This window comes from Ziziphus jujuba, chromosome 11 (genome assembly GCF_031755915.1).
Source record: "Ziziphus jujuba cultivar Dongzao chromosome 11, ASM3175591v1".
In the NCBI taxonomy this organism is placed as follows: Eukaryota; Viridiplantae; Streptophyta; class Magnoliopsida; order Rosales; family Rhamnaceae; genus Ziziphus; species Ziziphus jujuba.
In genome coordinates this window covers 885026-1029204 of record NC_083389.1, presented here as the reverse complement: position 1 = coordinate 1029204, position 144179 = coordinate 885026, and the positions used below count along the sequence as shown (strand labels likewise).

Below are 144179 nucleotides of genomic sequence, written 5' to 3'. Positions count from 1 at the left end.
TGGCCAAAGATGTCATTGGGCAGGAAGAGGAATTGGTGGCAAGTTCAATTTACGTGGATGTGGTTTCAATCCTGCAAGCTATTCCATGCAAAGTTGTGGAGGCTTTAACTACTCAACACAAGGCTGTGGAGGCTCCCTCTCATTCAACATAGCAACTAGACCATCTTCAAACGTCACTCAGAACCTAAAACCCTCTCAAAATGAAGTAGTTGTATGTCAAATATGTGTCAGACCTTATCATACTGCTCCTAACTATTGGAATAGATATGACCCAATAAATGAAGCCAATGGAATCAATGAAGCTAATGCTACCTATAAAATTCAAGAAGAACCCACATTCTTTGCAAATTTTGGAGCCACATCCCACATGATTAATGATACAAGTACCTTATCAAACTCTAAACCATATAAGAGCATCTGAGCATCCCGAAGGGACTCTTTATATCTTTATTTTGAAGAGCCAATATGTAAAAGTAGCCTCTAACCCACTCTTTATTTTAGCTTTTTAAAATACAGAGTGGGTTTGGCTCTCCAAATTTGGGGAGCCAAAAACACTCTTCATTATTTAATGATTACCAAATTTCAATACTACTATGTTAATATATTTAATGATTTGGTTGGACCTATGACGAAAAATGGAGGGAAATAACAAAATAATTAAGAGGGAATTCTAAAAAAAAACTAAAAAAAATGAAGAAAAACATAATAATGAATGTTTATTGAAAAAATAAAAATAAAGAATGTGATATAAAGAGTATTGTTGGAGGAGATTTTAAAGTGTAACTCTTTAAACATAAAGATGTTTTTTATTATACAAAAGATACTCTTTATTTTTAAAGAATCCCTTGGGGATACTTTAAGGGAACAAATGTTATATATGTGGGTAATGGAAAAGCTTTGCCAATTTCCCATACTGGAAATCCTACTTAAAATTGGACAAAAAAACATCTCTTTAAAAAATATTTTGGTATTTCCAAGATTGGCAAAGAATCTTCTTTCAGTTATTAAATTGACTGATGACAATGCCTGTAGTGTGGAATTCACCTCTTCTTGTTTATTGATTAAGGATCTTAGCAACCAAGTAATAGCCAAGGGGCATTAACAAGGTGGACTATATGCTCTGGATGATGATGATGGCTACAATTAGGCATTGGTAGCAACAAAGGATGGGGGTATTTCATCTAAAATATAGCATCAAAGATTGGGTCATCCAAACTTTCATTTTTGAAAGATTTTAGATAAAAATAAAAACATTTCTGTTTCAAGTTGGATAAAAAATTCTTTTATGCATGAAAGTTGTCAATTAGGCAAGCAATGTAAACTTCCTTTTGGCGAGTCCAATAATTTTTCTTCTGCTCCATTAAATAAGATACATTGGAATCTTTGGGGACCTGCTCCCATCTTATCTAATCAAGGTTTTCAATATTATGTTATTTTCATTGATGATTACAGTAGATTTACTTGGCTATATCCTTTGAAAAGGAAATTGGATTTCTTCCTAAAATTTCATAAAATGGTTGTAAATTAGTTTGACAAAAAAATTAAAATTTTTCAAAGTGATGGTGGTGGTTAATTCCAATCAAAGATGTTTATGTCTCATCTAGAACATTGTGGTATTCTTCATCAATTTCTTGTCCAAGAACGCCATAACAGAATGGTATTGCTGAAAGAAAGCATAGTCATTTTGCTAAAACAAATTTAACTATGATATTTCATGCAGAGATACCACAAAAGTATTGGGTGGATGTTTTTTTAATTATTATATATTTAATAAACAGACTACCCTCTTCATATTTAAAAATGGGGAACAATACCACATTATATGGGTTTCAAAGTTTTAGGTTGCAGATGTTATCCATATCTTAGAAAACCAGGAAACAATAAGTTTATGAAGAAAACTTATCCATGCATTTTCATTGGATATAGTCCATCTCACAAAGGGTTATAGATGCTTGGATCCAAAGACAAACCGTGTATTTGTTTCAAGGCATATTGTATTTGATGAAACTTTATTTCCTTTCAAAACTAGTTCTTCTTCTATTTCACAGGAACCTCTATAGCTTACCACTTTTTTTAATGCTAATGAATGGTATGACACACCCAAAATAAACACCTAATCTGATACTCAAGAAAAAGAATTGTCCAAAAAGTCATCACCTACCAACTATTGTGAAGAGACAACATCTGTGTTACCACCCCAAGCGTCATGAGAGGATTCCTTCTCTAACACAACCACTCATTCATAACTGGTTTCGCATTAGGTATAAATATTTTCTTCCATATCAAATCTGATCATATCTCCTCATGACACATCATATACATAAGCTTCTAGTTCCACAATAGAATCCTCTCTATAGCCACACACTACATCACCACAGTCTCCTACAGCCATAACAATTCCTTCCAATACCACTCAAGACATATCATCTTAGTTATTTGTAAAATTAGATTTCCCACCGTTACCATCTCCTTTTTCTCAACCATCCAAACAACCTCACTATCTAATGCTTACATGGCATCAGCTTAAACAAAACCCACACCGTATAACCGAGCTTCATCTACACAATCATATAAACACTGCTCTTCTCACTGAAACAAATATTGTTACCATCTCAAAATCTTTAAAAACCGTACAAATACTTGAATGGAAGAATGCCATGCTTGAAGAATTATTAGCACTGCACCATAATTGCACTTGGATGTTAGTACCATGACTAGCAAGTATTAATGTGGTAGGTTCTAAGTGGGTATACTGTGTGAAATATAAAGAAGATGTCTATTTGGATCATTATAAACCATGCTTGGTAGCCAAAGGTTATACACAAATTGAAGGACTGGACTATGATGAGACTTTCAGCCCAGTAGTAAAACCAAGCTCCATTCGGTTAATTACATCCATTGTCATTTAATCTGGTTGGATAGTTAAGCTGCTTGATGTCAAAAATGCTTTCTTGAATGGACATTTTAAAGAAAAAGTTTTCATGGAGCAACATCCAAATTTTGTTGATAACAAACACCTAGATTATGTGTGACTTCTAAAGAAATATCTTTATGGTCTAAAACAAGATCCTAGAGCTTGGTTTGATCATTTATCTCAAAATCTAATCAGTTTGGGTTTCAAGTGCAGTAGAGTTTATTCATCTTTGTTTATTTTCAAGAATAATATTGACATCACTCTTCTCCTCATATATGTAGATGATGTACTTTTGACAAGTTCTAATGCTTCTCTAATAGTTGCTTTAGTCAACCGGATAAACAAGGATTTTGGTCTAAAGGATTTCAGTTGTCTCCATTATTTTTTAGGTATTGAGGTTCGGCCCTTTCATTGTGAACTATTCTTATTTGAGATAAAGTATGCTCATGACCTCCTAAAAGAACAAACTTGTTAGGAGCTGCACATATGGCAACACCAATCCCTGTTAAACACGCTGTCTGTAGCAATGATCATTTTTTTGTTAATGCCATAGAATATAGAAGCCTAGTGGGAGCACTTCAATATCTCACATTCACAAGGCTAGACATTCAGCATGCTATGAATCAAGTCTGTCAGCATTTTCAGAATCCCACATAGTAGCATCTTCGAGAAATTAAACGTATACTATAGGTATGTTTGTGGCACAATGGACTATGGTTTATGTTTCTTAAAGCAAAGCTCAAATTCACTTCAAGGATGCTCTGATGCTGACTTGGCTGGCTGCCCTTTAACACGACGAAATACCACTTGATTTTGCATTTATTTTGGTGCAAACATAATCTATTGGTCATAAAAAAAGTGACCTACTGTTGCCCATTCAAGTAAGGAAGCGAAATATAGAGCAATGGCTTCAACTGCAGCTGAACTTTCTTGGATATCATACTTGCTACAAGAGATAGGAATCTCTTATGCTAAACTGATCAAATTGTACTGTGACCACATTGGTGCTCTTTATCTTACAATTAATCCAGTCTTTCATAATAGAACCAAACACATCCAGCTAGACTATCATTTTATTCGGGAGAAAGTTGCATATCTGTTCACAAAACCCCTCAGTTGTTTTCAATTTGTTCATTTTCAAGGCAGACTAGGAGTTCACAAGCTTCCATTTGCTAGTTTGAGGAAGATGATAAGCTATATGTGCATGTCTTAAAGCCATATCAATGTATATCCATGTCATCATATAACAAATACTAGCACGATTTTGTTTTAGATAAGACAACTCCAAGTGATATAAGGTATCTTCAACTTATTAAAAACGGTGAGGGATAAACATTATCAGGTGATAAAGCTTTGAGAAAGGTTGTTTGTAGTTATCAGTTATTAATAATCCTTATTGTATCTTCTTGTATCTATAATGCCCTACAATGTTGTATAAATAATGCTATGAGAGACACCTTTGTAGCAAGCTGAAAATACAGTTTTTATCAATATAGTATAAAGCTTATTTCATTTGTTTTCATCAGTAATGAGGGTTCGATTTCACTTGATTAAAATTGGAGATACAAAATCAATCTTTAATTTTATTATATTATTTATGATTGTATATATCTGCAAGATAAATTGGGTCTAATAAATTTATGAATTGCTATATTTGTATTGCCATATTAAAAATATTGACAGAGATTTAAAAAAAAAAAAAAAAAACTCTCCAATAATTTTAAGGATTCTATTCAGCTGATGTGGCAAAAATAAATGGACATTATCAAAGGCATTATCCGTTGTAGATAGTCTATTAGATAGTATGATTCATCAAAATATTTTTTATCAAAATATTTTTCAAAAGGAAAGAATAGATAAATAAATTGTTATTAATTATTATTATTTTTCTAAAGAGAAAAATATATAAACATATCGTCAATTAATTGAGATTTACATAAAAACAATTGAAGAATAATTTTTAGGATGAATGACTATTAAGTAAATATTTATGCCACATAGATTAGAAGATTTTTCAACCTTTGTATCACATATAGATAATAATTCACATACCTATTGGAGATGGCTACCCAGCTGATGCAGTCATAATTGACATGTATATATGTATGATATGGAATAATGTCATTACAGGTTATTATATTGCAACTTTATGTTAATTTTCTCATATATATGCTATGCTTTTACAAATAAAATATTTATCAAATTATATTATCCTTTTATCTTCAAATATTTCCAGAACTAATTCTTGTTATGTATGTCACGTTTGCATGCAATATAGCCAATGATTGTGAAATTCATCACAAATTTAGGATTTATTTCATTTGGATCTTTGGAGTTTCTAATTACTACAATTTAAGTTATTAGATTTTTAAAATTACAATTGCAATTTTGTAAAATATGCGGGTAATACTAATCCAAATCAAGGATATGAATCACATAATAAGGGGAAAAAGATAAAGTTTTTCAAAACTTGACAGAAGGCTAATGATATTTCTGAAATTAAAAAGATTAAATTATATTTAAGTGCCAAACCTTAGGAGATAGTAGATTTATTTTTCTTAGAAGAAAAGTTTAAGAAAGAGCCTAGTCAGTAAATTTGCAAATAATAAGCATTTAAAAAAAATTTCATTTTTTGTATCAATTTCAAATGTACAAAAAAACAAAAAATAAATAAGAAACATATTTTTAAGAAAAAATTTAGAACGTGTGAAAAACACTAAATATCTTCAATTATAAAAAAAAAAATGTGTATAAAAGAGATTTTTTATTTTAGTCTTTTATTCTTTTTAGTATTTTCTATTTTTATTTTTTTAATATATTAACTATTATTATCTAATGGTTACATTTTTATCATTTTATATTAAAAATAAATAATTTTAATGTATATTTAGTAACTGTTATTTTTAATTTATAATAAATATTATATGTATATATCAATTTTATAAACTCCCCACTCACATATTCTTCTACTAAATTTTTCTCCATATTTTTGAATAAATTAAATGATTTATACACGTACATACTATTTATGTTTTTTTTGTCCTTCCGTATTTTTCCAACCATGAGAAAAAGTTGAAGAAGCTTTTAGAAAAGGTAAACAAAATATAAGAGAATAAGAAATGGAAATATTTTCATTGTTACTTAACGTCTTTGATCAATGCTTATACAAACACCAGCGGGTGCTATTTGTAGAGCTTACAAAAGATAAAATATAGTAATAGGAATAATTAATGTAGAATATGCAAAAGGAATGTCAAAATTCTCACTTGCACACAAGGTTCAAAAAATCGATATTGATGGAAATATCGAGAGTTTAAAATACGGAAATTTCCATAGAAATATCGGAAAATATCGAATATCGATAAAAAATTATAAAAAATAATGGAAATTTGTTTTAAAAAGTGGAAATTTTTATTGAAACTTTAGAAGTAGCTTATTTAATTCATTGATTATCAACTTGATTATAAAACTTGTTAAAATATTGAATGGATGTTATATTCTTCTTAGTGAATTGATTTATAATAAGCATTAATGACCATATATGAATTATTATTAATAAAAATATATCAAAAAGTACATATATGATAAAATTATTTATTAACTAAAATATATAAAACGATTATTACAATTACATTGTAGTTCATAAATATCATATTAATACCACATAGAACTTCTGGGTGGTTGAAAATCATCGGTTCCTTCCTCATTTTAATTTTGAGATGTGAAATGTGAGAAATAGTTATGAAAAGATGTAGCTCCCTGATAAGTGCATATAATTATTAATATGCAACTCTATGGATCTTGTAGTATTGGTTGACTATGTGCATAACTACTACTCTCTGATGGTTGAGTTTGAGATGGTACCCATAAGTTTCTATTTGATGACATTTCATATATATCCATTGAATAAGGATTATGAAAATGACTTCCGACCCTCATAGATCCAAAATTTATAGAAATTGAATCTTCTTCTTATTGTGATATCTCCATTATAGATCTTTCTTTACGTATATAGTCTTTTACAATAGCACCGAATCCTTGACCTGCATCTCTACTTCCATGATCTTCATCTTGTGTTGCATGTGTGTAATATTGTTTACTAGTAAATGGGCTTAATCCAACTTCTTGACTTGGTGATTCCCTTTGGCCACTGCCTCTTATAACTTCTAATTTAGATAATTTATTGAAGTTATCTTCATCACCACTGGAGCTAGAATGACTACTAAGAGTCTTAAATTGTGAATGTGTACCACCTGATGGAGGTTAAGCACTAGTAGTTCTAGTTGACTCTCTCATAAGCCTTTGAAACGACTCACCACTACTAGAATTTACTTCTCTAGCAATCACTTTTTGAACATTTATTCCCTCTTTTTCAGCTTGTTGAGCAATCTTTGAATCAGGATTCCCTTTATGATCATCTAAATGAACATCTCTAATCCATTGGTACATTTGATTGCCCTATTCATCATCATCTTCCATTATAGTTTCAAATATTAAGTTTTCCAAGGTTCAAAAATATAATCCACAATCTTTGTATTTTTGCTTTATTGATATTCAATAAATAAATAGAACTTATTAATGTTATTCAATTCAATTCATTCTATTTTGCTTGTATTACTAAATCTCTGAAAAGCAATTAAAGGGTAAAAAAATTATCAATGAAATTAATTTGATAAAAAGTTTTACTAATATCAATAATATTTATGATTTTTTTAAAAAAAAATAAAAAAAATATCAGATATTTTTGAAATTTTAGTGGAAATTTGATGAAAATTTCAGAAATTTCTATGGAAATTATAGATTTTTTTAACCAAATTGTTAAGGATTTGATGTAGATATTTTATAGAAATTTCTATGGAAATTTTGTCGAAATTTCAGAAATTTCAATGGATATTATGGAAATTCTATCCATTTCCATGTCGAACTTAAATTTTATTTCAACCCCTTCAAAAAATGAAAATATCCAAGAAATATCGAGGAAATATCGGATATTTTAAACCTTGCATGCATATAACCACAGTAGTTATTGCTTGATTTCTTGCCTCAGTATGACTAATATATAGATGCATATTGGATATGGGTAAAATGCATTTTGATATTCTAAAGTTTAAGAGTGGTGTAATTTTAACTCTAAACTTTTGATTTAGGTAATTTAACTCTGAATTTTTAAAACCATTACAAAAATACATTAATTATTTTTCCATTTATATTTATGATTTTTTATTTGAAAAATTGTGTCCTTAATTAAATGAAAATACCCACAATCATAATTAAATATTTTTGAACCTAAGATTAGACCAAAATAAAAATTAAAAAAAATTAAAATTTTTGGTCCAATAAAAATAATTTTACCCGAGCAAAAATTAAAAATATTTTTTATGCCCAAACAAAAAAAAAAGAAAAAGAAAATTAGACTAGAGCAAGAAAAGAAAATCTGACCAAATTTTTAAAAATAAAAATAATTAAATATTTTTTTTTAAATTAGACTAAAAAAATAAAGTTTTCTCATTTTCCTCTTTTCCATCTTTTTATTCTAAAATTCTTTGTGGTACCCTTAAATAAATATTAAAAAAAGAAAAAAAGAAAAACAGAATATGAAAAAAAAAGGACCAAATTTTAAAAAATAAAAAGTTTTTTTTTTTTTTTGAAATTAGACCAAAAAATAATGTTTTTTTTTCATTTTCCTCTCTTTCATCTTCTTATTCTAAAATTCTTTATAGTATCAAAGTGCAATTTACCTTTAAATAAATATGAAATTAAAAAGAGGGATGAAAATTCTAGATAAATATAATTTTATTAATATTTAGGGAATTTTTATCAAGGTCAAAGTTATCGGATCAAGCCTATTAGTTATCTAGAAGCTTATGTTGGTGCCTATACAAAGGGGTCCAAGCTTTATTTTTGACACACCTAAAAATTTCCACAAATATCATTGCTTCTTTCTCTCAATTTTAGTTCTTCAAGTTCATAGTTTTATTTTATTTATTTTTTCATTTGATCTATTTATTTCATAGACAAGTTTTTTTTTTGGTGTTTCTATTTTGTCATTAAGATTTTATTTTTATTAAAGTCATTTTATTCTTTTGAAGCATTATAACCCATTTTAGAATTCTCTTTTGTTGTTTGCTTCTGATATAATTGTAACACCTTGCCTCCATAGGCGAATCTATCACTCTCTATTGATACTGTTCCAAATTAGCCACCACACTAGGCATAAGGTTTTATGTTCAGAGTTTCCAGGAGGTCATCATCCTTGGATTACTCTCGCATAAGCAAGCTTAACTTCAGAACTCTTTCGAACCCTGAAGCTAACAAGTTTGAAAAGTTGATGTTTATGTTTTGAGAGTGACTATTATTATATTTGAATCATCTTTTGTTCCACACCAGATAGCCTACTAATGCCCCACACCTACCCACACTGATCATCACAATCCACCTCCTTTAGGGCCCAATGTCCTCATTGGTACACTTCCAATTTGGATACGAGTTTTGATGCCATTCGTACTTATGTTAAACATTCGATTTGAGTACAGGCTTTGATACCATTTGTAGCATCCTGTCTTCACTGATAAACCTGTCACTCTCTACCAATATTGTTGGCAATTTAGCCATCACATTTGGTATGAAATTTTTTGTTCATAGCTTCCGAAAAGGTTACCCATCCTTGAACTACTCTCGCCATAGCATGCTTAACTTCAGAGTTTTTTTGAATCTTGAAGCCAACTGCTTTGAAAAGGTCTTAACATTGTGATAGTAATCATACTTACATTTGAACCATCACCTGTTCCATACCTAGGTGATGTGAGATTAGATACTAGCTAGCCTACCAGCCCCATACTCAATCACGTTGGTCGTTACACAATTGCCTGATTATTTTATTATTCATTTTATTTTCCTTAAGTTTAGTATTTAATTTGAAGGTGGCATGCCCTGTACATCACAGAGATTGCTTAATATTATCAATGTCAAGACCCAACCAAGAAACCTTTTAGGACTCCCAAGTGGCCATATCTAGGGAATGTTCTACTAGAGATTCAATGGCACATGCTGGTAGAATCCCCGTGATGTGATTCCGCTCGAGCCCGCTCAACCGATAACCCGCTGGGTGCTAACCCGACACAGATGAAGACTAGGCCAATCACAAGAGCTCAAATTAAGAGATTTAAGGACAACCTGGGAGCATTTATACAGGGGGTAATCAATCTCAACAGAGCTTGTCCATACTTGAAGATACAAAGCCTATTCTAAGCATTCAAGTGGTAGAAGCCGATACGGACCCGGGTAGCAGTTTTGGTGCAAATATGGACAACGGGCAGCATGAAATGGTTCCAACAATTTATGGATTCAATACATATGTATCAGGGGATATGGAATCAAGTCAATCCAGCTTCAAAGGCATTCAAAAAGGGGTTGTACGGACAGCTTCAAATTTGGCCTGTTTTTACTCTATTTTTTGCTAGCTTTACTGTATTTTGTTGAGTTGGCTTTTTCTTCCTCTTCCAAGCATGGGCAACGTTTGGGAATTCATAGTCATCTTATTTGGCATCCTACAAAGCATATTGAAGTTGATTTGGAGCTCAAATTGGTCGAAGAATGGTCAAAGTCAACTTAGTCAAAAAGCCAGTATTTTAGTTTCCTAATTTGATTCTACTTTTTGTTTTAGAATATTACCATTACTTTTTGGTTTTTTATTTATTTATTTTTGGGAATGATAAGTTTAAAAAAGTTATTATTTTATTATTTTCATTGTAAATTAATTAATTCCTAATTCAAAATAAAGGAATTAATTAATCCAAATTAGATTAGGAAAGGAGTGAGAATTTCGGCCACCATAGGAAACTACTTTGTATGGCCGGTTTTCCCTTTGTTTTTAGGGTTTTATTTTGTGGCTTTGTAGCCTATTTAAAGGCTTATTTTTCAATAAGAATACAACTTTGATTTGATTAAGAAAATACTTGTGAGATTAATTATCACTTTGTTCTTTGAGAACACCTAAAACACCATTAGAGAATTGGTTGTTTTAGTTTGACTTATCAATAGGTTTTCCATCCCCTATTGTGGCGTCTACATTATACCAAGGTTTCTAACCACAGGTTGGTTAGGGTTTGAGGTCCATTCCGTTAGAACTTGAACTTAATTGAGATCTGGACTAATATAATACGGGGTTTAGGAGCAGGTTCGTCCTAGGTTCGTATCATTTGGTATCAGAGCTAAATTTTTGTTCAGGTTTGATCTATCTTTATTTGCTTTATTTGTTTTTGTTTTATTCTGCAATTTTAGCATTAGGTTAAGGTTGCATCCATCCCATACATGTTCTGCATCATTAAAAAAAATTAAAAATTCATTCCTAGTTGAATTAGGTTTCCTAGTTTTATCGTATTTTTGTTTCCTAGTTTGTTGGTTGTTTTTCATCATTGTTCTTGTTAATTTTGGTTTTTGTTGATTTTTCTTTGATTTTTTTTAGTATTAAATATTTGCATTCATATATTTAAAAAAAAAAAAAACAGAGAGAAGGGTTTGCGGCAACATATAAAAAAAAAAAAAACTGCACTTTTATTTTTGATTGGGAGGTCACGGGTTTGGTGTTTGTTTTGGAGTTGGAATTGCAATTTTGGTAATTATTCTTTCTACTGCAGTTTTTTATGTTCTGTGAGTGAAAAAAAAAAAAAAAAGAAAAGAAGAGGTAAAGCCGAATAAAAAAAAAAAAAAAAAAAAGAAAAATATTTCGGTTTGTTGGAGTTTGATTTGTTTGCTGGAAATTTGTTGGAGCTGCTGGTTTTTTTTTGTTATTTATTCAATATTTGAGTTGCTGGGGAATTATTTTTGCTGCTGGATATTTGGCTTAAAATTAGTTAAAGGATTTGATACAAAAACCTAAATTACAAAGAACAACAACCAACAACTTTTCTATATTTTTGTTTTCTTTGATTCTTGTTCGTATTTGAATTTCTTTTTCTAGAAGTTTATTCTTGAACTCATAATATATTACCATCTGGTCCAGTTCTTCAAAATTCCAAAGTTTTCTCATTAATTTGCTTTATTTTGTCTAGAAAAACCAAAAATAGGTATTTTTATTCCGTTCGGTATTTATTTATTTTTGCTTACTATTTTGTTGATAAGTTTAATTAAAACATACTAGTGATCTAATTGCTGTTTTGTGGGTGCTTTAATTAGAACTCTGAGATAATTCATTGAGTGGAAAAAGGCGAGAAAGTGTGAGCTTAAAAGAGGGTAAAAGCCGAAACTAGTGTGAAAACCGAGTGTCGAGACCCTGATTGAGTCAAACACGTGAGGGAGTGAATATTGTGAGGATTTATTTTATTTTTGCAGTATTTTACTAACATGGCAGATTCTAGAATAAGAAGAGGAGACACACCACTGAGAATTAATGAAGAGGAGTCCGTAGGATTTCATGGTGATCCACGAGCTACCGGGAGTGGTGAGCAAACGGACATGAGGGCTATATTGGAACAATTACAGCGAATAAATGCCCAATTTGACCATTTAAAACAAAATATGGACAGGTTAGAAACATCCCAATGAGTGCCCAATATAAGGTTAGATGCTCATGGAGGTCGAGGTCGAGGAGGCCGAGGGAGACTTAGAGAGGAATTCGGGGAAAGTAACTATGGAGATGACTCGGATGAGGGGTTTGATGAAATTTTCGAACCTCAAGAAAGGCTAATCCATGGGAGACCAGCAAGGAATGAATATGATGATCTTGGCAAAATCAAGGTAAACATCCCACCATTCATGGGTAAAAGTGATCCGGAAGCATATTTGGGATGGGAAGAGAGAATGGAGATGATTTTCGATTGTCATCATTATTCGGAGGCCAAGAAGGTGAAGATGGCAGCAATGGATTTTGGTCATTATGCACTCCAATGGTGGACCAATGAGCAAAACACCCGAAGGAGAGTTGGTGATGACTTGATCACAACATGGCGACAAATGAAAGGAGCCCTGAGGAAGCGGTTCGTACCATCGCATTATCTTAGGTTGCTGCATCAAAGGCTTCAATCCCTATCTCAAGGAAGTATGTCCATGGAGGATTATTACAAGGAGATGGAGATGCTTATGATGAGATTAAACATGAATGAGGATAGAGAAGCAACCATGGCAAGATTTCTTGGTGGTTTGAATCGTGAGATAGCCAACCAATTTGAATTGCAACAATATGTAGAATTGGAGGAGATGTTGCATGTTACCATTAAGCTTGAGCACCAATTCAAGAGGAGGGGAGTAGGATCATGGCTTGGAGGTGTTTCTAGCAGTGGGAGATTTAATTCAAGTGGCTGGAGAAACAACTTAACTAGTGAAATCAAACCAAAGCCGAAGGTGGGGGAAGAAAGCTCCAATCGGCCAAAGAAGGAGCATAAAACCGAATCTGTCCAGGCCCATAAAAGTGAGGTAAAATATGATCTTAAACCTTCAAAATCCAGAGAACTAATTTGTTTTAAGTGCCAAGGAAGAGGACACATAGCTAGCCAATGCCCAAATAGAAGAATCATGGTACTAAAGGGTGATGGTGAGCTGGAATCTGCAAGTGAAGCAAGTGAAGCAAGTGAAGCTAAAACCGAGCAAGAGGAGGATTGCAATGATGATGAAGCCGAACCAATAGATACATCTAATGCCGAGTTGAGCTTGGTTTCAATGAGAGTTCTTTCTGTCTACAAAGATGAAGAGCAGATACAAAGAGAAAACATCTTCCACACTCGCTGCGAAATACAAGGTAAAATTTGTAGCATGATTATAGATAGTGGGAGTTGTACCAACGTGATAAGTAATCTTGTAGTTGATAAATTAGGCTTAAAAACAATTAAACATCCAGAACCCTATAGGTTACAATGGTTAAATGATAGTGGTGAGATGAGGGTAAATAAGCAAGCCAAAGTTAAATTTAATATAGGTAGGTATGAGGATGTTGTCTTGTGTGACATTGTACCAATGCATGCCGGACATATTTTACTAGGTAGACCATGGCAATTTGACAAAGATGCTACTCATTTCGGTTGATAAAATAGTGTTGTTTTCAAGTTTAAAGGGAAGAACATCAAGCTGAAGCCATTGACTCCCAAGGAGGTCTACAAAGATCAACTACAAATGCAACAAAGGAGGGAGGCCGAAAGACTTAAAGAGAAAACAACTATGGCACCAACGGCTTCACCATCCTTTCAAGAAGGTGAGATTGAGGTTGCTGATCAAGGTACGCTTTCTAAAACCCAAATTGAGTGGAAAAACCAAGAAAAAGCCGAGAGAGGGGTGAGAAAAGAGAGCAAACCCAAGAGTACCAAAAATCTGGAAATTTCCGCCAATGAGAGCCAAACCGAGGGAAGAAAAAGAAAAGAAAGAAAAGAGAGGAAAAACCAGAATTTTTATTTGAGTTTTGGGGATGTTAATAAGGCTATCTTGGGTAAGAAACCATTGCTGGTTATGAATTATAAAGATGCTAATTTAAAAATGCTTTTGTTGTATAGAACTTTATCTGCATTATTAAAAGCTTTACTTAGTGGAAATTTGAGAATTTGGGAGATATTATTTGCTAATATTAAAAAGTGTGATGAATTTGTATTTTTAGTATTTTTTGTGATAGTGTTTGACCCAGGAGATTTGGTTTTGTTGCACCCAAGAAAGAAGAGGTTCCCCGAACAAAAAAAGTCGAAGCCTATGCCGCATGTGGACGGATCTTTTCAAGTTTTGGAGCCGAATAACAAGAATGCCTACAAGCTTGAGTTACCGGGTGAGTATAACATGAGTGCTGCATTTAATGTTGCTGATTCCCGCTCAACCGATAACCCGCTGGGTGCTAACCCGACACGGATGAAAACTAGGCCAATCACAATAGCTCAAATTAAGAGATTTAAGGACAACCTGGGAGCATTTATACAGGGGGTAATCAATCTCAACAGAGCTTGTCCATACTTGAAGATACAAACCCTATTCTAAGCATCCAAGTGGTAGAAGCCGATACGGATCCGGGTAGCAGTTTTGGTGCAAATATGGACAACGAGCAGCATGAAATGGTTCCAACTCTTTATGGATTCAATACATATGTCTAAGGGGATATGGAATCAATTCAAGCCAGCTTCAAAGGCATTCAAAAAGGGGTTGTACGGACAGCCTCAAATTTGGCCTGTTTTTACTGTATTTTGTGCTGGCTTTACTGTATTTTGTTGAGTTGGCTTTTTCTTTTCCAAGCATGGGCAACGTTTGGGACTTCATATTCAGCTTATTTGGCATCCTAAAAAGCATATTGAAGTTGATTTGGAGCTCAAATTGGTCGAAAAATGGTCAAAGTCAACTTAGTCAAAAAGCTAGTATTTTAGTTTCCTAATTTGATTCTACTTTTTGTTTTAGGAAATTACCATTACTTTTTGGTTTTTTATTTATTTATTTTCGAGAACAATAAGTTTAGAAAAGTTATTATTTTATTATTTTCATTGTAAATTAATCAATTCCTAATTCAAAATAAAGGAATTAATTAATCCAAATTAGATTAGGAAAGGAGTGAGAATTTCAGCCACCATAGGAAACTACTTTGTATGGCCGATTTTCCCTTTGTTTTTAGGGTTTATTTCGTGGGTTTGTAGCCTATTTAAAGGCTCATTTTTCAATACGAATACAACTTTGATTTGATTAAGAAAATACTTGTGAGATTAATTATCTCTTTGTTCTTTGAGAACACCTAAAACACCATTAGAGAATTGGTTGTTTTAGTTTGACTTATCAATAGGTTTTCCATCCTCTATTGTGGCGTCTACATTATACCAAGGTTTCTAACCACAGGTTGGTTAGGGGTTGAGGTCCATTCCGTTAGAACTTGAACTTAATTGAGATCCGGGCTAATATAATATGGGTTTAGGAGCAGGTCGTCCTAGGTTTGTATCACCCCGCTACAATATGGACATTCCAGAAAATACAACCTTGCTATTTAAAACACACTTCAATATAAATATACCAACTCCACAACTTCCACAACTTCCACAAATACAATTCAATAATTTGCAACAGTTTAGATATCACATCACACACACACACCTTAAGTCCATACTATCATCTGAATATTTGTAAAAAGTAAAGAATTAGATTAATCCAAATAGAAATATTGAACAATAGAATTGGGAAAAAAAAGAAGACAAAAAAGGGTAGAATACTTTACAAGGCATGGGAACGCAGGACGCGTTATGGAAGGGATAAAAAACAACCAGCCATCATCGAAAACCTAGGAGGATAGGTTTTGAAACAAGAAAAATGTGAGATGATAAACATCTTTGTGAGTGGTGAATAAAATTAATAGTAATAATAATAATAATAGAAAAAGATTACTTGTAAAGAGATGTGAAGGAGACATCCCAATTAATAATAATAATAATAATAGTAATAATAATCCATATATATATATAACAAATTAAAATTCAACCTTTCAATTTATTTTTCATGGAAAAACTCACACAAACACTTGATTTGAATTCCCCATTATAAAACTATCTTCACAAAACCCGAAATATGATTTTCCATACGAAATCAATGTGTAAAGGGATAAAATTAATTTTATAAAAATTCTTCATAAAAACCAAAATGTGGAATTGTATTTGTGGAAGTTGTGGAGTTGGTATATTTATATTGAAGTGTTTTTTAAATAGCAAGGTTTTATTTTTGGGCATGTTCGTATTGTAGCGGGGATTCTGCTAGCATGTTCTATTGAATCTCCAGTAGAACTTTCCCTAGATATGGCCACTTAGGAGCTCTAAAAGGTTTCTTGGCTGGGTCTTGACATTGATAATATTAAGCAATCTTTATGATGTCCAGGGCATGCCACCTTCAAATTAAATACTAAACTGAAGGAAAATAAAATGAATAATAAAATAATCAGGCAATTGTGTGATGACCAATGTGATCGGGTATGGGGCACTAGTAGGCTACCTAGTATATAATCCCAGATCACCTAGGTGTGGAACAGGGAATGGTTCAAATGTAAGTATGATCACTATCAAAATGTTGAGACCTTTTCAAAGCGGTTGGCTTCAAGATACAAAAAAACTCTGAAGTTAAGCAAGCTTAAGCAGGAGTAGTTCAAGGATGGGTGACCTCTTGGAAAGCTCTGAACAAAAAATTTCATACCAAACGCGATGGCTAAATTGCTAACAATATTGGCAGAGAGTGATAGGTCCGTCAGTGAAGGTGGGGTGCTACAAATAGTATCAAAGCCTGTACCAGATCGAAAGTGTACCAATGAGTACTAATGGTATCAAAACTTGTACCCAAATTGAAAGTGTACCAATGAGGACGTTGAGTCCTAAGGGAGGTGGATTGTGATGATCAGTGTGGGTGGGTGCGGGGCATTGGTAGGCTATCTTGTATGGAATATAGGATGATTTAAATATAATAATAATCATTCTCAAAACACCGAATTTTCAAAGTTGTTGGCTTCAGAGTTCGAAAGAGCTCCGAAGTTAAGCTTGCTTATGCGAGAATAATCCAAGGATGGTGACCTCCCAGAAACTCTGAATAAAAAACCTTATGCCTACTGCGGTGGCTAATTGGGAACAGTATCAGTAGAGAGTGATAGATCCGCCTATGGAGACAAGGTGTTACAATTATATCAGAAGCAAACAACGAAAGAGAATTCTAAAATGGGTTATAATGACAAAATAGAAACACTAAAAAGAAGCTTGACTATGACATAAATGGATCAAATGAAAAAATAAATAAACTAAAACTATGAACTTGAAGAACTAAAATTGAGAGAAATAAGCGATGATATTTGTGGAAATTTTTAGGTGTGTCAAAAATAAAGCTTGGACTCCTTTTGTATAGGCACCAACGTAAGCTTCTAGATAACTAATAGGCTTGATAGATAAATTCCATCTTGATAAAAATTCCCTAAATATTAATAAAATTGTATTTATCTAGAATTTTCATCCCTCTTTTAAATTTTATATTTATTTAAAGTTAAATTACACGTTGATACTATTAAGAATTTTAGAATAAGAAGATGAAAGAAAGGAAAATGAAAAAACATTATTTTTTTGGTCTAACTTAAAGAAAAAAAAAACTTTTTTAAAAAAATTATTTTTATTTTTTAAAATTTGGTCTTTTTTTTTTTCGTATTCTAATCTTTTTTTCTTTTTTTTCCTTTTCTTTTTTTGATGTTTATTTAAGGGTACCATAAAGAATTCTAGAATAAGAAGATGGAAAAGAGGAAAATGAGAAAACTTTATTTTTTTAGTCTAATTTTAAAAAAAAAAAAATTTTTTTCATTTTTAAAAATTTGGTCTAATTTTTTTTCTTACCCTGGAATTTTTTTTTTCTTACCCTGGTATAATTTTCTTTCTTTTTTTTTCTTGTTTGGGCATACAAAATATTTTTAATTTTTGCTCTAGTAAAATTATTTTTTATTAGACCAAAAATTTAATTTAATTTTTATTTTTATTTTGGTCTAATTTTAGGATCAAAAATATTTTAATTTAATTAAGGACACAAATTTTCAAATAGAAAAGCCATAAATATAAATGAAAAAATAACAAATGTAATTTTTTCAAAATTTTAAATTATTTTTTATTTCTGAAAAATAATTATGACATAGCATGATGCCAAACTAATATCATCACCCTTAATTTTAACACCACCATTATAAAGTGAATCAATTTGTAATGGTTTTGAAAATTCAAAGTTTAAATTACCCTAATCAAAAGTTCAAAATTGAAATTACACCACTCTTAAACTTTAGAATACGAAAATACATTCTACCCATACCCAATATACATCTATATATTGGTCATATTGAGGCAAGAAATCAAGCGATAACTTCTGTGGTTATGTGCAAGTGAGAATCAAGCGATCAATCTCTACTCATGGGAGAGAGAATTTTTACATTCCTTTTGTATATTCTACATTAATTAGTCCTACTACTATATTTTATCTTTTGTAAGCTCTACAAATAAAGCCCGTTAGTGTTTGTATGACCATTGATCAAGGACTCTTTAAGTAGAAATGAAAATATTTTCATTTCTTATTCTCTTCTATTTTGTTTTCCTTTTCTAAAAGCTTCTTCAACTTTCTCTCATAGTAGGAAAAATACGGAATGGCAAAAAAACATAAATAGTACATACATGTATAAATCATTTAATTTATTTTAAAATATGAAGAAAAATTTAGCAGAAGAATATGTAAGTGGGAAGTTTATAAAATTTATATATACGTATAATATTTATTATAAATTAAAAAATACATTTACTATACATTAAAAGTATTTATTTTTAATATAAAATGATAAAAATATAACCATTAGATAATAATAGTTAATATATGAAAAAATAAAAAATAGCAAATATGAAAAGGAATAAAAGACTAAAATAAAAATCTCTTTTATACACTTGTTTTTATGTTGTCGTAAAAGAGAAAAAATAATAATTGAAGCTATTTAGTTTTTAAACAATTAATGTTTTTTTTTTTCATTTATGCAGTATGTTTTATACACGTTTTCAATTGTAATGATTACAAACTTCAAAGATCCAAATGAAATAAATCCTAAATTTATGATGAATTAATTTGACAATCAGTGGCTATATTGCATGCATACGTGACATACATAACAAGAATTAGTTCTTGCCAAAAAAAAAAAAAAGAATTAGCTCCGAAAATATTTGAAGATAAAAGGATAATATAATTTGATAAATATTTTGTTTGAAAAAAATAGCAAATTTATGAGAAAATTAACATAAAGTTGCAATATAATAACCTGTAACGGCATTATTCCACACCATACATACATACATGTCAATTATGACTGCATCAGCTAGGTAGCCATCTCCAATAGGTATGTGAATTATTATCTATATGTGAGATAAAGGTTGGAAAAGCTTTTATTCTATGTGGCATAAATATTTACTTAATAGTCATTCAGCCTAAAAATTATTCTTCAATTGTTTTTATCTAAATCTCAATTAATTGATGATATGTTTATATATTTTTCTCTTTAGAAAAATAGTAATAATTAATAACAATTTATTTATCCATTTTGTCCTTTTGAAAAATATTCTGATAAAAAATGTTTTGATGAATCACACTATCTAAAAAAAAAACTCTTGCTAGTCTTTGTTATATGATGACATGGATATACGTTGACATGGCTTTAGGAGATGCACATCTAGCTTATCATCCCCCTCAAACTGGCAAGTGGAAGGTTATGAACTCCCAATTTGCTGTGAAAATAAACAAATTGAAAACAACTGAGGGGTTTGGTGAATCGATCTACAACTTGGTGAGTAGATGGTAAGTATTGTCTGTTTGTATCTCCAAATGTAACTTTCTCCCGAATAAAATGATAGTCTAGCTGGATGTGTTTTGTTCTATTATGAAAGACTGGATTAATGGTGAGATAAAGAGCACTAGTGTTGTCACAGTATAGTTTGATTGGTTTAGCATAAGAGATTCCTATCTCTTGTAGCAAGTATGATATCCAAGCGAGTTCAGCTGCAGCAGAAGCCATTGCATCCTAGAGGTGCCTATACTAACAACCTACCATCCTACGACTAAGGAAAGGGTGACTAATGCTCACCTCATGCTTACCTTGTAAAATAGCTATCTGCTATCTCTCACCTTAGCTCCAGTAGGATGGTTAAAATCACATAAATCTAATAATAATCATAAAACATTACTTCCAACCAAACTGCCAAGACCCTCATAGGGTTATCTATGGAACTCTAGGATGGCATTAACTAAAAGAAACCCCATCAAAATTTTTACAGAAAATCCAGCAGCATCTCTCTTGTAAATTAGACTCTCCTAAATGTTTCCTCCCTTCCTTGCTACAAATTTTCACAAATTTGTAGGACTTCAATAACAATAGCATAGGAATACAAATATAAGTAATAAATAATAAACCAAAAATACCTTTACATGTGTCAGGATCCCTTATAGAACTTACTGCCTAAACCCAAAGATGGCCTCATCTTTTTCCAAGTTTTCACTTACAACAATATCACATTTTTTTATAGCATTTCATGAATATACCAATCACATATATGTAAATAGAAATATAATAATAATAATAATAATGAGAGATAAAGATAACTTGGATCCCAAATCCTAAAACTTATAGTCTACCGAAATATATACATATAAATTATATTGTTGGTAACTGATAAATTGTGAGACAACTTGTAATAAACTAAATTACATTTAAGATGCATATATGGAAACAATACTTTAGATTGAACAATTGAGGTATTATGCTAACTCTGATAACATCATGACTAACCATAACCTACGTAAATATTTATATACATTTTCTTTATATATATATAAATATGCACATAGTCCCTCGAAGAATTTGTATAAACTCATCTTATCTGGAATCTAAAATTGGAGTTTTCGTTGCATTTGGTATTCTAATGAAATTAGACCTTCAACTAATTTTCCATTACCATTAGAAGTTTATATGCATCACAAAATACAAACTAATTTTGCATTCTAGGCCAAATTTTACTAGGTATTATCCTAAAGTTTCCCCATTTTGGTTTATACTCAATACTCAACCAAAATTTAAAAATTTTACACCAAATTGAAGCTAAAAGAATGGGTATTTCATTTGTGAATTTACCTGGCCCATAGATGGTTGGTGGTGAATGGATTCCTCGCTTAAAAGTCACCGCCAAAGTGGGTTTCACTCTACCCGTCATACATGCTTGATTCGAGCTAAAAGGAGGTTAGAATCATGTTCAAGAAGTTTGAAAATTGTGGAAGACAGTATCCCCTCGACCTAGAAGTGATCTGAATCCAGCAATTGGATCAAGACATGGCTGTTGAAGTTGGATGTTGATTTCAGTGCATCGATGAGCCTCCCAGCATGAGATTTGGTGGAGAGGTTAGGTTTCATGAAGGCAACAAGGTGGTGCAAGCAATGAGGTGGTAAATGTGGCCAACAGAGGGTTATTTCCTTGGTGAAAAAAATGGGTCTTATATGACACCATTCTTTCTCCATTTATTTTCACAAGCCAAACTGGGATTTAACTCCATCAGTAGGGAGTTGTTCAAACAACATGGGGTGTTATTTGAACAACATTAGTTATAGCAAACCCAAATTTAACACCTGTCAGGGTGTAGTTTGGACAACCTGGCTGGTCAATCATTGAAATTTTGACACATGGCATGGTTAGAAGACATTTTTAATTTATCTTTTTGTCTTTTTTGAAGAAAAAGCTACCTATGGGACCAATACGGCTAAAAAAATCATGAAACTTTACAGCGTGTTGCTTGTCTATGAATGCTAAAACCCCTTCCATAATTCCTTACTAGAACCCTAGGGTGGTCTCAACTTGGGAAAACACCATAAAAAATTCTACAGAAAGTTCAGTAGCATCTTCCCTGAGATATGAATTTTCCTAAAATTTTCTCTACATAAAAAACACACTTCTAAATATACATTCACTTTATTCCTTCCATTTACTACAATTTTCCATAAATTTTAGTACTCTAATAAATGGTAAGCAACAAAATACACAAATAAATAAATAATAACAGTATGAGAGATAGGAAAGACTGCATGATACAACTGAAAGAGCATCGCAGTCGAATAGGTTGCGTAGCTCGTACGACCGATTTGCTATCTACCTGGACCTAGGAGAACATGTTTCTAAAATAAAGAAAACAAATGAGATGCTAATTATCCAAGTAAATGGTATCATTCTAATATTAATAGCATAAATAATAATAATAATAATAAGAAGAAGCAGAATATTAATAAAAAGAAATAAAAGCAATTATAATAATAATAAGATAAGAAAATAAAATAAATATTCAAAAAACAGTTTTTCTCTCAAAACCCCTGCTAGTCCACTCGTTTTGAAAAGTTCAGCTATTTAAAAAATATTTTCATAAAAACAGATCATTTTTATATCCGCATTTCTAAAATATTTTTATAGAAAATAAAATAAGATAAAATAACATTTAAATAAATATCCTAAAAATAATCATACTCACAAATAATTAAAATGAAATAATAACATAATTAAAAATGCTTAAATTAAATTAAATAAATAAACCAATAAACGATTTAAATCCATGTTGAAACATTTAAAAGACATAAAATACCATATGTACACCTGATGCACCATATTATATTCTAAATGTTGCCAGGTGGATGTTTGGCGTCCTAAACACCACCTGATAAAAAGGAGGGAGAAGAGACATATGCAATCGACCCTTTGACATTCCAAAGGCATCGATATTAATAACCTCCTATCCTACAACTAAGTGGAGAGAGGCTAATGCTCACATCATAAAGTACTTACCTACTCTTTTTCGTATTAGCTCCCATAGGATTGCTAAATATACATGCGCCCTAATTGATGATAACAAGAATAGGGAACACTAGTACTATATGATGCATGTGAGAAGAATTACAAACATACTAACCTTTTAGTAAATCCATTTTATAAACCGTGTCTGAAAATAAATACTAACATGTTTCTCGTCAACAGTAAGATTTGTCAAATAAGATTAATAAATAAATGAACAAAATCTTTAAATAAAATTTATAGATTTCCAAATCTCAAATCGACATTTCAATAACTTGAATTAATTATTTTTAAATATATTAAACTATCTGATAAAAATTTACAAATAAACATGAACAAATATATGTGTGTATATATATAACTGTCAAACCAAGAATTTATATAGATTAATATATATAACACAAAAATATTGAAAATATATGACATACCAATAATTTGTGAATCACTCCAGATCTTCCACAGGATCCATCCTACGATTTACCCGAGTGTCTAAAGTAATATCAAGAATATAAGTATATTTAAAATACTTTTTTTTATCGGGTAATAAACATATAGCTCACTTAGAAGAAATACACAAACCTTAGTTTGAAATTACAACTTATATACCAAAATGAAGCTTAAGGCATGAGGATCGCAAATTTGAACTCACCTCATGTATTGTATATTGGTACACAAGTTAAAGCTATAACTTCTAAGCATAAAAAGTCAACTCTGGTATCTATATCGATCAAATGGTCAAATTTAATCAAAAATCAAAACTTTCTACATAAATTTGGTATGGGGCATTACAATGTACTTGTATTTAAGAGCTTTTCGCAGCAGTATAAAAGTCAAAGCCCAAACTCATATCAATAAAAAGTCAATTCCAAACCCTTCACCCGGTCAACCTGTATTAAACTTGGTCAAAATTTTAAAAAATTGGATAAATCACGATACAAACTGTTAGAATCAACACGATCATAATCATAATGGGAATGTATACATTATGCATATATTCAAAATTCACATAGAATGATGCAAATCAATGTGACGTTAACTTATTAACCATATCGTACCACAATGACCATGCAACGGTTTTACAAGTAGAAGCTTCTAGTGAAGAATCCCAAGAATTATAATATTTTGTTTGCCCATTCACACTTTTTAATGACCATATTTTTAATAAATTGGTTTAATTGTTCAGGATGAATTTAAGATATATATTATTACCTTCATCTAAACTCTATTTATTTCCTAGTCAGTTTTTTCTATTTAGATGAGAATTGATATTTTATTAAGAAAGATGTTATTCTAGTACATTTTTATTCATAGTACATACATTTTTTTTGTTTTAAAACAATGTGAAATATCAAATTAGATTGATTCAATTAACCATTTATAATTATACTCAAAAGTTATATATTTGAAACACTAAAACAAAGAGAGAAAAGAGAGAAATTACTCTAAATAATTAAAAAAAACACAGTAAGAGACGGAAGAAAATTCTAACATACTTTCTTGCATACCAATCATAGCACCTCATGGCACCTCACATGAATGCACTCCATTGCTCCTCTAACACTCAATAATTTAATGGCATGTGTATTAATTGTTTTTTCCCATTTTGCCGATGTCATGCACCATGACATCAAATACAAATTCGAAATTAAGTTGCTCATAATAAACATAAGAGAAGTACCAAAGAGTACGCAGTGCTCTAGAGTATTTTTTTTTTCATTTTAATTAATCTTAGTATAATAGTTTATTAGCTAAATTGTTGATGCAACTATCTTGATAACCTATGCAAGGTAATTAAATTATTTAACCATGTAGCAATAACTTCGAAAAGTACTGTATCTGATTTTAGATATGAAAACAAACAAACATATCAAAAGATGAAATATATCTTATGTACAGGTTTTTATAATTGGTTCTTTATGAACAAAGAGGTATAGATCATTTTTTTTTTTTGTTGAATAATAAAGATGTATAATTTATAGTTGCTAAACCGAGATACGTATGTATATAATTGATATCACCATGAGAAAAACAATAATAGGTGAAGCAATTAATTCGTCGTGTCAAATAAAAGCCGATACTTAACAAAGTGTCGCCTAATATGGTGTCATTAAAATTATTAAAACAAAGCTAACACTTTACAAAGCATCTCCTGATTATGAATCTAATGACTCTTTTTTATTAAAAAAGCGCCTTTTGATTATTTATCTAGCCACGTCTTTTTTAAGAAAAGCATCGCCTGATTATGTATCTAGCGATGCTTTTGCCTGATTTGGTATCTAGCAATGATTTTTCTTAAAAAAGCTTAGTCTGATTTAGTATCTAACAATGCTTTTCTTTAGAAAAGCATCACCATATTTTGGCATTTAATAACTCTTTTTCTTAAGAAAAGCGTTGCCTTATTTAATATCTAGCGACATTTTTTTTAAAAAAAAGCATCGCCTAATATTATATATAGCGCTGCTTTTTTAAAAAGCATCGCTTGTTATTATATATGGCGATGCTTTTTTAAAAAAGTGTACCCTATTCTCCCACATCTAATGACACTTTTTTGAAAAAAACCGTCATATGTTCCCACATCTAGGAACGCTTTTGAAAAAACGTATCCTATTTCAACATCTAGCCAACACATTTTACAAAAAAAGTGTCGTGTATTTCCTTATCTAGAGCATCGCCCGTTCTCATATCTAGCAAAGCTTTTGGCATGTATTTAGCAATGCTTTTCCTTCTATTATAGAGTGACTTTTTTTTAAAAACATCGTCTTTCTTTTTTAATTTGAATTTTGCTTTTAATTTTGCCCAATTAGAATTGTTTAATAGCTAGCTTCATGTAAAATAATTAATACACAACAAAATTCAAATAAATATTTGCATAATAAACATTTATTTTAAATAAATTAAATATTAATTCATAAAATAATTTTGCTATTTGATCAACTATTTTATATAGTTATGTACAAATAAAAGCAATTAAACTATTAAACTCATTGAGATGAAAGGTTTAAGAACATAATTGATGCCCATTCAGCTCTAAATTGGTGTACGTCATCTTGTGACCAAGTTATACCCTCATACTGCATATGAAAAAATTATGTTTAAAAATTATTAAAATATATACAAAGTAAATAAATATTAATTAGTATAAAGTAAATAATTACCATCATGATATAATAACCACATTTGGTAAGTAACTTACTCATCGAGCAAGATCTAAAATCTTTATTAATACGATTTTTTAATGAAGCGTAAAACCATACTACTGCTCAGTAAAGATCAACAATACCTAACATCTAATGATTACTAAAAATACCCATAAATTATTAGTTAATATGTCATTTGATTAAATTAATTATGTAACAGAATATATTATAACTTAACACAACATACCTTGCATAGTATGGAAAGAACCATAGATGACATTGTCTTGCATGTTGTCATCTACTAAATATATTAATCATTCTTTCATAAGGATTTGCATGACCAATTGGTGCAATGATAGTGGGATAAATAAAACAGTAATTTTCTTCAGCTTGTGTATCCATCAGTCCATTATATAAGTACCTGCATAATCAAATTAGAAGTAAATATATTTTTTTATAATAATAATTATAATTAATTGAATTGAATAATTAGAAATAAACACATTTAAATTTAAGTTGCCTTTTGAAAAACAAAATGCACTCAGAAAATAATTTATGCATGTAATAAAACTCAGTTATATCATTCTTTGACATGCATAAATCTTGTTTATATCCCACGGTTCCTTCAATCATGTGAAATGTCCATAAATGATCGCTTTCGAAGTAAAAATAGAAAACATACCATAGTTTTTTCCAATCTTGCATATCCCAACACACCCATTCTATGGGGATGCTTATTTGACTTTCTTCTTTCAGATTGTTACTCACTTAGTTTCTGCAAAATTATAAACACATATACATATTAGAAAATTAAATTATTAAGTATATTTTTGAGTAATTAATGACAAAATAATTATATAAGTACTTAACTTTTGTGCATTTGATAAATACTTATAAATATATATTGAACTCTTCTGTCAATCTCTATTTTAAAAATTCATTCAACATCTCTAGGACTATGAATTGATACATTTTGGGTGGATGCTTAAATACTTCGGGTGTCTCAAAATATGGTCGACCTCATTACTTGATGATAATCTATCATCATCATTATATGGGAAGGCGTGTTGATCAAACGGGTCCATAAATCTACATCAAAAGAATAAGAACAAAAAATAAATTAAAACAATCAAGGCTTCCAAATGAATTCTAAAACAAAGAAAAGTTTTCTTATTTAATAAATCTATTCAAAATAATTACTAATTTATACTTTAATATGGATATATGTATCTCATGTACGGTTCCACCTCATGGACATTTGATAGTACACATATATGGACTTGCTCCTAAAGTTGTTGATTAAATGATTGGGTCTTTCCACCCTTAACAGGGGCACCAACATCATCCTCACCATTTAGTTTTTGATACCTACCAATGATGTTTCCAATTACATCTAATCATCTTTGATATTCACTACAAAACTTAATCGCTTCTTCACAAATATAGCTCCCAGCAATATAACTTTCTGGGCGATTTTTGTTCTGAATATAACCTTTCAAATTTCCTGTGCATATTATAACAACTATAGCTTTAATTTAAAATTATAAACATATAATAAAAATATACAAAATGAATATTTTTATCCAATTCAGACTCATATAATAATTCAATTTCATATTATCAACCAATAAAATAAAATTAAGGGTACATTTTTCAATGATGCCAAATCCGACACAATCCCAGTAGCCAAACCCAAACACAACATGAGGCCAAGTTGATCACCCAATGGAGCAAACTTCGATCGCTGTGCTAACCCAAACCACTGCACAAAGAGTGACCAAAATCAAAATGAAAACCCAAGCCCAATGCAAAACCAAGAACAAAACTCTAATTATAAGCAAAATCGCGACAAAAACCCCAATCCCAAGAAAAATCACAAACAAAATATCCACCCCAAAAATATTTAGAAAAACCTCCAGTTAAATTTGAAAAAAAACCCACGACCTAAGTTTTTTCCACCTACAACCCGTGCAACACAGCAATACAGCAAGCAGTAACCTAGCAATCCAGCAAAACAGCAACCCAGCAAACCAACAACAAACACACCAAGAAACCCAGCAGTGACAGTAACCCAACAAAGAAAAAAAAATAAAACAAAACATAAGAAAAACAAAAAAACAAAACATGGCTAAAAAATATAACTCACCAGTTGATATGAACCTAAGTCGACCTGCTCTTAAACCCATATTATATTAGCTCAGATCAAAATTAAGTTCAGATTCTAATGGCCACCTTGACCCCTAATCAATCTGTTATTAAAAATCTTGGTATATGTCGAAGATGCCACAATAGGTTCTGGATTATCCTCTTAATAAGTCAAACTAAAACACTCACTCTCTATTCCGTGTTCTGGGTGTTCTAAAGAGAGCAAAGAGAAATCTTTTTCACAGTAATTTTTCTGAATGAATAATGTAGTGTCATTTATTGAGAAATAAGCCTTTAAATAAGCTAAAGTGACAAAATCAAAACCCTAAAACAATAGGTAAAAACTGTCCAATAAAACTTAACAAAAAGTGTGGCTAAATTTTACATGTCTTTTCTAATCCAATTTGTATTAATAAATTTCTTAACTTTTAAACAGGAATTAATTAATTTACAATCACAAATATTAAAATTCAACCTTCCTAAATTAATTTTTCCAGTAAATAAAAGACTATTTCCTAAAACAAAAGTCAAATTTCATATTTGGAAAATAGTTGATTAATTTTCCAAATAAGCTATACTTGTCCAATCTCCTACTAATTTAGGCTCCAAATTTGATAGGACTAGTTTTCCAAATAAGCTGTACATGTCAAATCTCCAACTAATTTAGGCTTCAAATCTGATTCAACATGCCATGTAGGATGCCTTGTACGATTAGAACTGGTCCCCACACGTTGCCATTGATTGAAATTATCAAAGCTTGCTTGGAATGCAAGTGAGCTCCTTCCTAACACCAAACTAGCTAAATCCAAACAATGTGGAAGCTTGGACGCTAATGACATACTTGGGCGCCCTTGCTCTGCCTTGATATGATTTCATGGCCTCTTAGTGAGCTCAAACACATTCATAGCTAACAAACTTGCTCTTTACTACTCAGAGTCCTCAAATGCACCAAAACAGCTTCGCGGGTCCATTTCTGCCTTTACAAGTTGGATGCTCAGCACAAGCTTAGAATCTTCTGATACTAATATGCCCTTTTGAGATTTAATTATATTTTGTATGAAGCTAACAAGATTTTTCTTAAACCTCTTAGCTTAAGCCTTAGTAATTGGCCTGGTCTTCAGTTGCATAGGATCAACACCCAGCAAGTAGTTGATTGTACGGTACGGGCTGGTTCTCATCATTCCCCTCCTCTTGAGAATGATTTTCCTTCAAATCAAAATCATCACCTATAGAAAAAGAAGATAAATTAGAAACATTAAAAGTAGCACTCACGTTATACTCACCTGGCAAATCATGCTTGTAGGAATTTTCATTGGCCCTCCCCAAAAGTTGAAAAGGTCCATCTCCTTGAGGCATAAACTTTAACTTGCGTTGTTCAAGAAGCCTCTCGTTTCTTAAATACAACCAAAACCAATCTCTTGGTTCAAACACTACCGTAATCCAACCTTGATTAGCAACTTTAGCATACTATTTAGTCCTCGTATCAAAGTTTACTCTAGTCTTTTCATGAATTTGCTTGACAAACTAAGTTTTCTACTTACCACCTAGATTAGCATGTTCACATAAAGGCAAAGGTGTTAAATCTAATGGAGTTAAAGGATTAAAACCATAAAAAATTTTGAATGGTGAATATCTAGTAGCAGAATGTATGGTTCTATTATAAGCAAACTCAACATACGGTAAACAGTCTTCCCAAGTTCTCAAATTTCTACTAATTAATGCTCTCAACAATGCAGACAAAGTTCTATTCACTACTTCATTTTATCCATCAGTCTGTGGATAACAAGTAGTAAAAAATAAAAATTTTAGTACCTAACTTAGCCCATAATGTTTTCCAAAAATAACTTAAGAACTTAGCATCCTTATTTGAAACAATAGTCCTAGGCATGCCATGAAGTCTCACTACTTCTTTAAAGAGAAAATTAGCTACATGAGATGCATCATCAATCCTATTACATGCTATGAAATGTGCCATCTTAGAAAATCATCAACAACCACAAAAATAGAGTCCTTACCCATCCTTAACCTAGGTAACCCCAATACAAAATCCATAGATAAATCTACCCAAGGGTAAGAAGGAATAGGTAATGTGATACGAACCTAGGATGATCTGCTCCTAAACCCGTATTATATTAGCCCGGATCTCAATTAAGTTCAAGTTCTAATGGAATGGACCTCAACCCCTAACCAACTCGTGGTTAGAAACCTTGGTATAATGTAGACGCCACAATAGGGGATGGAAAACGTATTGATAAGTCAAGCTAAAACAACCAATTCTCTAATGGTGTTTTAGGTGTTCTCAAAGAACAAAGAGATAATTAATCTCACAAGTATTTTCTTAATCAAATCAAAGTTATATTCTTATTGAAAAATAAGCCTTTAAATAGGCTTGAAAGAAACAAAATAAACCCTAAAAAAATATTTCAAAACCGGACTCCTATAGGAATTAGGAAACTTGACCGAATTCTAATATGTCCTAAACTAAGTTTCCTAAACTAAATTTGATTAATTAATTCCTTTATTCTGAATTAGGAATTAATTAATTTACAATGAAAATAATAAAATAATAACTTTCCTAAACTTATTTGTCCAGAAAATAAATAAATAAAAACTAAAAAGTAATGGTAGTTTCCTAAAACAAAAAGTAGAATAAAATTAGGAAACTATAATACTAGCTTTTTTGACTAATTTGACTTTGACCAATCTTTGACCTCTTTGAGCTCCAAATCAGCTTCTAGATGCTTTGTAGGATGCCAAATAAGCTGAATATGAAGTCCCACACGTTGCCCATGCTTGGAAAAATAAGAAAAGGCTAATACAGTAAAATATAGTAAAGCCAGCAAGCAATACAGTAAATTCGGCCAAATTGTTGATCCTGTCCGTACAAGCCCTTTTTTATTGCATTTGAGGCTGATTTAACTTGATTCCATGACCTCTTAGGCATATGTATTGAACCCATAAATCATTGGAACCATTTCATGCTTCCCGGACTCCAAAAATGTACCAAAACCGTCACCCGGGTCCGTATTGGCTTCTATTGCTTGTATGAGTAAAACAAGCCTTGGTTCTTTAGATATGGCCAACCCCTCTTGACTATGTCTTATTCCTTGTATGAAGACAGCAATATTGTCCTTGAACTTCTTGGCTTGGGCCCTAGTGATCGGTCCCACCTTCATTTGTATTGGGTCAGCACCCCAGCCGGTTGTTGGTCGAACAGTCTCGGGTGGATTCGCATCATAATGGCATATACAAACCATGTGATTTTAGCTTAGATTTTGACTTTCTACACGTGATATACCTCTCACAAATCCTCTCTACATCTCTCCTCATGTTCGGCCAATAAAAGTATTATTGTAATATGGACAAAGTTTTTGCTACACCAAAGTGTTCCCTTAAACCCCCACCGTGACCTTCATTAACAAGTAATTCCCTAATGCTACAACAAGGCACACAAAGTTGACTTTACTAAAACAAGTACCCATCAAATATATAGAATTTACTATAACCATGTTTAGTACAATTTCTATATATTTCACCAAAGTCAATATCATGCTCATAAATTTCCTTACTTGTTCAAAACCAAAGAATTTAGCATCTAAGGTTGAAAATAAAACATACCTTCGAGATAAAGCATCGACCAACATGTCTTCATTAACTTTCTTGTAGCATATGACATAAGGAAAAGTCTCAATGAATTCAATCCACCTTCCATGCCATTGGTTAAGCTTCTTTTGGCCTTTAATATGCTTCAAAGATTCATGATATGTGTTAATCCTAAATTTCTTTGGCATCAAGTATTGTTGCCATGTCTCCAAAGCTCAAACTAAAGCAGACATATCTTTGTCCTAGGTTGGATAATTCAATGCTGCCCCATTCATCTTCTCACTAAAGTATGTTATAGGTGTTCCTTCCTGCATCAACACTGCTCCAATACCTACACCTAAAGCATACATTCAATCTCCAAAGTCTTAGAAAAATTAGGTAAAACCAATAGAGGAGCATTAGTTAATTTTTCTTTCAACAGGTTAAAAGACTTTTCTTGTGCCTCTCCCCATTGGAATCCCACACTATTCTTGATTATTTCAATCAATGGTGCTACAATAATACTAAAGTACTTAACAAATCTCTTGTAAAAACTAGCCAAACCATGAAAACTTCTTATTGGGTAATAGTAATAGGTTTCGACAAATCTTGGATTGCTTTGACCTTGGATTGGCCAACCTTAATTCCTGCAGCACTCATAACAAATCTTAGAAACACAAGCTCATCTTGAGAAAAAATCAGACTTTTGAGATTAGCAAACAATTCCCCTTTCCTAAGTACTTCTAGAACTAATCTAAGGTGTTCTACATGTTATCTAAATTCCTACTATATACAAGAATATCATTAAAAATAAACAACCATAAATCTTCCAATGAATTGGTGCATAACATGGTTCATTAATCTCATGAAGGTATTAGGTGCATTAGTTAATCCAAAAGGCATTACTAACCACTTATACAAACCATGTTTTATCTTAAATGCAATCTTCCATTCATCTCCCACGTTCATTCTTATTTAATGATACCCATTCCTAAGGTCAATCTTCGAAAACATGCATGCACCATATAATTCATCAAGCATATCATCTAATCTAGGAAAAGGATGCCTATACTTTATAGTTATGTTGTTAATGGCCCTACAATCTACACACATTCTTCAAGATCAATCTTTTTTAGGCATTAACAATCAAGATATAGTAGATTGACTCATGCTTTCTCTAATGTAACCTTTGTTTAGCAATTCACTTACCTGGCATTGAAGCTCCTTTGTCTCATCAGGATTACTTTTGTATGCAGGCTTATTAGGAATTGTGACTTCAGGGATGAAATCTATTTGGTGTTCAATTCCTTGAATAGGTAGTAAACCACTAGTAAACCACTAGGAATCTCCTCCAACATCACATAAAACCACATCCACATAGTTATCAATACTAAACTTTATCTTGGCTTGTTTATTTACCATCTCTCCACTATCATTAAGCCATTGAAGTTTATATAGTTCTGGATGTTTGATTGTTGTTAACCCTAATTTCTCCACCACAACAGTGTGTAGAAAATATTTTCCTTTTGCACTTGCTCCTCATCCTTATACACGGTCAAGACTCTACATGCCAAAAAACTTAACTCAACCCTTGAAGCCTTCTGAGTCACGGGTTCATCATGCTCTTCTTCTTTAGATTTTTCCTCATCATGCTCAATCTCAACTTCTGACTCCTCACTTTCTTATTCCAGCTTTCCATTATCCATCAACACCACAATTCTTCTATTTGGACATTGGTTGGCAATATGTCCATAGCCCTGACATTTAAAACACACAATATCATGAGCTCTAGATGGTTTAGGATCATCCTTACCCTTTGGTTTTGGTGCTTGTACAGGTTCAACCTGGTTGTGTCTCCTTGGCCAAATGGCATTTCTTTCCTCTTGCTTCGGCTTTGGTCTTGGCTCGAATGCGGGATTGCTTCTTCAACTAGTTAGACCAGTCCTCTAACTACTTGAAGCTCCTCCATGTCGTGGGTTACTACCCCTCCTCTTGAGTTGGTGCTTAATTTTGATCACTACATGCAGCATCTCTTCCAATGCCACATATTATTGTAGATTCACTTAGTTTGCAATCTCTCGATTAAGCCTTCCAAGAAACCTAGCCATTGTTGCCTCTCGGTCTTTATTCAAACCCAACCTCATCATGAGCATTTCCATCTCCTTGTAATAATCCTCTATCGACCTGCTTCCTTAAGATAAAGATTGTAATCTCTAATGAAACATCCTATTATAATGGCTTGGTATGAATCTTTTCCTCATTGCTCCTTTCATTTGTTTCTAAGTTGTTACTAACTCGTCACCAACTCTCTTTTGGCATATTTTGCTCATTGTTCCACCACTGTAAAGCATAATGTCCCAATTCTAAGGCTATCAACCTAACCTTTTTTGCCTCTGAATAGTTATGGTAATAAAAAATTATCTCCTTGCGTTCTTTCCATTCTAAGTAAGTCTCCGGATCACTTTTTCCCAAAAATGGTGGTATACTGACCTTGATATTACCTAAATCATCATCTTCCTCCTTGTTGTGCCTACCACACATTTGCCTTCCTTGGAGTGCAAATATGTCTTTGAAATCCTCCTTAAAATTGTCTCTAAAGTCTCCTTCTTCAATTTCCTCCCGATAACGTCCACGGTCTCCTCTTCCTCAACCACGTCCTCCTTGTGGTTCCATCCTAGGGTTCGGCCTTCCCTATTGGTTCTCAAACATGTCCATCCTTTGATTGAATTGATCAAACAGAGCATTCATCCTTTGCAATTGCTCCAACATCGCCTGTATGTCAGTAGGTTCTGCGTAACTCCCTGATGCTCTAGACTCTCCCTTGAACCCCATAGAATCCTCTCCAAGTTCTCTTAAATAATCACCTCCTCTTTGTAATCATGAATATGTCATGTTAGTGAAATAATGCAAGAAATCTCACCAAGTTCACTCGTTCAAGTGTATCACTCAAATAAGGTCTCATTCACTCGTGTTTCACACTAGGTTTGGCTTTTAACCCTGTTATAAGGTCACACTCTCTTGCCTTTTTTCACTCCAAAGATTATCTCAAAGTTCTAATAAAACACACTTAAAACCAGCAACTAAATCACAAGTATGTCCTAATGAAACCTATCAATAAAAAAAAAGCAAGAAGCGAGCAAATTCCGAGTAAATTAGAAAACCTAATTTTCAGCTTTACTATCCAAAAACAAGAAAAAATTTAAAGTAATTTTCATATTCAATAAGGAATCAAACCAGAATATTAAAATACCATAATTCAAGGATAAAATTTAGAAAAGGGTTCAAAAAATTAACAAGAACACAATTCGAACAAAATATGAGATAGATGTTGGTTGTAGTTCTCATAATTTAGGTTTTTGTTTCAAATCCTTAAACCGATTTTAATCCAATCAATTAGCACCAATATTCCAATATCCAGCAACCAATATTGAATAAACAGCAACTCCAACTATCACAATTGAATTTTTCCCAAATTCGAACAAACTAAAATTTGCAACTCTCAAAATCGGCCTTTTGCGCAATTTTTTTTTTAACTTTGGCTTTTTTTTTTTATCACAAACCGAATAATATCACACAACTTCCAGCAGCACAATCACCACAAAAATGTAACTCCAATGCCTAACAATTTCTCAAATTCGAATTCACCTTCCAAACAAAACAAATTGAAAAAATTTAGGGTTTTGCAATATGTTTTCCGAAATTCCTTTTTTTCTTTAATATATAAGTGCAACTAATTACAATTACAAACAGCGAAGGAAAATCAACAATATACCAAATTACTAAGAACTAACATACGAAACCAAAAACAAAAAAAACTAGGAAGCAAACAAAAATTTGACTAAACAAAAAGAAACCCTAATTAGGCTATGAAGATTTTTTTTTATTTTTTAATATGTAGCACATGTATGGGTAGAAACAATCTTAACCTACTGTTAAAATTGTAGAATAACTTAAAATTAAAACAAAGAAATATGATAAATCAAACCTAAACAGAATTCAACTCCAATACCAAATGATACGAACCTGGGTCGACCCACTCCTAAACCCGTATTATATTAGCTCGGATCAAAATTAAGTTCAGATTCTAACGGCCACTTTGATTCCTAGTCATTCTGTGATTAGAAACTTTGGTATATGTCGAAAACGTAACAATAGGTTATGGATTGTCCTATTGATAAATCAAACTAAAATACTCGCTCTCTATTCAATGTTTTAGGTGTTCTAAGAAAACAAAGAGAAATCTTTTTCATAGTAATTTTTCTGAATGAATAATTTAGTGTCATTTATTGAGAAATAAGCCTTTAAATAGGCTAAAGTGACAAAATCAAAACCCTAAGACAATAGGCAAAAACCGACCAATAAAACTAAACAAAAGGTGTGGCCGAATGTTATATGTCTTTCCTAATCTAATTTGTATTAATTGATTCCTTAACTTTTAAAGAAGAATTAATTAATTTACAATCACAAATATTAAAATTCAACCTTCTTAAATTAATTTGTCTAGTAAATAATTAAATAAAAATTTAAAATTTAAAACTATTTCCTGAAAGAAAAGTTAAATTTCATATTTGGAAAGTAGTTGACTAATTTTCCAAATAAGCTGTACTTGTCTAATCTCTAGCTAATTTAGGCTCCAAATCTGATTCAACATGCAATGTAGGATGCCTAGTAGGATTAGAACTGGTTCCCACACGTTGCCATTGATTGAAATTATCAAAACTTGCTTGGAATGCAAGTAAGCTCCTTGTCAGCGCCAAACTAGCTAAATCAGGCCAATGTAGAAGCTTAGACGCTAATGACATACTTGGGTGCCCTTACTTCTACCCTGGCATGATTTCATGGCCTCTTGATGAGGTCAAACACATTCATAGGCCAACAAACTCATCCCTTACTGTCAGAAGTCCTCAAATGCACCAAACAGCTTCCTGGGTCCATTTCTGCCTTCGTAACTTGGATGCTTAACATGGGCGTAGAATCTTCTGATATTAATACGCCCTCTTAAGATTTAATTACATGTTGTATGAAGCTAACAAGATTGTCCTTAAAGCTTTGAGCTTGAGGCCTATTAATTGGCTCGGTCTTCAATTGCATAGGATCAGTACCTCAGCAAGTAGTTGATTGTACAGGTACAAGCGGGTTCTCATCATTAGTGAACCTAGTACGGCTGATGATAAAAAACGGAAGAAATATCAATGATATGTGCTCGTTGACGGTGACAAAGGTGAAAGAAAGTAGAAACCCAGAAACGCAACTAACCCAACCATTCAACTCTTCTTATTTTATTTCATATTGATAATTAATATATTTAATAAATATATATATACATATAAATAAAACATAAAATTAAATAAAATTTCAAAAATTAAGAGAATAGGCGATGCTTTTGATGTTAAAAGCATCGTCTAGCTCTTTTAAATTAAAAAATAATTAATTTTGCCAAAATTGTATTAGTTCAAAAAATAACTAATTAAAAGGTGAAACACAAAAAAATTAAATAAATATATTAATTATTTTGCTTCATATTGCTAATTAATATATTTAATATTTATATACATAAAATAAAAAATAAAATTAATTAAAACACAAAATAAATAACTTAACAGCGACATTTTGATGTCGAGAGCGATGCTTGATTGTTTTCAATTTTAAAATAACTAAATTTATCAAACATTTTGTTAAATTAAAAAATCATTAATTTAAAATTGACACACAAATAAATTAAATGCATAGATTAATTATTTTGCATCGTATTGCTAATTAATATATTTAATATTTATATGCATATGAATAAAAGTTAACATTAAATAAAATTTCAAGAATTAAGACAATAGGAAATACTTTTGATGTTAAAAGCGTCATCTAATGATTTTAAATTATAAAATATTTAATTTGTCAAACTCTTATTAATTTAAAAAAATTAATCTAAAATTATAGCACAAACAAATTAGACGAATAGATTAATTTTATCGATTGATGCTTTTCAATTTTAAAATAATTAAATTTATTAAACTTTTAATTAATTTAAAAAATCATTAATTAAAAATTGAAACACGAACTAATTGAAAGTATAGATTATTTATTTTGCTTCATATTGTTAATTAATATATTTAATATATATGCATATGAATAAAATATAAAATTAAATAATTTTTAAAAAATTAAGATAATAGGCAATGCGTTTGAAGTTAAAAGCATCACCTAGCGCTATTAAATTATAGAATAATTAATTTTGCCAAAATTTTATTAGTTTAAAAAATAATTAATTAAAAAATGAAGCACAAAAAAGTTAAAAAGATATATTAATTATTTTACTTCAATTTGCTAATTAATATATTTAATATTTATATATATAAAATAAAAATAAAATTAATTAAAATACAAAAAATTAACTTCACACTTACACTTTTGATGCCTGATTGTTTTCAATTTTAAAATAATTAAATTTCTCAAATATTTTATTAATTTAAAAAATCATTAATTTAAAATTGAAACACAAATAAATTAATATATTTAATATTTAAATTCATATGAATAAAACATAAAATTAAATACAATTCTAAAAATTAAGACAATAGGCAATATTATTTTTGCTAACAGCGATCTCTAATGTTTTTAAATTATATATTTAATTTTATCAAACTCTTATTAATTTAAAAATAATTAATTTAAACTTGAAGTACGGATAGATTACACATATAGATTAATTATTTTGCTTTATATTACTAATTAATATATTGAATATTTTTATACATATGAATAAAACAAAAAATTAAATAGAATTCCAAAAATTAAGACAATAGGCAACATTTATGGTTGTTTTCGATTTTAAAATAGTTAAATTTATTAAACATTTTATTAATTTAAAAAATCATTAATTTAAAATTGAATACAAATAAATTAAATGCATAGATTCTTTATTTTGCATCATATTGCTGATTAATATATTTAATATTTATATGCATATGAATAAAACTTAAAATTAAATAAAATTCCAAGAATTAAGAAAATTGGCAATGCTTTTGATGTTAGAAGTGTTGCTTAATGATTTTAAATTATAAAATATTTAATTTTGTCAAACTCTTATTAATTTAAAAAAATAATTAATTTGAACATGAAGCACAAGCAAATTAGATGAATAGATTAATTGTTTCCTTTCATATTACTAATTATTATATATTTAATATTTATATACATACGAATAAAACAAAAATATAAATAGAATTCTAAAAATTAAGATAATAGGTGACGTTTTAATGTTAAAAACGTCGGCTAATCCTTTTAAATTATAAAATCAGTAATTTTGTGAAAATTTTTATTAATTTAAAAAATAATTCATTTAAAATCAAAATACAAATAAATTAAATGAATAAATTAATTATTTTGCTTCATGTTGTTATTTAATATATTTAATATTTATATACATACTATTTAAACAAAAACTTAATTAAAATACCAAAAATTAACACAACAGGTTACGATTTTGATGCTAAAAGCGTGCTTAATGCCTTTCAATTCTAGAATAATTAAATTTATTAAACATTTTATTTGTTTAAAAAATCAGTAATTAATTGAAAGCATAGATTAATTATTTTGCTTCATATTGCTAATTAATGTATTTAATATATATATACATATGAATAAAACATAAAATTAAATAAAATTTCAAAAATTAAGAGAATCGGGAATGCTTTTGATATTAAAGCATCGCCTAGCGCTCTTATATTATAAAATAATTAGTTTGTCCAAAATTTTATTAGTTTAAAAGATAATTAATTTAAAAATTAAACATAAAAAATAAATTAGTTATTTTGTTTCATATTACTAATTAATATGTTTAATATTTATATACATAAAATAAAAAAACAAATTAATTAAAATACAAAAAATTAACTCAACAGCAGCAATTTTGATGCTAAAAGTGACGTCTGATTGTTTTCGATTTTATAATACTTAAATTTATTAAAATTTTTATTAATTTTAAAAAATGATTAATTAAAAATTGAAACACAAATAAATTAAATACATAGATTAAGTATTTTGATTTATGTTGCTGATTAATATATTTAATATTTATATGCATATGAATAAACTTAAAATTAAATAAAATTTAAAGAATTAAGACAATAGGCAATGCTTTTGATGTTAAAAGCGTCGTCCAATGCTTTTTAATTATAAAATATCTAATTTTGTCAAGCTCTTATTAATGTAAAAAAATATTTTATTTAAAATTGAAAAACAAATAAATTACACGAATAAATTAATTATTTTTCTACATATCGCTAATTAATATACTTAATATTTATATGTATATGAATAAAACTTAAAATTAAATAAAATTCAAAGAATTAAAACAATAGACAATGCTTTTGATGTTAAAAGTGTTGCCTAATTCTTTTAAATTATAAAATAATTAATCTTGTTAAAATTCATTAATTTTAAAAATAATTAATTTAAAATTGAAACACAAATAAATTAATTGAATAGATCAATTATTTTGTTTCATATTTCTATTTAATATACTTAATATTTATATAAATAATATTAAAGCATAAAAGTAATTAAAATACTAAAAGTTAACACAACAGATGCTAAAAGCATCGTCTGGTGCTTTTAAACTTTAAAATAATTAAATTTATTAAATTTTTTATTAATTTAAAATTGAAACACAAATTAACTGAAGGCATAGATTATTTTTTTTTTCATGCTGTTAATTAATATATTTAATATATATATACATATGAATAAAATATAAAATTAAATAAAATTTAAAAAATCGAGAGAATAGCCGATACTTTTTATGCTAAAAGCGTCGTCTAATACTTTTAAATTTTAAAATAATTAATTTTGCCAAAATTTTCTTAATCTAAAAAAATAATTAATTTATGAATTAAACACAAATAAATTAAATGGATATATAAGTATTTTATTTCATTTTGCTAATTAATATATTTAATATCTATATACATAATAATAAAAAATAAAATTAATACAACAGGCGATACTATTGATGCTCAAAGCATCACCTGATAGTTTTCAATTTTAAAATAATTAAATTTATCAAATTTTTTTATTAATTTAACAAATTATTGATTTAAAATTAAAACACAAATAAATTCGATGCATAGATTAATTATTTTGCTTCATATTGATAATTAATATATTTAATATATGTATACATATGAATAAAATATAAAATTATATAAAATTCCAAGATTTAAGATAATAGACTATGCTTTAGATGTTAAAAAGATCGTCTAATACTTTTAACTTATTTAATTTTGTCAAGCTTTTATTAATTCAAAAAATATTTTATTTAAAATTGAAAAACAAATAAATTACATGAATACATTAATTGTTGTACTTCATATTGCTATATAATATATTTAACATTTATATACATATGAATAAAAGATATAATTAATTAAAATTTCAAAAATTAAGACAGCAGGTGACGCTTTTGATGTTAAAAGTGTTGCCTAATCCTTTTAAATTATAAAGTAATTAATCTTGTCAAAATTTTATTATTTTAAAAAAGAATTAATTTAAAATTATATAAAAAAAATTAATTAAATGGATTAATTACTTTGCTTCAGATTGCTATTTAATATGCTTAATCTTTATATACATAATATTAAAACATGAAATTTATTAAAATACTAAAACTTAATAGAATGGACTATGCTTTTGAAATAGTTAAACTTATGAAACTTTATAACAATTTAAAAAATCATTAATTTAAAATTTAAACACAATTAAATTAAATGCATATATTAATTATTTTGCTCCTTATTGCTAATTAATTTATTGAATATTTATATGCATATGATTAAAACATAGAATGAAATAAAATTTCAAAAATTAAGACAATAGGCGATGCACTTGATGTTAAAAGCGACGCTTAATGCTTTTCAATTTTAAAGCAATCAAACTTCTCAAACTTTATTTTAATTTAAAAAATCATTAATTTGAATTAAAACACAAATAAATTAAATGCATAAATTAATTATTTTGCTATGCTTATGTATGTAAATAATTTAAGGCATTAAAATGCAAAATATATATTGATCTACATCTATATCATGTGTGTACCATTGTGTGGCAATGTTAAAAATTTTAGTAACGATAAAAATATCGAGGGCTTAAAATATAGAAATATCTATAAAAATGATCAAATATCAAGAAAAATAAATTAAAAAAATGATGGAAATTGATAGAAATTTATTTAAAAAATAAAAATTTTATTGAAAATTTAAATTTAGCTTATTTAATTAATTAATTAATTAATTATCAAATTGACTATTAAAATTGTAAAAATATTTAATGGATATTATATTACTTCTAATCAATTAATTAATAATAAGTCGTTAATAGTTAAAAATATACTATTATTAATTAAAAAATGCAAAAGTGCATATTTAATAAAATTATTTATTAATTAAGATATAAAAAAAATTACATTATATTTTATTAATGTCATTTCAATACGATAAATAACTCCTGAGTGGTTGAGAATTGTTTCTATCTTCTTTATTCTCATTTTAAAATGTAAAATATATGAAGTAATAATTAAAAGATGTAATTTCTTGATAATTTTGCATGTAGTTACTAATACACCATCGGTATGAATATTTGAAAGTTAAGTTTGCATATATCAAATATCATTAATACCAAAATTTTGAACCTTGATTTACAAAAAATATATTTCTTGTATATCTTTCAATTTTTGTCTATGTTATAATTTTTATCTACTTTGTAATATTTATCTACTATGTAATATTTATAAGAATATTAAATTTATTATTGTAAAAAAAAAATAAATAGGAAAATTTGTAACTTGTAATACTAATTTTCCTTAAGAATATGATAGGTAGAATTGTCTAATGTAATTTTTGAATATTATTTGTTAAATGTGAACTTTTTTATTTTTATTTTCCTAATTATTAGAAGATAATTAAAAGTTAATGTTGCAAAAAGTTTTACTAACTATCAATAATATTTATAAAAATTTATGAAAAAAAAAGTAATGAAAAATCATAGATATTTTCAAAATTTGTATGGAAATTTATAAAAATTTCAAGGACATTTTGAAAATATCCTTGGAAATTATGGATTTTTTACCAAATTATGAAAGATTTGATATTGATATTATGATAAAAATTCCTATGGAAATTATGAAGAAATACCATAAATTTTGGTGGATATTGTGGAAATTATATCTGTTTCGACTTGGAAGGTAAATTTTCTTCCAATGTTCTTAAAAAAAAGAAATTTCATGGAAATTTTAAGAAAAAACTATGATGTATGGTAGGTGTGGAAATTTTGCTGAAATGAATTAATTACCCAACCCAACCACTGAGGCCGAATCCAAAGTTTTTTATTTGTGAGCATATACATTAAGCTATTTTCTTGGTGCATACTGAAAAATATAGTAACTAAGCTAGCATATCCAAGGCATGGCCACTAACGGTTTGTTCACATCTGGCCAAATTTTCAATAGCACTAGACAACTTATAATGTATAATGGGCAGCGCCATGATTGCTCCGATGGCACTGAAGATGTTCCATACCCACCAGATGTTAGCATTGGAAAGCGATGTTCTCAACGTTGATTAATCATTTGCTCATTCATCAGCGAGCTTCATCTATGATGGCGTGAATGATAATAGAAGACCGATTCAATGGATTGTGGCATGCGACAATATAGTCAATGTCCCAAAAAATCAAATAACTATATAATTAAGCTAGCTAGCTAGTATATATTATATTTAAGTTAATATTGTATTGGTTTACTTCTCTGTCTATCTATATATATATAATTATGCATGCATGCAATTAGCATTTAGATTTGTGGTCACATGATGATATGAATATATGCTATTAATTTTATGGTCTTTCAAATGAAATATTATGAAATTGTGCTATCCTTTGGTTTGCGAATATTTTGAGAACCAATTTTTTTTACGTATGTTACCAGGGGCGGAACCTTTAGGGCAAAGATTTAAAAAAAAAAAATTACAATAAAAAATTGTAATATACAACATTTGATCATAATGAAAAATAAAAATAAAAGCCATATATTTTAAATTTAACAAAACTATATAAAAAATACATGTAATAAATATAATAAATTATTTAAAATAATTTTCCAATTTTTCTTTTCAATTTTATAAATAACTTATCATTTTATTTTTTTATAGATTATTTTTATTTTATTTTTTTGTTGAATAACAAAGATGCATAATTCATAGTTGTTGAACCGCGGTACGTATGTACATAATTGATATTTTAGTAATAGTTATACTATTTTAGTATATTTTTATTCACAATATGTATTTTTTTGTTTAAAAATAATATAAAATATTATATGAGATTGAATCAGTTAATAAAGTACTTACATCTATAACTTAGAAGTTCTAAATTTAAAATAGTGAACTAAGAAGAAATATTATTTTAAATAGTTAAAAGAAACACAGTGTAAGACCAAAGAAAATTTCAACATAATTTCTTGGACACCTTACACGCATGCACTCCACTGCTCCTCTGGCACTCCATAATTTAATGCCATGTGTATTAATTTTTTTGTCCATGTTGTTGATGTCATGCACAGTGACATCATATACCAATTGGAAGCTAAGTTGCTCATGGTAAACATAAAAGAAGTACTAAAGAGTTTGCAGTCCTCTATAGCACACAAAAATTTTTCGATTTAATTAATCTTAATATAATATTTTATTAGCTAATGTCGATGCAACTATCTCAAAAACTTATATCGAGTAATTAAATTATTTAATCATGCAATCATCAATTGAAAAAGTAATGTATTTAATTTTAGATATGAAAAAAATAATAATAAAAAAAAAATAAAAAAAGAAAATATATCTTTTGTACGTTTTTTCTTTGTTAACAAAGATGTATAGATCATTTTTTTGTTGAATAATAGAGATGCATAATTTTTAGTTCTTGAACTGCGGTATGTATGTATGTAATTAATATTTCATTAAATTAAATAATATATATTATTTTTAATATATTTTTATTCATAATATATATATTTATTTATTTAAAATAGTATAAAATGTTAAACAAAATTGATTCGATAAATCATTTATATTTATAATTTAAAAATTATAAATTTGAAATATGAGAATGAAGGAGAAAATATTACAAATAGTTAAAAGGAACACAATGTGAGATAGGAGAAAATTATAACATATTTTCTTGGACACTACTCACCACACCTCATATATATGCACTCCACTGCTCTTGGCACTCCATAATTTTAACATATTTTCTTGGATGCTACTCACAACACCTCACATGCATGCATGCCACAGCTCCTTTGACACTAATTTTAACATAATTTTAAATTAATTTTTTAATTTAACTAATTTAATTAATTTTAGTATCATATTTTATTAGCTAGTTTGTTGATGCAACCATCTTGAAAAACTTATACAAAGTAATTAAATTGTTTTACCATGCACCCGTCACCTCAAAAAGTATTGCATCTAATTTCAGATATGAAAACAAAAAAAAAATTATCCAAAATGAAATATATCTTCTGTACATTTTTTATAGTTGGTTCTTTGTTAAGAAAGATGTATAGATCATTTTTTTTTAATAATAAAGATGTATAATTTATAGTTGCCGAAACAACGTATGTATGTATATAATTGATATTTTAGTAAGAAAAATATTATTTTAGTATATCTTTATTTATAGTATGTGTAATCTTTGTTTAGAAAGAATATAAAATGCCATGATATGCATATTATCATGGCCTTTTATATCAACTTTATCTTATACTGAGGCTGCCTAGCTAATGCAGTAATAATTAATATATATGTATGTATGTTACTATTATAGTTTATGATATGTTAACTCTTTCATTATATGGTATAGTCTTTCAAATAAAATATTAGTAAATTATATTATAATTTGGTCTGCAAATATTTAGAGAACCAATTCTTCTTATGTATGTAGCTAGGTGCAGAGCCTTATAGGCCAAGATTAATTTTTTTTAAAAACAAATTACAACAAAAAATTGTAGAATACAACATTTGATCGTAAGGAAAAATAAAAATAAAAACCATATATTTTAAATTTAACAAAACTATATAAAAAATACATGTAATAAACATAATAACCTATTTAAAATAATGGAAAACTTTTTTGTTGTAAATTTAAACTATGATGTATGGTAGGTGTGGAAATTTTGTTGCAATGAATTAATTACCCCACCTAGCTACTGGGCTGGATCTAGAATTTTCTATTTGTAAGCACATACATTAGTATATATATATAAGATATTGATATAGTAATTAATGCTCAAGTACTTGTGCTTCCACTTATTTAGAGCTATATGTCATGTGCCTAACTCATGCTCAATACGTGACATTAGCACAAATTTTGTATATATATCTATATATATGTAGATATGTAGTTTTGACAAACAATGAACACTTGAGTTTTGCTTTTTTGGTACGTACTAAAAAATATAGTAACTAAGTTAGCAGATCCAAGGCATAGCCACTCGCAGTCTGTTCACGTCTGATCAAATTTTCAATGATATTAAACAGCTTATAAAGTATAATGGGCAGCACCATGATTGGTTTGGTGGCATTGAAAATGTTCCATACCCACCAAATGTTAGCATTGGAGAGCGACATTTGTTTCTTCATCTCAGCATTGACGAATCACTTGCACATTCATCAGAAGCTTTGTCTATCATGGTGTGAATGATAACGGAAGACCGATTCAATGGATTGTGGCATGGGACAATACAACCAATGTCCCAAAAAATCAAGTAACTATATAATTGGGCTAGCTAGCGAGTATATTTTATATTAAAGTTAATATTGTATTGGTTTACTTCTCTATCTGTCTCTATATATATAATCATATGTGCATGCATTTAACATTTAGATTTTAACATATGATCATATGAATATATGCTACTAGTTTTATCAAATTCATTATTAGTCATTTTAACCCAGAATAATAATAATAATTGTGAGACATATATAATTGTATACGTACTTATGATATTGAAATGTAGATATACACTGAAGTTCGTGCACCAGCTAGCGTGGAATGGAATGTGATAAAACAAAATCTACCTCTAAATCGAAACTCTAACAGCTATGATAGATACTTAGCCCATGTATCGAATACTGATGGCAATTTCCTTGAAATTTGTAATAAAAAAGAAGAGAAGTCAAACACAGACATATTCACTGCATCCATTGCATCAACATCATTCACTGCTCCGATTGCTCAATCATCAAAGAAGCAACTTTAACTTTCTAAGTCAATAGATTTCTCATATGGCAAGACTTACAAGATTTCCATTGAAAGAAAATGCCTTTAAGACATAAGTTGACCTCTTTTAATCTTTTTGAATTTCATTTAATATAGGAAGATGTTAATTAGCTTCCTTATTGATCATAGCTTCCTTCTTTGCTCAAAACTGCACCTCTATAAATTCTCTTCATTCTATAAAGCTAACATACAAGAAATAATACACACGGTTGGTAACCTTCTTCATGGTATTAGAGCATTATTCCGCACATATCACTATTATGGAATCTCAAAATGAATTTTCTTCGCAACCAAATACTAGCACCAGAGCTTTCATTCCACAAGAACCCATCATAACCGCTTAATCTTTTCACCAGTGTACCAATTTGATTTTAGTCAAATTGAATGCCTCAAACTTTCTCCTTTGGCATTTACAAATCATTCCATTAGTGAGAAGTCTTGGAATATATCATCATGTCACTAACGGTGAACCACCATATGAATTTTTACATGATGAAAAGGAAGTCCTTACTATAAATCCAAACCACAATGCATGGATTAATAATGATGGGTTGTTGACAACCTGGCTGCTTTGTATTATGTCCAATGAAATTCCAAGTTTGAATGTAGGTATTGATAGTGAATTTATGCTATAGAAATCCTTAGAAGACCAGCTGTTACCATCAACAAAAGAACAAGAACATGTTCTTAAGGACAAACTTGCTTCACTTAAGAAAGGAGGTCTTTCAATGGATGAATACTTGAAAAAATTCAAACAAGTGTGTGACAATCTTGCTACCAATAATGCTCCAGTTTCAAACGTAGATAAGGTGTTTTCATTTGCTCGAGGGCTTGTCATAATTATAAGGATTTTAGAGTTGCCATGCTGGCATAACCACCTTGCACGTTGTTCAATTAGTTCATTTTTGCGTTACAAAGTCACAGCCACAGGTTGGAAATTGAAGATGAAGAACATGACAATAATCAAACTTATTTTGGACTATGTGGCCATGGAAGAAGTCGTAGAGCTCGTGGTGGTGGCTATTTCAATTCAAAAGGAAACGGCTTTACACTAGTAGGGAATTTCACTGAAACCAAGAAACCAAAAATCAAAACCAATGCTGAAGGCAATTATGGACAAAATAGTGAAGGTAAAATTATTTGTCGAATATCACTACAAAAAATCTAGGCAATGACTACAAAAATCCTAGTGACAAAAGAAAATTTATCACTTTATATAGGCAATTAGTGACAAAAATTTTCTCTATCATGTTTAGTGATTGGGTCATTTAATTAGTGATAATCACCTTCTTTTGTAACTAATTGCCCTTTAAAGTTTGGAGGGAAATTTTTTTTGAATATATTTGATGTTAATAGTGACAAAATTTTATATTTGTAACTAATTTAAAATATTAGGTGTCACAGATAACTTTAGATACTACTGTGACAAATAAAAACTAGTTAATTTATATAGACGATTAGTGACAAAAATTTTCTTTGTCACATTTAATGATTGGATCATTTAATTAGTGATAAATTCTTACTTTGCCATCTAAATTTGTAACTAATTGCCCTTTGAAGGCAATCTTTTTTTGAATTTATTTGATGTCAATGGTGAATAAAATTTTACATTTGTAACTAATTTTACTAAATAGATAACGCTGACAAAGATATTGGATGTCACAGATAACTTTAGATACTACTATGACAAATGAAAACTTGTCGGTTTATATAGGTGATTAGTGGGAAAAATTTTTGTTATTACATTTAATGATTGGGTTATTTAATTAGTAATAAATTCTTACTTTGTCACCTATATTTGTAACTAATTGCTCTTTGGAGGGAAATTGTTTTTAATTTATTTGATGACAATGGTGACAAATATTTTTTGTAACTAATTTTAATATAAATATAAAATAAAGGATACCTTCCTCGATGAAGCTTTCTTCTTCCCCAACTAGCAGCCTCGATGCTTTACAAAACCCATGTAGGCCGAACTTCCATTGGAAAATCGCTCTACTCTTGATGCCGATCCACCACACCACCACCTCAGCCACCAAGCCCAGTCTAGCAGTGACCGAACCACGGTGAGAATACTCTAAATGACTACCCGATGCATTGGGGAAGAGCTGAACACAAGCGATTACTATTTTAGTTTGATCGCTAGAAATTAGTGGTTCTAAGATCTTAGGGCCTACATTTTCCACCATTATTGGACTATTGAGCTCAAATCGAAGCTTAGATTGGCTTCAAATTAGCTCATTTGCAAAGTATGAAGGAATCTACTTTGACAACAAATTTAAAGCAAAGTCTATGGTCATCGGTAGCTATCGTTGAGCAAATAAAGGTCATAAACTTGTTATTCCCTTCACAAGCTTCACTTTGGTATATAGTTTGTCCATTATTGTTGGTTATTTAAGAATTTTCCTTTTTAGAACTATGATTTTTCTTGGAATTAGAATGGAAGTTTCACTCAAGGATACTACCAACTATATATGATAGTATTCGATGCATGATATTGTATGCTTTTGTTATTGGTTTTCTCCAAGCTCAATTCATTTCTTTACCATGACTATATATATATATGTTGTTAGTTCTAGATGTGATCGACCAAATGTAATTGAGTATGTTTAGCTCAATGATTCCGAGGAACATGGTGAAGAAACATCATTAATGAAGAAGGTCAATTATATATGCTCTATATATTTCATTCATTTTTTTTTTTTTATTTAGGATCTTTGGAGATGATTGCTACTTTGAAAGATGGAGATGGACATTAGTTAGACGATATAGGCAGCTATCATGTTTTTTTCCCCCCTAGAAATAGAGAATGTTTTTTTGTTATTTTTTTCCTTTTAGTGTAAGCTTATTGTATTTGGTACACCTTGCATAGTATATTTATATATATATATATATATATATATATTCAAGTGCGTATATAGTAATATGAGCTGTAACTTTCACACTGTGTCTGTAATAGCTAAATATGATTATTCCTTTGGAAAAAGTAAAGGACCAAAGGAATGGGGTCAGATTGACCCACATCGAAGAAGAGGTGGGAATGCTTGGCAGGTAAAGGATTGCCAACTTATACAAAGTTAAGAAGTCTTAAGCTTGTTCTTTTCTCCTTGCTAATTAAATTAGATTTCTATTAAATGATTCTTTTTCTTTTTTTTTAATAATATAGGATCCTTGGAGAATATATTGATGAACTGCATTGGACGATGGGGATTGTAAAGATTTAGTGGGTATAGGCAACCATCTTGTATATATATATATATATGTATTCTTTTTCCCTAGAATTACGAACTGTTTTCGTTTATATTTTTCTTTTAATGTAATCTTATTGTATTTGGTACACATTATATTAGTATTAGTTGGTGCTTAATGAATTTAGTATTACAAGATAAACATTTAATAAAGTATTATTCTTTTATGTTAACTGCATTTCAGAAGTGTTATTTTATATCTGTAAATGATAATTAATGATATTATAATTAATTAGTAAGATCTAATAAAAAACATCTTTTTCAAATAAAATTGGTAATTGATATAATATTTTTAGTTACAAAACTGTTGTCACCAAATAAAAAAGGTAGTTTCAGTGACAAATTGAATAACTTAACCATGGTTTATGTCATATCATAACAAGTCGGTGACAAAAAGTTGTTTACTTATCATTGGAAAGGCTCAATGACAAATCAAATGTGTTACTGACGTTTTAAGTTACAAATCAGATGTGTCACTGATGGTTTACGTGATAAATAATATTTTGTTGCCTAACTATATGTATTCTTATTGATGGATAAGTTTGACCAATTCTTACAACTGTATTGTTAATAAAATGTGTACATACAATGACAAAAAGAGGAAGGTTAAATGACAAAAACCGATGTGATGGTAAAGCTCCAATCTATGACAAAGATATTTTTTGTCATAATTACATGCTCTTTCGATGACAAATTACATAGTTTACCATTAAACTGCTTTGTGACTAGTCTATCACAGCAAACACAAGACGATTTAATTTTGCCACCTAAATGTAATAAGGTGACAAAAATGGCCCTTACGTGACAAATTAGTTGTGTAGTTGTTGCCCAAATTTTTTATAGTGTATTTGATAAACTTAATCATAGGACTATATGGTAAGAAATTAATAATCCAAGAATGAAATTTTAGAGAAAGAAATTCAAACTCAAACAAGAATCAATTTGAACAAAATTAAAGAGTAGTGTGGTTGTTGTTCTTGTAATTCTAGTATTGTATCAATTCCTTTAACTAATTTTAATCAAACTAATTTAAGCACCCAAAATTCAAATATCCAGCAACAAAAATAACTTTCTAGAAACTCCAAATATTGAATAAATAATCTACAAAACAGTAGCTCCAAGAAATTTCCAGCAATAAACGTCAACACCAAATTCAACAAACCGAATTTTTTTTTTTTTTATATTTGGCTTTTCTTCTTTTTTTTCACTAAATATCAAACACAACTCCAGTAGCAAAAATTAGTAATCAAATAGCAATTATGATAGCAAAATCTCACCAAGCCCGTGGCCTTCAACAAAAAACAAATGTGCAGTTTTTTTTTCGCAAACCCTTCTTCTTTTATTTTTCTTTTTTTATTTTTATTTTTTAAACTCACAGATCATAAAACAACTTCAGTATCAAGAATCAATAAAAAATTACAATTCCAACACCAAATAATCACCAAACCCGTGACCTCTAACAAAATACAAAAGTGCAGTTTTTTTTTTTTTTATTCTGTTCGGTTGTTCTTTTTTTTTTCTTTTTTTTTTCCTCAAACATGAAAAACATATATGATGATAGAAGCAACCTTAACCTAATGATAAAATTGCAGATTATCATAAAAACAAATAGAGCAAATAAGATAGATCAAACTTGAACAAAATTCGGCTCTGATACCAAATGATACGAACCTATGACGACTTGCTCCTAAACCCGTATTATATTAGCTCGGATCTAATTTTGTTCAAGTTCTAATGGTCACCTTGACCCCTAACCAACCTATGATTAGAAACCTTGGTATATAATGAAGATGCTACAATAGGTGATGGATATCCTATTGATAAGTCAAACTAAAATACTCATTCACTAATGGTGTTTTAGGTGTTCAAAAGAACAAAGAGAAATTCAATCTCACAAAATAAATTCTGAATATTATTAATGATGTATTCTTCCTCAAAAACGAGCCCTTTTATAGGCTAAAAAAAAAAACAAAATGAAACCCTAAAAACAAAAGGTAAAACCGGCCATGAGTTGTAGATTCCTATTATGGCCGAAAGTCTCCTCCTTTCCTAATGTAATATGGATTAATTAATTTGTTTTTTTTTTGAATTGGGAATTAATTAATTTACTATGAAAATAATAAAATAATAGCTTTCCTAAACTTATTTTTCCAGCAAATAAATAAATAAAAACCCAAAAAGTAATGGTAATTTCCTAAAACAAAAAGTAGAATCAAATTAGAAAACTTAAAATACTAGCTTTTTTACTAAGTTAACTTTAACCAATTGTTGACGAATTTAAGCTCCAAGTCAGCTTCAATATGGTTTGCACAATGTAGTCAAGTGGATCAAGGCAGTGGATTGGGAATCCACCATGCGCAGGTTCAATTCCCGTCATTCCCCCATATATATATATATATTTAAATTAGAAACAAAAAAATATTAAAAATAATAAAATAGTTAGCTATATATACTATATATATTAACTAAATATACTATAGATATTAACTAAATAAAGACTAAATAAAGAAAAAATTTAAAATTTAAATTGAAGTATCAACTAAACGAGACCAAGTGACTATTATTTCTTTTTCTGCATTTGTGTTAAGCGTATTTATTTTTCTTCATAAATATTTACTACAAAAGCATTTCTTTTTTGTGAACGTGTCACAATTAATTACTTCTATTTATTTATTTATTTATTTTTTTGTAAAGACCAAGAAACAAATTCTATTTACTATGGTGACGAAGAATCAAACTATCACTATATTTATTCCTTTTTCTACTTGTTCTTCCAAGTGCAGGATAACCCCAAGGGGTTGCGGGTTTTTCTCAACCAATTGGGGCCCTCCCTTCATCACCCCCATGGAGATGGTCTACAGGGTTCATAACTACTCCTTTTACTACAGGATGCTTACCTAGCCAATATTTCGATCTAGCTCTACCCAAACTCTTCTGGTTCACGCCCACATTCCCCACTTGTTCGACTGTTGCTGAGTAGTTTTTGGGTATCAAACGGACCTCCCCAGAAGGTAATTTTAATGTGGCCGATTTTCCTCTTTTGTAATCAGTTTTGCTACAGCACCTGCTGCTCTAGCTAATTGTCCACCTTTCCAAGTGTGATTTTTATGTTATGTATAGCCGTGCCTAAGGGCATATCAGTTGAAGTAAATTCTTCTTTTTGATCAATCAAATTCCTTCCCCAAACTGTACAAGCTTCTTCCAAAGCATACAACTTTATGGATGTAGATGATGATATCTATACAGATGGATCTTATATATATCGTATAATTCTTGTATATATCATATAATGAAGCACCACGTGAATGGATATATAGGAATCAAAATCTGCCGAATCACTCATGTTATGGTCTTCTACATCCTAGGTCTTCTCGTTCCTTCATCTCACTTATGTTCTTCATGTAACATTCATACCAAATGACTCTATGAAATTGAGTCAATACTTCCACATATTACAGGTAATGTAGGAGACATCTCTATTTTTCTTAGCTTTCAATTCACCTCTGACCATTAAATGAAATGTGAATAACCTGTCCTCCTCTCTTGAAACAAAGGGTGCTTCCAATTCTATTGGTGCTTGAAACAATTTTGTCTTCTCCATATTACTATATCTCTAGAATCAATAATTTTATATGAGGAACTACTGAACTCAATGACTTGCTGCTGTTACTCTTCAATTTTCTATTGAACTCTATCCTATAAAGGTACTCCAATTGGATTAGTGATCGATTTCTAGGTTTCATCGTAAACCTAATTGGTTACTTCCAATTACGTAAATCAATAGTTCAAAATGCACTCAAAGGTAGGGGATTTCCCATTTTTATAGGAACTTCTGTACCAGAAACAATGGTATCTCCAATTATAGCCCCTTTGGAATGTAAAATATATCTTTTCTCACTATCCCCATAGTGTATGAGATAAATGTATGCATTTCAATTAGGATCGTATTGTAAAGTTATGATTCTCCCATATATGTCTTTTTCATTCCGTCGAAAATTGATTTTATAGTATAGACGCTTATGACACGTGAGGGAGTGGATTTGGTGAGAATTTATTTTATTTTTGTATTATTCATACTAACATGGCAGATTCAAGGGTGAGAATAGGAGATCCACCTTTGAGAATTAATGAAGAGGAGTCCGTAGGATTTAAAGGTGATTCCTGAGCTACGGGAAGTGGTGAGCAAATGGACATGAGAGTTATATTGGAGCAATCGGAGCGGATGAATGCCCAATTTGACAATATAGATCAAGGGATGGACATGATTGAAACATCACAAAGAGGGCCGAATATAAGATTGGATGCTCATGGAGGACGAGGTCGAGGGCGAGGAGGCCGAGGGTGACCTAGAGAGGAGTTAGAAGAGGAAAATTTTGGAGATGACTTTGAAGAAGGAATGGATGAAACACTTGCTATCCAAGAGAGGCTAGGCCGTGGGAGGCATAGGAGAGAGGATGTAGATGATGATCTTGGCAACATCAAGGTAAACATCCCACCATTCATGGGTAAAGTGATCCAGAAGCATATTTGAAATGGGAAGAGAGAATGGAGATGACCTTTGATTCTCATAATTATTCGGAGGCTAAGAAGGTGAAATTGGCAGCAATGGAGTTTGGCCGTTATGCACTCCAATGGTGGACCAATGAGCAAAACACTCGAAGGAGTGTTGGTGATGACTTGATTACGACATCGCGACAAATGAAAGGAGCCATATGGAAGCGATTCGTACCATCACACTATCATAGGTTGCTGCATCAAAGACTTCAATCCCTATCTCAAGGAACTAGGTCCGTGGAGGATTGTTACAAGGAGATGGAGATGCTCATGATGAGGTTAAACATGAATGAGGATAGAGAAGCAACCATGGCAAGGTTTTTTAGTGGTTTGAATCATGAAATAGCCAATCAACTAGAATTGTAACAATATGTTGAATTGGAGGAGATGTTGCATTTGGTTATTAAATTAGAGCATCAATTCAAGAGGAGGGGTATAGGCTTATGGTTTGGAGGAGTTTCTAGCAGTGGAAGATTAAATCCAAGTGCTTGGAGAAATAATCCCACATTTGAAGCAAGACAAAAACCGAATCTAGGAGAAGAAAGCTCCATTCGTCCAAAAAGGGAGTCCAAGCCCGAATCTGTCCAAGCACCTAAACATGATGTAAAATCTGATCCTAAACATGATCTAGAGAAATTATTTGTTTTAAGTGCCAGGGACAAGGACACATCGCTAGCCAACGCCTGAATACAAGGGTCATGGTGTTGAAAGGCAATGGTGATCTAGAATTGGAAAGTGAGGATGAAGCCAAGCAAGAGGAGGAGGACTTAGAGGATGAACCCGAAACCTTGCAAGCATCCAATGCCGAATTAAACTTGGTTTCTAGGAGAGTCCTTGCTGCATACAAAGATGAGGATGAAATTCAAAGAGAGAACATCTTCCACACCTGATATGAAATTCAAGGTAAGATTTGTAGTATGATTATTGATAGTGGAAGTTGTACAAATGTAATTAGTAATCTTGTAGTTGATAAATTAGGCTTAACCACTATTAAACATCCAGAACCTTATAGATTATAATGGCTTAATGATAGTGGTGATACAAAAGCGAATAAACAAGCCAAGGTAGAATTTAACATAGATAAACATGTGGATGTTGTTTTGTGTGATGTTGTGCCTATGCATGCCGGACATATTCTATTTGGTAGACCATGGCAATTTGATAAAGATGCTACTCATTTTGGTCGAGAGAATTGTATTATTTTTAAATTCAAAGCTAAAAAGGTCAAGCTGGAGCCATTAACTCCAAAGGAAGTATACAGTAACCAATTACAAATCCAACAAAGGAGGGAGGCCAAAACACTCAAGGAGAAGGCTAATATGGCACTAACGGCTTCATCATCCATCCAAGAAGGTAAGTCCGAGCTTGCTGTCCAAGGTAGGCATTTTAAAACACAAATTGAGTGGAAAACCCATGCGAAGGCTGAAAGTGGGGTGAGAAGAATGGAGAAACCCGAGAGAAATGATGAGAAAGCCAAGAGGGAGGAAAAATGTGTGGTGGCCGAGATAGAGAAAGGAAAAGAAAGGAAGGAAAGAAAAAGTAAAAATTTTTATTTGAGTTTTGGGGATGTTAATAAGGCTACCTTGGGTAAGAAACCATTTATGGTTATGAATTATAAAGAGGATAATTTAAAAATGCTTTTGTTGTATAGAACTTTATCTGAATATTAAAAGCTTTACTTAGTGGAAAATTGAGAATTTGGGAGATATTATTTGCTAATATTAAAAAGTGTGATGAATTTGTATTTCTAGTATTTTTTGTGATAGTGTTTAACCCAAGAGATTTTGTTTTGTTGCACTCAACAAAGGAGAGGTTTCCCGAACAAAAAAACAAAAAAAAAAAACTCCAAGCCTATGCCGTATATGGACGGATCTTTTCAAGTTTTGGAGCCGAATAATAAGAATGCCTACAAGCTTGATTTACCGGGTGAGTATAACATGAGTGCTGCATTTAATGTTTCTGATTTGTTCCCTTTTACTGCAGGTGATGATCTAGATTTGAGGACAAATCCTTTTCAACAGGAGGGGAATGATGTGATTCCTCCCGAGCCCACTCAACCAATAACCTGTTGAGGTGCTGATCCGACACGGATAAAGACTGGACCAATCACAAAAGCTCAAATTAAGAGATTTATGGCCAACCTAGGAGCATTTATATAGGGGTAATCAATTCTTAACAGAGCTTGTCCATAATAGAAGATACAAAGCCTATTCTAAGCATCCAAGTGGTGGAAGCCGATACAGACCTGGTTAGCAATTATGGTGCAAACATGAAATAGTTCCAACTCTTTATGGAGTCAATACGTATGTCTAATAGGATATGGAATCAAGTTAAAGGCATTCAAAAAAGGGTTGTACAGACAGCTTCAAATTTGGCCTGTTTTTACTGTATTTTGTGCTGGCTTTATTTTATTTTGCTGAGTTGGCTTTTTCTCTTTCTTCCAAGCAAGGGCAACATGTGGGACTTTATGGTTGGATTATTTGGCATCCTAAAAATCATATTGAAGCTGATTTGGAGCTCAAATTGGTCAAAAAATGGTCAAAATCAACTTAGTCAAAAAGCTAGTATTTTAGTTTCCTAATTTTATTCTACTTTTTATTTTAGGAAATTATCATTACTTTTTGGATTCTATTTATTTATTTTCTGGAAAAATAAGTTTAGGAAAGTTATTATTTTATTATTTTCATTGTAAATTAAATAATTTCTAATTTAAAATAAAGGAATTAATTAATCCAAATTAGATTAGGAAGGGAGTGAGAATTTCGGCCACCATAGGAAACCACTTTATATGGCCAGTTTTCCCTTTGTTTTTAGGGTTTTATTTCATGACTTTGTATCCTATTTAAAGGCTTATTTTTAAATAAGAATAAAGCTTGAATTTTATACAGAAAATTATTTGTGAGATTGAATTCTCTTTATTCTTTTGAACACCTAAAACACCATTAATGAATGAGTGTTTTAGTTTGACTTATCAAAAGGCCTTCTATCACCTATTATGGTGTCTTTATTATATACCAAGGTTTCTAATCACAGGTTGGTTAGGGGTCAAGGTGACCATTAGAACTTGAACATAATTAGATCCGGGCTAATATAATAGGAGTTTAGGAGCAGGTCGTCCTGGGTTCGTGTCACAATGTTACTGATTGCAGTGTAGCAAATAACAATGGATACCATTATTCCAACAATTAACCCTCTTTTTGATATAGATTCTCTATTCCTAATACTAATTTCTATGGTATGGAGAATACTGTAATGTAAAGGAGGGACAAAGAATGAAAATCACCCTACTAATCTATGATACATGAAGGGGAGAAAAATCCCCGGATCAAAACCGTTACCTCGGGTCTTTTTACATAATAAGGGGGTGTCCAAACCCCTGTTCTTGTTATTTTATTTCGGTTTAAGTCTGACGAGAATAATATTCTACAACTAAGAATTCATTTACTATCTGTTATTTGATTGATCAATCCTTTACATTGAAATGGGTGAAGCATTAAATGTTTTGGCAATTCCTTAGGGGAGGCTGAATCAAGATAATTTTGAACCAAAGCTCTAGATTTTTGTTCATCCTTTACTATAATAATATCTTGGGATTTGCAGCGATAACTTGGTATATCTACTATACAACCATTAACTAAAATATGTCTATGGTTAACCAATTGGCAGGTTTGGGGAATAGTCAAAGCCATACCAAATTGAAAAAGTATGTTATCCAAATGCATTTCCAGTAACTATAGTAAAACCTGGCCCGTTGACCTTTTGGCTTTTGCCATGATACGAATGTATTTAACTAATTTTTGTTCTGTAAGACCATAACGAAGTGCAATTTTTGTTTTTCTTCTAAATGAATACGATATTTGGATTTTTTACCGAGGCATGATTGGATTCTAAGATGGCTTCCGTCTCGAGGTTTTTGAGCCATTAGTCCCGGCAAAGCCCCCAGATGATGTATTTTTTTGAAACGAGGTCCTTTGTAATGTGACATAAAGACTCCTTATTTTATTGAAATTTCATAAGCCTAAATGAAATTAAAACTAAACTAAATGATAAATGAAGTGAAATTTACTAAAGTCTTGGACTACAAAGAATATTAAATGAATTGTATCAATATCCAGACTGTATTGTATTGTATATATAATATATTTATATATAAATATTATTTATTATTGTGTATAATTTTTATACAATACAATAATATATTTTATAAAAAAATATAAATAATCAATATATAAATAAATAATAAAGGTTATTTTCTTGATTGATTTGTTTTACAGAGATCGAACTTCTATTTTTTTTTTTAAAATAATTGGGAGTTTCTATGGGATAATAGAGAGATAATAGATTGGCGACCCTTGGTAAGGTAAAATGGTAAGAAGCCTTTTCAATATTCTTATTATCTCAACATTTTTATTATCAATTTTTTTAAAAAAAAATCAAATAGATGGAGAAAAGCCAGCTATCGTGATACGAACCTAGGAGGACCTGCTCCTAAACCCGTATTATATAAGCCTGGATCTAATTATGTTCAAGTTCTAATGGTCACCTTGACCCTTAACCAACTTGTGATTCGAAACCTTGGTATATAATGAAGATGCCACAATAGGTGATGGAAGGCCTATTGATAAGTCAAACTAAAACACTCATTCACTAATGGTGTTTTAGGTGTTCAAAAGAACAAAGAGAATTCAATCTCACAAATAATTTTCTGCATAAAATTCAAGCTTGACTTCTCATTGAAAATAAGCTTTTAAATAGTCTAAGATTACAAGCAAAAACCCTAAAAAAATTAATTCAAAACCGGACTCAAAGTGTGGAGAAAAAAGAAAGTAGAGAAAAGGAAAGTGCCTAATTTTTCCTAGTTTCTTAAACTAATTTGGATTAATTAATTTCTTTATTTTGAATTAGGAATTAATTAATTTACAATTGAAATACTAAAATAATAAATTTCCTAAACTTATTTGTCCAGAAAATAAATAAATAAATAAATATCAAAATAAAAGACTAATTTCCTAAAACAAAAAGTCAAAATCAAATTAGGAAACTAGTTGACTAGTTTGACTACTAAGGTATCTTTGACCAATCTCCAGCTTTTTTGGGCTCTAAATCAGCTTCCAAATATCATTTAGGATGCCAAATTTGATTAATAATGATTCTCACACATTACCCCTTGATTGGAATAAGTCAAACAAAAAGAAAAGTCAAAGTCAGAGCCAAAACAGCACATTTTCGGCCAAATTGATATGTTGTCCATACAAGTCCTTTTTAGATGCTTTTGATTCTACCTTGTCTGGATTCCATGTCCTTTTAGTGATATTATTTGAGTTCATAAAGTGTTAGAACCATTCCTTGCTACCCGGACTCCATAAATGCACCAAAACCGCTACCAGGGTCCATATCGGCTTGCACCACTTGTTTGCCCAAAACAGGTCTTGGATCTTCAGGTATGGACAAGTGTTCTTGAGAATGAATTACCCTTGGATAAAAGTGGCAAGTTTTTCCCTAAACATCTTAGCTTGAGCCCCAGTGATTGGCCCGGTCTTCATCCGTATCGAGTCAGCACCCCAGCGGATTGTGGGTTGTACGGGCTCGAGCAGAATCACATCATGTCGGAATCGAACTGATGACCATCGCATTACAAATGTGATGCTCTAACCTCTGAGCTAAGTGGGTTTACATAACACAAATCATACATGCATAGGAATTTAGTAAACTACGGGGATCTTGAACTTTTGATTCATAATCATGGTGTAACATGTATCCCCCCCATTCCGGTCATGGAATAGATGAAATAAATCGAAAAATGGATTTTTGTTTAAGAATTAAATCTTATTAAAACTATCCCGTTCATCCTTCGGAACCATATCACATCTGCGATATGATGAATTGATAAGGTATTTTATAAATACGTAATTATCTTGAATATATTAACTATTTCTTTATTTTCCAATCGCTTGGAAAGGATAAAAGGAGCATCTTGTTCTTTCTTCAACAATTTTTGATCTCTAGTAGACCTCTTAGTAGGATTCGAACCCAAATGATGTTTTGACCATCTATTAGAGAAAAAAGAACAAATGGATCTTGTAGGATTCCTAAGAAATTCTTCGATTTCTTCCAGAAACAGATGATTACATTTCGTGAAAATCCAAGACATTGAGGAATATCCAAAAAGGTGTTTAGGGAATCAGTTTGATTTGATCTTTTTTCATTCCGTTTGAAGAAAGGAAGGGTCCCAAAGAATCGATATTTCTTTTAGTTGTTGAATCTCTCTTTGATTGATCAATGTGTGATATTCTGAATCCTCATTACTAATGGAATCAAAATGATCTCTAGATCGATCAGAAGATCCTTTCAACTGGCTAGAATCTATTACTTGAACAAAACTGGATTTTGTGGAAACATATTGAATATTGGATGATACATTCCGTACCTTGCTAAAAAACTGGTCCTTGTTTACCAACCATATATTGTCTAACCAAATCCAATTCTTTCTCGATATGTTCCTTAAAAAATCAGATTTGTACGGATTCTTCCCCCAACTAAGGAAGAGATCTTGGCGGAATTGCCACATATGAAATTGAGCACAATTTTACAAAGAAATAGCCCACTTGTTTCTCTAGAAGAGATGGGAATCATGCTCAATATCATTTCATTGAATAGTTGACCCAGCTCCTTGTTGTTTGAAGAAACCCTCCGCTTTAATTGGTATTTTCTCACGAAAAGCAACCATGAGATAACAAATCTAGTCTTTCACTAAGATTTTCAATAGCTGTCCCGAATTCAAGTTGATTATGTTTCACCTCTTCCTCGGAGGAAGACGATAAAACAATTCCAAATCATGGTCCTTGCAAATCAGATCATCCATAGAATATACAAAAAGAAACTCTAGATATTTGATATCTTTCTCTTTGAATGAGATCTTAATTCCAACGATAGTTTCATTAAATATCTTACAACTAGAATCCTTCTTTTTTCTGATCCAGCTCCTCCACCACCCCGAACTCCCGTTAGATTCAGGCATGATACACTTTTTAGTTATTAGGAGAAGCCAAGTACTCTCTTTTGGATCCAGGAAACAGCTCTCAGAGATCTTTTTTTCCTTTTGGAAGATACAGGAGCGAAACAATCAATCTATTGATATTGGAAGACCCAAAAGATTCTTCCAATGTATCATTTATGGGTCCAATGAAATTCATATGTATAGGAAGAAGCCTCGCCAAATAAAGATTTTTTCTTTTGACCATCTTTCAATTGTTAATATGATATATAAGGACGGCTGCTACAAATAGTACTACACCCTTGATTGTGAAATATCAATTACTTGTTGAACCATGTAAATGTGAATTGCATGAAAGTAGGATACTCCAAATTTGGGAGTCCAAGAGTTTTATAAAATGTTCTCGATGGAAAAAAATGTGAATGAAAGATCCCACAGAATTGAATTGGGTCCATGAATCTAAGAAATATTGAGAATTCTTAATCTCTCTCAATATGTCTCTTACTTCAAAAATCTAGGATTTGAATTGATGTTCTTTCATTGAGTCCTCCTAAATTGCATTGATTTATCCTAAAGATTTCATTTGAATTGGAATTTGGTTATTCACCATGTACGAGGATCCCCGCTAAGCATCCATGCCTGAATGGTCAAAGTGCCCAAATCATGATTGGCTAATTCGTAGGTTCAATTCCTACTGGATGCATGCCAATGGGACCCTCCAATAAAATAAGTCTATTGGAATTGGCTCTGTATCAATGGAATCTCATCATCCATACATAACAAATTGGTGTGGTAAATTCATATCATAACGTATGAACAGTAAGAACTAGCATTTTTATTGAGACTATAACTCATAGGGAAGAAAATAGATTTATGGATGGAATCTAATATACAGTATTTACAGACAAAAGTATTCAGTTATTGTTGAAAAATCAATATACTTTTAATGTCGAATCAGGATCAACTAGGACAGAAATAAAGCATTGGGCTGAACTTTTCTTTGGTGTCAAGGTAATAGCTATGAATAGTCATCGACATACAATGCATTACAGATGTATGATCATTACCCTTCAACATGGTTATTCTATTAGACCTGTTAGAAAGAAAAGAATTTAAATCAAAATACTTAATAGCATGCCGATACATTTATAAAAAACTTTTACCCTGAGCACATGCAAAGGAGCCGTAAGCAGTCAAGTGAAATCCAGTCCATGAAATAATTTGATCTATGGGCAACACCGTTGTGGTAAAGGTCGTAATGCTAGAGGAATCATTACAACAGGGCATAGAGGGGGAGGTCACTCAAACAAGATCTCGACACTCATGTTTTCACACTAGTTTCGGCTTTTACCCTCTTTTAAGCTCACTCACTCTTGCCTTTTTCCTCTCTATGAATTATCTCAAAGTTCTAATTAAAAGACCCGTAAAGCAGCAATTATATCACTAGTATGTCTTAATTAAACTTATCAACAACACAGTAGCAAAAAGTAGGCAATATCGAAATAATTTAACAAGAGCTAGTTTTCGGCTTTTCTAGGCAAAATAAAGCAAATTAAGGAGAAATCTTTGGAATTGTTAAGAATTAGACCAAATGGTAAGAGATTAAGGATTCAAGAATAAAATTTAGGAAACTAAAATACTAGCTTTTTAACTAAGTTGACTTTGATCATTCTTTGACCAATTTGAGCTCCAAATCAGCTTTAATATGCTTTTTAGGATGCCAAATAAGCTGACCATAAAGTCCCAGACATTGCCCTTGCTTGGAAGAAAGAGAAAAAGCTAGCTCAGCAAAATACAGTAAAGCCAGCACAAAATACAGTAAAAATAGGCCAAATTTGAAGCTGTCAGTACAACCCCTTTTTGAATGCCTTTGACTTGATTCCATATCCACTTAGATATATGTATTGACTCCATAAAGAGTTGGAACCATTTCATGCTGCTCGGTGTCCATATTTGCACCAAAATTGCTACCCGGGTCCGTATTAGCTTCCACCACTTGGATGCTTAGAATAGGCTTTGTATCTTCTAGTATGGACAAGCTCTGTTGAGAATTGATTCCCCCTATATAAATGCTCCATGGTTGTCCATAAATCTCTTAATTTGAACTCTTGTGATTGGCCCGGTCTTTATCCGTGTCGGGTCAGCACCTCAACGGGTTATTGGTTGAGTGGGCTCGGGCGGAATCACATCACATTGGTGAATTAGGTAAAGGGTACGGAAAGAGAGGTATTTGAACCCTTGGTAAACAAAAGCCTACATATCAGTTCCAATGCTATGCCTTCAACCACTCGGCCATCTCTCCTACATAACGATTATGGTTTAGAAACCAAGTGAATAGTGAGTTATTCATATTCGATTTTTGGATAGGTATGTACACTCTATTTTTTTTTAATAGAAAATTTTTTATTAAATTAAAGATAAACCCTTCCTTCGATGTTGAGGAAAAAGAATTTTTTTTTGTGAAAAACAATAGATAAAGATTTATGTTTGCGAAGACAGCACCCAGCCTTTTATAATATTTATACCTGATTAAATCACTCAATTGGAACGAATACACCAAGCAATCTATTTTTTGAGACTATGTTTAAGGGATACTTTTAGATCATTATTATATTTAGGTTAGATTATTTGTCCATTTTCATAAAAATTCTAAAATGACTTTCCAGTTTTAGATGTTTTAACCTCTTATCCTAACTTCGGACCCATAGATTTATTCCAAATTTAGGAAACATCCTGGGGCTTTTATATTTGATTGTAGAGCGTATACCCATTATACACACAATACACACAACACAAAGTGGACAGTAAGTCTATTTTCATTCATCATAGAATGATTATTCACTTCTTTTTCTTCTCTTTTTGGATCATAGTTCGATCAAAACTTCTCTAATTATCAAAATCTGAAGGAAAAATTCTTTGATTCTTCAACTTCGCTGAAAAAGGAATAGTTCCTTTCATTCTTTTACTACTACTATTATAGTACTACTATATTTTTATTAGTATATTTTACTATATTTACATTTGAATGAAATATAATTGGATTCAAATATTTCTTAGTTTTTATTGACTCTTATCAAAACGAAAAGAAAGAATTTGAGTAGGTCTTCTTTTTTAATGAGTCTGTTTTTATGTTATTTTGTATTGTCCAATTCCATTTGTTTGGGAATTATTTTCTCACAACACGAAGGGTAATTCAAAGATATTATAGAATGGATTCTTGCCTATGTCTAGATCTGGAACAAATGGAAATTTTATTGACAGGATCTTTTCACTTGTAGCCAATATCTTATTGTGAATAATTCTAACAACTTCAGGAGAGAAAATGGCATTCACCTATTATCAGGATGGTGCGATTTGATTCTTTGTTTTTTTTTTTTTTTTTTCTTTCTTATTTAGTTATTATATTGGTTATTATATTATAAAATATTATGTTATAATAAATTATAAAAATATATAATAAATTAATTATATTATAAATTAATTAATTACATTATGATAAATTAGAATTAATAAATAATATATTTATTATATATATTTAATATATTTATTATAATTATAAATAATTATATAATTATAGTAAATTACAATTATCAATTATTAAGTTATAAATCAATTATATATATATATATATATATTTTTATATATTTTCTAATTTTTTCTTTTTTATACTTATACTTTTTTATTTTACCGTTGTCAATCTTAGGAGAAAGGCACTCAGAATAGAAAAAAAAAAATTATTGAAATAAATCTACGCTTGTTAAAAGTGAAGTTTGTAAATAAAACAAGCCCTTCTGTCGTGTATCCCCGATTAATGCAGCTTCAGATGCTTCAATTGTCGATTTTAGTGTATTGAGCGAAAGTTTACCCTTCGGGTTAGGTCTAACCTACTCTACTAGTACCAATATGGGGCATAGGGGAAGAGGCACTACTCCTAGGAATCAACAACATGAAAACTGTGGTAAAAATTATACCTTTCCTTTATTAGGATCAGGAGTAACAAGAATGGTTGGGACAATAAACATCCATCTCGTTCGTATTTTAGGTACCCATATAACCATCGAAGACTGTTGAAGTGACTAATTCCTAGAAATTAAGAGGCATTGAAAAACAAAGAAATTGTTGGAGTCACCCTTTTTTATTTTATCTAGTACCAACATGGTTGATGTTAAGGAAATGTTTTTTACAAGAAGGTTGGCTAGATATTTCTTGTAAAAACATTAGCCCCACTCAGTTAATAATGAGACTATTTCATTTCAATCTTGTCGATTCCATATATTATTCTCATTATGCACATAAAGGAGGAGCCGTATGAGATGAAAATCTCATGTATGGTTTTGAAATGGAGATTCTTTGAATCGAATGACGACCGTAATGGATGTCGACTAAATCCGAAGGAAATTATGCAAAACCTTTACAGAATTATTATGAAGCTATACGGTTAGAAATCGATCCCTATGATCGGAGTTATATACTTTATAACTTAGGCCTTATCTAGACAAGGAACATAGAACATATGAAAGCTTTGGAATATTATTTTCGAGCACTAGAGCGGAGCCCATTCTTACCATAAGCTTTTAATAATATTGCCACGATCTTCATTACGTGTGACTATCTCCACTATAGAAAGGGAAAGAAAGAGCAAATCCGTTAATAAATACTAGAAAAAATAGGCTTTCTATTATGTAGCATCCAAAACAACGATTTTTATTAGCTGTAGTAAAGAAATGCACTTTATAGAAGTGGAAATATGACTAAATTGGTATGCCTAGATACTTCATGCTATGGATAAAGGGTCTAATTGAAAAGGAAGCACCGTAAAGATAAATTCATGAGATTTTGGGCCGATACAATAACAACTACTTACTTATGTCATGATATGAGATAAAAGTTAGGAATGTACTTATGTAATAGAGTTTATCCCATAATGTATTAAGCAGGGGTGTAGCATTAGATCCCAAAGATAGTAAGTCTTTTCCTTTTTATGAAGAAAGTATTTTTTAAAGATTCTATATAAGTTTATATATGAAACCGAGATAATTACCCTTCAGAAGATTCTAATGATAGCGGAAATACCTATGCTTTATGAAGGTGGGAGAAAATATAGAACTACTTAAATCATTAAGCAAAATTAAAGTTTAAAACTCATAACCTCTTTTGGTTAACTTGAGAGAAAAAAATGGGATAGATCCATAAGAAATCTTATTCAATTATATATGGTAGATTAAAAAAATGAGATACTAAAAGAATATAACTGATGAGCCGTATGAGGTCAGGAACTCTCAAGTATGGTTCTAAGGGAAGGAATTTGCCCACCTATTCTGACTGGGGAGAACAAGCCATTCGACAAGGAGATTCTGAAATTATGGAGGCTTGGTTTAACCAAGCTGCCGAGTATTGGAAATAGGCTATAGTGCTTACTCTTGGGAATTATATTGAAGCACAAAATTGGTTGAAGATCACAAGGCATTTCGAATAAGAACACTGTTTTATTCCAACTATTTTTTTATTTGTTACAATGAATTGTTTGTTGTCTCTTTCAGTCAAATAAAATGGATCGTTTCTCTGGGAACAACCAATCGAAAAAATTCATTATATCCTTTCTCCTTCTAAGATCATTCTATATCGTCTGTTATTTCGTAGGGATAAACGATATACAGATAAGTTAGAAAATATATTTCTTTTCTGCAGTTAATAATAATAACTAATAAAAGTAAAAGAGACCCTCGAATGACTAAATAGAAATATTGGTATGTCTTTTAGTAATGACTAATGATTGTTCACACGGTTTGGAATAGAGTAATAGTAATATATTCTATATAAGACATAAGGTCTCTTCATTTAGGAACTTCTAATTGAGATATGAATACATTAGGTTGCACAAAAAAGAATTGAGTCAATTCAAAGCCCCCCAAAAAAATTTTATATGATTAAAAAGATCCGTTAAGCGCCCCCCGACTATGTCATAATAGATCTGAACACTTGCCTCGGATCGACTTCTAAATCATAATTGCTCTAGTGAATAACTAAAGAAAATAAATAGATGGGAGATAGAAGATAAAAAACTAAGTTTAAACATCTCTCATAGATTAACTAAAAAGAGGAGGACTCAATGGTTATTCATTCGTCGGAACCAGAAGTTAAAATTTTGGTAGATAGGGATCCCGTAAAAACTTCATTCGAGGAATGGGCCAGATTAGGTCATTTCTCAAAAACAATAGCTAAAGGATCGGATACTACACTTGGATTTGGAACCTACATTGATGCTCACGATTTCGATAGCCATACTAATGATTTGGAGGAGATCTCTCGAAAAGTATTTAGTGCCCATTTTGGCCAACTCTCCATCATTTTTCTTTGGCTGAGTGGTAATATGTCCACGATGCTCGTTTTTCCAATTATGAAGCATGGCTAAGTGATCCTACTCACATTAGGCCTAGTGCCCATGTGGTTTGGCCAATAGTGGGTCAAGAAATATTGAACGGTGATACAGGCGGTGGTTTCCGAGGAATACAAATAACCTCCAGTTTTTGTAAGCTTTGGTGAGCATCTTGAATAACTAGTGAATTACAACTCTATTATATTGCAGTTGGTGCATTGGTTTTTACAGGCTTAATGCTTTTTGCTGGTTGGTACAAAGGTGCTCCAAAATTGGCTTGGTTCCAAGATGTAAAATCTATGTTGAATCATCATTTAACAGGGCTAGTAGGACTTGGGTCTCTTTTTTAAGCAGGGCATCGAGTACATGTATCTTTACCAATTAATCAATCTCTAAATGCTGGAGTAGATCCGAAAGAGAGTCCACTTGGATCTTTTGGCTCAACTTTATCCTAGTTTTTCCAAGGGAGCAACCCCTTTTTCACCATGAATTGGTCAAAATATGCGGAATTTCTTACCTTTCGTAGAGGATTAGATCCAGTAACCAGGGGTATATGGCTGACCGATATAGCACACCATCATTTAGCTATTGCAATTCTTTTCCTAATAGTAGGTCACATGTATAGGACCAACTAGGGCATTGGTTATGGCATAAAAGATATTTTAAAGGCTCATAAAGGCCCATTTACCAGCCAGGGTCGTAAAGGTCTATATGAGATCCTAACAACATCATGGCATGCTCAATTATCTATTAACCTAGCTATGTTGGGCTCTTTAACTGTTGTGTAGCTCACCATATGTATTCGATGCCCCCTTATCCATATCTAGCTACTGACTATGGTATATAACTTTCATTGTTCACACATCACATGTGGATTGGTGGCTTTCTCATAGTTGGTGATGCTATGCACGCAGCCATTTTTATGGTAAGAGACTATGATCCAACTACTTGATACAAGGATCTATTAGATCGTGTGCTTAGATATGAAGAGCACTTCGGGGTATCTTTGCTCAATATTTCAAGTAAGAACACCAAGGAGGAGTGTTGAAATGTGGTGATCTTGCCACAATGTGCAAGGTAGTTCGGTTACACTTGCACTCTTTATTTTGCAACATCAAAGACCAAACACTATTTATGTTTATGCATTTTTATTTTATCTTGTAATGTTTAAGAACAATATCCTTTTTGTAATGCCCTGAGCTCATTAACTAAGCTTAGGGGCTTTTTGTCTAGTTGCTGGAATTGTATTTCCAGCAACATAAGTCCACTTCCTTGGATGCCGTTTGAAGAAGGTTTGGGATTTGGATCTGAATTTTGGATATAATAAACTAGAAACACAGAAGAAGCAGTAAAAAAAATAATGGCCCAATTTGGAGCTGGGAAGGCTCAGTTAAGGCCTAAACAATCTGACCCTTGTGCAGTTTTGTTGCCCAGAAATCTGGATAAAACTGCCTCGGGTTTGATTATTTTTTAATGTGTAAATGGACTTTGTTTTATCTCATTTTTGGCTAGAACACAGTTCAATATTCAGAAAGGATTCCCTCCAATTTTCAAGTCAAATGAAGCTGGTTTTCAAATTCAAATGCCTTAGACAAGCTAAACTGCCCATTAAAGAAGGTTTCTTGCATGCCCAGCACATTGATTAGAGTTAGTTGAGGTAGTTTGGCTTGGTTGGTTATTTTTAATGCTTTTGTATTTATTGCTCAATATGGCAGCATGTCTTATTGCCTTTTTTGATGTATTTAAGAGTATGAAAATTGTAATGAAAATGTGAGGAAGAAATATTCAAAAAATTTTGAAAAACAACATTTTTGGCTCTCTCTCTCTCTCTCTCAACTACTACATCTGTTTTCTTCTTCTTCCCAAAAGCTAACAACCTTCTCAAGAACCCTAAACCTCCATTAAAACCAGAAACAAAACCTTAACAAACCCAAAAAAAAAAACAAAATCAAGAACCAACAACATTCATTCTTGACTAACACCTTGAATGATTGTGCTCTAGGGTACAACAACATAAACCTACACCAAATTCCATCAACTTTCATCTCCAAGTTTCACTCAGATGTGGCTCGCTTCTTTTTGGGTGTTTAGATTTTGGAAAAACACCATCATCATGGGAATGTACACGTGGTAGAAAAATTATGACAATCTATTGAGATATGGTATGCTACAAGTGACTATTTGTGACAAGAAATGAATCCTAATTTTAGTATGACTAACCCTTTTAGTCCAGTCCATATCATGTCCTTTTCGAGAGCTAGAGGAAATGCATCTCAAGTACACCAATTAGCAGGTATGAGAGGGTTAATGTTAGATCCACAGGGACAAATGACTGATTTACCTATCCAAAGCAATTTACATGAATGACTGTCTTTAATAGAAATATAATTTCTTGTTACGGAGACCGCAAAGGAGTTATGGGTACTGTTGCATGAACATCAACTGCTGGATATCTTACACGCAGACTTGTTAAAGTAGTTCAACACATTGCTGTACGTATAATAGTGCCCAAGGTATTTCTATGAGTTCTCGCAATGGGATGATGCGGGAAAGAATTTTTATCCAAACATTGATTGGTCATGTATTAGTAGATGATATATGTATAGGCCCATGATGTATTGCCATCCAAAATTAAGATATTGGGATTGGACTTGTCAATCAATTCATTACCTTTCAAACACAACCAATATCTATCCGAACTCCCTTTACTTGTAAGAGCACGTCTTGGATCTGCCAATTACGTTATGGTTGGAGCCCTACTCATGGTGACTTGGTCAAATTGGGTGAAGCTATAGGTATTATTGCGGGTAAATATATTGGGGAACTAGGCACTCAACTAACATTAAGAACTTTTCATACCAGTGGAGTATTCACAGGGAGTACTGCAGAACATGTACGAGCCCCTTCTGATGGAAAAATAAAATTCAATGAGTATTTGGTTCATCCTACATGTACACATCATGGGCATCCCGCTTTGCTATGTTATATAGATGTGTATGTAACCAAAAAGTTCTATTTTAGTTCAAAATGATCAATATGTAGAATCCGAACAAGTTATTGCTAAAATTCACGTTGGAACATACACTTTAAATTTTAAAGAAAAGGTTCGAAAACATATTTATTATGACTCAGAGGGAGAAATGCAATGGAGTATCGATGTATACCATGCACCAAAATTTACATATAGTAATGTCCATTTCTTACCAAAAACAAGTCATTTATGGATATTCTCAAGAGGTTCGTGCCGATCCAGTGTCATCCCCCTTTCACTGCATAAAGATCAAGATCAAACGAATGTTCATTTTATTTCTGCCGAAGGAAAAATGTTTTCTAGCCTTTCAGGAAATCCAATAAATAATGGTCAAGTAAAACACAAATTCTTTAGTTTTGGGTCGTTCTGGTAAAAAAGAAAATATCATTTTGGATTATTCAACATTTAATCTAATCATATATAAAGTTCATTGTAATTTCATATTTTTTTCTATTCTACATGAGAATTTTGATTTATTTTTATTGACAAAGAGACGATGAAATAGATTCATTATTCCATTCCAGTGGATTAAAAAATGAGAGAAAGAACTAATGCCTCGTCCCACTATTTCGATTGAAACATCGATAAATGGTATTTTTCGTAGAAATATTATTTTTACTTATTTTGATGATCCTCAATATAGAAGAAAAAGTTCAGGAATTACTAAATATGGGACGATAGGGTTGTATTCAATCTAAAAAAAAAAAATGGATTTGCTTGAGTATCAAGGAGTCAAAGAATTTAAGCCAAAATACCAAATGAAAGTAGATCGAATTTTTTTTTCATTCCCGATAAAGTGCATATTTTACCTGAATCTTCTTCCAGAGTGGTACAGAACAATAGTATCATTGGAGTAGATACACGAATCACTTTAAATATAAGAAGTTGAGCAAGCGAATTGGTGCAAGTGGAGAGAAAAAAAATATATTGAACTTAAAATCTTTTCTGGAGATATCCATTTTACTATAGAGATGGATAAGATATTTCGAGACAGCAGCTTCTTGATACCATTGGGAATGGTAAAAAAAAGAATGTAAGGAATAAAAAAAATTGAAAATTTGGATCTATGTCCAATGGATCACACATACCAAGAAAAAATATTTTGTTTTGGTTCGACCTGTAATCATATATGAAATATCGGACGATATAATTTAGAAACACTTTTTCCCTGGGACCCATTGTAGGAAAGTGATAACCTAGAACTTAGAGTTGTAAATTATATTCTTTATGGAAATGACAAACCAATTCAGGGAATTTTTGGCACTAGGATTCAATTAGTTCGGACTTGTTTAGTGTTGAATTAGGACCAAAACAAAAAAACTTGTTCTATCGAAGAGGCCCACACTTCCTTTGTTGAAGTAAGGACAAATGGTCTGATTCGAGATTTCCTAAGAATCAACTTAATGAAATCCCATATTTCATATCTCAAAAAGAGGAACTATCTTTGATAATAGGTCAAACTGTACCAATCCATTTCATTATATTTATTCCAAGGAAAGGATTCAACAATCACTTAGCCAAAATCAAGGAACTATTTGTACGTTGTTGAATAGAAGTAAGGAATCTCAATCTTTGACAATTTTGTCATCGTTTAATGGTTTTCAAATGGGTCCATTTAATGATGTAAAATATTACAATGTAATAGAAGAATCAATTAAAAGAGATCCTCCAATAACGAATTTGTTAGGCCCTTTAGGAACAACCTCTCAAATTGATAATTACCTTTTAAATACTCATAATCAGATCTTGGTAACTAAATATTTAGAACTTGACAATTTAAAATATAGTTTTGAAGTACTTAAATATTGTTTAATGGATGAAAACGGGAGAATTTATAATTCCGCTCCATGCAATAACATCCATTCAACTTAAATTGGCATTTTCTCCATCATAATTATGATCATAATTATTGTGTAGAAATACCTACAATAATTATCCTAGGGCAGTTTATTTGTGAAAATGTATATATAGCTAAAAAAGAGCCATACCTAAAATCAGGCAAAGTTATAATTGTTCAAATTGACTCTGTAATAATAAGATCAGCAAAGCCTTATTTGGCCACTCCAGGAGCAACTGTTCATGGCCATTATGGAGAAATACTTTCCAAAGGAGATACATTAATTACATTTATATATGAAAAATTGAGATTCGGTGATATAACGCAGGGTCTTCCAAAAGGGGAACAAGTTTTAGAAGTGTGTTCGATTGATTCAACATCGATGAACCTAGAAAAGAGGGTTGAGAGCTGGAACGAACATATTACAAGAGTTCTTAGAATTCCTTAAGGATTCTTGATTGGTGCTGAGCTAACTATAGTGCAAACTTGTATCTCTTTGGTTAATAAGATCCAAAAGGTTTATCAATCACAGGGGGTGCATATCCATAATAGACATATAGAAATTATTGTACGTCAAATAACATCAAAAGTGCTGATTTCGGAAGATGGAATGTCCAATGTTTTTTCACAGGGAGAACCAATTCAATTGTTTGGAGCGGAATGAACGGGGCGTGCTTTGGAAGAAGCGATTTGTTACAAAGCCATATTATTGGGAATAACGAAAGCATCTTTAAATACTCAACATTTCATATCTGAAGCGAGTTTTCAAGAAAGTGCTCGTGTTTTACCAAAGTTGCTCTATGTGGTCGTATCGATTGGTTGAAAAGCTTGAAAGAGAATGTTGTTCTAGGGGGATGATACTCATTGGGATCGGATTCAAAAGATTAGTGCACTGTTCAAGGCAACATCACAACATTCTTTTGGAAATAAAAACGAAGAATTTATTCAAGTGGGAAATGATAGACATTTTGTTGGACCACAAAGAATTATTTGATTTTTGCGTTTCAAAGAATTTAAATGATATATCAGAACAATCATTTCTAGGATTTAATGATTCCTAAAAGCAAATTCATCCTTTTTTTATTTGTGTTGTGGTCCTTTAATTTGGTGATAGAAATAAAGATAATAACGAATAGAAAGAAATGAATGGTTTGGATCGTGTATCAATGGCCAATCTTCGGTAGAAGAGAAGGTTATGTGGGACTAATTATTTATTTCTATTTTAGCTTCTCTTTTTTCTTTTCAATGAAAAAATAAAAAAGAGAAGAAATGTGGGGAGAAATTACAAGAAGATATTGGACCATCAATTTGGAAGAGATGATGGGAGCAGGAGTTCATTTTGGTCATGGTACTAGGAAATGGAATCCTCAAATGGCACCTTATATCTCTGCAAGGCATAAAGGTATTCATATTATAAATCTTACTAGAACTACTCAGTTTTTGGCATAAGCTTATGATTTAATTTTTGATGTAGCAAGTAGGGGAAAACAATTCTTAATTGTTGGTACCAAAAATAAAGCAGCGGATTGAATAGCACGGGCTACAACAAAGGCTCGGTGCAATGAAGGCTCGAGCTGCAATATTGGGACTTGAGAATAGAACAAAAGACCGAGAGACTCAGTCGTCTTCTGAAAAGGGATGAGGCTGTGTTGAAAAGACAATTATCTCACTTGCAAACATATGTCTGTGGGATTAAATATATGGCTGGATTGCCCAATATTGTAATAATTGTTGATCAACAAGAATAATCTACAGCTCTTTATGAATGCATGACTTTGGGCATTCCAATGATACAAATTGTGATCCAGATCTAGTAGATATTTTGATTCCAACAAATGATGAAGCTATAGCTTCAATTCGATTAATTCTTAACAAATTAGTATTTGCTATTTTTTAGGGCCGTTCTAGCTATATACGAAATTCTTGATTAATAACAAGATAAGTAAATTATTTTTGGAACTCCATAGAATAGATTTATTGAACCGGTTACTATTTCTAACTCACAGAAAATAGATAAAAATAACTAAGGATATTATTCGATTAGTAGGTATTTAAAATATCCAATGCAAGTATGCAAATTGAAAATGAGATGGTTGAATCACAATAATTCCTTTCAAAGTTCTATTTCTTTTTTAGGTTAATATGAATGATTTATTATGTTCCATCAACACACTAAAAGAGTTATACGATCTATCCGATGAGGAAGTAGGCCAACATTTCTATTGGTAAATAGGAAGTTTCCAAGTCCATGGCCAAGTACTTATTACTTCTTGGGTCGTAATTGCTATCTTATTAGGTTCAGCCATTATAGCTGTTTGTAATCCACAAACCATTCCAACTGACAGTCAGATTTTCTTTGAATATGTCCTTGAATTCATTCGAGACGTGAGCAAAACGCAGATTGGAGAAAAATATGGTCCCTGGGTTCCATTTATTGGAACTATGTTTTTATTTATTTTTGTTTAGAAGTGGTCAAGGGCTCTTTTACCCTGGAAAATCATACAGTTACCTCATGGGGAGTTAGCCGCGCCCACAAATGATATAAATACTATTATTTCTTTAGCTTTACTCACGTCAGTAGCATATTGTTCTGCTGGCCTTTCAAAAAAAGGATTAGGTTATTTCAGTAAATACATTCAACCAACCTCAATCCTTTTGCCCATTAACATCTTAGAAGATTTGACAAAACCCTTATCGCTTAGTTTTCGATGTTTTTCAGAAATATATTAGCTGATGAATTAGTAGTTACTGTTCTTGTTTCTTTAGTACCTTTAGTGGTTCCTATACCTGTCATGTTCCTTGGATTATTTACAAGTGGCATTCAAGCTCTTATTTTTGCAACCTTAGCTGCGGCTTACATTGGTGAATCCATGGAAGGTCATCATTGATTAGTTTTTGACATAGTCTTTTTTTTAGCTTAGCCTGCAGCATGTCTACGTGTCTCAAAGTAATCCACTTAGACTTAGGAAGAAAAATATACAAATAAGATCGAAATAAAAATAAAGTATATACGATCTAGAGTAATAGTAAAAAGAATATTATGATATTAAGTAAAGGAATTGTAGAAAAAAAAAAAAGAAAAAGGATAGATATCTAAAAGATCATTTCCCTTAAATTCCTGTTTGGTTTATTCATACCACCCTCCAATGAATACTCCCTTTCTATTGATATTGTTTTGTTCATTCAATTCACCGATTGTCCCAAAAAAATTAATAAATAATAAATTACATGAACTTCGATCAACTCAATCCTGATATTTCTATGCAATGATTATGTCTAATGAATTGTTCAGTTAGATTAATTGTACTCATGGGGGATAATGATAAATAAAAATAGAAGATAAGGGTTTACAAAAAGGATATTTATAAAAAAAGGGGTTTGGTTAGAGGAGGAGGGGAGGGGATCGAACTAGATGTATGTAATCTAACCGTTATAAGACAATTCTTATGTATGTTTCGAAGAATGATTCTATAATCTGAGTGAATCTAAGATATGAATAGTTGGTTTACATTATGGGGGAAAGACATGCATATGTGATACTCGATATTAACTAGGTATATATGAATTAAAGATATATTAATTTGCCCTACTATTATGTTATGAATTTCGATAGGGATTCCAATATAAGTCCTTCCATTTTGATTGTCATTTTTTTTAATATTGAATGAATTTAAATCACGAAAAAGAACAAAGAATTCAAAGAATGGTTCGGAAGGAAAAAATAAAAAAGAAAGAACTGGCCGAACGAAATTCATACGAATTAACAAAACTTACGTGGATAGGAGAATATCGAAGCAATTCTGCTGCTTCAAGAATATTATTATTTCAATTCGGGGTTTTTAGTGACTTTGAATGGATAAATCTTAGCGATAGAATAAGTAAGCCATAATTCATTGGTTGATTGTATTATTAACTATTTCTTCATTTTCTTTATTTTTTGTGAGGAATTTATCATGAATCCACTAATTTCTGCCGCTTACGTTATTGCTACTGGATTGGCTGTCGGGCTTACTTTTATTGGACCTGGGGTTGGGCAAGGTACTGCCACGGGCCAAGCTGTGGAGGGAATCGCCACACAACTAGAAGCAGAGCTAAAAACATGAGATACTTTATTGCTTAGTCTGGCTTTTATGGAAGCCTTAACAATTTATGGACTGGTTGTGGCGTTAGTGCTTTTATTTGTGAATCCCTTCTTTTAAACTTTTACCCTATCCCTATCTAATTTAGAAAAATAATAGAATAAAAAAATATAGATAATTAGTCTATCTATAAGAATAAGAAATAGGAGATCATATGAAAAATATAACTGAGTCTTTCCTTCCTTGGGGTATTGGCCATTCGCCAGGAGTTTCGAGTTTTATACTAATATTTTAGCAACAAATCTAGTAAATCTAAGAGCAGTCTTTGGTGTATTGATTTTTTTTGGAAAGGGAGTGTGTGCGAGTTATTTCAAGAATAGGCTGGATCCAACCAACCGCACTTTTTTTCATAACTCGAACAGGTGCACGATTCTGTGAATTACTTCTGAATAAATTAAGAAATCATATTTAAGAACCATAGCATTTCATGATTCATTGGTTAATCTACTTTGATTCTCTATCAACCAATAATGTGGGATTGTTAACAGGGTTAAAGCTAAATCATTTGAAGTCCAGATGCAGCATGGTACTCTTTCTACTACTATGTTAATATAGAATATGTTAATCCAAAAATGATTTCAAAGAGTTAGAATTTTTTTTTTCGATATAAAACACTCATGTCAATAAAAAAAATTATTTGAACCCGTTATTTGTATTTGATTTTTAAAAATTAGAAAAATGGATAGTTCACCCCCCTTTTTTTTTAACTTTTTTACCAATGCTGAATCGATGACTTATGTATAAAGTAAAAAGAATTCTTTGGATTTGAAAAAAAAAATAAAAAAACAACTTTGCTGACAATTATTTGTTTGGTCAGAAGAGTCTTTCGAGTATTACGTTATGGGATTAGTGATTAGTTTCTACATTTCATAAATATGAATAGAGAAAAGAGGATGGACTCATTACATTTAAAAAAGCTAGGGAACTTCCCCCATATATAAGTAACTAGGCATGAGAGCCAAATGAATCGAAAGATTCATGTTTGGTTCGAGAAGGGATTGTGGAAGTTTTGAAATGAATGGAAAGATAATCTACTTTCATTGAGTAATTTATTAGATAATTGAAAATAGCGAATCTTGAAGACTATTCAAAATTCAGAAGAACTACGCTACCGGGGGGGGGGGGGGGGGGGCGCCTGGGATGGCTGGAAAAAGCCCGATCCCACTTGAGGAAAGTAGAAATGGAAGCGGAGCAGTTCCGACGAATGGATACTCTGAAATAGAATGAGAAAAAATGAATTTGATTAATTCAACTTATAAAACATTGGAATAATTAGAAAATTACAAAAATGAAACCATTCATTCTGAACAACAAAAAGCTATTAATCAAGTTCAACAACGGGTTTTCCAAACAAGCCTTCCAAGGAGCTATAGGAACTCTAACTAGTTTTTTAAACACCAAGTTACATTTACATACCATCAATACTAATATTGGCATGTTTGGAACGATGAAAGAAATAAAGGGTTAGTCTTTCTATTGTAGGCATTATTTTTCTTGCCAAAAAAAAAAACAAATTAAAGAATTAAGAAATACTCATGGTAACTATTCGAGCATATGAAATTAGTAACATTATTTTTGAACGTATTGAGCAATATAATAGAGAAGTAAAGATTTTAAATATCGGTACTGTACTCCAAGTAGGCGATGGCATTGCTCATATTTATGGTCTTGATGAAGTAGGGTCCAGAGTAAGGTCCGCAGCACAAATTGAAGCCATGAAACAAGTAGCTGGCAAATCAAAATTGGAATTGGCGCAATTCACAGATTTAGAAACCTTTGCACAATTCGCTTCTGATCTCAATAAAGCTACTCAGAATCAATTGGCAAGTGGTCAACGATTACTTGAGTTGCTCAAACAATCTCCATCAGCCTCTCTCACGGTGGAAGAACAGATAATGACTATTTATACTGGAACCAGTGGTGATGTGATTCCGCCCGAGCCCGCTCAACTGATAACCCGCTGGGGTGCTGACTCGACACGGATGAAGACTAGGCCAATCACAAGATCTCAAATTAAGAGATTTAAGGAAAACCTGGGAGTATTTATATAGGGGGTAATCAATCTCAGCAGACTTTGTCCATACTTGAAGATACAAAGCCTATTCTAAGAATCCAAATGGTGGAAGCCGATACGGACCCGGGTGACGGTTTTGGTACATTTTTTGAGTCCGAGAAGCATGAAATGGTTCCAATGCTTTATGAGTTCAATACATATGCCTAAGAGGTCATGGAATCAAGTTAAATCAGCCTCAAATGCAATCAAAAAGGGCTTGTACGGACAGCATCAACAATTTGGCCGAATTTGCTGTATTGCTTGCTGGCTTTACTGTATTTTACTGTATTAGCCTTTTCTTATTTTTCCAAGCATGGGCAACGTGTGGGACTTCATATTCAGATTATTTGGCATCCTAAAAAGCATCTAGAAGCTGATTTGAAGCTCAAAGAGGTCAAAGATTGGTCAAAGTCAAATTAGTCAAAAAGCTAGTATTATAGTTTCCTAATTTTATTCTACTTTTTGTTTTAGGAAACTACCATTACTTTTTAGTTTTTATTTATTTATTTTCTGGACAAATAAGTTTAGGAAAGTTATTATTTTATTATTTTCATTGTAAATTAATTAATTCCTAATTCAAAATAAAGGAATTAATTAATCAATTTTAGTTTAGGAAACTTAGTTTAGGACATATTAGAATTCGGTCAAGTTTCCTAATTCCTATAGGAGTCCGGTTTCGAATTAATTTTTTAGGGTTTGTTTTGTTTCTTTCAAGCCTATTTAAAGGCTTATTTTTCAATAATAATACAACTTTGATTTGATTAAGAAAATACTTGTGAGATTAATTATCTCTTTGTTCTTTGAGAACACCTAAAACACCATTAGAGAATTGGTTGTTTTAGCTTGACTTATCAATAGGTTTTCCATCCCCTATTGTGGCGTCTACATTATACCAAGGTTTCTAACCACAGGTTGGTTAGGGGTTGAGGTCCATTCAATTAGAACTTGAACTTAATTAAAGATCTGGGCTAATATAATACGGGTTTAGGAGTAGGTCGTCCTAGGTTCGTATCATTTGGTATCAGAGCTAAATTTTGTTCAGGTTTGATCTATCTTTATTTTCCTTATTTGTTTTTGTGTTATTTTGCAATCTTAGCATTAGGTTAAGGTTGCATCCATCCTATACACGTTCTGCATTTAAAAAATAAATAAAAATTCATTCCTAGTTGAATTAGGTTTCCTAGTTTTATCGTATTTTTGTTTCCTAATTTGTTGGTTGTCTTTTATCATTGTTCTTGATAATTTTTGTTTTTGTTGATTTTCCTTTTCTGTTTTAGTCTTATAAATTTTCATTCATATATTTAAAAAAAAAAAAAAAGAGTTTGCGGCAACATTAAAAAAAAAAAAAAAAAGCTGCACATTTGTGTTTATTTGGAGGTCACGGGCTTGGTGTTTGTTTTGGAGTTGGAATTGCAATTTTGGTAATTATTCTTGCTACTGCAGTTGTTTATGTTCTGTGAGTGAAAAAAACAAGAAAAAAAAAAAGAAGAGGTAAAGCCAAATTAAAAAAAAAGAAAAAAAGAAAAAAAGAAAAATATTTCGGTTTGTTGGAGTTTGATTTGTTTGCTGGAAATTTGTTGGAGCTGCTGGTTTTTTGATTATTTATTCAATATTTGAGTTGCTGGGAAATTATTTTTGCTGCTGGATATTTGGATTTTGGGTGCTTAAATTTTTTCGATTAAAATTAGTTAAAGGAATTGATACAAAACTTGAATTACAAGAACAACAACCAACACTTTTCTATAATTTTGTTCTCTTTGATTCTTGTTCGTATTTGAATTTCTTTTTCTGGAATTTTATTCTTGAACTCATAATCTACTACCATCTGGTGCAGTTTTAAAAAATTCCAATGTTTTCCCATTATTTGTGTTTTCTTGTCTAGAAAGCTGAAAAATTAGGATTTGTTGGATTCTTTCGGTATTGCCTACTTTTTGCTACTGCTTTGTTGATAAGTTTAATTAAAACATACTAGTGATCTAATTGCTGTTTTGTGGGTGTTTAAATTAGAACTTTGACATAATTCGTTGAGTGGAAAAAGGCAAGAGTGTGAGAGCTTAACAGAGGGTAAAAGCCGAAACTAGTGTGCAAACACGAGTGTCGAGACCTTGTTTGAGTGAAACAAGTGAGGGAGTGAATATTGTGAGGATTTATTTTATTTTTGCAGTATTTTACTAACATGGCAGATTCTAGAATAAGAAGAGGGGATCCACCCTTGAGGATCAATGAGGAAGAGTCCGTAGCATTCCATGGCGATGACCGAGCTACCGGGAGTGAAGACCAAGTGGATATGAGAGCTGTCTTGGAATCAATACAGCGGGTTAGTGCTCAAGTTGAGCATGTGAATCAAAGAGTGGGAAGACTAGAAGTCTCACAAGGAAGGCCGAATACAAGAAATAGGCAAGAATTCCATGGAGGACGAGGCCGAGGACGAGGAGGTCGCGAGAGGCCGAGGGAGGAATTTGATGAGGAGCCATTCGACGGCGACTTTGAGGAAGGTATGGACGAAACCTTTGCTGTCCAAGATAGAGCTGGCCATGGGAGATATAGGAGGGAAGATACAGATGATGATTTGGGAAATATCAAGGTTAATATCCCACCTTTTATGGGTAAAAGTGATCCCGAAGCTTATTTGGAGTGGGAAGAAAAAATAGAGATGATCTTTGACTGCCACAACTATTCGGAAGGTAAGAAGGTGAAGTTGGCAGCAATGGAGTTTTGCCATTATGCACTCCAATGGTGGAGAAATGAGCAAAGCACCCGAAGGAGAGTTGGTGATGACTTAATTACAACATGGCGACAAATGAAAGGAGCCATGAGGAAGCGGTTTGTGCCATCCCATTACCATAGGTTGCTGCATCAAAGGCTTCAATCTTTGTCTCCAGGAAGTAGGTCCGTGGAGGATTATTACAAAGAGATGGAGATGTTAATGATGAGGCTGAATATGAATGAGGATAGGGAGGCAACCATGGCAAGATTCCTTGGAGGGTTAAACCAAGACATTGCCAACCAACTTGAATTACAACAATACTTGGAATTGGAGGAGATGTTGCATGTAGCCATTAAGCTTGAGAACCAATTCAAGAGGAGGGGTGTTAGTACACGGTTAGGAGGAGTTTCTAGCAGTGGAAGGACAAGTTCAAGTGGCTGGAAAAACAATTCCACTTATGAAAACAAGTTGAAGCCGAAATTAGGAGAAGAAACTACCTACCGGCCAAGAAGGGAGGTCAAGACCGAATCTGTCCAAGCACTTAAAGGTGAGATAAAATATGATCCTAAACCTCAAAAATCCAGAGAAATAATTTGTTTTAAGTGCCAAGGAAGAGGACACATAGCCATCCAATGCCCAAATAGAAGAATCATGGTATTAAAGGGTGATGGTGAGCTGGAATCTGCGAGTGAAGAAAGTGGGGCTGAAACCGAGCAAGAGGAGGATTGCAATGAAGATGAAGCCGAACATGTAGATACATCTAATGCCGAGTTGAGCTTGGTTTCAAGGAGAGTACTTGCTGTCTACAAAGATGAAGAGCAGATACAAAGAGAAAACATCTTCCACACTCGCTGCGAAATACAAGGCAAAATTTGTAGCATGATTATAGATAGTGGGAGTTGTACTAATGTGATAAGTAATCTTGTAGTTGATAAATTAGGCTTGAAAGCAATTAAACATCCAGAACCTTATAGATTACAATGGCTTAATGATAGTGGTGAGATGAAAGTAAACAAACAAGCCAAAGTAAAATTTAATATAGGTAGATATAAGGATGTAATTTTATGTGATATTGTACCCATGATTGCTGGACATATACTATTAGGTAGACCATGGCAATTTGATAAAGATGCTACTCATTTTGGTCGAGAAAATAGTATTGTTTTCAGGTTTAAAGGGAAGAAGGTCAAGCTGGAACCATTATCTCCCAAAGAGGTTTACAAAGACCAATTACAAATGCAACAAAGGAGAGAAGCCGAAAAGCTCAAGGAAAAAGCAAGTATGGCACCAACGGCTTCACCATCCTTTCAAGAAGGTAAGATTGAGGTTGCTGACCAAGGTAAGGTTTCTAAGGTTCATATTGAGTGGAAAGATCAAGGGAAAGCCGAAAGAGAGGGAAAAGGAAGTGGCAAACCCGCGAGCTTGGAGAAGGAAGAGAAATCCGAAGATTTGCTCCAATCCAAGGGAAAAAAAGAAAAAGAAAGAAAGGAAAGGTTAAGTAGCAATTTTTATTTGAGTTTAGGAGATATTAATAAGGTTATTCAATGTAAGAAACCTTTGCTGGTCATGCTTTACAAGGAAAATTATTTTAATGATCAAACTAACTTTGAAGAACTTGAATTGCCAAGTTCAATGATTTATCTTTTGAAGGAATTTGGAGATGTCTTCCCAAATGAGATTCCAAGTGGACTACCACCTATTCGAGGGATAGAACATCAAATTGACTTTGTTCTAGGGGCTGCCATACCAAATAGACCAGGTTATAGGAGCAATCCCGAAGAAACAAAGGAGCTGCAAGAACAGGTAAGTGATTTGCTTGATAAAGGATACATTCGTGAGAGTTTAAGCCCATGTGCTGTTCCTGTTTTGTTGGTACCTAAAAAGGATGGTTCTTGGAGAATGTGTGTTGATTGTAGGGCTATAAATAACATTACCATCAAATATAGACATCCCATTCCTAGATTAGATGATATGCTTGATGAGTTGCATGGTGCTTGCATGTTCACAAAAATTGATCTTAGGAGTGGTTATCACCAAATTAGGATGAAAGAAGGTGATGAATGGAAAACCGCATTCAAAACTAAATATGGGCTGTATGAATGGTTAGTTATGCCTTTTGGATTATCCAATGCACCTAGTACCTTCATGAGGCTTATGAATCATGTAATGCGTCCATTATTGGAAAATTTGTGGCTGTTTATTTTGATGACATTCTAATATATAGCCGAAATTTGGATGACCATGTGGATCAACTTAGGCAAGTTTTGCAAGTTCTTAGAAAGGAAAGATTGTTTGCTAACATTAAAAAATGTGAATTTCGCAAAGAAGAGCTTGTGTTTCTAGGTTTTGTAGTAAGTGCTGCAGGAATCAAAGTTGACCAAGCTAAGGTGAAAGCAATTCAAGAGTGGCCGGTTCCTACTTCTATCACTCAAGTGAGGAGCTTTCATGGCTTGGCAAGCTTTTACAGAAGATTTGTCAAGGATTTTAGTACCATAGCAGCACCATTGAATGAAGTTGTCAAGAAGAATGTTGGTTTCAAATGGGGGGAAGTACAAGAAAAATCTTTTAATTTGTTGAAAGAAAAATTATGTAATGCACCTTTGTTAGTTTTGCCAAATTTTTCTGAGACTTTTGAAATTGAGTGTGATGCTTCGGGTGTAGGTATTGGAGCTGTCTTAATGCAAGAAGGAAGACCCATAGCCTACTTTAGTGAAAAATTAAGTGGAGCTGCCCTAAACTACCGGACTTATGACAAGGAGATGTATGCTTTGGTGAGGGCTTTGGAGACGTGGCAGCATTATCTCATGCCAAAGGAGTTTGTGATTCATACGGATCATGAGTCTTTGAAGCATATCAAGGGTCAAGGAAAGCTCAACCAAAGGCATGCTAAGTGGATTGAATTTATTGAAACATTTCCATATGTGATCCGCTACAAAAAAGGTAAGGAAAATGTGGTTGCGGATGCATTATCCCGAAGGTATGTGCTCTTTTCTACCTTAGATGCTAGATTACTTGGATTTGAACAATTGAAAGAATTTTATGAGCATGATAGTGACTTTGGAGAAATTTTTAAAACCTGTTTGAAACATGGATTTAATAAATTTTACATATTTGAGGGATATTTGTTTAAGGAAAACAAACTTTGTGTGCCTAATTGTAGTATTAGGGAATTATTGGTTCGGGAAGGACATGGGGGTGGTTTAATGGGTCATTTTGGTGTTTTAAAAACTTTATCCTTGCTGCAAGAACATTTTTATTGGCCTAACATGAGGAGAGATGTTGAGAGAATTTGTGAAAGATGTTTAAAGTGCCGAAAAACAAAATCAACATTGAAACCGCATGGATTGTATAAGCCTTTGCCGATCCCTACCTATCCTTGGGTAGATTTGTCTATGGATTTTATTCTTGGGTTGCCTAGGTCAAGGACAGGTAAGGATTCAATATTTGTTGTAGTAGATAGGTTTTCTAAGATGGCACATTTTATTGCATGTAACAAAACTGATGATGCATCCAATATTGCTAATTTATTTTTCAAGGAAATTGTGAGATTGCGTGGAATGCCAAGAACTATTGTGTCGGATAGGGATGCTAAGTTCTTAAGTTATTTTTGGAAAACATTGTGGGCTAAATTAGGTACTAAGCTTTTATTTTCAACTACTTGTCATCCACAAACTGATGGACAAACCAAAGTAGTAAATAGAACTTTATCTGCATTGTTGAGAGATTTACATAGTGGTAATTTGAAAATTTGGGAAATATTGTTTGCTAACTTTAAAAGTGTAATTTTTACCATAATGAGCATGTATTTCTAGATTTTGTTGTAATAGTGTTTACCCAGGAGAATTGGTTTGGTTGCACTTATGAAAGGAAAGATTTCCTGAACAAATAAGGTTAAAGCTCATGCCGCCTATGGATGGACTTTTTCAAGTTTTGGAGCCCAATAACAAGAATGCCTACAAGCTTGATTTATCGGGTGAGTATAACATGAGTGCTGCATTTAATGTTGCTGATTTAACTCATTTTGATGCAGGTGATGATCTTGATTTGAGGACAAATCCTTTTCAAGATGAGGGGAATGATGTGATTCCGCCCGAGCCCGCTCAACCGATAACCCGCTGGGGTACTGACTCGACACGGATGAAGACTAGGCCAATCACAAGAGCTCAAATTAAGAGATTTAAGGAAAAACTGGGAGTATTTATACAGGGGGTAATCAATCTCAGCAGACTTTTTCCATACTTGAAGATACAAAGCCTATTCTAAGCATCCAAATGGTGGAAGCCGATACGGACCCGGGTGACGGTTTTTGTACATTTTTTGAGTCCGGGAAGCTTGAAATGGTTCCAATGATTTATGAGTTCAATACATATGCCTAAGAGGTCATGGAATCAAGTTAAAGCAGCCTCAAATGCAATCAAAAAGGGCTTGTATAGACAGCATCAACAATTTGGCCGAATTTGCTGTATTGCTTGCTGGCTTTACTGTATTTTACTATATTAGCCTTTTCTTATTTTTCCAAGCATGGGCAACGTGTGGGACTTCATATTCAGATTATTTGGCATCCTAAAAAGCATCTAGAAGCTGATTTGAAGCTCAAAGGGGTCAAAGATTGGTCAAAGTCAAATTAGTCAAAAAGCTAGTATTATAGTTTCCTAATTTTATTCTACTTTTTGTTTTAGGAAACTACCATTACTTTTTAGTTTTTATTTATTTATTTTTTGGACAAATAAGTTTAGGAAATTTATTATTTTATTATTTTCATTGTAAATTAATTAATTCCTAATTCAAAATAAAGGAATTAATTAATCAATTTTAGTTTAGAAAACTTAGTTTAGGACATATTAGAATTCGGTCAAGTTTCCTAATTCCTATAGGAGTCCGGTTTTGAATTAATTTTTTAGGGTTTGTTTTGTTTCTTTCAAGCCTATTTAAAGGCTTATTTTTCAATAATAATACAACTTTGAGTTGATTAAGAAAATACTTGTGAGATTAATTATCTCTTTGTTATTTGAGAACACCTAAAACACCATTAGAGAATTGGTTGTTTTAGCTTGACTTATCAATAGGTTTTCCATCCCCTATTGTGGCGTCTACATTATACCAAGGTTTCTAACCACATGTTGGTTAGGGGTTGAGGTCCATTCAATTAGAACTTGAACTTAATTAAAGATCCGGGCTAATATAATACAGGTTTAGGAGCAGGTCGTCCTAGGTTCGTATCAAGTGGTTATCTAGATTTACTAGAAATTGGGCAGGTAAGGAAATTTCTCGTTGAGTTACGTACTTACTTAAAAATGAATAAAACTCAGTTCCAAAAAATCATAGCTTCTACCAAGACATTTACCGAGGAAGCTGAAGCCTTTTTGAAAGTAGCTATTTAGGAACAGCTGGAATGTTTTCTACTTCAGGAACAAGTACAAAGAAAAGAAATTGATCACTTTTAATATTTATCACTCTTAATTCAATATTAATTAAATCTTAATTTAATATTAATTTTAAAATTTAATATTAATTTTAAAATTTAATACTAATTTTAATAATAATAATTAAATTATATACTTTTTCTATTATATAATTAATAATTATTTTAATTATTTTAAAATAAAATATAAAAAAATTATAAAATATAAAAGTTTTTGTTTTTCGTTGTAAATATTTTCTATAATAATATAGAAATAATAATATATTACATTTCTATATTATAATATTAATATTAAATACATAATAATTATATACATATATTAACATAGATTAAATATATAATATATTTACATATATAGTACATGCAAAATATATGGAAATATAATATAAATGGAAATCATATATAAACTAGATTATACTTATATTACAAGTTCTAAGTGTATAAGAACACCTCTTATTCAAATTATTTAAAAGATCTTTCTTGACTTGGAAATCTAAAAATATATGGAAATAAATTGTGTCCAATAGGATTTGAACCTATACCAAAGGTTTAGAAGACCTCTGTCCTATCCATTAGACCATGGACACTTTGCATTCCAATTTTTTTTATACTTATCTTCTGTTCACATTTATTATTCGGACAAAACGAATATGTGAAAGAATTTTGGAATTGCTTGTTCAACTATGCACAACGTTAATTATATTCATTTTTTTTATATTTCTATAAAACATATTTCTTAGAAATTTGATATTTTAATACATATCAAAATATATAAATATATATTAGATATATAGATTTATAGGTTTTGACTATAGAAAAAAACGTTGAAAAATATTGAATAGAGATAAAAGAAAGTAAGCAAAAGCGGATAGCGAGAATCAAACCAGTATCGTTAGCTTGGAAGACTAGAGGTTATAGTCGACATAGATTCATCATTGTTAACGTCTCTAATTCAAAACCGAACGTGAAATTTTGGTTTCATTTAGCTTCTTTATGGAAGATAAATAAATTTCCAGATATCAATGAAATTAAAAAAAAAATTCGACCCATAATATCTATGTCAGCTTTTCGGTCTGAATGCATTCAAAATTACCTATGTTTTAGACGATCCTTGTACAAAAGAGGGGATTATAACAGTCTTTCTAGTTACTTCGTTCTCTATTTCTATTTGAAAGAATCTTTAGGAAAAGGATTTTGTTTCCATTGAGGTAAAACAATTTTTCAATGTCTCTATTAAATCAAAGTCATTGTTTAATTAGCTATTTTGTTTCAATTTTCCCTATACAAAAAAGAAAAATTAAAGATTTAGTTATGATTAGAAATACACTTTCTATCTTTATCCATCGACCCTTTACCCATACTCATTCAATTGGAAATATTGATTGATCCAATAAAAAAGAAAAAATTATGTTTTGTAACTTTGTAATCCAATTTTTCAATTTCTAATTGACTCTTGGATACAAATCACGAGAATATATATTCTTCCTCGAATTTTTCATTGAAAGGTAAATGATTTAATCAATTTAAGACATAAAGTTTTTGCTCGGAATGGAATATTAATCAAACCGAGAGATCCTTTAACTATTCGGGGTTTAATAGAACAAATCGCACTTTTACCACTAAACTATACCGCTCCAATCCGATTATTGTATATAAATGGACTTTTTGTCGAACAAGAAACTGAGGTGCAATCAAAAGATATGATCAGAAAAAAATGCATTGTGCACGAATCCATAGTTCCGTTTCTTATTATATACATATTTTTTTTTTTTCAGTAAAACCTCAGTAACAAAAAAAAAAAAAAAAAAGAAAATGAAGAAGATTTAAAATCTCGCTTTGATTCTATATCAAAATAGGTCTTTTTATGACTTTTGTTGTTTCAATAACAAGCCATTTTGTTTTGGTTTCAAATTAATTTTTTTCAAATTAAATAAATCATTTTATCTTATTATGATTGAACAAAACAAAAGAGGTCCAGCCTGGCTAGGTACTGACCAGGCCAAGCCATGGAAATAAAGGGCCCTTTCGGATGAACTCAAAGAAGTTTTTTTATTATTGTTATTATTAATATATATATATTTTTCTCATTATTTCTATTTTTTCTTTTTTCTTTTTATATATTATTTTTTCTACTTATATATTATATAAAATACCGAATATATCTATTAAACATATATTAATTATATAAATCTATTCAAAAAATCTAAAAAATCTATGTTAAACATATTAACAAATATAGATTCCATTTTTAGATTTGATTTATATTGGATTTTTTATATTTATTTCATTTATAGTGGATTTATATATTGGACTATTGTAGATTGTGTAGATTGGATTGTTGATATCACTTTAAAGTCTTTTCTTTATACATATATGTTATATCTTTATACATATGTTATATGATTATAGAATTATATATAACATATATGCATACATTTTGTATAATCTAATTATATAATATAAATGCATTTATTTTATCTAAATGGTCTAAATGGAATTTGATTCTTTATTATTATAATTCCGTATCTATTATATAAACTATTGCATATATATTATATATAATAAAATAATAAATAATAAAAAATATAAAAAACACTAAAAAAAAAGAAGAAGGGCTTTTTTCAAGCCTTATTTTTGTGATGTAACATAGTAATTACCTCCTTTCAATTGGGGAAGAGATGGCTTAGTGGACGAAAGCATCAGATTGCTAATCCGTTGTATAGGTTTTTCTTATCGAGGGTTTGAATCCCTCTCTTTCTGTTTTCATCGATGTCTTGTTCTTTTCTTTCAAATTTCTTGCGAGTTCAGTGTGGAATAGATAAAATCCTACGAAGCTAAGAACGTTTTAAAATCAAGGAAGAAACAAAGAATATTACTACCAAGATTACACCCTAGGTCGTTAGATGGGAATCCAAAGATAAAGAGCGAAACAAAGAATATTACTACCATGTAAACAAATAGTTTGAGAGTAAGCATTACACAATCTCCAAAATTCTTTTTAGGGAAAAAAGAGAATAGATTTGCTATTTTATTTTAGACCGCATACCCTACTCTTTATTTTGTATTTTGACACCAAGAAATAAAGTTTTTTTTTCAAATAGAAATCTGTAATATTTATAATATAAGTGGATAAGTGGAGTTTTTCATTACCAAAAATTTTATTTCATACCCACAATTTGACATTGTGAGTACTCCAATAAGGCCTTTCAATGGAAAAAAGGTCATAATAAGGAAATGGGTTGATCCAAATTTCTTGTGGCTGTACAAAAATTTCAATCTTGGAATCAAGAGTTCATACTATAAAACCTATCTAATCTTACAAAGCATTATGTTAGAATTTTCATTTTATTTTTTTCAAATCAATCATGAATTTGGCTAGGATGTTATTAAAGATCTCATTGAAAACTTACAGCAGCATGCCAAACAAAGGCCAAGAGAAAAAATAGCGCAGGTATTACTGGCATAACTTTTAGGATTGGATTCAAAAAAGTGTAGGCCTCTGGTAATTTGGCGAAGAAAAAAACATTTGAATAAAGGGCATATATTTTGTTATTTTTGTTATTGAAGATAATTTTATTATTTTGATTGAGTTATTAATAAGTTTAGTTATTAATGGAAGGGAAAATGAATAAAACTAAATAAGATAGACCCCAAAAACCTTCTTTGATTTGAACTTCCCCAATGAGAAATCCTTAAATTCTCAAATCAAAAGAGAATAGAATAAATCATACTTTCATACAATATCTTAATTGAACTCTATGTAATGATCAATAAATTCAATTTAATTCTATATCGACACATATTAAAATTCTAGCAACAATCTATATATTTTATAGATATTTGTACTGGAGTTGATGAACAACCAATATCAATATTAGTGTTCATTAGGTTCGAATAGAAATGGGGCGTGGCCAAGTGGTAAGGCAACGGGTTTTAGTCCCACTATTTAGAGGTTCAAATCCTTCCATCCTAGAGCATGCCTAACCCATTATAGCATTGTAATATATATAATGCTATATATCAGAAAAAAGATTGTCTTTTAAAATAAAATACATTTATGTTTAAGAGTATAATATTGGATTGTAAAATTTTTATTAGTATTCTTAATAATTCTTCTCTGAATCATATCTTTTTCACAAATTGAATCGTGTTCAAATTATACGTAGATATAATTGGATCCATTTATGGTCCCTAAATGTTAAATATTTAACATAAAATATCTATAATTCCTTTCAGTAACAATTTTTTAGTCTATCTGTATAGGGGTATTATTGTTATTTTGATTCCAATTTTAGAAATCAGTATGAAAAAACAACAACCTTACCTTAGACCAGTCTTTATCCACTAGTTCACTAAAAAAATAAATTGGATTTTTTAGCTATCTAGTTTTTTAATCGTTGATGGTTTAATTCAAATATGGATTTCTCTTAGGATGCTAAAATGCGGTCCTTACTTTAAAATGTTATTCAAATAATGATCTCGAGTTTGGAAAATTTTTAATCACTAAAATCTTTTTGATGATTTCGTATGAGTTCATAGTACTCTAAGAAGTGTGAATTGGTAAATTTATCCTATCACTATCAAGTTAATATATGTATTGGGTGTTGGGGATTAAATTGAATTCGTTATGAGAATTCGTTAGAACGTAGCCATTCATATTTCATATAGAAAGAAAAAGTATAGATTACTATGTACCGACCGAGCCAATGACTATTCATGATTCCATAATTGAATCAATTACATACTGGTTCCAAACTAAAGGAATGTTATGGTAAAACTTTGTTTAAAATGATGTGGTAGAAAGCAACGTGCGACTTGAAGGACACGATCCGTTATGGATTCTTACATCCACCATTTTTTATTAGACAAGAATTATAGAGGAATGAAAGTGCTCTTGACTCGACATCATTTCTTTTGTTTCAATAGAACTCTCAGTTTTTTTTTTTTTGGGTGATGTAAATCGTACATAATGGAGCTTGAATAAAAAGCATTGATCTATTTCTCGAAGGCAAGAATCTAGGGTTAGTATGAATCAATAAATTGGGACAACTTCGTAAATATATTTGTAAATATGTTTTCCATATATAAATCGAAAGGATCCAAGTCAAGCAAGTTTCAAATTCAAAAGTCAAATTTTTTGGAATTGGCAAAACCTTTTCGATCAAATCAAAAGTGTATTACACAAGAATCACTTAGTCGTATGATTATTTGATAGAAAGAAATCATAAAAAAAATGGTATGTTGCTGCCATTTTGATATGATTCAAGATCACTGGAGTAATGTCTAAACCCAATGATTCAACACAAAGATAAAGGATCCTGGAACAAGGAAATACCATTTTCGATTGTCTCAACAACTAGATCAAAGTGCAGAATCAAAAGAGATTCTAAAAGAGACAGACAAAAGGGGGGTTAGAGACCACTCAATAAATGAAATGCTTAAAAGGTTTCCTTGAGTTATTTGAGAGTTATCCAACCTGAGTTATGAGAGTGCAAAGTGTAAATATGAATAATTTTTTTGGTGGGGGAAAGAATAAGTATTTAAATCATAGTCTAGTTGATTTGATGATTTTATGGATATATTTGACCTTCTCATTCTATACATAGATATAATTTCCAATTTTCTTGAGTTGTACTAGGAGAAAACTTCTTATATGTTTCTTGGTGGGGTATTGTTCATCTATCCCAATGAGCCATTTATTGAATCATTGCAATTGATGTTCGATCCATAAGAGAAGGAAGAGATCTTCAAAAAGTGGGTTTTTATGACCCGATAAAGAATCAAACTTATTTAAATGTTCCTGCTATTCTATATTTCCTTGAAAAAGGCGCTCAGCCTATAGGAACTATTCATGATACTTCAAAGAAAGCGAGGGTTTTTACAAAACTTACCCTTAATACCAAATGGTAGTCAATTAATGAAAAATTAATGAAATATGTCAAAATGAAATATATAAGAAATATATAAATAATGAAGGTGGAGACCACTTGTAGAGAGGTCTGTAAAGTCTTTTATCTGATATTCTCTTTTAATTTGTTATTCTTACTTTCGATTTTGGGTATTACCATTAAGGGTAATGAGGGTTAGTTGGATTTCTATGACCAAATAAAAAGAGGGATTAAGCTTTTTTCTTTTACTTATATTGTTTGATTGACTAAATTCGAGCTTTTTTTCTACTTTTTTTTTTCTTTATTACTTTTTTCTTACATCTACATCCCTTATTTGTCTATATGTCGATTAGCTATGTAGTGCCAATCCAACACAAGTCCTTATTTTTTTATTTAAATTTACAATATTTTATTTTTTTCTAGTTCTCCATTGTATTCTTTTCTTAAATACTCATATTGACAATAGTGTATCGAATAAATATAATTTGATCGTGGATAAATGGATCTATTTTTCTCCATGCCATAGATTTGATTTCATTCAAGGAATGGGTTCATTGGATTTTTTATAATACAAGAAGTTTTTTTTTTTTTTTTTTTTGCATGATACAATTTGTTTTACCGTTTCAAATTCAATGTTGTAATTACGCTGTCCAATTCAACCTCTTCAGTTATTTTATTGGGATTCTAATTGTATCTACACATTCTAATTGTTTTATCCTGGTTGCTAACTCAACGGTAGAGTACTCGGCTTTTAAGTATGGCTAGCATCTTTTACACAATTGAATGAAGCAACAGATTCGTCCATACCATAGGTAGAACTTGTAAGACGGTGACTGATCGTGAAAGGAATGAATGGAAAAAGTAGCATGTAGTATCAATGGAGAATTCTGAGAATATTTTATTCTTTCTAGATATGTCCAAAATCTTATTTAAATTGTTTTAATTCTATATGTGGCGGAAAAAAAGAAATTAGAAAATCAGTTTCAAGTCGGATTGAGTGAATAAATGGACAGAGCCCAACTGTGGCCCTAGTTATAGGGAAACAAATAGTAATGAGCTTTTGGTCTTCATTTTTGAATGATTATCCAAATGATTACCCAAACTAATTAGACATTAAAAATATATTGGTGCTTGACGTGGGAAAGGCTTTTCCATGAGGGATTATCCATTTTATGAGTCCTACTTATTAGGTATTCTCTATTATGAAGTGGAGATAAATGTGTAGAAGAAGGTAGTATATTGATAAAGAGTTTTTTTTTTTTTTTTTCCAAAATCAAAAGAGTGATTGGATTGTAAAAATAAAGGATTTTTAAACATCTTGTTATCTTAGACTGAACATAAACCACTTAGATGGAAAAAGAAAGGATAGAAAGTCTGCCGATGCTCTTACCTTTTTTCTGAGGTATCTATTTTTTTTGTACTATAATACCTTGTTTTGACTGTATCATACTATGTATCATTTGATAACCCAATAAACCCTTTATCTCCAGTTCAAATCAAATTTCAAATGGAAGAATTTCAAGGATATTTCAAACTAGATAGATCTCAACAACATGATCTCTTATATCCACTTATCTTTGGGGAGTATATTTATGCATTTGCTCATGATCATGGTTTAAATGGATCGAGTTTGCTAGAAAATGTAGGTTATGACCATAAATCTAGTTTACTAACTATAAAATGTTTAATTACTCGAATGTATCATCAGAATCATTTGATTATGTCTGCTAATAATTCTGACCAAAATAAATGTTTTGGGTGCAACAAGAATTTGTACTCTCAAATGATATCCGAGGGATTTGCAGTCACTGTGGAAATTCCATTTTCCTTATGCTTCCTACGATTAGTTTCTTTGAGGCCAAAAATCATAAAATATTATAATTTATGATCAATTCATGCAATATTTCCATTTTTAGAGGACAAATGCCCACATTTAAATTATGTATTTGATGTACTTATACCCTACTTGATGCGAATCCGCCCAAGCCCACACAACCGACAACCCGTTGAGGTGCTGACCAAATACAGATGAAGACCGGGCCAATCATTAGGGTTCAAGCTAAGAAGTTTAGGGACAAAATTGCTGCCTTTATCTATGGGATAATTCATTCTCAAGAGGGCTTGTCCATATCCAAAGATCCAAGACCTGTTTTGGGCATACAAGTGGTGGAAGACAATACGGACCCGGGTAGCAGTTTTTGTGCATTTATGGATTTCGGGCAGTGGGAAATAGAGTCAAATCTTCTTGAATTCACTTGATATCACTAAGAAGTCATTGAAACTATATATATATATATAGAAATGGTGGAATTCCCACATATGAAATTAAGCACAATTTTGTAAAGAAATAGCCCACTTGTTTCTTGAGAAGAGATAGGAAACATGCTCAATATCATTTGATTGAATAGTTAACCCATGTTTTTGTTGTTTGAATAAACCCTCCACTTTAGCTAGTATTTTTTTTAACGAAAAGCAAACATGAGATAACAAATCCAGTCTTTCATTAATATTCGAATAGCTGTCCCGAATTCAAGTTGATTATGCTTCTCCTCTTCCTCAGAGAAAGATGATCAAACAATTCCCAATGATGGTTCTTACGGATCGGATCATCCATAGAATATACAAAAAGAAACTCTAAATATTTGATATCTTTCTATTTAAATGAGATCTCAATTCCAGTGACGGTTTCATTAGATATCTTACAACTAGAAGCCTTTTTTTTGTTTTGATCCAGTTCCTCCACCACCATGAACCCCAGTTAGATTCAAGCATGATACACTTTTTAGTTATTGGGAGAAGCCAAGTACTTTCTTTCAAATCCAGGAAATAGCTCTCAGAGATCTTTTTTCCTTTTGGAAGATACAGGAATTCAAGCATGATACACTTTTTAGTTATTGGGAGAAGCCAAGTACTTTCTTTCAAATCCAGGAAATAGCTCTCAGAGATCTTTTTTCCTTTTGGAAGATACAGGAGCGAAACAATAAACCTATTGATATTGGAAGGCCCAAAAGATTCTTCCAATGTATAATTTCTAGGTCCAATCAAATTCATAGGTATAGGAAGAAGCTCTGTCAAATAGAGATTTTTTCTTTTGACCATCGTTCAATTGTTTATACAATATATAAGGACCGCTACTACAAATAGTACCGCACCCTTGATCGTGAAAAATCGATTGCTTGTTGAACCCTGTAAATGTGAACTGTGTGAGAGTAGGATACTCCAAATTCGGGAGTCCAATAGTTTTATAAAATGTTTTTGATGGAAAAAATGTGAACGAAAGATCCCACTGAATTGAATTGGGTCCATGAATCTAAGAAATAGTGAGAATTCTTGATCTTTCTCAATATCTCTCTTAATTCGAATATCCAGGATTTAAAGTGATGTCCTTTCATTGAGTCCTCCTAAATTGCATTGATTTATCCTAAAGATTTTGTTTGAATTGGAATTTGGTTATTCATCATGTATGAGGATCCCTGCTAAGCATCCATGGCTGAATGGTTAAAGCGCCCAACTCAATTCCTATTGGATTCATGCTAATGGGACCCTCCAATAAAATAAATCTATTGAATTGACTCTATATCAATGGAATTTCATCATCCATACATAACAAATTGGTGTGGTATATTCATATCATAGCATATGAACAGCAAGAACTAGCTTTCTTATTGAGACTAGAACTCATAGGGAAGAAAATAGATTTATGGATGGAATCAAATATGCAGTATTTATAGACACAAGTATTCGGTTATTGTTGAAAATCAATATACTTCTAATGTCGAATCACGATCAACTAGGATAGAAATAAAGCATTGGGTTGAACTCTTCTTTGGTGTCAAGGTAATAGCTATGAAAACTCATCGACTACCGAGAAAGGGTAGAAGAATGGGACCTATTACGGGACATACAATGCATTATAGACTAATGATCATTACACTTCAACCGGGTTCCTTTATTCCACCTGTTAGAAAGAAAAGAACTTAAATCAAAATACTTAATAGCATGGTGATACATTTATACAAAACTTCTACCCCGAGCACATGCAAAGGAGCCGTAGACAGCATCATTATGGTAAAGGTCGTAATGCCAGAGGAATCATTACCGCAGGGCATAGAAGGGGTGGTCATAAGCATCTACATCGTAAAATCGATTTTTTATGAAATTAAAAAGACATATATGGTAGAATCATAACTCTAGAATACGATCCTAATTGAAATGCATACATTTGTCTCATACACTTTGGGGATCGTAAGAAAAGATATATTTACATCCCAGAGGGGCTATAATTAGAGATACCATTGTTTTCGGTACAGAAGTTCCTATAAAAATGGGAAATGCCCTACCTTTGAGTGCGGTTTGAACTATTGATTTACGTAATTGGAAGTAACCAATTAGGTTTCCGATGAAACCTAGAAATCGATCACTGATCCAATTTAAGTACATCTATAGGATAGACCTCAACAAAAAACTGAAGAGTAATGGCAGCAAGTGATTGAGTTCAGTAGTTCCTCATTTAAAATTATTGATTCTAGAGATATAGTAATATGGAGAAGATAAAACTGTTTCAAGCACCAACAAAACCAGAAGCGCCCTTTGTTTCAAAGAGAGGAGGATGGGTTATTCACATTTCATTTTATGGTCAGAGGCGAATTGAAAGCTAAGCAGTGGTAATTCTAAGGATTATCGAGGGGAAAAATAGAGAATTCTCCTACGTTACCTGTAATATGTGGAAGTATCGACATAATTTCATAGAGTCATTTGGTCTGAATGCTTACATGAAGAACATGAGCCAAATGAAGGAATGGGAAGACCTAGGATAACATGAGTGATTCGATAGATTTTCATCCCTATATATCCACTCATGTGATACTTCATTATATGATATATATAAGAATTATACAATATATATATAAGATCCATCTACATAGATATCATCATCTACATCTAGAAAGCCGTATACTTTGGAAGAAGCTTGTATAGTTTGGAAAGGGGTTTTGATTGATCAAAAAGAAGAATTTACTTCAAACGATATGCCCTTAGGCACAGCCATACATAACATAGAAATCACACTTGGAAAGGTTGGACAATTAGCTAGAACAGCAAGTACTGTAGTGAAACTGATTGTGAAAAAGGGGAAATCGGCCACATTAAAATTACCTTCTAGGGATGTCTATTTGATACGCAAAAACTACTTAGCAAGAATCAGACAAGTGGGGAATTTTAGGGTGAACAAAAAAGTTTGGGTAGAGCCAGATTGAAATGTTGGTTAGGTAAGCATCCCGTAGTTATGAACCCGTTAGACCATCCCCATGGGGGTGGTGAAGGGAGGGCCCCAGTTGGTAGAAAAAAACGTGCAACCCCTTGGGGTTATCCTACACTTGGAAGAAGAAGTGAAAAAAGGAATAAATATAGTAATAATTTGATTCTTCATCGCCGTAGTAAACAGAATTTGTTTCTTTGTCTTTAGAAAAAAGAAAAAAGAAAAATAGGAGTAATTAATTGTGACACGTTCACTGAAAAAAAAATCATTTTGTAGTGAATCATTTACTAAGAAAAATAAATATGCTTAACACAAAAGCAGAAAAAGAAATAATAGCCACTTGGTCCCGTTTAGTTGATACTTCAATTTAAATTTTTAAAATTTTTCTTTATTTAGTTAATATATATATTATATTTAGTTAATATATATAGTATATATAGTTAACTATTTTACTATTTTTAATATTTTTCTATTTTTAGTTTAAATATATATATATATATATGAGTGAACAACGGGAACTAAACTCGCGCATGATGGATTCACAATCCACTGCCTTGATCCACTTGGCTACATCCCACCCTATTACAAATTACAAGCAAATAGGTCAATTTACACCATTTATCATATTTTTTTTCATTCTTCAAACTAAAAGAAGAAAAAATGGAATTGAAACCTTTAAATTGAAATGTAAAATACAAAAATTGGAAAGAGGATATCGAAAATAAAAATTTATACATAACGAAAGTATGGGTATGTTTAAGTAAAGATGAAGTAAAGAAAAAAATTTAAGTAAAAAAACTCCTAAAGGAGCAATACCAAACTTCTTGCTAGAATAAGAAATTGATTATTGCTCCTTTATGTTCAATCACTCAATATACACTAATACCAATGTCTCATCTGTTTATAGACAAAACTTCGACCGCAGCTAGATCTAGAAGGAAGTTATGAGCATTACGCTCATGCATAACTTCCATACCCAAGTTAGCACGGCTGATAATATCAGCCCAGGTGTTAATTACACGACCTTGACTATCAACTATAGATTGGTTGAAATTGAAGCCATTTAAGTTAAAAGCCATAGTACTAATACCTAAAGCAGTGAACCAAATACCGACTACAGGTCAAGCATCTAGGAAGAAGTACAAAGAATGAGAGTTGTTGAAACTAGCATATTGGAAGATCAATCGTCTAAAATAACCATGAGCAGCTATGATATTGTAGGTTTCTTCTTCTTGACCGAATCTGTAACCTTCATTAGCAGATTCATTTTCTGTGGTTTCCCTTATCAAACCAGAAGTTACCAAGGAACAATGCATAGCACTGAATTGGGAGCCCTGAATACACCAGCTACGCCTAACATGTGAAATGGGTGCATAAGGATGTTGTGCTCAGCTTGAAATACAATCATGAAGTTGAAAGTACCAGAGATTCCTAGAGGCATACCGTCGATAAAGCTTCCTTGACCAATTGGATGGATCAAGAAAACAACAGTAGCAGTTGCAATAGGAGTTGAATATGCACTAGCAATCCAAGGGCGCAGACTTAGACGGAAACTTGTTGGGGTGAGAAGGTTATGACCAAGAGCAAGCTAGCTTGAAGTGTTAGCAACAAGCAAGCTTTTGGTGATGCTCTTGGGAATGGTTGTGTGTGAGTTGTGTTTTTAGGTTTTGGTTATGGTGTTTTCTGGTTTTTTAGGGTTCCTAAAGTGTTCAAAGGTGTTGAAGAAGAGATAAGAAGAAGAGGAACACGTTGGCTTTTGAAAATAAGGCTTGGATGTATAGCCATTTCATTCATTTTACAATATAAGCTTGAAATTACAACTAGTTCACACATGCCAAGCATGTGAGCTTACAAAATGAGTAAAGTATTTGAAATTTAAAAAGTAAAATGGTCAACACCTAAATTTTCATATACAAAAGAGTCAAAAACCAGCTGCAACATGTCTATTCCAAATATAGTAAAAAGTGGCACATGGTTTGAACTAAGTTCCTATTGTTTAACTAGTTTGGGTAAACAACCAAACTAGCTTCACCTACTTAGTTCCCCTTTGTATCTGCTTATGAAACTTGGTTTGAAGCATCCTTGGTCATCAATAAATATTGTTCCAAGAGCTAGGAATGTTCTGGAATCGGATCATGGGCCAAACAGCTCCAAAACTGGCCCATACTCTGCATACTGGGCCCATCAGATACAGCAATCTGTTTGGAATAGAAAATGGACTTTCCCATGTCATTTGGACCTGACATTTAAACCATAGTCTTCTATATATGTCTGTAGACATCCCTCAAAATTTCAGCCCAAAAATCCATTTGCAACCTGAGATATAAGATAAATAGTGGAACTATGTTGCTGGAAATTATGAATCCAGCACCATAGGCACTTCAAGCATAACATTCCTACTCTTTTGTGCATAATTTTGCCTATAATTTTGCATACATAACTTAGGCACAAAACATTATCAAAATATACCTTGCATCAATTAAAAACATACAAAAAATATAAACTCATAAAAGGAAAGGATTTGATACCAAGGTGTGCATGCTAGCCGATGACATGCACCATCAAGTGGCAAAATTGCCACACTTCAACAAAACTAAGTTCCCACTCACGACCCATATAACAAGCTACACCAAGTGAAAAGTGTAGAAGAATTAGCTCATAAGGACCACCATTGTATAACCATTCATCAATGGAAGTTGCTTCCCATATCAGGTAAAAATGCAAACCTATCACTGGAGAAGTAGGAATAATGGCACTGGAAATAATATTGTTTCCATAAAGTAGAGATTCAAAAATAGTTTCACGAATACAGTCAATATCTACTGGACGGGCAGCAATGAAAGCGATAATAAATATAGAAGTTGCCGTCAATAAGGTAAGGATCATCAAAACACCAAACCATCCAATGTAAAGACGGTTTTCAGTGCTGGTTATCCAATTACAGAAGCGATCCCATAGGCTTCTGCTTTCGTATCTCTCTAAAATTGCAGTCATGGTAAAATCTTGGTTTATTTGATTATTAATCATCAGGGACTCCCAAGCACATGAATTTTCTATAAATAGATAATCGAGGGCTTGTTATTCAACAATATAACATGACTTACATACCCATGTCAACCAATATTCAACATCCATAGATATATTGCGGTTTTTATCTATCTAGATTCATCCATGTTTTTTAGTAAACTGAATAAATAAATTGAATAAAAATAAATAAATTACAAAATTTGGATTAAAATTCAGATTTAATTTACTTCATAGAATTAGAAAATAAAAAATAGGTAAAAATCTCTCCCCAAACCGTGGTTGCATTTTTCATTGCACACGGCTTTCCCTATGTATACATCTAAATCCAGCTCCTTCCCTAGACAAGTCTCTAAGAAAGTTGAATATTCAGTTGGTCAACCTTTACTCTTACTGCATGAACATTTCATAATAGACGACTAAATAAATTTTTTGTTATCTCTTCAGCATTTAAGGATAATTTCCACTTCCATGGTCGAACAGCCAATCATTCATGATTGACTAGATCATTGATGCAAACAAAATCCAAATATGAAATTTTCCCTCTATATAACCTTCAAAATGTTGAATAAGTTCTTGGAAAAATCAGAGAAAGAACCCTTTCTTTCAGCGTAAAGAACTTTTCCAATAATTCTGAACCTAATCTTTAAAAAAAAAAACCTCGTATAGTACTTTTGTGTTTACGAGTCAAAGTTTTAAGACAAGAAAGTTGAAGTATATATTTTATTCGATACAAACTCTTTTTTTTTTTTTTTTTGGGGATCCACTGAAATAATGAGAAAGATGTTTGCATATACGAGCAAATCAGTCGATAATCTCAAAATCTGACAAATCGACCCAGGTCGACTTACTAACAGGATGTTGTAATGCGTTACAAAATTTCATTTTAGCCAATGGTACAATCATTGGGCTAATTGGAACTAATGCATCAAGCTTCTTTATAGCATTATCCATTATAAATGAATTTTCTAGCATTTGACTCTGTACCACCGATAGATTTAGTCTCACACTTAAAAGACAGCCTAAAAAGCTGAAAGAATGGTTGGCCGATTGGTTTATATAGATCCTTCCATATTGAGCCCACGCATAAAAATGATAATGCCATAAAAAGACAAGAAAATATTTCCATTTATTCATTAGAAAAGGCGTATCTTTTGAAACCAAAATTGATTTTCCTTGATATCTAACATAATGCATGAAAGGCTCCATGAAGAACATAAGACCACCGAAAAATCATTAGAAAATACTTTTTGTACATGATGTTTTATTTTTTTGTAGAAATAAATTCACTCAAAAGATACCCCAAAAGATGTTAATCATAAATAAGAAGATCGGTAATGGAGAAAACATGAGAATTATATAGGAACAAGAAAAATCTTGAATTACTTTTCAAAACAAAAAAAGAAATAGATTTTTTAGAGTAATAAAACTATTCCAATTATAATACTCATGAAGAAAAAGTCGCAATAAATGCAAAGAAGGGGCATCTTTCACCCAATAACAAAGGGTTTGAATTAAGATTTCCAGATAAATGGGATAGGGTATTCGTACATCTGATACATAATTCAAATGTGGGAATTTGTCCTCTAAAAATGGAAATATTGAATGAATTGATCGTAAATTAAAATGTTTTATGATTCTGCCCTCGAACATACCAATCATAGGAATCGTAAGAAAAATGGAATTTCCACAATGATTGCAAATCCCTCAGATATCATGAAACCCTCATATATCATTTGAGAATACAAATTCTTGTTGTACCCAAAACATTTATTTTGATCAAAATCAGTAGCTGAAATAATCAAATGATTCTGGTGATACATTAAAGTAATTAAATGTTTTACAAATAGTAAACTAGATTTATTGTCATAACCTACATTTTCCAGCAAACTCAATCCATTTAAACCATGATCATGAGCAAATGCATAAATATACTCCCGAAAGATAAGTGGGTATAGCAAATCATGTTGCTGAGATCTATCTAGTTCAAAATATCCTTGAAATTCTTCCATTTGAAATTCAATTTGAACCAGAGATTATGGGTTTATTACGTTATCAAATGATGCATAGTACGATACAGTCAAAACAAGGTATTATAGTACAAAAAAAATAGATACCTCGGAAAAAAGGTAAAACCATCGGCAAACTCTCTATCCTCTCTTTTTTCATCTAAGTGGTTTATGTTCAATCTAAGATAACAAGATTGTTAGAAATCCTTTATTTTTGCAATTCAATCGCTCTTTTGATTTTGGGAAAAAAAAAACAAAAAAAAAACCTATTTATCAATACACTGCCTTCTTTTACTCATTTATCTCCACCTCATAATGGAGAATACCTAATAGGTAGGACTCATAAAAAATGGATAATCCCTCATGGAAAAACCTTTCTCATGTCAAGCACTAATATATTTTTAGTGTCTAATTATTCGGATAATCATTCAAAAATTAAGACCAAAAGCTCGTTACTCTTTGTTTCCCTATAATTTAATTGGGGCCACAGTTGGGCTCTGTCCGACTTGAAATTGATTTTCCAATTTCTTTTTTTCTGCCACACTACGAATTCAAACAATACAAACAAGGTTTTGGACATATCCAGAAACAATGAAATATTCTCAAAATTCTCCATTGATACTACATGCTACTTTTTCCATTCATTCCTTTCAGGATCAGTCGCGGTCTTACAAACTCTACTGGTGGTATGGATGAATCTATTGCTTCATGCAAATGTGTAAAAGATGCTAGCCGCACTTAAAAGCCGAATACTTCACCATTGAGTCAGCAACTCGAATAAAAGAATTAGAATGTGTAGATACAATCAGAATCCCAATAAAATAAATAAAGAGGTTGAATTGCACAGCATAATCACAACATTAAATTTGAAACGGCAAAACAAATTGTATCATACAAAAACAAAAACTTCTTGTATTACAGAAAATCCAATGAACCCATTCCTTGAATGAAATCAAATCTATGGCATGGAGAAAAATAGATCCATTTATCCACAATCAAATTATATTTATTCGATGCACTGTTGTCAATATGAGTATTTGAGAAAAGAATACAATGGAGAACTAGGAAAAAATAAAATATTGTAAATTTAAATAAAAAAAAAGGACTTCTGTTGGATTGGCACTACATAGCTAATTGATATATAGACTAATAAGGGATGTAGACGTAAGGAAAAAGTAATAAAGAAAAAAAAAAGAAGAAGAAGTAGAAAAAAGCTTGAATTTAGTCAATCAATCAATATAACTAAAAGAAAAAAGCTTAACTACCCCCATCATCATTAATGGTAATACCCAAAATCAAAAGTAGGAATGACAAATTAAAAGAGAATAGCAGAGAAAATACTATAAAAAGCTCTCTATGAGTGATCTCCACCTTCTTTATTTATATATTTCTTATATATTTCAGTTTGATATATTTCATTAATTTTTCATTAATTGACTGTCGTTTGGTGATTAAGGGTAAGTTCCATAAAAACTGCCACTTTCTTTGAAATATCATGAACAGTTCCTGTAGGCTAAGTGCCTTTTTCAAGGAAATATAGAATAGCAGGAACATTCAAATAGGTTTGATTCTTTATCGGGTGATAAAAACCCACTTTGCGGAGATCTTTTCTGGATCGAACATCAATTGCAATGATTCGATAAATGGCTCATTGGGATAGATGAACAATAACCCCCCCTAGAAACGTATAAGAAGTTTTCTCCTTCTATGGCTCAAGAAAATTGGAAATTATATCTATGTATAGAATGATAAGGTCAAATATATCCATAAAATCATAAAATCAACTAGACTATGATTTAAATACTTATTCTTTCCCCCACCAAAAAAAATTATTCTTATTTGCACTTTGCACCCTCATAACTCAGGTTGGATAACTCTTAAATAACTTAAGGAAACCTTTTAAGCATTTCATTTATTGAGTGGTCTCTAACGCCCCTTTTGTCTGTCTCTTTTAGAATCTCTTTTGATTCTGTATTCTGATCTAGTTGTGGAGACAATCGAAAACGGTATTTCCTTGTTCCAGGATCCTTTATCTTTGCCTTGAATCATTGGGTTTAGACATTACTTCGATGATTTTGAATCGTTTCAAAATGGCAGCAACATACCCTTTTTTATGATTTCTTTCCATCAAAGAATCATATGACTAAATGATTCTTGTGTAATACACTTTTGATTTGATCGAAAAAATTTTACCAATTCCAAAAAATTTGACTTTTGAATTTGAAACTTGCTTGAATTGGATCCTTTTGATTTATATATGGAAAATATATTTACAAATACATTTACGAAATTGTCCCAATTTATTGATTAATACTAACCCTAGATTCTTGCCTCCAAGAAATGAATCAATACTTTTTACTCGAGCTCCATCATGTACGATTTACATTACCCAAAAAAAAAAAAAATGAAAGTTCTATTGAAACAGAAGAAACGATGTCGAGTCAAGAGCATTTTCATTCCTCTATAATTCCTGTATAATAATAAATGGCAGATGTAAGAATCCATAACGGACCGTGTCCTTCAAGTCGCACGTTGCTTTCTACCACATTGTTTTAAACGAAGTTTTACTATAACATTCGTTTAGTTTGTAACCAGTATGTAATTGATTCAATTATGGAATCATGAATAGTCATTGGTTCGGTCGATACATAGTAATCTATAATTTTTCTTTCTATATGAAATATGAATGGCTATATTCTAACAAAGTCTCAGAACGAATTCAATTTAATCCCCAACACCCAATACATATATTTATTTTAACATATATTTTATTTCATTTTTTATTTATTTAATATAATAAAATATAAATACCATGAATACCACGAATAAAATAAAAATTTCTTTTTGAATCTGCACCTTCAAGTAACTTGATACTGATAGGATAAATGTACCAATTTCACACTTCTTCGAGTATTACGAACCCATAAGAAATCATCATAAAGATTTAAGTAATTGAAAAATTTTCGAACTCGAGAACATTATTTGAATAACATTTTAAAGTAAGGACCATATTTTAGCATCCATATTGTATGAAAGTATGATTTATTCTATTTTCTTTTGATTTGGGAATTGAAGGATTTTTGATTGGGGGAGTTCAAATTAAAGAAGGACTTTTGATTTGGGAATTGAAGGATTTTTTATTGGGGGAGTTCAAATCAAAGAAGGTTTTTGGGGTCTATCTTACCTACTTTTATTCATTTTCCCTTCTATCAATAACTCAACTTATTAATAACTCAATCAAAATAATATAATTATCTTCAATAACAAAAATAACAAAATATTTGTTATGCTTAATATATTTAGTTTGATATGGATCTGTCTTAATTCTACCCTTTATTCAAATGGCTTTTTGGTCACCAAATTACTAGAGGCCTACACTTTTTTGAATCCAATCGTAGATGTTATGTTAGTAATACCCGTGTTATTTTTTCTCTTAGCTTTTGTTTGGCAGCTGCTGTAAGTTTTCGATGAGATCTTTAATAATGTCCTAGCCAAATTCATGATTGATTTGAAAAAAAAAAATTCTAACATAACGCTTAATAAGATTAGATAGGTTTTAGAGTATGAACTCTCGATTCTAATATTGAAATTTTTGTACAGCCGTGAGAAATTTGGATCAACCCATTTCCTTGTTATGATCTTTTTTCCATTGAAAGGCCTTATTGGAGTACTCACAATGTCAAATTGTGGGTATGAAAAAAAAAAAATTGGTAATGAAAAACTCCACTTATCCACTTATATTTTAAATATTACAAATGCATTTTTTGAAAATTTTCTATTTCTAAAAAAAAACCTTTATTTCTTGATGTCAAAATACAAAATAAAAAGAGTAGGGTATGCAGTCTAAAATAAAATAGCAAATCTATTATCTTTTTACCTAAAAAATAATTTTGGAGATTGTATAATGCTTACTCTCAAACTATTTGTTTACACAGTAGTAATATTCTCTGTTTCACTCTTTATCTTTGAATTCCTATCTAACGACCCAGGATGTAATCCTGGATGTGAAGAATTAAAAAAAGAAAAAAAGGAAATAAGGTTTTTCTTCCTTGATTTTAAAACGTTCTTAGCTTAGTAGAATTTTATCTATTCCACACTGAACTCATGAGAAATTTGAAAGAAAAGAACAAGATATCGGTGAAAATGGAAAGAGAGGGATTCGACACTTTCATCCACTCAGCCATCTCTCCCCCAATTGAAAGGAGGTAATTACTATGTTGCATCACAAAAATAAGGCTTGAAAAAAGCCCTTATTTTTTTTAGTGTTTTTTATTATTTTATTATATATTATATATATATATACAATAGTTTATATAATAGATACGGAATGATGATGATATAGAATCAAATTCCATTTAGACCATTTAGATAAAATAAAAGCATTTGTATTATATAATTAGATTGTATAAAATGTACATAAAACGTATACATATATGTTATTTATAATTCTATAATCATATAACATATATGTATAAAGAAAAGACTTGAAAGAGATATCAACAATCCAATATATAAACCCAATATAAATGAAATAAATATAAAAAATCCAATATAAATCAAATCTAAAATCCAATATAAATCAAATCTAAAAATGGAATCTATATTTGTTAATATGTTTAACATAGTTTTTTTAGATTTTTTGAATAGATTTACATAATTAATATATGTTTAGTAGATATATTCTGTATTTTATGTAATATATAAATAGAAAAAAATAATATATAAATAGAAAAAAGAAATAGAAAAAAGGCAAAATAAAAATAATGAGAAAAAAATAATATTTATTAATAATAATAAATATATAAAACCTCTTTGAGTTCGCCCGAAATGGCCCTTTCTTTCCACGGCTTCACTTGGTAGTACGTAGCAGGCCGGGCCTCTTTTGTTTTGTTCAATCGTAATAAGATAAAATGAATTATTTAATTTGAAACCAAAACAAAAAGGCTTGTTATTGAAACACAAAAGTCATAAAAAGACCTATTTTGATATAGAATCAAAGTGAGATTTCTTATCTTCGTTATTTATTTTATCTTTTTTGTTTAATGATATTTTACTGAAATAAAAAATAAATAATAATATGTATATAATAAAAAACGGAACTATGGATTCGTGCACAATGCATTTTTTTCTGATCCTATCTTTTGATTGCGCCCGAGTTTCTTGTTCGACAAAAAGTCCTTTTGTATACAATAATCAAATTTGAGTAGGTATAGTTTAGTGGTAAAAGTGCGATTCGTTCAATTAACCACCGAATAGTTAAGGGGTCTCTTGGTTTGATTAATATTCCATTTGGAGCAAAAACTTTATGTCTTAAAAGGATTAAATCCTTTACCTTTCAATGAAAAATTCGAGGAAGAGTATACATTCTCGTGATTTGTATCCAATAATCAATTAGAAATTGAAAATTTTGATTATAAAATTACGAAACATAATTTGTTTTTTAATTAGATCAATTGATATTTCCAATTGAATAAGTATGAGTAAAGGATCCATGGATAAAGACAGAAAGTGTATTTCTAATCGTAACTAAATCTTCAATTTTTCTTTTTTGTATAGGGACAATTGAAACAAAATAACTAATTAAACACTGACTTTGGTTTACTAGAGACATCAAAAAATTGTTTTAGCTCGGTGGAAACAAATCCTTTTCCTAAGGATTCTTTCAAATAGAAATAGAGAATGAAGTAACTAGAAAGATTGTTATAATCCCCTCTTTTCTACAAGGATCATCTAAAAAGCGGGTCATTTTGAATGCATTGAGACTGAAAAGCTGACATAGATGTTATGGGTCGAATTTTTTTTAATTTCATTGATATCTGAAAATTTATTTATCTTTCATAAAGGAGCCGAATGAAACCAAATTTTCATGTTTGGTTTTGAATTGGAGACGTTAACAGTGATGAATCAATGTTGACTATAACCCCTAGCCTTTCAAGCTAACGATGCGGTTTCGATTCCCTGCTACCTGCTTATGCTTACTTTCTCTTATCTCCATCGAATATTTTTCAATATTTCTTTTTTATAGTCAAAACTTATAAATCTATATATCTAATATATATTTATATATTTTGATATTTATCAAAATATCAAATTTCTAATAAGTATGTCAAGCAAAAGCAACTGGATTGAGGAGCTAGATGGGGAAGAAGCTGGATATGATGAGCTGAGAGGGAAAAGGTTCTTCAAGACCTAAGGAATGCATTCTTGGCAAGAGGCATTTTCTTTCTGATTTTGTGGTGTCTTTCTATAAATGACAGAGTTATAGTACTGTAAATATTGAAAAATATATCAGATTTTTGTTTTTGGGTTCATACCAAACTACATGATGAGTCACTAGGAAAACAAATATATGTAATCTGCATTCTTTGTTGGAACAACTTATAGCTTATTGCAGCATATATAGGATTATGTGAATACTTTTTGTTACTATGCCTTATACAAATTACATTTTCAAATCCTATTTGATTTTCATTTGCTTTTGACTTACCATCCAATAAGATTGAAAAAACTAATTTATTATTATGGAAAAAACCATAAAAATAGTGCATCTACACGAACTTTAGCCCAAAAATCATGTGGCAGAGCAATTGAAATAACCAAATGCAGGGATATTGTCCACATTCTATTTAAAATAATAGGTTGCAAGATAACTCTATATCACAAAGTTTAGCCATAATTTAATGCCTAGTAAGCTGGAAATTGCTATCCTTATTCTTTTTAAAGTATATGTACATACATGTAATTTTTATATGATACAAAAATATATATTAGCAGCTCTTGACATTGGCCTTTCACTACCTTGCTATCACCTACCTAAAGGATCATGCTATAAGAAAACACACTGGATACAAGGTCATTGTAGTTTTATGTTTATTATGATAAAGTGAACTTGACGATCAATGTTAATTCTAGATGGCTATGAATATATTGCAAAAAAAAATATTAGTGGAATAAATAATGCTTAGTATAAGTTAGCTCGGACAGACATAAGTTATCTCAGACATTAGGCAGACATAAGTTAGCTCGGACATCAAACATAAGTTAGCTTAGTTGCCAAACTAGTCAACTCGTTTTCTGATTTGCGTTTGACTTTTCTTTTTGGGTTTTCCTTTATTTGCGGGACAAATAAGTTTAGGAAAGTTTTTATTTTATTATTTTGTTTGTAAATTAATTAATTCCTAATTGAAAATAAGGGAATTAATTAATTAGATTAGGAAAAGGAAAGATTCGATCAAGCTAGAACTCTTCATTGTGTGGCTGGTTTTTCCTAGGGTTTTTAGGGTTTATTTTGTATCTTTCAAAGCCTATTTAAAGGCTTATTTTTCAATAAGAATAAAAATTTCATTTGATTAAAAAAATACTTGTGACATTAATTATCTCTTTGTTCTTTGAGAACACCTAAAACACCATTAGAGAATTGGTTGTTTTATCTTGACTTATCAATAGGATCTCCATCCCCTATTATGGCGTCTACATTATACCAAGGTTTCTAACCACAGGTTGGTTAGGGTTTGAGGTCAATTCAATTAGAACTTAAACTTAATTAAGATCTAGGCTAATATAATACGGGTTTAGGAGAAGGTCGTCCTAGGTTCGTATCATTTAGGGCTAGACCAACTGCTTGAGGAGTACTCATCCATAAACTAGTTACAGGTACAAATAACATAAAGAAATGTAACCAACGTGTATTGGAAAAAGCAACCCCAAAGATTTAGGACCAAAAGCAGTTAGTCGTGACTATTGAATAAGTTTGTTCAGCTTAAGTTGGGTTAAAAGCCCGGAATGTATTTGCACCATCACCATCTTCAAATAAAGTAGCACCATGAATAGCGCATAGCAGAGTAACACCCAATACCCCAGCAACCCCCATCATATGAAATGAGTTCAATGTCCAATTATGAATCCCTTGGAAAAAAAAGATGAATCGAAATATAGACACTACACCAAATCTTGGTGCAAAGAACCAATGAGACTAACCTAGCGGATAAATGAGAAATACAGAAACAAAAATCGCAATTGGACCGGAGAATGTGATTGCATTATAAGGTTGTAATTGAACAGATCGAGCAAGTTCAAATTGACGTAACATTAAACCTAATGGTCCAAAAGCACCATGAAGAGCAACAAAAGTCCACAGACCACCTAATTGACACCAACATGTAAAATCTTCTTATGCTTCAGGGCCCTATAGTAACAACAAAGAGTGTGCTAAACTATTAGCAGGAGTAGAAATTGCGGCGGTTACGAAGTTGCAGCCTTCGAAGTAAGAACTTGCTAATCCATGGGTATACCATGAAATTACAAAGTTGTACTTGTAAACCAACCCCCTAAGGTGAAATAGGCACAAAGAAAGAGCAATAGACCAAACCAACCTACAAAAACAAAACGGTCCCTCCGTGACCAGTCACCCATAATATCAAATAAATCATTTTCATCTTTGGTAAATTTACCAAGGGCTATTGTCATAGTGATCCTCCTATTCAACTACTTCAACCTTTTTTGAGCACCTTGTAGCATTTTCAAAACATTGGGGATTCTATTATTTATGTATGATTTGATTTCTCATCTACGACCCCTTCTTTTGAAAAGGTTTCGAATATAAAAAAATTTATTGGTTTCTAACTCGACCTAGTAAAGTAAAATCCCTGAACTTAATTTGGCTATCCTTTCCTATTCTTAATAACCACTTGAACCATGAATTGTCTTATGACTCATCAATCAGATAGATGCATTTTTTATTTGATTTGAAAAGAACTATTCAAGAAACAAGTGATCCATTTTCTTGCTACTGATAGATCCCCAGATATATTCCTCCCGTTCCATATACTAATCTTATTTTTGAGTCCCATTGGGAAAATTAATAAAAATAAGAATTTGTATGTCTTAAACTACTACAATATCATATATTTTATTACTTTCTATTTTAGTCTTTCATTTTCTTTTAATAAAATTCCTGTTCTATTTATTTTATTCTATTATTTATCTTTGATGAAATTAATAGGGTATTGAATTTAATAATAGGAGATTATAGATAAAAGTTTCTTTCTTGCATCATTTTCCATTTGATTATTGGAATAAAAATATTGTTTGTATCCATATGGATGGAAATATTTGTTACATGAAACCATGATCTGATAGATATCTATCTAAGTATCTAAAATAGATACTTATAACTTATGAAATATATATAATAAAATAGAAAGTGATCTTGTCTTGTGTGCTGGAATCAAAGAAATGTATTTTAAACGCCTTTTATGTATGTTGTGCTTGGAATAAATCTTTTAATATCATAATAGTGGATATAGTTATGATTCAATGGGTTAGGTCCACTTACTTTTTTTTTTTTGTTGATTTCTAATTGATTTTATTGGAATAATAGACTAAAGTAATAGGAATATTTGGAGATTCAAGTAGACAACTTAGCATTATTCATTATAAACTTAGCATTATAATATTTATAACAATATAATAAACATAATAACAAATGTTCAACTTTATAACTATAATTACTAGAAATTACTACACTTCATTAGTATTTAATAGAATTTCAATATAAAAATTACTTATATTACAATTACATTTTATGGTTTGTTACTTTTTTATTACAAATGGCAACAATATCTCTATAAATATGAATACTGCCATTGGATTTTTATGGAAAAACCAAAGCCGCTTATCGGATTTAAGCCGATGACTTACACCTTACCACGACGTTACTCTACCACTGAGTTAAAAGGGCTCGTTTACTCAAACTCCTGAATAAGCCTCTAGTTACGATGAGTCTATTGTATATACTTATTATATGTTATATGTCTGCAGACATATCTTATACCTGTATACATTATAGTCTATCTAATAGATATATCTTAGACGCATAGTGGGTCATTGAGGAATGCTCAATTTGATTTACATAGTGAGTATAGTATATACTAGTAAGTGTACGTAACAAAAGGTTTATTGATATTGGATTTGATACATATCAATGCAAGAATTGGTTTTAACCGGCTGACCTTAATTTCTTTTCACTATTTTCCATTATAATGAAATTCATTTGATTGATACATGTACCTACCAATTCAACATAGCTCCGAAATATTTTATCGAAGCAATTGTTGATAAAGAGATTCGACCTATCCTCTTAACCAAAAAAAAGAAATTTAGAGAAAAAAATTCAAAAAATTCAATAACTTATCATTTTTTTATTTGAGTTTCCTATCTTAGTTTGAGGTAGAGATATGCCTGCCTAATCTTAACAATGAGTCAATCGATGAATGAAAGCGTAAGAATCGGGTTTAGTCCCTTTTTTGGTAGAACAACTACTCGCTGAAAAGTGTTATCCTTTGTATTGAGTCATACCATTCCCATTCTATTATATTGTATATTGACAATTTCAAAAAACTATTCATACTATGAGCATAGTATGATGGCGCTCGAGCAAGTATGCCCCCATCGTCTAGTGGTTCAGGACATCTCCCATTCATGGAGGCAGTGGGGATTCGACTTCCCATGGGGGTAGGTACTATAAAAGGAAGTTGATCAATAGATGAGTTCTTCTAATCTTCATAAATAACAGATTTAGATGATATAAATTTATATGTTAAAAGATCATATCTATAGTGTTTTTAAAAATTCTCTGTTTACTTTTGTAATGAGGTGGCTTCCAAATTCTTTTGTTTTACATAGTGAATTAATAGGTTTTTTTCCTTTTCATATGAATTGCATTTCTTTAAATGGTTATTTTAAGCTATAGAGCACTGATTGACTCTATTTCACCACCTTTGTGGTACTAAGCTAGACCATTTAATCGGAGATAAATCATATTGATCATGACCTTTTCACCGATTTTTCCATTGATTCATTCCCAAATTTCGAAGAGAATAATGTCTTCATTTGAAATGAAATAGTTTTTGTGTTCCACCAAAATAATTCTTTATTTCATACTCAAGAAAAAAAGCTATTCCATTATATTGAAAAACGGATCTTAACTTATATATGTTAAGGGCTAAGGCTTATGATAATTTTTAAAATACGTATACTTGTGACACGTAAGATAAGTAAAAAAAGGGTTTGTGCGCTTTTATTACTAATAGTAGAAAGGGACTTTTTTATAGTCGAAATAAAGTGAATTAGACTTTTATTTTTTCTATAAATTATTTTTTGATTTGTTTCATTATTAGAATTAGAAATATCTTTATCATTGTAAATATATTTATTAAGAATTTTTTTTTTGTTGATTCCTGAAAAATTTGTGCATTAATATTCCGAATATCAATGATACCTAAAAGGATACCTATGTATATCTTTTCAATGAAATTTTTTTTTTATAAAATAATGTGATTTACGGATTAGTCGAGCATTTATTCTTTTTAATACCTGCCCAATATTTTTTGGCAATTCTAATCTTTTATCATTATAACTCATTTTGTTTTTGTTAGAACTCGTTTTGTATTATTTCTTATTGAATCTTTTTCTTTTTTAGTTTCACTTGATTGATATATTTCTAGTTCTCTCAAGCCAAATAATACAATTGGATTTATTTTTTCGAGTTCTTTTACTATTTCTTTTAGAAATAGAATGATTTCACTAAACTGGTTTTTTATGTCTTTTGAAATATTTAGAAATTTTTTTGTTTTTTCTTGTAAAATTATTAGAACTAGAAAATGTTGCTTTTTCCATTTTCTAGTTTTTTTGTTGAGTTCTTTAAAAATAGGTTCAACAACTCAAAGGTGGTTTTAGGGAGAGCTAAAAGGCAGTTCAATTTCCATTCCCCAAATTGTTAAAAAACAGAAATCATTTTTTTATTCTTTCTTCTTCATTATAGCATTTTAAGTTTTGTATAGCTTAGATTTGTGACAAGGTTTCAGACAAAAGGAAATAGGATCTTTATTCGAATATCGTCTATTAGCTAGTGTTTCAGAAATTCTGTTTCTGATAATTGGAAACCATTATAAGTGCATTTAATATGCATTTATCTATTCCAATCCTTTAAATCCTTAGACCATTTGGGAAATTGAAACAGTAGTATACGTATAATATTTTTAACTATTTTCAACAAGGGTAATAGAATATATTTTCTAAAAATAGATTGGGTTATTAACACAAGACCTCTTAGTATTTGAGCAAATATAATATTATCCCATGCTTATGCTATTTCTATACATGCTTTTTCTCATCTTTTGTCTTCTTCTATTTTATCTTTTTCTTTGTTTTTCTTAGTGCCTTTTGGCTTTTCTCTGTATAATCTAAAATTGTTAATTTTGTGTTTTTCCACATTCAATTTTTAAAAAACATATTCATCGGCTTAAAGATATGAAAAGAAAAAAAATATATAATTTTTCGATTCTATCCAAAAAAAAGGGTGAATGTATATTTGCTTGAAAGAGTTTCCAAATAACTGTTTTGCATCTTTGAGCGTGCATAGAACCTTTTATTATGTCTTGATGAAAATTCGGTTGTTGTGAATAACGTATCAAAGCCACTTCCTCTATTTCATCGGGATTATTAGTATCTTTGGTATTAGTATCAATAGTATGTAGGTTATCAGTCAAAATCACTACACGTTTGGATTTTCGTGATTGAATCTCATATTCCATTTCCACCCCCTCTGCGCTTTCTCCCTCCTGTTGTTCCAAATCATTAAGTAATTTGTACGACCATCGAGGAACTTTTTTACTAATTTATTTTCGTTGGATAGGTTTTTTTCTAATTTTTTTATCGTTAGGGTCTTTTATAACTGCATCAAATAGAAATTTATAATTTTTTTTGTTATTTTCTGAATCAATTTTTATTTGTTCTTCTTCGAGAAGTACAGAAAGCTCTTTAAAATTTTAAACTTGATGGTGGTTTTTCAATAAGTTCAAGAAATATAAAATTTTTGCTGTTAATTGTTTTTTACAAATGGATTTTTTATCTGTTCAAATTGTAGGTAATTAAAAATAAGAAGGATACTATGAATCTTATTTATCCAAAAACCCTCTATGTTAATATTATTTTTTTTATTTCTGGAAGTTTCATTTAGGATTGTAGTTGAAAAAAAATTTGTGATTTGTCCCCAATAGGGGCCATTCATAAAAGGATCATATATTTTAGGTAAGTATTCATTTTGAGGATTATCATTACAAAATCTAGTCTCTTTTTCGAGTATATCCCAAACAAAAAATATCCTATCTAAAGTTTTATCTAGAGCTTTGACTCTATTTATAAATTTTTTGTTTAGGTCTTTTCTTTTTTGTTCATTGCTATAAGTCCAATTATTTTATAATTCAGCAGAAGAGGGTTTATCTGTTGTAAACAGAGACATCTTTCGTTGTATCATTTCCAAAAAAGTTGACAAACTGGGTGGGTATGTAAAAGATATTCTTTCTTTTCCATCACTTTGACATATATAAAAAAAAATATTTTCAAATTGATTTTTTTTTTTTATATACCAAAATGGCCTATTCCATTGTTTATAGTAAAAAAGAATATTAACGAGAGGTTTTTCAGCCCAAAGTAGATCTTTTTTTTTTCCTGTAAATATTTCTAACTTTGAATTTTCTTGATTTTCATCCACATCCATGTAATAAGTTTCATAAATGGGTCTATGTTTATAGCGTATCTCATATCTCTTGTGTTGCATCAATTTTGTCCGAATCCTCCTTTTCTTCCCAAAAAAGGGAAGGAGAAGGATCTTCTTCAGTGGATTTCTCTTGTTCCTATTTAGTCCCCCTCGTTTATGAAGTTGTTTCTATTTCTACATTTGCTTCTTCCTCACTTTCCCCTCTTTCTTTCATTTTTGAGGTTTCTTTCAGTTTCTTAGTAACAATGGGTGGTGGTATTATGCCTAAATAGTAGACACAGGTAATAAATAAGAGAATACTAAAGATTTAAACCATAGAAATTTTCAATTCTAACACAAGGTACATATTAGATCTAATAAGTACATTAGATCTAATAGAATTATTTTGCTGTATCCGGACTAATACCAACCCAACCCATTTCATGAATAAAATGTGACCAATTAACAACCAACAAAACTACTTGTTACAAATAACATCTTGTTGTTGCATTGAAACATATAGATGTTGACTAATATGACTAACATTGAACTTGGTAAAATGAAATGATTGAATAATTGAAAAATGAGATTATTCAGGAATACACATTGAATGCTAAGATTACGCATTGAATTTTTGTTAGTAGATCCATTATCAAAAAAAGTGTTTGTTATTGTTCCATAAGAAATGAAACAAAAGATACAGTAGAGCTAGGATAGTTATTGTATGAGGTCTACCCAATGCTAGATGCAGAGGCATATAATAAATCAATATGAACATCATGAGCTATCCCGTAATAAAATCAATTGTTGCTGATCTTTCTTCTCGATTCCTTCTTCTCCTTCTTCCATAATGCGAGCTTAGAGAAGGAAAAGATAAGACGACCCTATGGAGAATGTGGTCAGAAATCCATAATCGAGTCCGACCACAACGACCATATTGATTATCTTCATGCATAAGGATACTATATTATGTAGTATAAAAGATTTAAAAATCATCACAAACCTCCATTTTTTCTTTTCTATTGCAATTTATTGTTTATTATATGAAGATTTTTAAACTTTCCATATATATATAGCAATAGAAAGAGATAGACTAGAAACGACATCTCTTATCTCAATGACACCAAAGGGATATTAAATGAATGGAATTGGGATATGGATGGAACAAGGCATGGAATGGAGCCATTACGAAGAAGTTCTAGGAGTTACAAAGGAAGCTTCGAGCTTATATTGGTCATAGGTTGAGAATGGGAATTGAACTATATCATATCTAATCTCCTATTGTTCCTCAGTAGCTCAGTGGTAGAGTAGTCGGCTGTTTACTGACTGGTCGTAGGTTCAAATCCTACTTAGGGAGATTTGATTCATTCCGAATTAAAGAATTCAGAAGGAAAGGGTTCGCTTTGACCGTTAAGAGTAGGTAACTCATTCTCTGTGTCTTTATTTCTATTGCATTCTATCTCATCATATCACATTCTATTATGCGATATTTGAGAATCACCATCAATACCTCGGCGTAGGTCTGAGATAATCCTTTGTTCCATAGTCTGGGGCTATTTACAACTATCCAATTAAGAATTTTCAGATGTACTAGCAAATGCATCAAAGATGCAGTCATCGATTTGCTTGGGAGGCCATAATTACCGCAAGCAAATATATTAATGGCAAGGAACATATTTTTGCTATGCTACTAATACTTGTACTTTCTTAGGTATTCTGCCCCATACTGGTTGAGGAAGAATTACGAGCCATAAAACAAAACAAAAAATGTTTGATTCAGGCTTGGGGCCGGGCATATTATATTTAATTTATCCACCATTAATGATAAATAAAAAGGAAGAGTAAGGCCGTTCCATTTCTACAAAAGACCCATGCCCAAATTCCATTGCTTGGGGTTCACAATCTCGATCATGTTTTTCCCACCCCCAAAGGGAAAGGACCTTCCCTTTTTCGCTAGTTGTGGGCCAGGAAGGATACAAACCCCCGATACTGTTGTTCATAGCCACATGCTCTAATCTTCTAAGCTATAGGCCCCAGCCCATCTCCACTGGATCTGTTCCTGGGAGTACCCTAAAAAAATGAACCTTTCCTTTCCCTAGTCGTTTCAGGTTAAGAATATATGAAAGAACCTCTCTCTCTATATAAGAACGGTGTGTTTGGAGGTGTGAAGTGGGAGAGAAGGGATTTAATCATTGGGGTTTTGAATAAGATGACCTTTTCATTTTTCATTTTTTTTTTCATATTGAAAAAATAAAATAATAAGAATGAGAGGTGTTAAGCTTTTTATCATCCTAACATCAAGCTATTTTTTCGTAGGACTTCCCCTACAATATGTCACCACAGTAGAGTTTAACCACCAAATTCGGGATGGATTGGTGTGGTTCCTCTATGCCTAGGTGATGTGATTCCGCCCGAGCCCGCTCCACCGATAACCCTCTGGGGTGCTGACTCGACACGGGTGAAGACGAGGCCAATCACAAGAGCTCAAATTAAGAGATTTAAGGGCAACCTGGGAGTATTTTATACAGAGGGTAATCAATCTCAACAGAGCTTGTCCATACTTGAAGATACAAAGCCTATTCGAAGCATCTAAGTGGTGGAAGCCGATACGGACCCAGGTGACGATTTTGGTACATTTTTGGAGTCCGGGAAGCATGAAATGGTTCCAATGCTTTATGAGTTCAATACATATGCCTAAGAGGTCATGGAATCAAGTTAAATCAGCCTCAAATGCAATCAAAAAGGGCTTGTACGGACAACATTAACAAGTTGGCCGAATTTGCTGTATTGCTTGCTGGCTTTACTGTATTTTACTGTATTAGCCTTTTCTTATTTTTCCAAGCATGGGCAACGTGTGGACTTCATATCCAGCTTATTTGGCATCCTAAAAAGCATCTAGAAGCTGATTTGAAGCTCAGAGGGGTCAAAGATTGATCAAATTCAACTTGATAAAAAAGCTAGCATTTTTAGTTTCCTAATTTGTTTTTACTTTTTATTTTAGGAAACTACAATTACTTTTTGGCTTTTATTTATTTATTTTCTGTACAAATAACTTTAGGAAGGTTTTTATTTTATTCTTTCCATTGTAAATTAATTAATTGCTAATTTAATATAAAGGAATTAATCAATCAAACTTATATTATGAAAGGAAGTATAGTTTCGGCCAACTAGGTTTCTTTATGTGTGGTGGCCGGTTTTCTTTATGTTCTAGGGTTTTATTTCATGGATTTGTAACCTATTTAAAGGCTTAGTTATCAATAAGAATAAAATTTTGATTTAATTAAGAAAATACTTGTGAGATTAATTATCTCTTTGTTCTTTGTGAACACCTAAAACACCATTAGAGAATTGGTTGTTTTAGCTTGACTTATCAATAGGTTTTCCGTCCCCTATTGCGGCGTCTACATTATACCAAGGTTTCTAACCATAGGTTGGTTAGGGGTTGAGGTCCATTCCATTAGAACTTGAACTTAATTAAAGATCCGGGCTAATATAATACGGGTTTAGGAGCAGGTCGTCCTAGGTTCGTATCACTAGGACACCAGAGTATCGAACCATGAAGGAAGAAATGCATGAGAGAAAAGCATATTGGCTAGTGATTGTGAGGCACCAACTATTGACTGGAGGGGACACCAAAGGCCTCTGCTCTTCCATCCCTTGGATAGATAGAGAGGGAGGGCAAAGCTTTCGGTTTTTTCATGTTGTCAAAGAGTTAAACAATGGTTTTTTGGTTTTGTCAAAGCATTGAGCAATGAAAATATGTAGCGAGTGCCTGATCGATGATTTGGTCATGTAGCAGCAAGGCTCAAGTCTACCAGTCTATTAGGATGCCTCAGCTGCATACATCACTGCACTTCCACTTGACACCTATCATAATGATAAACGACTCGTCTCATCGTGATCTTCTTTTGAATTTTCAAAACTTCGGTCACTTCACCCCCTCAGGGGCGAAAAACCCATCGCTATCTTAGCTGTGCTACCGGAAGCTCTAGGGAAGTCAAAAGAGGAGAGCACTCATCTGGGGGTGGGCTTACTACTTAGATGCTTTTAGCAGTTATCCACTCTGCACTTGGCTACCTTGTGTTTACGGTGGGCACAATAACTAGTACACCAGAGGTACATCCTTCCCCGGTCCGCTCGTACTAGGGAAGGATCCTCCCAATGCTCTAATTCCCACACCAGATATAGATCGAATTGTCTCATGACATTTTGAACCCAGCTCACGTACCATTTTCATGGGCGAACAACCCAACCCATGGAACATACTACAGCCCCAGGTGGCGAAAAGCCGACATCGAAGTGCCAAACCTTCCCGTCGATGTGAGCTCTTGGGGAAAATCAGCCTGTTATCCCTAGAGTAACTTTTATCTGTTGAACAACGATCCTTCCACTCAACACTGTTGGATCACTAAGGCCGACTTTCATCCCTACTTGATGGGTGGGTCTTGCAGTTAAGCTCCCTTCCCCTTTTGCACTCGAGGGCCAATCTCCGTCTGGCCCGAGAAACCTTTAAATGCCCCTGTTACCTTTTAGGAGGCCTATGCCCCATAGAAACTGTCTACCTGAGACTGTTCCTTGGCCCATAGGTCCTGACACAAGGTTTGAATTCTAGCTCTTCTAGAGTGGTATCTCACTGATGGCTCAGGCCCCTTTAGAAAGAGGCCTTCTTCGCCCTCCACCTAAGCTGCGCAGGAAAGGCCCAAAGCCAATCCCAGGGAACAGTGAAGCTTTATAGGGTATTTCTATCTAGGCACAGGTAGTCTGCATCTTCATAGACATGTCTATTTCACCGAGCCTCTCTTTAAGACAGTGCCCAGATCATTACGTCTTTCGTGTGGGTTGAAACTTACCCAACAAAGTATTTCACTACCTTAAGATCATTATAGTTACAACCCCTGTTCACCAGGGCTTCGGTCGCCAGCTCCCATGTCATCAAGTCACCAACTTCCTCAACCTTTCGGCACTACGCAGGCGTCAGCCTCCATACATGGTATTATGACTTTACGAAGAACTGTGTTTTTGGAAAACAGTCACCCGGGCCTGGTCATTGTGACCCCCTTTATGAGGAGCCACCCCTTCTCTTGAAGTTATGAGGCTATTTATGAGTTCCTTAGAGAGAGTTGTCTTGCACCCCTAGGTATTCTCTAACTGCTCACCTATGTCAGTTTCAGGTGCAGGTACCCTTTTGTATGGCATGGGTTACTTCAGCGCCGTAGTGCCTGGTACTCAAACATTGGCTCAGGGCATTTTCTCTACCCCTTCTGACCTTGAAAAAGCAGGGGCACCTTACATCCTTGAATCGATAACATCTTTTGGCTAACCTAGCCTCCTCTGTTCTTCGGGACCAATAAGGGGTAGTATAAAATATTCACATCTTGTCCATCGACTATGCTTTTCGGCTAGATCTTAGGCCTTGACTCACCGGATATGAACCTAGGACAACCTGCACCTAAACTAGTACTATATAAGCCCGGATCTAATTATGTTCAAGTTATAATTGTCACCTTAACCCCTAACCAACCTGTGATTAGAAACCTTGGTATAATGAAAACACCACAATAGGTGATGGATATACTATTGATAAGTCAAACTAAAACACTTATTCGCTAATGGTGTTTTAGATGTTCAAAGAGAACAAAGAGAATTCAATCTCGCAAATAAATTATGAATATTACTAAAGGTGTGTTCTTCCTAAAAAATAAGCCCTTAAATAGGCTAAGAGAAAACAAAATAAAACCCTAAAAACTAAAGGGAATATAGGCGATGCTTGTTGTTTCCTAATATGACCGAATTTTCTCTCTCCTTTCCTAATCTAATTTTGATTAATTAATTCCTTTATTTTGAATTCGGAATTAATTAATTTAAAAAGAAATAATAAAAATAATAACTTTCCTAAACTTATTTATCCAGCAAATACATAAATAAAACCAAAAAGTAATGGTAATTTCCTAAAACAAAAAGTAGAAATCAAATTAGGAAACTAAAATACTGTCTTTTTAACTAAGTTGACTTTGAAAAATGTTTGACCAATTTAAGCTCCAAATCAGCTTCCATATGCCTTTTAGGATGCCAAATAGGATTTCTATGGAGTCCCACACGTTGCCTTGCTTAGAGGAAAAAGACAAATCGAACTCAGCAAAATACAGTAAAGCAGTGGGTAATATAGCAAAACCAGCCAATTTGTCATGCCATGCATAAAGCCCCTTTTTAGTTGCCTTTGAAGCTACCTTGACCTGATTCCATGACCTCTTAGACATATTTATTGAACCCATGAAGCATTGGAACCATTTTATGCTGTCGGGACTCCATAAATGCACCAAAACTGCTACCTAGATCCGTATCGGCTTCCACCACTTGTATGCTCAAAATAGGCCTTGTATCTTTGGGTATGGACAAGCCCTTTTGAGAATGAATTATCCCTTGGATAAAGGCAGCAATGTTGTCCTTAAACCTCTTACCTAAGCCCTCATAATCTGATACGAACCTAAGACAACCTGCTCCTAAACCCGTATTATATTAGGCCGGATCTTAATTAAGTTCAAGTTCTAATCGAATTGACCTCAACCCCTAACCAACCTGTGGTTAGAAACCTTGGTATAATGTAGACGCCACAATAGGGGATGGAAAACCTATTCATAAGTCAAGCTAAAACAACCAATTCTCTAATGGTGTTTTAGGTGTTCTCAAATAACAAAGAGATAATTAATCTCACAAGTATTTTCTCAATCAAATCCAAGTTTTTTCTTATTGATAACTAAGCCTTTAAATAGGCTACAAAGCCATGAAATAAAACCCTAGAATATAAAGAAAACCAGCCACCACACATAAAGAAACCTAGTTGGCTGAAACTATACTTCCTTTCCTAATCTAAGTTCGATTAATTAATTCCTTTATATTAAATTAGGAATTAATTAATTTACAATGGAAAGAATAAAATAAACACCTTCCTAAAGTTATTTTTCCAGAAAATAAATAAATAAAAGCAAAAACATAATGGTAGTTTCCTAAAACAAAAAGTAAAAACAAATTAGGAAACTAAAAAGGCTAGCCTTTTGATCAAGTTGACTTTGATCAATCTTTGACCTCGTTGAAACCCAAATCAGCTTCTAGATGCTTTGTAGGATGCCAAATAAGCTGAATATGAAGTCTCACACGTTGCCCATGCTTGGAAAAATAAGAAAAGGCTAATACAATAAAATACAGTAAAGCCAGCAAGCAATACAGCAAATTCGGCCAAGATCATCACCTGCAGCAAAAGGAGTTAAATCAGCAACATTAAATGCAGCACTCATGTTATACTCACCCGGTAAATCAAGCTTGTAGGCATTCTTGTTATTCGACTCCAAAACTTGAAAAGGTCCATCCATAGGCGGCATGAGCTTTGACTTTCTTTTATTAGGAAACCTTTCCTTTCGTAAGTGCAACAAAACCAATTCTCCTGGGTCAAACACTATTACAACAAAATCTAGAAATACATGCTCATTATGGTAAAAATTACACTTTTTCAAGTTAGCAAACAATATTTCCCAATTTTTCAAATTGCCACTAATTAAAGCTCTCAACAATGCAGATAAAGTTCTATTCAATAAAGACATCTTTAAATAAGTGTCCTTAAAATTCATGGTCAGCAATGATTTCTTATTCATAATTACTTTATTAACATCACCAAAACTAAGATAAAAATTAATATTTTTCCTTTCTTGTCTTCCTTTTCCTTTCTCACTCACTGCCATCTCACCTTCCTCACTCTCGGCTTTTGCACCAAATTTCTCACTCTTGGTTTTATTAAAATTTTTCCACACAACCTGAGTATTAGAAGACTTACCTTGGACAGCAAGCTCACCTTTTCCCTCTTGATTGGAGGGTAGTCCACTTGGAATTTCATTTGGGAAGACATCTCCAAATTCCTTCAAAAGATAAATCATTGAACTTGGCAATTCAAGTTCTTCAAAGCTAGTTTGATCATTAAAATAATTTTCTTTATAAATAATGACCAGCAAAGGTTTTTTACACTCAATAACCTTATTAATATCCCCTAAACTCAAATAAAAGTTGCTGCTTGACCTTTCTTTTATTTCTTTTCCTTTTCCCCCCTTGGATTGGCGCAAACCTTCGGATTTTTCTTCCTTCTCCAAGCTCTCAGGTTTGCCACTTTCTTTCCCCTCTCTTTTGGTTTTTCCTTGATCTTTCCACTCAATATGAGCCTTAGAAACCATACAATGACCAGCAATCTCATTCTTACCTTCTTAAAAGGATGGTGAAGCTGTTGGTGCCATACTTGCTTTTTCCTTGAGCTTTTCGGCTTCTCTCCTTTGTTGCATTTGTAATTGGTCTTTGTAAACCTCTTTAGGAGATAATGGTTCCAGCTTGACCTTCTTTCCTTTAAACCTGAAAACAATACTATTTTCTCGACCAAAATGAGTAGCATCCTTATCAAATTGCCACGGTCTACCTAATAGTATATGTCCAGCAATCATGGGTACAATATCACATAAAACTACATCCTCATATCTACCTATATTAAATTTTATTTTAGGTTGTTTATTCACTTTTATTTCATCATTATCATTAAGCCATTGTAATCTGTAAGGTTCTGGATGTTTAATAGTTATTAAGCCTAATTTATCAACTACAATGTTACTAATTACATTTGTACAACTTCAACTATCAATAATCATACTACAAATCTTACCTTGAATTTCACATCGGGTGTGGAAGATGTTCTCCCTTTGAATTTCATCCTCATATTTGTATGCAGCAAGTACTCTCCTAGAAAGCAAGTTTAATTCAGCATTGGATGCTTGCAAGGTTTCGGGTTCATCCTCCAAGTCCTTCTCGTCTTGCTTGGCTTCATCCTCACTTTCTTCACTTTCCAATTCTAGCTCGTCATTGTCCTTTAACACCATGATTCTTCTATTCGGGCATTGGCTATCAATGTGTCCTCCTCCCTGGCACTTAAAACACACAACATCATGAGTTCTAGAAGGTTTAAGATCTAATTTTACTCATTCTTTCGTGCTTGGACAGATTCGGTTCTAGTCTCCTTCCTTGGCCAATTTGAACTTTCTTCTTTGACTTTCAGCTTTGGCTTGCTTTCATAGATGGGATTGTTCCTCAAGCCACTTGAATTGGACCTTCCACTGTTGGAAACACCTCTAAACCATGATCTTACACCCCTCCTCTTGAATTGATGCTTTAATTTAATAGCCACATGCAACATCTCCTCCAATTCCACATATTGTTGCAATTCTAGTTGATTGGCTATTTCACGATTCAAACCGCCAAGAAACCTTGCCATGGTTGCTTCCCTATCTTCATTCAAGTTCAATCTCATCATAAGCATCTCCATCTCCTTGTAATAATCCTCCACGGATCCATGTCCTTGAGATAAAGATTGAAGTCTTTGATGTAGCAACCTATGATAGTGTAATGGTACGAATCGCCTCCGCATGGCTCCTTTCATTTGTAGCCACGTAGTAATCAAGTCATCACCCACTCTCCTTCGAGTGTTTTGCTCATTGGTCCACCATTGGAGTGCATAATGGCCAAACTCCATTGCTGCCAATTTCACCTTCTTAGCCTCCGAATAATTATGGCGGTCAAATATCATCTCCATCTTTTCTTCCCACTCCAAATATGCCTCGGGATCACTTTTTCCCATGAATGGTGGGATGTTGATCTTGATATTGCTAAGATTGTCATCTGTTCCTTCCCTCCTATACCTTCCATGGCCAGTTCTCTCTTGGATAGCAAAGGTTTCGTCCATGCCTTCCTAAAGTCTCCACCGAAATTCTCCTCCTCAAATTCCTCTATCGGTCTCTCACGACCTCCTCGTCCTCGACCTCATCCTCCATGGAATTCTTGCCTATTTCTTGTGTTCGGCATTTCTTGTAAGGCTTTTAGCCTTCCCATTCTTTGATTCACATGCTCAACTTGAGCACTAACCCACTGTATTGACTTCAAAACAGCTCTCATGTCCGCTTGGTCTCCATTCCCGGTAGCTCGAGCATCGCCATGGAATGCTACGGACTCTTCTTCATTGATCCTCAAGGGTGGATCTTCTCTTCTCATTATTGATTCTGTCATGTTAGTATAATAATGCAATAGAAATAAACTAGGACCTTACAATTTCACTCCCTTACGTGTTTCACTCAAATAAGGATTCGACACTCGTGTTTGCACACTTGTTTCGACTTACCCTCTTTTAAGCTCAAACACTCTTGCCTTTTTCCACTCAATGAATTATCTCAAAGTTCTAATCAAAACACCCATAAAATAGCAATTAGATCACTAGTATGTTTTAATTAAACTTATCAACAAAACAGTAAGCAAAAATAAACAAATACCGAATGGAATGAAGATACCTATTTTTGGTTTTTCTAGAAAAAATAAAGCAAATTAATGAGAAAAATTTGGAATTTTGAAGAACTAGACCAGATGGTAATAGACTATGAGTTCAAGAATAAAATTATAGAAAAAGAAATTCAAATATGAACAAGAATCAAAGAGAACAAAAATATAGAAAAGTTGTTGGTTGTTGTTCTTTGTAATTCAAGTTTTGTATCAATTCCTTTAACTAATTATAATCCAAATAATTTAAGGACCCAAAATCCAAATATCCAGCAGCAAAAATACTTCCCCAGAAACTCAAATATTGAGTAAATAAGCAAAAAATCAGCAGCTCCAACAAATTTCCAGCAAACAAATCAAACTCCAACAAACCGAAATATTTTTCTCTTTTTTTTTTTTTTTATTCGGCTTTACCTCTTCTTTTTTATTTCTATTTTTTTCACTCACAGAACATAAACAACTGCAGTAGCAAGAATAATTACCAAAATTGCAATTCCAACTCCAAAACAAACACCATACCTGTGACCTCCAAATAAACACAAATGTGCAGTTTTTTTTTTTTTTTTAAATGTTGCCGCAAACTCTTATTTTTTTCTTATTTTTTTTTTTTTTTAAATATATGAATACAAATATTTTAGACTGAAACAGCAAAGAAAATCAAGAATAACCAAATTAAAAGAACAATGATGAAAAACAACCAACAAACTAGGAAACAGAAATACGATAAAACTAGGAAATCCTAATTCAACTAGGAATGAATTTTTTTTTTTTTTTAAGATGCAAAACGTGTATGGGATGAATGCAACCTTAACCTAATGCTAAAATTGCAAAATAATACAAAATCAAATAAAACAAATAAAGATAGATCAAACCTGAACAAAATTTAGCTCTGATACCAAATGATACGAACCTAGGATGACCTGCTCCTAAACCCGTATTATATTAGCCCGGATATTAATTAACTTCAAGTTCTAATGGAATTGACCTCAACCCCTAACCAACCTATGGTTAGAAACCTTGGTATAATGTAGACGCCATAATAGGGGATGGAAAACCTATTCATAAGTCAAGCTAAAACAACCAATTCTCTTATGGTGTTTTAGGTGTTCTCAAAGAACAAAGAGATAATTAATCTCACAAGTATTTTCTCAATCAAATCCAAGTTTTTTCTTATTGATAACTAAGCCTTTAAATAGGCTACAAAGCCACGAAATAAAACCCTAGAACATAAAGAAAACCAGCCACCACACATAAAGAAACCTAGTTGGCTGAAACTATACTTCCTTTCCTAATCTAAGTTTGATTAATTAATTCCTTTATATTAAATTAGGAATTAATTAATTTACAATGGAAAGAATAAAATAAAAACCTTCCTAAATTTATTTTTCCAGAAAATAAATAAATAAAAGCAAAAAAGTAATGGTAGTTTCCTAAAACAAAAAGTAAAAACAAATTAGGAAACTAAAAAGGCTAGCCTTTTGATCAGGTTGACTTTGATCAATCTTTGACCTCTTTGAACCCCAAATCAGCTTCTAGATGCTTTTTAGGATGCCAAATAAGCTGAATATGAAGTCCCACACGTTGCCCATGCTTGGAAAAATAAGAAAAGGCTAATACAGTAAAATACAGTAAAGCCAGCAAGCAATACAACAAATTCGGCCAAATTGTTGATGCTGTCCGTACAAGCCCTTTTTGATTGCATTTGAGGCTGATTTAACTTGATTCCATGACCTCTTAGGCATATGTATTGAACCCATAAAGCATTGGAACCATTTCATGCTTCCCGGACTCCAAAAATGTACCAAAACAGTCACCCGGGTCCGTATCGGCTTCCACCACTTGGATGCTTCGAGTAGGCTTTGTATCTTCAAGTATGGACAAGCTCTGTTGAAATTGATTACCCTCTGTATAAATACTCCCAGGTTGCCCTTAAATCTTTTAATTTGAGCTATTATGATTGGCCTAGTCTTCATCCATGTCGAGTCAGCACCCCAGCGGGTTATCGGTTGAGAGGGCTCGGGCGGAATCACATCATCATCGGCCTGGTCTTCATCTGTATCGGGTCAGCACCCCAGCGGGTTGTTGGTTGTGCCGGTACTTGCAGATTCGCATCATTCACCTCCTTTTGAAAATGATTTTCCCTCAAATCAAAATCATCACCTGCATCAAAAGGAGACAGATCAGCAACATTAAATGTAGCACTGACATTATACTCACCCGGCAAATCAATTTTGTAAGGTCCCTCTCCACGCGGCATAAGCTTGGACTTCTTTTGCTCGGGAAATATCTCCTCTCTTAGGTGCAACCAAACCCAATCTCCAAGTTCAAAAACACCTTGTTTTTGGCTGTTGATTAGAATTCCTTGCATGTTGCTCGGTCCTCCTCTCAATATTTGCATTAGTCTTTTCATGAATCTGCTTCACAAAATCAGCTTTTTTGTTTTCCATCTGGATTAGCACGTTCACTTAAAGGTAAAGGTGTTAAATCTAATGGAGTTGAAGGATTAAACCCATAAACAATTTCAAAAGGATTAAATTTAGTCACTGAATGCAAAGACCTATTATAAGCAAATTCAACATGTGGTAAACATTCCTCCCAAGTTCTTAAATTTCTACTAATTAATGCTCTCAACAATGTAGATAAAGGTCTATTCACTACTTCGGTTTGTCCATTAGTTTGTGGATGATAAGTAGTTGAAAATAAAAGCTTAGTACCTAACTTAGCCCACAAAGTTTTCCAAAAATAACTTAAGAACTTAGCATTCCTATTCGAAACAATAGTTCTAGGCATTCCATGCAATCTTATAATTTTTTTGAAAAATAAGTTAGCAACAGTAGATGCATCATAGTTTTATTACATGCAATAAAATGTCCCATCTTAGAAAATCTATCCACAACAACAAATATTGAATCCTTACCTGTCTTTGACCTAGGCAAACCAAGAATAAAATCCATAGACAAATCTACCCAAGGATAGGAAGGAATCGGCAAAGGATGGTACAACCCGCGTAGTTTTAATGTGGATTTGGTCTTTCAGCATTTCAACCATCTTTCACATATTTTCTCAACATCCCTCTTTATGTTAGGCCAATAAAAATATTCTTGAAGTGAGGATAAATTTTTAAAAATACCAAAATAACCCATTAAACCACCCCCATGACCTTCCCGAACTAGTAACTCTCTAATGCTACAATTAGGCACACAAAGTTTGTTTTCTCTAAAAAAATACCCCTCAAATATGTAAAATTTATTAAATCCATGTTTCAAACAGTTCTAAATATTTGTCCAAAGTAACTATCATGCTCATAAAGCTCCTTCAATTGTTCAAATCCAAGCAATCCAGCATTTAAGGTAGAAAATAATACATACATTCGGGATAACACATCGGCAACCACATTTTCCTTACCTTTATTGTAGCAAATCACATATGGAAAGGTCTCAATAAATTCAATCCACTTGGCATGCCTTCGGTTGAGCTTTCCTTGACCTTTAATATGCTTAAAAGAATCATGATCCGTATGAATCATAAATTCTTTTGGCATTAGATAGTGCTGTCACGTTTCCAAAGCCCTTACCAAAGCATACATCTCCTTGTGATATGTCGAGTAGTTTAGTGCAGCTCCATTTAATTTCTCACTAAAGTAGGCTATGGGTCTTCCTTGTATTAAAACAGCTCGAATACCTACACTCGAAGCATCACACTCAATTTCAAAAATCCTTGAAAATTTTGGCAAAACTAGTAAAGGTGCATTGCATAATTTTTCTCTCAATAAATTATAAGATTTTTCTTGTACTTCCCCCCATTTAAAGCCAACATTCTTCTTTACAACTTCATTCAAAGGTGCTGCGATGGTGCTAAAGTCCTTGACAAATCTTTGATAGAAACTTGCCAAACCATGAAATCTCCTCACTTAAGTGACAGAAGTTGGTGTCAACCACTCCTTGATTGCTTGAACTTTAGATTGATCAACTTCAATTCCTGTAGCATTTACTACAAATCTTATAAAGCTCATCTTTGCAAAAATCACACTTTTTATGTAAGCAAATAGCCTATCTTTCCTAATAATATTTAAAACTTGCCTAAGATATTCTATATGCTCATCTAAGTTTCGGCTATATACAAAAATATCATCAAAGTACGAAACCATAAGTTTAAAAATAAATGGACGTATAACATGATGCATAAGCCTCATGACTGTACTAGGTGCATTAGTTAAACCAAAAGGCATGATAACCATTCATACAGCCCATATTTAGTCTTAAATGTGGTCTTCCATTCATCACCTTCTTTCATCCTAATTTGATGATATCCACTTCTAAGATCAATTTTAGTAAACATGCAAGCACCATTCAATTCATCAAGCATATCATCTAATCTAGGAATTGGATGTCTATATTTAATGGTGATATTATTTATAGACCTACAATTAACACACATTCTCCAAAAACCATCTTTTTTAGGCACTAATAAAAGAAGAATAGCACATGGACTCATACTCTCATGAATGTAACCTTTATCAAGTAACTCACTTACCTGCATTTGTAGCTCCTTTGTTTCTTCAAGATTGCTTCTATATGTAGGTCTATTAGGTATGGAAGCCCCTGGAACAAAGTCAGTTTGATGTTCAATCCCTCTAATACATGGTAATCCATTTGGAATTTCATATGGAAATACATCTCCAAAATCTTGTAAAAGAGAAAGTATTGAACTTGGCAATTCAAGTTCTTCAAAGTTAGCTTGATCATTAAAATAACTATCTTTATAAGTCATGACCAGTAATGGTTTCTTACTCAAGATAGCTTTATTAACATCCCCAAGACTCAAAAAAAAATTTTATTTTTCCTTTCTTTTCCTTTCTCCCTCTCGGCCACCAAGGTAAGCATTCTAAAACAAAAATTGAGTGGGAAAACCATGAGAAACCTAAAAGTGGAGTAAGAAAAATAGAGAAACTTGAGAGCCATAGTGAGGAACCCAAGAGAACAATTTGTCATGCCATGCGCAAAACCCCTTTTTGGTTGCCTTTGAAGCTTCCTTGACTTGATTCCATGACCTCTTATACATATGTATTGAATCCATGAAGCATTGGAACCATTTCATGCTGCCCGGACTCGATAAATGCACCAAAACTGTTACCAAGGTCCGTATCGGCTTCCACCACTTGTATGCTCAAAACAGGCCCTGTGTCTTTGGGTATGGACAAGCCCTTTTGAGAATGAATTACCCCCTGGATAAAGGTAGTAAGGTTGTCCTTAAATCTCTTAGCTTGATCCCTAGTGATCAGCCCAATCTTCATCTGTATCGGGTCAGCACCCCAGTGGGTTATGGGTTGTGCGGGCACGGGTGGATTCTCATCGTCACCCTCTGTGGACGTACCTTGCAGAGGAACCCTTAGATTTTTGGGGCATTGGATTCTCACCAATTTTGTTGTTACTCAAGCCAACATTCTCACTTCTACTTTGTTTACCACTGCTTGGCCGAATGCTTCCCTCTATGTGGAACGCTCCCCTACCGATGCATTTTTACATCCCACAGCTTCGGCAGATCGCTTGGCCCCATTAATCTTTTGTGTAAGAGCATTCAATTAGTGAGCTATTATGCATTCTTTCAAAGGTGGCTACTTTTAGGCAATCCTTTTGGCTGTCTCTACACCCCTACCTTCTTTATCACTGAGCGATCATTTAAGGGCCTTAGCTGGTGATCCAGGTTGTTTCCCTCTCGACGATGAAGCTTATCCCCCATTGTCTCACCGGTCGACCTTAACCCCTCTTATTTTGAGATCATATCTAGTATTCAGAGTTTGCCTCGATTTGGTACCATTCTCACAGTTCGTACCGAAACAGTGTTGTACCCCTATATGTCTAGTCAACTGCTGCGCCTCAACGCATTCCGGGGAGAACCAACTAGCTCTGGGTTCGAGTGGCATTTCACCTCTAACCACAACTCATCCACTGATTCTTCAACATGAGTCAATTTAGACCTCCACTTAGTGATGCGAATCCACTCGAGACTGTTCGACCGACAACCCGCTAGGGTGCTGACCCAATACAAATGAAGGTGGGACCGATCACTAGGGCCCAAGCCAAGAAGTTCAAGGAAAATCTTGCTGTCTTCATACAAGGAATAAGTCATAGTCAAGAAGGGTTGCCCATATCTAAAGAACCAAGGCCTGTTTTACTCATACAAGCAATAGAAGCCGATACGGACCTGGGTGACGATTTTGGTACATTTTTGGAGTCCGAGAAGCATGAAATGGTTCCAATGATTTATGGGTTCAATACATATCCCTAAGAGGTCATGGAATCAAGTTAAAGCAGCCTCAAATGCAATCAAAAAGGGCTTGTACGGACAGCATCAACAATTTGGCCGAATTTGCTGTATTGCTTGCTGGCTTTACTGTATTTTTCTGTATTAGCCTTTTCTTATTTTTCCAAGCATGGGCAACGTGTGGGACTTCATATTCAGCTTATTTGGAAGCTGATTTGAAGCTCAAAGAGGTCAAAGATTGATCAAATTCAACTTGATAAAAAAGCTAGCATTTTTAGTTTCCTAATTTGTTTTTACTTTTTGTTTTAGGAAACTACCATTACTTTTAGGTTTTTATTTATTTATTTATTTTAGAACTTTGAGATGATTCTTTGACTAGAAAAAGGTAAGAGTGAGAAAGCTTAAAAGAGGGTAAAAGCTTAAACTAGTGTGAAAACACGAGTGTCGAGACCTTGATTGATTGAAACACATGAGGGAGTGATTTTTGGTGAGAATTTATTTTATTTTACATTATTTATACTAACATGGCAGATTCAAGGATGAGGAAGCGACATCCACCGCTAAGAATTAATAAAGAAGAATCTGTAGGATTCCATGGTGATTCCCGAGCTACGGGGAGTGGTGAGCAAACGGACATGGGGGCTGTCTTGGAATAACTGCAATAGATGAATGCTCAATTTGACCACATAAATCAAAGGATGGACATAATAGAAACATCTCATGGTGGACCAAATTTAAGGCAAGAGTTCCATGGAGGTCGAGGTCGAGGAGGCCATGGACGACCTAGAGAGTAGTTTGAAAAGGAATAATTTGGAGATGATTTTAAGGAAGCAATGGATGAAACAGTTGTTGTCCAAGAGAGGAGGTAGATGATGATATTGGCAACATCAAGGTAAACATACCACCTTTCATGGGGAAAAGTGACCCGGAGGCTTACTTGGAATGGGAGGAGCATATGGCGATAATTTTTTATTGCCACAACTATTCAGAGGCTAAGAAGGTGAAATTGGCAGCAATGGAATTTGGTCATTATGCACTTCAATGGTGGACCAATGAGCAAAACACCTGAAAGAGAGTTGGTGATGACTTGATCACTACATGTGACAAATGAAAGGAGCCATGAGGAAAAGGTTTGTACCATCACACTATCGTAGGTTGCTACATCAAAGACTTCAATCTTTATCTCAAGGAACTAGGTTTGTGGAGGATTATTATAAGGAGATGGAGATGCTTATGAATGAAGATAGAGAAGCAATGATGGCAAGGTTTCTTGGTGGTTTGAATTTTGAAATAGCCAATCAACTAGAATTGCAACAATATGTGGAATTGGAGGAGATGTTGCATGCGTCTATTAAATTAGAGCATCAATTCAAGAGGAGGGGTGTAAGCTCATGCTTTGGAGGAATTAAAAATAGTGGGAGGTCAAATCCAAGTGCTTGGAGAAGTAATTCCACCTTTAAAGCAAGACAAAAACGGAAACTTGGAGAAAATAGCACCACTAGGCCAAAAAGGGAGTCCAAAATCGCATCTGTCCAAGCACACAAAAATGAAGGCAAATATGATCCTAAACCTTCTAGAACTTATGAAATTGTGTATTTTAAGTGCCAGGGACAAGGACATATTATAAATCAATGCCTGAATGGAAGAATCATGGTGTTAAAAGGTCACGGCGAGCTAGAATCGGAAAGTGAAGAAAGTGAGTATGAGACTGAACAAAGAGAGGAAGAACTTGAAGATGAAGCCGAGACACTCCATGCATCCAAAGCCAAATTGAACTTGGTTTCTAGGAGAGCACTTGCTGTAGGCAAGGATGAGGATCAAGGCCAAAGGGAAAATATCTTGCACACCCGATGTAAAATTCAAGGTAAGATTTGTAGTATGATAATTGATAATGGGAGTTGTACAAATGTAATTAGTAATATTGTGGTTGATAATTTAGGATTAACAACTATTAAACATCTAGAACGTTATAAATTACAATGGCTTAATGATAGTACTGAGATGAAAGTGAATAAACAAGCCAAAGTAAAATTTAGCATAAATAAATATATGGATGTTGTGCCTATGCATGCCGGACATATTCTATTAGGTAGACCATGGAAATTTGATAAAGATGCTACTCATTATGGTAGAGAGAATTGTATTGTTTTTAGATTTAAAGGTAAGAAGATCAAGCTAGAGCCATTGACCCCGAATGAGGTTTTTAGAGACCAACTACAAATGCAACAAATGATGGAAGCCGAGAGGCTCAAAGAGAAGGCTAGTATGGCACCAATGGTTCCACCATCCATTCAAGAGGGGAAAGGTGAGCTTGCTATCCAAGGTAAGTCCTCGAAAACCCAGGGTAAGTGGAAAAATTTTAACAAATCCGAGAGTGAGAAACTTGGAGAAAAAGCCAAGAGTGATGTAAATTTCAATGAAACCGTGAGTGAGAAAAGAAAAGAAAGAAAAGAAAGGAAAAATAAATATTTTTATTTGAGTTTTGGGAATGTTAATAAAGCCATCTTGAGTAAGAAGCCATTGCTGGTCATGAATTATAAAGATGCTTATTTAAAAATGTTTTTGTTGTATAGAACTTTATCTGCCTTGTTAAGAGCTTTACTTTGTGGAAATTTGAAAATTAGGAAGAGATTATTTGCTAACTTTAAAAAGTGAAATTTTTACCATAACGAGCATGTATTTCTAGATTTTTTTTGTGATAATTATTGACCCAGGAGATTTGATTTGGTTGCACTGACGAAATGAAAGGTTTCCAAAACAACGAAAGTCAAATCTCATGCCATGTGTGGATAGACCTTTCCAAGTTTTTGAGCGGATTAACGAGAATGCCTACAAACTTGATTCAATAGGTGAGAATAATGCTGATTTATCTCCTTTTGCTGCAGGTCATGACTTTGATTTGAGGGCAAATCATTTTCAAGAGGAGGGGAATGATGCGAATCCATCCGTGCCCGCACAACCGACAACCCGCTGGGGTGCTGACCCGATACGGATGAAGACCGGGCCAATCACTAGGGGTTAAACTAAGAGATTAAGGAAAACCTTGCTGCCTTTATCCAGGGAGTAACTCATTCTCAAGAGGGTTTGTCCATACCCGAAGATACAAGGCCAATTTTGAGCATATAAGTGGTGGAAGCCGATATGGACCCGGGTAGCTGTTTTGGTGCATTTATGGATTCCGGGCAGTGGGAAATGGGGTCAAATATTCTTGACATCACTAAGAAGTCATGGGAACTGGTCAAGGCTGAAGTAAATTGGTCATTTAAGTGGTGTGCTCATGAGAGAGAAATTGGCCAGGTTTTGCTATATTCTCTACTAGCTTTACTGTATTTTGCTGAGTTGGTTCTTTCTCTTGCCTCCAAGCAAGGGCAACATGTGGGACTCCATAATAATCTTATTTGGCATCCTAAAAAGCATATAGAAGCTGACTTGGAGCTTAAATTGGTAAAGATTTGTTAAAATAAACTTAGTAAAAAAGATAGTATTCTAGTTTTCTAATTTGATTTCTACCTTTTGTTTTAGGAAATTACCTCTGCTTTTGGTTTTTATTTATATATTTCCTGAACAAATAAGTTTAGGAAATTTATTATTTTATTATTTTTATTGTAAATTAATTAATTTCTAACTCAAAATAAGGGAATTAATTAATCCAAATTAGATTAGGAAAGGATGTGAAATTAGGCAATTTCCTAATTGGATTCTACGTTGGCCGAAATTTCCAAATCCTTTTAGGGTTTTGCTTTGTTCATTCTGTTGAAATGTGGTGATCTTGCCACAATGTGCAAGGTAGTTCGGTTACACTTGCACTCTTTGTTTTGCAACATCAAAGACCAAACATTGTTTATGTTTATGCATTTTATTTTATCTTGTAATGTTCAAGAACAATATCCTTTTTGTAATGCCCTAAGCTCATTATCTAGCTTAAGGCCTTTTTTGTCTAGTTGCTGGAATTGTATTTCCAGCAACATAAGTCCACTTCCTTGGATGCCGTTTGAAGTAGGTTTGGTATTTAGACCTGAATTTTGGATATGATAAACTAAATATGCAGAGGAAGCAGCACCAAAAAGAATGGCCCAATTTGGAGCTGGGAAGGCTGAGTTAAGCCCAAAACAATCTGACCCTTGTGCAGTGTTGTTGCCCAAAAAACTGGGCAAAACTGCCTCGGGTTTGATTACTTTTGAGTGGGTAAATGGACTTTTTTTTATCTGGTTTTTGGGTAGAACATAGTTTAATATTCAAAAAGGCTTCCCTCCAATTTTCAAGTCAAATGGAGCTGGTTTTCAAATTAAAATGCCTTAGACAAGCTGAACTGCCCATTAAAGAAGGTTTCTTGCATGCCCAGCACATTGATTAGAGTTAGTTGAGGTAGTTTGGCTTGGTTGGTTACTTTTAATGCTTTTGTATTTATTGCTCAATATGGCAGCATGCCTTATTGTCTTTTTGATGTATTTAAAAGTTTGAAAATTGTAATGAAAAATGTTGAGAAAGAAAATATTCAAAAAATAGATTTTGAAAAACAACATTTTTGGCTCTCTCTCTCTCAACTCCTACATTTTTGGTTTCTTCTTCTTCCCAAAAGCTAACAACCTTCTCAAGAACCCTAAACCTCCATTAAAACCAGAAACAAAACCTAAACAAACCCAAAAAAAAAAAACAAAATCAAGAACCAAGAACCAAGAACCAACAACAATCATTCTTGACTAACACCTTGAATGATTGTGCTCTAGGGTACAACAACATAAACCTACACCAAATTCCATCACATTCAAAGCCTATTTAAAGGCTTATTGTCAATGAGAAATCAAGCTTAAATTTTATACAGAAAATTCTTTGTTATTTTGAACATTTAAAACACCATTAGTGAATGAGTATTTTAGCTTGACTTATCAATAGGCCTTCCATCACCTATTGTGGTGTCTTTCATTATATACCAAGGTTTTTAATCACAAGTTGTGATGTGAATCCACCCGAGCTCGCACAACCGATAACTCACTAAGGTACTAATCCGATACGGATGAAGACCAGACAGATCACTAAGGCTTAAGCTATGAGGTTTTAGAAAAGCCCTACTGTCTTTATCTAGGAAGTTATTCATCCTTAAAAGGGTTTGTTCATACCTGAAGATAAAAGATCTGTTTTAGCCATCCAAATGGTGGAGGCTGATACATTGGACATTTTACATCGGACAACTATACATCGAACATTTTATATCGAAAATTAGGCAGACATAAGTTAGCTCAGACAGACATAAGTTAGCTCGGACATCAGGCAGATATACGTTAGCTCAGTCATCAGACATAAGTTAGCTCGGACATCAGACAAAAGTCAGCTTAGTTGTCAAACTAGTCAACTCGTTTTCTAATTTGCGTTTGACTTTTTTGGGTTTTTATTTATTTATTTTTTTTGCTGGACAAATAAGTTTAGGAAAGTTATTATTTTATTATTTTCATTGTAAATTAATTAATTCCTACTTCAAAATAACGGAATTAATTAATCCAAATTAGATTAGTAAAGGATGTGAAATTAGGCAATTTCCTAATTGGATTTTGTGTTGGCCGAAATTTCCTAATCCTTTTAGGGTTTTATTTTGTTCATTCAAAGCATATTTAAAGGCTTATTTTCAATGAGAAATCAAGCTTAAATTTTATACAGAAAATTATTTGTGAGATTGAATTCTATTTGTTCTTTTGAACACCTAAAACACCATTAGTGAATGAGTGTTTTAGTTTGACTTATCAATAGGCCTTCCATCACCTATTGTGGCGTCTTCATTATATACTAAGGTTTCTAATCATAGGTTGGTTAAGGATTGAGGTGACCATTAGAATTTGAACATAATTAGATCCGGGCTAATATAATACGGGTTTAGGAGCAGGTCATCCTAGGTTCGTATCAAGTTTGTTAGGGGTCAAGGTGACCATTAGAACTTGAACATAATTAGGTCCGGGCTAATATAATACAGGTTTAGGCATAGGTCATCCTAGGTTGGTATGAAGACTGGGCTGATCATGTAGAAATAATTTGATTATTTCTGATACCAAATGATACGAACCTAGGACGACCTACCCTTAAACCCGTATTATATTAGATTGAATCTAATTATGTTCAAGTTCTAATGGTCACCTTGACCCCTAACCAACCTGTGATTAGATACCTTGGTATGTAATGAAGATGCCACAATAGGTTATGGGAGGCCTATTGATAAGTCAAACTAAAACATTCATTCACCAATAGTGTTCTAGGTGTTCAAAAGAACAAAAAGAATTCAATCTCACAAATAATTTTCTGTATAGAATTCAAGATTGATTTCTTATTGAAATTAAGCCTTTAACTAGGCTAAGATTACAAAGAAAAATCCCTAAAAATTTAATTCAAAACCGGACATAAAGTGTTGAGAAAAAGAAAGTAGAGAAAAGGAAAGTGCCTGATTTTTCTTAGTTTCCTAAACTAATTTGCATTAATTAATTCCTTTATTTTGAATTAGAAATTAATTTATTTATAGTTGAAATAATAAAATAATAAATTTCCTAAACTTATTTGTCCAGCAAATAAATAAATAAAAATTAAAATAAAAGACTAATTTCCTAAAACGAAAAGTCAAAATCAAATTAGGAAACTAGTTGAGTAGTTTCTTCGACCAATCTCCAGCATGTTTGGGCTCCAAATCAACTTCCATATGCCATTTAGGATGCCAAATATGATTAATAATGATTCCCCCAAGTTTCCCCTTGATTGGAATAAGTCTGACAAGAAGAAAAGTCAAAGCCTGCGACAAAACAGCACATTTTCGGCCAAATTGAGAGGCTGTCGATACAAGTTCTTTTTAGATGCTTTTGATTCTGGATTGGCTGTATTAAATGTCCTCTTAATTATATTCATTGAGTTCATGAAGTTTTGGAACCATTCCTTGCTACTCGGACTCCATAAATGGACCAAAACAGCTACTTGGGTCCATATCGGCTTCCACTACTTGTATGATCAAAACTTGCCTTGCTTTTTCAGGTATGGACAAGCCCTTTCGAGAATGAATTACCCCCTAGATAAAAACAGCACGTTTTTCCTTAAAACTCTTAGCTTGAGCCTTAGTGATTGGCCTAGTCTTCATCAGTATTGGATCAGCACCCTAACGGGTTATTGGTTGTGCGAGTGCAAGTGGATTCGCATCATTAATGATACGAACCAAGGACGACCTCCACTTAAACCTGTGTTATATTAGCCCCAATCTAATTATGTTCAAGTTCTAATGGTCAACGTGACCCCTAACCAACTTGTGATTAGAAACCTTGGTATATAATGAAGATGCCACAATAGGTGATGGAAGGCCTATTGATAAGTCAAGCTAAAATACTCATTCACTTAATGGTGTTTTAGGTGTTCAAAAAACAAAGAGAATTCAATCTCACAATAATTTTTTATATAAAATTCAAGCTTGATTTCTCATTGAAAATAAGCCTTTAAATATGCTTTGAATGAACCAAAAAACACCCTAAAAGGATTAAGAAATTTCCGCCAACATAGAATCCAATTAGGAAATTGCCTAATTTCACACCCTTTCCTAATCTAATTTGGATTAATTAAATCCCTTGTCTTGAATTAGACATTAATTAATTTACAATGAAAATAATAAAATAATAACTTTCCTAAACTTATTTTTCCAGCAAATAATAAATAAAAACCAAAAGTAAAGGTAATTTTCTAAAATAAAAAGTAGAAATCAAATTAGGAAACTAGAATACTAGCTTTTTGACTAAGTTGACTTTGATCAATATTTGACCAATTTGAGCTCAAAATCAGCTTCTATATGCTTTATAGGATGCCAAATAAGATTATTATGGAGTCCCACATGTTTCCCTTGCTTGGAGCAAAGAGAAAGAGCCAACCCAACAAAATACAGTACAGCCAATGGAAAATATAGCAAAACCCGACCAATTTCTCTCTCATGTGCACACCACTTAAATCACCAGCTTAGCTTTGACCATGACCAGTTACCATGACGTCTTAATGATATCAAGTGAATTAAAGAATATTTGACCCCATTTCCCACTGCCCAGAATCCATAAATGCACCAAAACTGCTACCTGCGTCAGTATCGGCTTCCACCACTTGTATGCTCAAAACAGGCCTTGTATCTTTCAGTATGGACAAGCCCTCTTGAGAATGAGTTACTCCCTAGATAAAGACAGCAAGGTTATACTTAAATCTCTTAGTTTGAGCCCTAGTGATTGGCCCGGTCTTCATCCATATCGGGTCAGCACCCCAGCGGGTTGTCGATTGTGCTGGCATGAGCGGATTCCCATCACATATGGATCCCTACATCGTTACTTGGGACCCTATTCACATATTTCTCATTATTTGGGACCCTGTACACCTCACCTCTTTGGGCTTCTATTGAATCGAGATATAGGTTTGATTGTCCATCTTTTTGATATAATATATAAATATAAGATAAGGCACCCTCCGGATAATTCAAATCGAAGCAATTGGATGTCTGATTCAGGCCTACATGACATGATCGATCAATTGAAATACTCTAACACTCCACCTTTGTCATATATTCCATACATCACACTGGAAAGATATCATATTCATGGAATACGATTCACTTTTGAGATGCCTTGGTGGTGAAATGGTAGACACGCGAGATTCAAAATCTCGTGCTAAAGAGCATGGAGGTTTGAGCCCTCTTCAAGGCATAATATTGAATATTGAGAATGCTTAATGAATTGGAATAAGTTTGGCAGTGGATCACAAAATATTGGTGATCTTCTTTATCTAATGAATGGGGAGTTCACTTTGAAATCGTCTGTCCTGCACCCACCTCACCCCCCGAGTATATGCTTCAACATGAATCACACAAGGTCATAGTGATACAATAGAAACCTCTGGTAAAATGCCCCCCCCCCCCCCATAACCCAGTAAATAAAGTACATTACGTAGTCCGTTTTAGGGACTGGTGACTTACCCATTCAGTGACTTTGGCACTGGATGTTCCCAAAATGGATACTATCTGGTTAGGTGAATTCAATAATAGACACCTGTTGGTATTCCAGCCTTCCTTCTCTTTCTAGGGCCTATCCAAAAGAAAATCCAGTACTTATTGGCCAAGAATATCTAAAAAGGATGAACCGCTCTGTAGATTGCTTCGAAATAATTAGAATTAGTCGGTCAACTGGAATGTGTATTATCTATATAAAGGTCAATTAAGAAGATCTATTGACCTAAGACGAAGAGAAATGTCTATCTATTTTATTTAGTTATTTAGTTAAACGAATGATTTGTTATTGTAGCAGATAGCAACAACCATTTCATCTGACGTGCATATTTTTCATTTTCCAATGGATTTACATCTTTCATTAATGGAATTTTTTTGATGTGGTGAGTAATAGCTCTGGTTGTTCACTATTCAAGAATTCTTGTTTAGGCATTTCATATCATCCATCCCTAATGTTTTGATCTAAGATTTCAAGTCTTCCATGTTTCAGCAGTAGTATATTGTTCCATGGAGTTGAGGTCCAAAATATGGAAGAAATAGATGTTTCCACGACTCTACCGCTGATCAATTCTGTTCCACTTAATCCCTATTTCATGGCCACATATCTTTCCAGCTAAGGAATGGGAAACCTTTCTCTTGTTACATGAATCTAATTTTCATTTCATCCGGGAAAAGCCATATTTTTCTCAACAATGTCTTTGTCATTTGATCACATAGCGTTCCGTTAGATAGGAACAGCTTTGATAAATACTGATAACTCTCAAATGGAGTATTAGAATGGAAAAATCCATTAGATAATGAACTATTGGTTCTAAGCCATCTCTGGTGATGAATCAACAATTCGAAGTACTTTTCTCGCATATTCTTGATAAACTAGCATTTATATATAGATGCAGGAAGATCTGTTTGGGAAGTAAGAGGCCCCTTTGACATCTCTTCATCTGTAAAGAATTCTCAATGTGTAAACATAGAGACGATGGGCTGATCTTTTAATGGGAAAAAAAGTGGATCTGCAGGGTCCCAAATGAATTCGAAAAAAGCCTTGTTCTTTGGAAATTCTATTTCGTGTCTGGTACTGCATGGCTCCACTATGCAAGA

General features: G+C 32.1%; 2 non-coding genes and 7 pseudogenes across 2 annotated transcripts; 5 read left to right on the top strand and 4 right to left on the bottom strand.

Annotated features, from left to right (window-relative positions):
• Window positions 1-58601: 58601 nt before the first annotated feature.
• LOC132799857 (small ribosomal subunit protein uS4c-like) lies at window positions 58602-59186 on the bottom strand (annotated as a pseudogene).
• A 1911-nt stretch (window positions 59187-61097) lies between these two features.
• Window positions 61098-63946, bottom strand: LOC132799888 (protein Ycf2-like; annotated as a pseudogene).
• A 6866-nt stretch (window positions 63947-70812) lies between these two features.
• Window positions 70813-74297, top strand: LOC132799887 (DNA-directed RNA polymerase subunit beta''-like; annotated as a pseudogene).
• A 411-nt stretch (window positions 74298-74708) lies between these two features.
• LOC132799886 (small ribosomal subunit protein uS2c-like) lies at window positions 74709-75253 on the top strand (annotated as a pseudogene).
• A 328-nt stretch (window positions 75254-75581) lies between these two features.
• Window positions 75582-76327, top strand: LOC132799869 (ATP synthase subunit a, chloroplastic-like; annotated as a pseudogene).
• A 2786-nt stretch (window positions 76328-79113) lies between these two features.
• On the top strand, window positions 79114-84596 carry LOC132799885 (uncharacterized; annotated as a pseudogene).
• A 3679-nt stretch (window positions 84597-88275) lies between these two features.
• TRNAR-UCU (transfer RNA arginine (anticodon UCU)) lies at window positions 88276-88347 on the bottom strand. The gene has a single exon. It is a non-coding gene; the product is annotated as a tRNA-Arg (tRNA).
• An 11451-nt stretch (window positions 88348-99798) lies between these two features.
• On the bottom strand, window positions 99799-101899 carry LOC125421775 (photosystem II protein D1-like; annotated as a pseudogene).
• A 16861-nt stretch (window positions 101900-118760) lies between these two features.
• On the top strand, window positions 118761-118832 carry TRNAN-GUU (transfer RNA asparagine (anticodon GUU)). Its single transcript has one exon. It is a non-coding gene; the product is annotated as a tRNA-Asn (tRNA).
• The last annotated feature ends 25347 nt before the right edge of the window (window positions 118833-144179 follow it).